The sequence below is a fragment of the Phascolarctos cinereus genome, unplaced genomic scaffold, assembly GCF_003287225.1.
Source record: "Phascolarctos cinereus isolate Bilbo 61053 unplaced genomic scaffold, phaCin_HiC Scaffold_4;HRSCAF=312, whole genome shotgun sequence".
Lineage (NCBI taxonomy): Eukaryota > Metazoa > Chordata > Mammalia > Diprotodontia > Phascolarctidae > Phascolarctos > Phascolarctos cinereus.
The window spans coordinates 342,859,726-343,003,904 of NW_027555847.1; the positions used below are offsets into that span (position 1 = coordinate 342,859,726).

The following is a 144,179-nucleotide window of genomic DNA, read 5'->3' on the forward strand; positions in this document are numbered from 1 at the left end:
AAGTGACGAACTCTGAGTGTAAATTGAAGTATAATTTTCTTGCTTTTTTTGCAGTATGGCTAATATGGAAATATATTTTACAAGATTTTACATGTATAATTGGTATCATATTGTTTACCTTCTCAGTGATGGTAGGGAGGAGTTTGGGAGGGAGGGAAAGAATCTGCAACTGAATTTAAAAAAAGAAAAGAAAGCAAATATAAACTACTTTTTTAGGAAATAAAAAGAATCATTACTATCAGGAAACAAACAAGCATTAAATAGTTTCCCACATGCAACCTCTCCCTCTCTATCTCTCTCTCCTCTTCAATTCTGAGTCCAACTTTTTCTCCCTCTTCAGTGCCTATCCAAAATGTATGTAACAATGTCCTCATTACACTTTATGGCCAACTCATTTGTATCTTACAGTCCAGATACCAGACATTCTTTACCTACTTAGTTTTTTCCTGTTTTTATTGTTGGGCCAATCCCTTTTCAATAATCATGAGTTTTCACAGGAAGACTCTTAGTAAGTGAAGAAGTATTTATTAAGAGCTTACTACATGCCAGGCACTGTGCTAAGTGCTGATGATACAAATATGGGTAATAGACATCCCCTGTCCTCCCAATCTAGTGGTTCTGTAAGTTTTCTGGGACCAATCAACACAATGTCAGCTATGGAAATGCACATATGGAGTATCTCACCATCTCTAAGGAATTGCTCTTCCATTTGAACCTTTTAAAAGACATCCTCCATGACAGTGGCAACCATTTTTGGCAACTATACATGTATTATATTTTGCTTTACATAAGTAATCAGAACCATTCAACAAAGAGATCATCAAACTCACATTTATCAAGAAGTTTTGCATGATCATTGAATAACACTGAGGACATATTGTTCAAGGACTAGTTTTACTGAAGAAATTTGCTTACTGAGTTGAATGCTTTCCTTTAATCAATAAATAAGAAACATATCCAGATTGTATATTTTCTGCCTCCTTTAGTTAATAGTGAGACTTTCACAATGTGGTCAAGCACAGTTAATTGTTCTCTCTCTCTCTTAAGAACACTCTCAATATTAATGTATTCTCATACAGATGAGAAAGTAGGGCATATAGGTCAATAATTATTAATTTGGGGTCTTTTGCATTTTGAGGTAGAAAAAAGACTTCTTCTTCTCTTCCTCCTCCTCCTTTTCTTCTCTTAAATCCAATTTCTCATTCTCTTCATCATTCTTGCACTCACATTTCCCCTTCCCCATCTCCTTTTCTCATCCCAGCATTCTTCCTTTTTTCTATTCTTAGTTGTTTCTCTTCTCTTCCATTTCCCTTTCCCTTTTTCTCTCACTATTCCTTCCTCCTTCACAGATTTCTTCTCCTTTTGCCCTAATTATGAACTCCTACATCCTTTCTTTTTTCCCCTCTCTTTTTCCTCTTTCATGTTCATTGTATTGCACTGTATGCAACCATATGCTGTACTACTATTTAATTCCCTCTTTCCCTTCCGATGTGCCACCAGTGTAGCTGAATTTTTAAATCAGGTTATGTGCTAAATACCTTTACCAAAGGCGGTGTTATGGAAGATGACCTCTGAAAGGCACAAATGAAAGATGGACTAATTATTGACAGTGAGTTTCTCCAAATTCTCCTATTTTATGTTGATATATTATTTGCATTAAACCATAGACGCCTGTTCAGTAAAATCTATGCAAAAAAAAAAAGAGTGGTTTAGTCATCTATTTTTTAAATGAGAAACATGTTACTTAGATGATGTATTACTGGGTAGGTTATTGATTAAATAAGTCTATCTGTAGGCATATTTTGAACAAATATTACAGAGGGGGCAATATAGTAGGCCCAGAACAAAGGAGAAGGGAAAAAATTAGTCTCGATTTCACTTGGGGAATTGTGAAATGCCCTTATTGAGCCTCAAAATTTTATTGAGGCTAAAGTTTACCCCTTAAATACCAATATTTTCTCTCTGATGAGGTATGACTATAAATCACACAATTATCTAAGAAATGAAGACTGTACCTACAAATTTACTGCCATCGAGTTCTTCTAAATGAGGAAACTCTTTTCTACCAATGTTGGCTAGCACCTTATTGGCAACTTATAGCTTTAGTGGGTTTCAATTATCATTTCCTTCAAGAATTAATTCATTTTTTTCAGGCTTGAGGAACAGCACAAGCAACAACTGGTCTCATGCACACGCTTTGGATATATTTTTCACCCAAGAAATTTCTAATTTCAACAACTGAGCCATTCTCTTGAATAACAACATTGATGGGAAAGTGAGCATACATAGACCTCATCTTGTAACAAAAACTCTGGGTAACACCTTTGAACATGTTTTGTACATGACTACAGATTGTGTGTATGATTGCAAGTTCTTTTCAATTTCCCCACCACTAGTCTACCCGGAACCTTCTTTTCTTCTTTCCAAGGAGACTGAACTCAACATTGATATGATTGAAATCCCAATGGAGGATTCCTCTAGGCCCCTTCCCAATAACTGCCTGACCTTTAAGAGAAGTGTCAATGTTTTCTAGGATGTTGACAGTCTGGTTGCTTAGAGTGGTCTTCATTCTGGTAGTGATGGGCCAAAGCTTCAGTTATATTTCAGTTATATTTAGTTATATTCTAGGAACAACCCTGGAGCTTGACACCTGACCTAGAGCCCTGAAAGGTTAAGTGATTTCCCCAGGGTCATGCCTGCCAATATGTGACAGAAGCAGGATTTTGATCAGTAACAACAGAAGGAGAGATGTTTGGCACAATTGTGTTCTAACATGTTATGATGAAATGTGTGTAACAAGTGATATAAATATGTTACAGTAAGTAAACATGATGGAAAAAGGAAGTAAGCTATTCATATAGGAAGAATGGAAGGCAACAAATGGTCAACTTGAAGGATATATTTATATCCTAACAAGGTAAAGGAAAAGAGGTAAGAACTATAGATTTTAGATATAATTCCTTTTAAAGACTTAGGGGAAGAAATAGATCAGAATTACAGATGAGAAAATGGTCTGTAAGATTTATGAACTGTGATAATGGAGTACACATGTATTTATGTGAAAACAAGGATCTTTCATTCTATTGAATTATCAAATTAAGGTCTCACAGAATCTAAATGTTGGTGTAACCCTGCCCCACATTCCTACTGAAAGAATGTTACATTGAATTGCCATACTCTAAAAACAGAGAATAGACTCTGCTGCAGAGTTTATCAGTTTGGTGATATCTCTTTGAACTTGACTGGAGATTTCAGTGAAGAACAGTCCAGGCGATTTTCCATCTTGGGCCATAGGGAAGGAAGAGCAGTAGGAAGGCTAGAGTGGTGAATCCATTCTAGATGCCTCCTTCTCCCTTGTTCCTTCCCTCCCAAACTTTGGTGAACTTATCTTGCAAGATGAACAATTCCAATTGTGAGACATCCCTAACATTGTTGAGTTGCAGCAGTGTTGAATGTTGAGATAATGCATACACAAAGTCCAGACACCTTTGCTTCCCCTGACTCCATTCCAGGTGATGAACTACTCCATTATTAACTTTCTACCCTCTGAAGACTGTCTCCTACCTTCTGGTAATGGTAGAAGAGATAAAATGAGGAGAAGCTGATTCTGCTTCTGGCTTCTTCCTATCCAAAGGAAATGATACCCACTTCCCCTCCTCTCCCATTGCTCACTGTCATTTAATTGCCATCATTTTGTTTCCTTTGATAAAAATGAAAATTTCACAGCCCCTGTTCTATGTGTGTGTGTGTGTGTGTGTGTGTGTGTGTGTGTGCATGCGCTCGCGAGGCACGCATGCTTTTAGTACTGGTGCTGGTAAAATTTGAGGAAAATGTTTTAACACTTCATAATAAATATTCTCTATTTCTGCCAAAATGTATGAAGCCACTCATAGTGATAGTGACAGTGACACTGATAGTGTAAAAAAAAAGAAAAGAAAAGAGAAAAGAATCTGAAAGAAAAAAAAGTAATTGAAGATTTTATTTTTTAAAACAAAAATAACTAGAGATTTAGAGGGAGATACAGATAAGCAGGACAACTTCAAAACTACCATGTTGAATAACATTTTTTTTAAAGAAAGCCATAAATGAGATTCATATACAATCTTCTTTTCTATAATTTGCATGTGAAAATGTTTATTTTAATTGGTATCATTGGTATTTGTCAAATATGGAATAATAAGACTTTTTTTTTCAAAAATAAAATAATGTTAAGTTCTTGAAGGCAGGAACTTTTATGCTATCCTTGGCACATGAATGCTTATTAAAAACTGATGAGAGGTAGTAAAGAGTCCTTGGGGACAAAGAGTTTAAGTGAATTGTCTTAAGCCTTATAGTCTGTTCATGTCAAAGACAGAACTTAAACCTCAAGTTTTTCTGGCTCTGATGGTAGATCTCTATTCATTATGCCACAGACAGAAGTTTTAATACAGCCATCCATTGCCTTATATTATTTACTATTAAATGTCTTGTTTTAAGTTAATTAAGTTAAACAAATTCACCAGGTCCTTCTATACCAGCGGTAAATAGAAATGGCACCTTATATTAAAAGGTTTCCAGTTTTACTCTTTTTTTCCAAGAATATATTTCTTGTATAAATCATTCCTTAACTTTACTATATTTCAGCTATAAATGAAGAAAATAAAATATTAGGGAAATATTTAGAATGAAAATAATGACTTTGAATTTGTTTGTTCCAAAGCCTCCACAAATCACTTGAATATTGATAAAGGAGTAATATGGGCTTGTCAAGGTTAAGCATACTTGAATTTTTTCAGTAATAGTTGAAAAACTGCTAAATATTTACAGACTTATGACTGAGTATTGTGCTTATTAAAATCAAAACCTATAATATAAAGTGCCTCATGGGGTGAAATTTGATAGTGCTTCCATGTTTTCAACATGTCTATTTTTTTTGTGTGCTCTTGGCACCTTGGTGTAATATGTACTAGAATTTGAAATTACAAAAACCATCAAAATCCCAGATGAAAATAGAGAAGGCTCTATTAAGGCCATGGATTATTTTAAAGACATAATGAAAATTTCATTTTATCTTTTAAATCTAATAGTGATGTCTATCTTGTCAAAATCTAACATTCTCTGTTTTCTCTGCCAATATATGTACTTAACATTTATTTTAATATTTTTTCTTAGTTATCACTGTCACTTTAAATCTTAGTGACCTGGGCTTTCCCTGAATAATTCATATTTCCTGTTGTTGTCTGGAATATGGAGAAACTAGAGCTGGGCAACAATACGTGTGGAAATAAAAGAAAAAGAAATGAACCACCTAGGGTCAGTGACCCAATCTTTTCTTTTTCATCTTTCACATTTTTACTCTCAAGTGCTTTGGATTTGTGAAAATGGCTAAAATGATTGGTGCAGGTAACCAAGGTTCATGGGAGGGGGTCATTTTTCATTTAGATCCACTGAGAAGTCAGGAATGACTCCCGCTGGGAATAGATAAGGCTCTAACTCATTCATGATATGTCTGAGTGGACTTGATTGGGAATCTATGCCCAGGCTTCCTGGAGCTCTACCACCCCGGCAGCACAACCAATCAAAATCAGTAAAAATTCTTAGAGAGGGAAGGAAAACATATAGCAATAAAAATAAAATGTAATCAGAGTCAATTGACCCTATCAACCCTCCTATATTATTTTTTTTTCCAAAATTTTCTCACCATCAGAATCTCATTGGTTTAAAGACTAATTTTTATTTCCAAGAGACATTACTAAAATTCTGTGTGGTAGAAAGATGTAATTCCTTACCTTCTCAAAAAAGCCAACGGGGCTCACTTTTGATTTGAGACATAGAGGAGATTACTTTGATCTATTTTGTTAGTAAAAATGAAAAAAATTTTCAATATAATAATCTTTTACATTGAAAGAAAACACACACACACACACACACACACACACAACCATAGAATAATGAACCAGAACCCAAAGATTAGGAAAACAGTAAAACAAAAAGATTATATCTAGACTCAAAAGAATAAAAAATACTGACAACCATATCTAAGTATTTTAAAAGTAATATGATTTAGAAATGTCCCTCTTCTACTCAAATAATCTTCTAGTGTTTCATTGGAGCCAAAAAAAAACACATTAGTATTACCAGTGAAATGCAGGCAAACAGTTGGAAAGTATTTAACCAACAGCCTACAAATGAGACTTGCAGATATCTGAGAATGAACCTCACCAAGTTTAGATTTGGCTTATTACTAGAAGGTCTATACTAGCTCATTTATTGTTATTTTTGTTTTCTTCCCCCCCAAAAAAAAACAAAACAACTCATGAATCTGTTTACTAAGATATGTATGTACTCTGATCTAGATTGTTAGAGAGACTCTCAAAACTAATGAAATCATAGATCTTTTGACACACTAGAAAAGAAATTTCCCTGATTTTAATATGTAGAAAATAAAGCATAGTATATAAGCCTAAACAAACATATTTATATTTTTGAGTCTATCAATGAATTTTGATTAGGTTTCTATATCCAAAGCTTCCATGCTTTTGCAATCCAATCTCTTTATAACATTTTAAAATCAATGCTCTGTCCCCATGACTCTACTAAAATTACTCTACCAAATGTCAATGATGACTTCCTAACCACCAAAACCAATTGTGTTTTTTCATTATCCTTGATATCTCTGCAGCTTTTGAGATTACTGACCACCCTTTCCTTTTTTATATTCTTTCCTTTCTTGATTTCCAAAAATCACACTTTTTATTTTATTCAACTTCTCTAGTTACTCCCATGTATTATATCTTTCTAATTCCTTAATGTTAGGTATTCTCCCAGATTCTCTCCTTAGCTGTCTTCTCTTTCTATATCCCCTTCATTGACCATTTCTTTCACTTTCAAAGATTCCAGTATCACTTCCATTTTGATGACACCCAGACCAGTCTCTCAAAGCCCGAAGTCTCTTATGAATCCCCAATATACACCTCCAATAGCCTAAAGATAGTTAATTGGTATGTCTCATGGACACCTCAAACTCAAAACATTCTATAAGGATATTATCTTTCCTAATAAAAGCATTATTCCTTCAATTTCATTATTTCTGTCAATTGCAAGGCAAGTCAAGAAACATTTATTAAGCTCTTTACCATTTGTCAGATATTGTGTTTGGTGCTGGGGATACAAATATGTGCAAAAAGAAAGATAGGCTCTTTTTTCAAGGAGTTTCCATCTAATGAGGAAGGCAATATAAAAAGGAGGTGGAAAACTTTAGTGTGGCAGGAAGCATGTTATTCAAATCCAGAAAGTTAGAAGCACAGGTAGGAGGAGAGTGTACTTTCTAGCTTTTCCATTTACCAGTCTCCCAAATTTGAAATATTCATGTTATTTTCAATATTTCCTAGACACTGCCTTACTTCTCATTACAAAGACCTATTAAAATGAACTGTCATTTTCATGATAGAAAATGCTATCCACATCTAGACAAGATCTTTGGAGTACAAATGAAGATCAAAGCATACTATTTTCTCTCTCTCTTTTTTTTTTTTATCATGTATTTTCCCTTTTGTTCTGATTCTTCTTTCAAAACATGACTAATGTGGAAATATGTTTAATATGATTATACATGTATAACCTATATCAGATTGCATGCTGTCTTGGGGAGGGGGGAGGTGAAGGAGGGTGAAAAAAAATAGGAACTCAAAATCTTGTAAAAGTGAATGTTGAAACTATCTTTGGATGTAATTGGAAAAAAAATAAAATACTATGAAGTGTGTGGGGGGCAAAGAACTGTCATCTTTACATTGCTAGGACATAGCCTGCTCAAAGGTTTGTTGGAATGAGCATTAACTATTGGGTGATAAAGCTTGAGTTCAAATCCAACTGCTGTTATTACTTGTATGATATTGGACAAGTCACTAAATTTGCTTAGACATAGGTTTCTTCAACTGTAAATGTTAATAAGTTCATATTTGACTAGGTAGTTTCTAAGGTCCATTCTAGATTTAAATCTATGCTTCATTATTAATAATACTATAATTTATCAACTGACATTTATATTTTAGCTATTTGGCATGGAGTGCATAATACCTCACTCTTCCTCCACTACAGCTTCAAGCATAGGTGGGCTATAACAAGGCATACTGGTTGTATTGAGGAGGAAGCTTTCTCTCTCTCTCTCTCTCTCTCTCTCTCTCTCTCTCTCTCTCTCTCTCTCTCTCTCTCTGTCTGTCTGTCTGTCTCAGAAAGACTCACTTGATTAAAAACAAGAAGAACCAAGATGGCAGAGTAGAGGTGGGAACTTACCTGACTCTCCCAACTTTCTCTTTCAAAAAACTTAAAAAATGATGCCTCAAATTGAATTTTAAAGCATCAGAGCCAACAAAAGGTAGGGATGAGACAAATTTCCAGTCCAAAATAACTTGAGGTCAGAAGAAAAGTTCTGTCATGCATGAATGAATGGCCTAGAGCTCAGAGCACACCCCAGCAACAACAGCAGCATGTCTTAGAGGTAACTTCGACAGTGACAGCAGTAGCTTCAGGAGCGCTGAGCCTGAAGATGGGAAAGAGGTATGAGATAGTTGGTGAGAAAGAGGTTATAGGGAATCATTTGCTGGGAGTAGAGGCCCTGGTCTCATATCCAGTGCAGGAAGGAGCATGAGTACTTGTGTAGGAAAACAGATGACATGGTCACAAATCCAGGTCCAAGAGGACCACTAACAATTGCAGTTACAGGGGAAGAAGATCCTTTACTGTGTAAAGACCACAGCATAGGCCAGGAAAGCATTGTCCACACATTTCCTTTAATGTGCTTAGAAGCATTGAAAACTAACAGATTCTAAAAACAGCAGCATAAAAACCTGAAGCTTGGTATAGTGTTCCCTATATCCTGGAAGCAGAGCCCAAATTTAGTATAAAGTTAAAAATCAAGAAATAGGCTGAAAAAAATGAGCAAACAAAAAGAAAAAAGAATCTCACCATAGAAAGTTACTATGATGATTGGGAAGGTCTAAACAGAAACTTACCAAAACACAACTAACTTAAAAGAGCTACAAACAAAGCCTCAAAGAAAAACGTAAATTAAACACAAGCCCACCAAAAATTTTCATAAGCATGCATGGAGTATAAATGTTGAATAAGACAGGTAGTGAAAAAACTGGGAAATGAAATGAGAGTCATGTAAAGAAATCATTAAAAAAAGAGTCAACAGCTTGATAAAGGAGACACAAAAATACTGAAGAAAATAACATCTTAAAAAACAGAATAAGCAAAGTGATAAAAGAGGCACAAAAATCCATCGAAAAGGAAAAAAATTGCTTAAAAAGCAGAATTGGCCAAATAGAAAAAAAATTTTACAAAAATTCACTGAAAAAAATAAGTCCTTAAAAAGTAAAATTGGCCAATGGAAAAGGAGGTACAAAAACTCACTGAAAAAAATGTAATTCAAATTGAGAAAGTAAAAGCTAATAACACCACAAAACAAGAAACAAAATTTTAAAAATGAAAAAGAAATAGAAGAAAATATGAAATATGTAATTTTAAAAAACTAACCTGAAAAATAGTTTGAAAAGAGATAATTTAAGAATCATTGGACTACCTGAAAATCACCAAAAAAAGTATAGATATCATGTTTCAAGAAATTGTCAAGGAAAATTGCCCTGAAATCCTAGATCTAGAGAATAAACTAGAAATTGAAAAAAACATATACACTGACCACCTCCTGAAAGAGATCCCAAAATGAAAACTCCCACTATTATAGACAAATTTAAGAGCTCACAGGTCAAGGAGAAAATATTTCAATCTACCACTAAGAAACATTTTAAATATCATGGAGGCACAGTAGGGATAACACAAGGCTTAGCATCTTCTACATTAAAGAATCAGAAGACTTGGAATATGATATTATGGAAGGCAAAGAAGCTAAGGTTGCAACCAAAATCATACACCTTTAAAATTTTAGGGTAATCTTCAGGGGAAAATGGATATTAAATGAAATAGAGGAATGTCAAGCATTCTTTTTTTTTTAATAGTCACTAACAGCAATTTAATTACACAAAAACTTAACTGGTAAAGAACTAGAATTTCTTATTAGAAACATACCCTGGCACTCCAAGTACCAAGTATTATTTAAAATTTATTTTGATTAATCAACAATCACTTCCATAAGCTTTTGATTTTTAAATTTTTCTCCACCTCCCTTCCCAAGATAGCACACAATCTGATACAGGCTATATATATACATTCCTATTAAACATATTTTTATATTAGTGATGTTGTGTGCAAGAATTGGAACCAATAGGAGGAACCACCAGAAAGAGGAAATAAAACATAACAGAAGAAAAAGAATAGTAAATAATATGTCAAGCATTCCTAATGAAAAAACCAGAGCTAAATAGAAAATTTAACTTTCAAATACAAGACTCAAGAGAAGCATAAAACGGTAAATGGGAGAGAGAAATCATAATGGATTCAGTTATGGGATGCGAAGATGTAACTTGTAACTCCTAAGAACTTTCTCATTATTAGAGCAGTTAGAAGGTGTTTACATAGAGAACATGGCTGTGCATTCAATATAGTGGGATGATTATTTAAAAAATAAAATTAAGGGATGAGAGAGAAATACATTAGAAGAAGGAGAAACGGAGAGATAGAATAGGGAAAATTATCTCAATAAAAATGGCATAAAAAGCTTTTACAATGCAGGAGAAGATGGGGAAAGTTGTGGGGAGTGTAAAGAGTGGATCTTACTTTCATTGGAATTCATTCAAAGAGCAAGTAAGACACACACTCAGTTGGGTATAGAAAACTATCTTACCCTACAGTGAAGTAGGAAGGGAGGCAATAAGGAAAGCACCCTCTCATAGAAGGAAGAGTGGATTTGGAGAGGCAGTAGTCAGAAGCAAAAACTATTAAGGAGGGAAAGGATGAAAAGAGAGAGGGAAAAGGATAGATGGGTAAAAAAGTAGCATTGAGGGAAATATACAGTAATCATACCTATGAATGTGAATAGAATGAATTCACCCATAAAACAGAAGCAGTTAGCTGAAAGGATCACATGGTTTAGATAAAAAGAGTGATATCATAAGCATTATGACATTAGGGGAGCATGGAATACTTTGTCTGTCATATCTATGGATAAGGGAAAATTATTTTAACCAAAGAAAAGACAGAGAACATTATGGGATGTAAAATGGATAATTTTAATTACATTAAATTAAAAAGGTTTTGCATAATCAAAACCAATGTAGACAAGATTAGAAGAAATGCAAAAACTGGGGAAATTGTTACACCAAGGTTTTTTTTTTTCCTGGTAAGCATCATTTCTCAAACATATAGAAAACTGGCTCAAATTTATAATAGCAAAATTTATTTCACAACTGATAAATGATCAGAGGCTATAAACAGACAGCTTTGGGGAAGAAGAAACCAAAGCAATTTATAGATATATGAGAAACTGGTGTAAATCACTATTGATTAAAGAAGTGCAAATCAAAACATCTCTGGGGCACCACTTCACAGCTATGAGATTGTCTAGTATCACTGAAAAGGAAAATGATAAATGTTGAAGGGATGTGAAAATTGGGATATTAACATACTGTTGGTGGAGTTGTGAATAGATCCAATTATTATGTAAAACAATTTGGAGCTATGTCCAAAGGGCTATCAAATTTTGCCTGCTATTTGACAGTGACAGAACTTCTAGGTTTGTAGTCCAAAGAGCTCAAAGATAAAGTAAAATACTTATAACACCTCTTTTTGTGCTCACAAAGAAGTGGAAATTGAGGGAATGCCTATCGAGTGGTAAATGGTTGGACAAGTTATAGTGTACAACAGCGAAGGGATATTGTTGTGCCATAAGAAACGATGAATGGGGAGGGGGAGGGGAGCCAAGATGGCAGAGTGAAAGCAGTGACTTGCTTGAGCTCTCCCTCAAACCCCTCCAAATACCTGTAAAAAATGTCTCTAAACAAATTCTAAAGCAACAGAACCCAAAAAGACAAAGCGAAGCAAATTTCCAGCCCAAGACAGCCTGGATGTTTAATCAGAAAAGTACATCATGCTGGGCAGGGAGCGAAATGCAGTTTGGCGTGGGCTTACAGGCTGCAGCAAACCTGGAACAGGCCTCAGAGGACTGAATTGCAGGCAGGTGTGGTTGTTTCCAGACTTCTCAACCTATGACCACCAAACACAACTTAGAAGGTGAGTGGAAAAAATCTGTTTCTCTGGTAAGAGAGGAGCTCAGGTCTCAGTCTCAGCTCTCAAGGGAGCACAGCACTGGTGTGGTGGCTGTATCCTGAGCTTCCAGACCATAGGCTGAGGGGGAATTGAGTGGCTGATCAGAGGGGGATTGCAGGGATCTCTTTGCCAGTGCTGAGGCAGGAATCTCTTACTTTGCCCAAGCTTAGATCTGGTTCACAGTTCTGGGTGATGGTCCTGGGCTAGGAGGAACACTGGCATGGTGGAGCTTATAGTGGCCTAGGAGAGGAAATTCTCCTCATAATTCCAAGACAAAAAAGACTGCCTGTGGTCACTCATAGACCAGAGCACAGGCCAGGAAAGGAGTAAACACCTCACACTTTATCATAACACCTTGGAAGCACCAAAAATTTACAGGTCCTTAGAAGTATCTCTGAAAACAGCTGTACAAACCCCCAAATCTTGAGACAGTACATTCTCCACATTGGAAACAGACTCTTAACTTACCAAACTTAAGTAATTGGCTGGGATCATGAGCAAACCTTGCAAAAAGAGTCAAACTATATTATCTTATTTTGGTAACAAAGAAGATCAAAACATACAACCAGAAAAGTCAAAGTCCTACTCAAAGTCAAAGCTCCTACATCCAAAGCCTCCAAAAAAATATGAATTAGTCCCAGGCATTGGAAGAGCTCAAAAGGGATTTTGAGAAGCAAGTAAGAGAAGTAGAGGAAAAACTAGGAAGAGAAATGAGAGTGATGCAAGAAAATCATGAAAAACAAGTCAACAGCTTGCTAAAGGAGACCCAAAAAATACTGAAGAAAATAACACCTTAAAAAACAGCCTAACCCAAATGACAAAAGAGGTCCAAAAAGCCAATGATGCGAAAAATGCCCTAAAAAGAAAAACTGGACAAATGGAAAAGGAAGTCCAAAAGCTAACTGAAGAAAATACTTCCTTAAAAATTAGAATAGAGCAATTGGAAGCTAATGACTTTATGAGAAATCAAGACATTGTAAAACAAATCCAAAAGAATGAAAAATTAGAAAACAATGTGAAATATTTCATTGGAAAAACAAGTGACCTGGAAAATACATCCAGGAGAGAGAATTTAAAAATTATTGAAATATCTGAAAGCCATGATCAAAAAAAGTGCCTAGACACCATCTTTCAAGAAATTATCAAGGAAAACTGCCCTGATATTTTAGAACCAGAGGGCAAAATAGAAATTGAAAGAATCCACTAATGTCCTCCTGAAAGAGATCCCCACAGGAAAACTCCTGGGAATATTGTGGCCAAATTCCAGAGTTCCCAGCTCAAGGAGAAAATGTTATGGGCAGCCAGAAAGAAATAATTCAAGTATTATGGAAACACAATCAGGATAACACAAGATTTAGCAGCTTCTACATTAAAGGGCATGGAATGTAATATTCCAGAGGGTAAAGGAGATAGGATTACAACCAAGAATCACCCACCAAGCAAACTGAGTATAATCCTTTAGAGGAAAAAATGGTCATTCAGTGAAATAGAGGACTTTCAAGCATTCTTGATGAAAAGACCAGAGCTGAATAGAAAATTTGACTTTCAAATACAAGACTCAAGTGGAACATGAAGAGGTAAACAGGAAAGAGAAATCATAAGAGACTTATTAAGGTTGAACTGTTTACATTCCTGCATGAAAAGATGATATTTGTAACTCATGAGACCTTTGTCAGTATTAAGGTAGTTGGAAAAAAAATTATATGTATGTACATAGATAGATACATAGATACATAGATAGATAGATAGATAGATAGATAGATAGATAGATAGATAGATAGATAGATAATAGATAGATAGATAGATAGATGCAGGGCACAGGGTGAGTTGAAGATGAAGGGGTCATATCTGGAGAATAAAATTAAGGGGTGAGAGAGGATTATACTGGAAAAGGAGAAAGGAAGAGGTAGAATGGGGTAAAATATCTCAGAAAAAAACAGAAAAGAAAAGGTCTTTCAGTGGAGGGAAATGGAGGAAGGTAAGAGGGAATGAGTGAATCTTATTCTCATAGGAATTGGCTTAAGGAGGGAATAACATACATACTCAATGGGGTATGGAAATCTGTCTTACCTTACAGGAAAATAGCAGGGGAACGGGACAAGAGAGCAAGGAGATGAAAGAGAGGAGGGCAGATTGGGAAAGGGGGTAATCAGAAGCAAATACTTCTGAGGAGGGGCAGGGTCAAAAGAAAGAATAGAATAAATGGGGAGGCAGGATAGAATTAAGGGAAATAGAGTTAGTATTTCACAACATGTCTACTATGGAAGTAACTGCACATGTATGACCTATATTGAGTTGCTTGCCTTTTCAATGAGAGTGGGTGGGGAGGGAGGAAGGGAGTAAATTTGGAACCCAAAGTTTTAAAAACACGTGTTTAAAAAAAAGTTTTCACATGCAACTGGGAAATAAGAAATACAGGAAATGGGGTACAGAAGTCAATCCTGCCCTACAGGAAAATAGAAGGGGAAGGGGATAAGAGAATGGGGGAGAGATAGAAAACAGGGGCAACTAGGGGAATGGGTGTTCAGAATGCATGCCATCTTGGGGTGGGGGACGGGCGAGATGGGGTGAAAATTTGGAACTCAAAATCTTGTGGAAGTAAATGCTGAAAACCAAAAAGAAAATCTATATTAAAAAAATTTAAAAAAGAGAAATGATGAACAGGATGTTTTCAGAAAAACCTGGAAAGATTAATGCAAAGTGCAGTGAGCAGAACCAGGAGAATATTGAGCATAGTAACAACAATGTTGTAATGATGATCAGCTCTGAATTACTTCACTTTTCTCAGTAATACAATGAACCAAGGCATTCTGAAGAACTCGTGATGGAGAATGCTATCTGTCTCCAGAGAAAGAACTGATAGAATCTAATTGCAGATTGAAGTATTATGTTTTTTTCATTTATTATTTTGCTTTTTTGTCTGTTTTTTAATAACATGATTAATATAGAAATATGTTTTACATTACTTAATATGTACTATATTATTAATATAATATGTATATAGTCATATATATATATATATGTGAGTGCATATATATATGTGTGTGTGTGTGTGTGTGTGTGTGTATAAATGAGGGGGGAAGGAAGGGAAAGTATTTGTAATTCAAAAAATTTTACATGTAATTGAGAAACATTTAACAAAATAAAAATATGTAGGGGTGAAAATGTGTATATCTCAGAAAAAGTAATTGGGTACTGATATTTACAAATTATAAAACATGAAACGCAAAGATTCATATTTCTTGTCAAAGGAGACAACTAGTCCCAGGAAATCCAATGCATTCTCCTTGCAGAAGTAAATGTATCTCATATTTTGGGGGTAACTATATTCTCATAGTATATAGGTGATTTCTGACTTTTTTTTTTGTTTATACCAAACTAAGCTTATCTCCTGATAGTCCATGTGTCAGGGGCAGCTCTAACGCCAGCACTCTCTTCTTTCAAGTTTGATGTTGGAGGGAAGAAATGATATATTCAAATACAAGTCATTGAACAGTTAAACAGTGGTTTACTTTGCCCTAACAAAGATATGCAATAAGGATACATTGACACTTAGTTTGGATATGACCCCTTTTCCAGTCTCCTTATGGAAACATGTCTGGTTATCAGGTCAGAATGTTGTGAAGAACATAGCAACTCATCGGGTCTTCAGGAGTAGACTAAATCTGAGAGGCCACAATTACTCAAGTGACAGAGACTTGGACTCTTTATGCCTTAGGTGAGGAGAAAGCTGAGTTGAAAACCTGGGGCCAATCAATTCCTGTTGACAGTTTTGTCTCCTTTGCATGAAAGACTGGGGAAGAAGGAGTACCCTGGAGGTGTAGTCTCCCCATTTTGTGCATTGGGCCAGTGGAGGAGGGAGTGGGCAGAGAACATAAGGTAAACTTGGAAATATCAGTCCTATCACATCATGGGTTAATATAACCAACAGCCCAAGATCCTCAGCAAAAAGACCATTTTTCATGGAAAAACTTTGGGATGTTGAACATTTGTTAACACTATCTGGTGACAGCATTTGTGAATTTATAGGTTGGTGACCTTAAAAAACCACTTAAAGATTTTAGTACTCCAAGAAAATTCTATTCATTTTTCTACTTTAAGGTTTCATCATTACTATTGTTTCACTAATTTTACGCATAACCTAAAGCTCTGTCTTGGACCATCTCCATCATTTTGCATTTTCCTAATGGTGAACTCATGGGCTCCTACATATTTAATGACTTTCTCCATTATGAATCATAGATCTATACATCTAGCTCTTGTCTCTTTCCTAAGCTTCAGTAATGCCTTTTCCAGTACTTATTGGATATTTCAAACTTCATGTCTAATATCTTCTTAAACTCAACACGTCTAAAAAAAATCTATTGATTAATCCTAAAAAAACAAACAAACAAACAAACATGTTTTTTCTGACCTCTCTTATTTCTACTGAGGTCATTACCATTTTTCTAGTCAACCAGGTTTGAAACCTTGGTATTATCTTTGACTCTTTACTCTCCCTCACCCCATATATAAAATCAATTATTAAATCCCATTGCTTGTACCTCTACAGTTACCTTCTATTCCCTTTTCTTTCCTCTCAGAACTACCACCCTTATTCAGGACCTCATCATTTCTGGCATAGATTATTGCAGATGTTAAAGTAATTGTCCTAAGATGAAAGTCTAAGTAACTCTCTAACTCATACACTCCAAAGGCTCGCTATTGTTTGTAAGGTAGAACATGAACTCAGTTTTACTTGTAAAGATCTTTGCAACTTGTCTCCAATGTCGCTTTCTAACATTGTTATACATAACTCAACTTAATTTACTCTATGTGTCAACCAGACTTATCTTCTAGCTAGTACTGCTTCTGCCAGACTCTATATTTTTGCAGTGGCTATTGCCTTGTGCCTAGAATACACTCCATCCTTACTTCTGCCTCCTAGAATCACTTACTTCTTTCACAACTTAATTCACACATCACCTACATGAAGTCTTTCCTGATCACCCCAGCTGTTAATGCTCTCCCCTCCAAAGCTACCTTGAAATAGTATCTGGAATGTGTTTAGAAGAGTATCTGGCACATCCTAGAGGTTTAATAAATGTTTATTTCATTACCTTTTTCTTCCTGACATTTTTTTGGTATATATTGTTTATTTACTTGTATGTGTATATATTACATCTATCCTTCAGTAGCATTTCAGCTCCTTGAGGGTAGGACTATTTTGATTTTGTTTCTGTATTACCAGCGCCTAGAATTGCCTGGCAAATCGTAGGAGGTCCACAAGTGCTTGCTTGCTTGATTGATCCAGCTCCCAGGGATAACAGCATCCAGCATCTGAATAGAGTATTATATCTAGGTTTATACATCTCAAGGAAAGAGAAGTTGCTGAGTGATGGTGGTTGAGAGCAAATCTGATATCAAAATGGTAAGATAGAATACTTATGTTAATATCTATTTTCACTTCAACATAATTCCAAATCACAATCCCCAAGTCCTACTCTGGCCTCCTCCAAGCAGCAGAGAGGGCAAAATTTAGACAGTTCCATACTCAGCTCTGGCTCTAGTTTGAAGCTGAGCACAAAACAGGTTTTCATTCACAACCTGTTCAGTTTAATAAATGCAAAAACTTTAAGACATCTGGTATCTTTCCTGCAAGCCACATATGCCAGTACAAGACAGGAAGGCAGCCAGATTCTGTTTCACTTTCCATGTCATGGATATAGGTCTCAAAATCTATATCCTAGTTTCTACCTTGTCTCTTACTTGAGATCAGTTACTCACCTCCATTTCTACAAACTTAATACTGGGACAAACTCTATTGGATTTTTCTACAGTAGGATAGCAATGCCTATCTATCCAAAGGTAAGTCCATGACAGGGATGAATGAACCTCTTTACTCTCCATGATCATTACCACTTCCTGAGTGTCAGAATTCTTTACCATGACTTCTCCTTTCAATCTTCTTTATTTTTGAATTCCTTGCTCATGTGTCATTACTCACACTTGAACACTGAATCAGAACATATGTGTCGCTGTTGACCACCATAAGCCTGCCACAATTTCATTATGAGTTTCTAAGGTCAAAAAAATTATGAAATTTTTAAAAATTCTATTTTAATATAACAAAGCATTATATAAACATATATGTGCATGTGTTTAAACATATATATGTGTATATATATATATATATATATACACATATATATATATATGGAGAAGAGAGAGAGAGATTCCTTTATTTTCTAAGCATTCAAACTATCACTGATTTATCTTGAGCAGGTTTAATTAGTTTTCTAGATATAAGTGATGCCATTTGCCCCAAGTTTATCTGATATTTTGCTTTCTTGGCTGGCAATTGTTAGTTACTAAAATGTTGAGTTCAGCACTTTTTGAGAGTGCCAAGAACCAATAAAAAAGTTGAAGCCCTGATGTCAAGCTCCTCAGACTTATTTAATCACCATGAGTGGAAAGGAAGACAGATTTTGATTAAGAATAGCTAGACCGATCAATAAAGTCCTTGAACTTGCATAAGTCACTACTGGCTACTCTTCAATAACAGTGATGGCCTGTGTCTAGAAAAAGCAAGTCTTTACACTCCTAAGGCAAACAAATGACCACACAAAAGCAGCTTCTATCTGTGTTGTCTGAGAGTGATACTAGAATCCCACAAATTGTGATGATAATATCCTTGTGGTTTCTGTCATGTTCTTGTTATTCAATTTTTTTCACTTTTTTTTCTTTGTGATTACCATACTTGCAAAATTCCATTCAATGTTCACATAAAAGAAGACACAGGGGTGTGAACAACTCAGCAGTGGTGAAGAATCACCATTGCCAGTGATCCCATTCTTCAAAGAGTAGTCAAAGGTTAAAGGGGGAAGGGATGGAGAGGGTCAAGGTGAAGGTGTATTACTAGAAAATCCCCAAAATCCATTGAATATTTGACTTAAACAAACAAGAAATTACTTTCATTGATTAAACGTAGATTGAATTAGGAGGAAAAAATGACAGGGGCCGGAAAGCTTATGTCCTAGAGCCATTGTTTAACTCAGCATGACAGATTCAGTCTGCTGAGCCCAAAGGAAGGCCAAAGGCAGGCACTCGTGGTCTCTACAAGGTGCTCGATCCTCATGAGAACAAAATCAAAAAGTTTCACTTGATCAGCTCACAGCCTGGAGCCACTGTACTCCCTCTGTCTTGTGTTAGCAGAACAATGCACGCAGCAGGCTTAGGGCTGCCCCGCATAATAATTATAGGTATCCCACAGGCAAAGCTGTTGTTGCTTTTAAGACTTGACAGAATGTGTCTTGTAGGCATGACCCAGCAGATGGGGGCCTTTTTTCCTTTCATCTTTTTCCCAAAAGCCACCTAGGAGAAACATATAAAGCATCTTGACAAGGGATATATTTTCTCCTATAGGGGTAGGTTGATTGCTATAAGCTGCTCTTCTTGTTCATTCAACCTAAAAATAATTGCAAGGACCATAGTGGAAAGTAGTCAAGTATAGCAACAGAGGCAGGGAGAGACCTTTCGCTCCATCCCGCTAATTTGTGTCACCTACTGCACTGCCTTATGTATTGATGGTGGGGGGAAAAAATGAAGCAGAAAATTAAGTCTGAAAGGAGTTTTTGTCCTGCTGTCACTCTGTACAACATTTAGTTCAGTTGACATGACACTGTGCCTTTTGTTACATAAAACTGTCACATTGTCCCCTTCTGGTTAGCTGCCGTTGCTGGCCAAATCAATAATGTCTGTCAAAACTGTCAAATAATGAAAAGATCCTATGATATGCTGGCTACAGTAGATGATATTTTTAACTATCATTAAAAATGCAACCAGACGGAACTGCCAAATATACGCTGCCGACGAAGACACTCTCTGCCTTGTAACTGAGATGACTGACTTGAAAATGATGTCTTCTGGTATGCATCCTGGATGTTTGTGGTTATTTCATATCTTATTTCTACTGCGCAATGGCATTGAACATATTTTTTAAAGGGGAAGCTATTTCCATATGGTTTCATTTTAGGGAATGAGGAATTAGAATGTGTAAGCTACCTGGTAATGTAATAATACCACCTTCTCATTTCTTTCTCAGAATTTGCCAATGGAACTAGATTAGTATACACATTTAACATGTTTTCACATTTTTGAAAATATAGGTTTGATTGCAAATTATGTATAACTGGAGATGAAACAGTGAGATGGGAGCCTAGTGTTTCCCCATTACCAATCTAGTACAAATTTTAATCAACCTGCAAACGTTTTATTTTACTTTTAACACTATTGAACTCTGATAAATGACTTTTTTTCTTTCTTTCTTTTTGAATCCTGATCCTCTTAACTCTTACTCCTTTCCTCCAGTTCCCAGAGGATACTCCCTGAGCTGCCAATACTCATTCTGTTGAAACTGTGGAGAATAGAATGCTTCATGGTAGAGATATTGAATATAGTTGTGTAAATATGTATGCGTATATATACATATATATATATACATACATATATTCAGTACTTAGTGCTCTCTTATCTTGAAAGAACTTGGTATAATTATTCACACATACATGCACATATATTACATATATGCTATCTCTCCCCCTCTCCCTCTAGTAGAATGTAAGTCCCTGAAGACAGGAAGTGTTTCATCTTTGCCTTTATATCCCCAGTGCCCAGTACAATGCCTCACATTTTTTTTTAATTTTATACTTAAGTCAATTAGTATATATAGTCAGCTCTGGTATATCTGGGGCACTGAGTGGTTAAGTGACTTGCCCATGGCCACTTAGCGATTAAATATGTCAGATAGGATTTGAACTCAGGATTTTCTGATTTCAAACATGGCTTTGTATCTATTGTGCCACTTAATAGCTTCCCTATTACATGCACATTTGGAGAAGTATTGTTGCATAATGGAAGAAGAGTTTTAGAAGTAACAATTTAGGTACAAGTTCTGCCTCTTGACACACACTAATTGCATGACCATGGGCAAATCATGTAACTTCACAGGCAGCTCTCAATGATTGTATTTTATACAGAGAAGTTGCCAAAATGCATTTGATTTCCACACCCAAGTTCCCATTCTCTGAAGTCACACGTCTGGCCCAGGTTCAAAGCATTGTTCTAAGTGTTAGAGTGAAACATGGTCTCTTTTCAAGAAGCTTACTTCCTACTTGGGGCATAAAATAGGTACATAACTAAATAAAATTTTAAAGGCAAAGGCCCTGCATAGGAGATGCCATTTGAGCTGTGCTTTGAAGACAGTTGACATCTCTAAGAGGCACCAAAAAGGAGTAAATTAATTAATTGTAGGCACTGGGTCGCTTGTGAGAAGGTATAGAGGAGGAAGATTAAATTGTATGGTTTATTAATATTAATAATAACACATTTATATAGCACTTAGGTGTTTGAAAATGCTTTCCTCACAATAGCCTCCTAAGGTAGCTAATGCTACTTTTTGTTATTCTCATCTCACTGATGGTTGAGGCAACTGGGTTTCAGAGAAGCTAAATGAAATGCTGCAGTTCACTAACACAGCTAGTAAGCAGACAAACTTTGTCAAGGTATCTGACTCATCTCATTACTCTTTTTAAAATGTTTTGATTTTTTTTATGATGCTGTGATTTCCTTTTTTAATTTCCCTCCTTGATAGCACCTCTTCATACGTAAATTTTAAAAAAATGCTGTTAAGCAAAACAAATGCACACATTGACCATGTCTGACAGAATATGCCTTGTTCCACACAAGATAAACTCACCTTTCTACTGAGAGGAAGACGTATGTTTCATTATTTTTATATCAATATCGGTCATTGACTTGATTCACGTTCTAATGTCAGTATTCTTTTTTTTATTATATGGGTCATTGTGTTTGTTCACTTGTTTTTCTCTGGATCAGGTCATATGATTCTTCAGCCAATCAGTCAGTCAATACACATTTATTAAGGATTTAGTAAGTGACAGTGTGTTAAGGACTAGAGATACAAAGAAAGGCAAAAAATGATTTCTCCCTTTAAGGACCTCACATTCTAATGGAGAAGTGTTATTATTGTTTTTTGATCTTTTCAATTGTGTCTCAGTCTTCATGACCCCAATTGGGAGTTTTCTTTGCAGAGATACTAGAATGATTTGTCATTTCCTTTTGCAGCTCATTTTACAGGTGAGGAAACTGAGGCAAACAGGGTTGTGACTTACACAGGGTCACACAACTATTAAATGCCTGAGGCCAGATTTGAAATCACAAAGATGAGTTTTCCTGACTTTAGGCTTGGCACTCTATGCACTGTACCATATAACTGCCCCTAGTGGAGGAAACAACATGCAAATAATTAGATGCGTACAAATATAAACAGAGTAGATGTAAGGTAACCTCAGAAAGGTATTCACTAATAGCTAGGGGAATCAAGCCAGGTCTTCTTCTGAATATGAGATTTGAGTTTAGTCTTAAAGAAAGCCAGAGAAATTAATAAGTAAAGGAAGAGCATTCTAGGGATGGGGAACTGTCAGTATAAAAGCACAGAGATGGAGGATGGAGTATCATGTCCAAGGAATAGCAAACAGGCCATGTATGTTGAGGTAAATGAAGTATAAGTAGATTGGAAAAATAGGAAGTAGACTGGTTGTTAAAAGCTTTAAATGCCAAGTTGAGGAATTTATATTTGATTCTAGAAGTAATAGGGAGCCACTGAAATTTATTGTGTAGGAAAAATAACACATATGTACAATTGGGGAAGATTACTTTGGGAGCTAAATGAAGGATGGTTGGAAATAAAAAATATCTATTAGGATACTCTAATCTAGTGCAGATGCAGATTGAAGGAAGCAGAATCAGGAGAGTAATATGCAAAATAAGTGGCAACTGAACTCAGATAAAATGCCATGACCAATCTTGCTTTCAGAGGACTTAGGAGGAAACACATTTTCCTCTCCTTGGGAGAAAGATGGGAGATAATAGCTGTAGAAGGTTGACTTCAGTGTTGTGATTGGTTTTGTTTACCAAATGTTGTTTTTTGTTACAAGGCAGAGTTCTGGTGTGGGGTGGGAGTTTCCATAGAAAGAATTGGCTATAGTATAAAAAGCTATAATAATAATGAACATTTAAAAAAATGACAAGACAACTATAAAAAGAAAATAGAACATATTCAAGAGACCAGCTGACTTAAAATACCATACTTTATTTTTCTTAAATAATCGGTTAAATTGAACTATTAAACTATTATATCTTGAAGGGAAAAATCGTGGAACCAATGAGTAATTAGCCTTTTTTCTCTCAGATTTCTAGTATTCTAACATACCCCCAAACCTCCCAGTTGTTTCTGAGCATTAAAATATTACTTGTATATAACAATATGAACTAATTTTTGCTTTGTTCAGTACAAATTTAGTCAGCAATAATTAATGGAACAGAATTTTAAAAATAGGTCATGTGTGAATTTAAGTAAAATCCTACTGTTACTTTAATGTAATATGGGGGCTTAATTATCATACAATTACATTGTTAATAGAGACATAAAATTAATCCAATAAAGTCTCAGCATGTTACCTTCTACCCCATCATTTATTTCAAAAATATTCATAATTTGTACAGTTGGTGTAGAAATTCTTCTATAACCTTATTATTCCTTAGTAAGACTTTTCTATCTATGTTATATTAAATATGTGTAACAATTCCAGCACTATCATTTTACATTTAAAATGCTGATGATATTATACTAATGCTTATACATGGATAAACAGATTAATTATGTATAGGCCGGTGGTCATTCCACATTGTATGTATGATTCGCCATCTTTCATCACTCCAGAATATCTGTTTAGCACTTCTGTCAAGACTAATTTGTTTTTGAGACCCTTCCGTTTGCCCTCCAGAAGTTGTATTTCTCTCATCCGCCTTCTATGTGTATCACTTCAGCTCATCATAGACTTAGAGACTGATGGGATCTTAGAGATTATTTAGTTCAAACCCTCATTTTACAAAGGATGGAACTAGAACCTAAAAAAGATTAACTGATTTATCCAAGGTCATAAAATCGGTAAATGGCAGAGACGGAGTGTGAACTCACATTGTCTGACTCCAAATCAAGGCAGCTTTGTATCATTCATCTACCAACTGAAGAAGACTGACAACTTTCTATGATCTTCATAGAAGCCTCCACATCCAATTCTACATTTTGGGACTTTTAAGTGCAACAACTGGCTGAGGAGAATGAAAGTCTGGGATTGGAATGTTTCCCATTTTCCTAAGGTTTGGCTAAGTGCAGAGAGAGCTGAGTAGGTGGTTGCCACTGATTCTAGGTGTTATGGGCCTGTTTGGACCCAGATGAATATTTACTTACTTATTTACATTATGTATTAGTTACCTAAAAGTTATAATTGAAGAAATAGAACAAGACCTAGCTTGTTTTAGGTGAGAGCACAATAAACAAAAAGCAGTGACAATTGCACTGTTTTATGGAATACAAGCCAATTCTAAATTGCCTGGTTGGTTAGGGCAATGATACTGGGCTGTTCTTCTTTGAATGATTCAAAATGGGAAATAAAGGACTTTGATCTTATTGGGGGGGTAGGAGAAAATTATTAACTTTCAATACACAAACATCCTAAGAAAGGGAGAATTTATTAATGTAGCTAAGGAGAAATGTTTATATAATATATGTATTTTTTGGTAAGCAATATAAGTACTGTTCCATGAAATAAATGAAATAGCACTTGCAGCTTCAAAATTATAAAAAACAAACCTATCCTTATATTAAAAAGAAGGCTCAGAACAACCACAATTCATGCATTGCAAAGTTAATTTTGGCAATCATAGTTTTATGGACCCTACAATAGTCCTGTTGCAAATTGTTTTTCTTGTTAGGCATACTTCATTCTGCATCAATTCATTCATATCTTCCTGAGTTTCTTTCAAGGCTTCATATCTGTCATTCCTTATGGCACACAAACATTTCATTATATTCATTGATCACAGCTTGTTTAGGCAAGTGCTGGGCCTGCATTCTATTTTTACCTCTTTGTTATAACAAAAAAATTCTGGTATGTGTATTTCTGTATGTTGGGAACTTTCCTTCTGTCTTTGAAATTCTGAAAGTAATAGTCATATATAGTCTTAGAGTCATAGCTGTGGTATTTCAGGGGTAAATAGAATGAAAAATTTAGGGAATGTCTTGATATAATTTTAAGTTGTTTTTCTAAATAGACGGATTAATTCACAGGTCCACCAACAGTGCTTTAGTCTATCTGTCTTTCCGCAACCCCTCCAATATTTACCATTTTGACCTTTTATCATGTTTATTTCCCAGTTGATGAATATGAGTTGAAACCTCAGAGTTGCTTTCATTTGGATTTCTTTTATTGTTAGTAATTTGGAAAATTCTTGCACACAGTTGTTGATAGCTTGCATTTCTAATTTTGAAAACTTCCTCTTTGTATATTTGACCATCTTTTATTTGTTGTCATAGATTTGTATCAAACTATTTTAATTCTTCAGCATCAAATCTTCATCAGAGGTTATATGCTGAAAAGGTGATTTCTCAAATAACTCTCTTCTCTTGCCTCATTTCTTTCATCCATACTTGGAAACCTTGTGGTAAATCTATTGTTTATTTTCTGGGTTTATATTTGCAATTGTTATGAAATTGGTTTCATCTGGAATTTTACCTTGAGATTCCTTTAACCCACAAAACATTTTCATTTTATTAGGCATTTCTTTTTGCCCATGTCTTTAGCATCTCTACCCAAGATGGCTGGTGAAAGCTTCCTTGTTACTGTTTCAATTACCCCATTAACAAGCATTTACTAAATGCCAGCTATGTGTCAGACACAGTGCTAAGTGTGGGAATACAAAAACCAAAGTGAAACAGGGCCTGCCTATCCAGAATTTACATTCTAGGGGAGAAAATGGCAAACACATCAATAAACAAAAATCGAGGTAGCTATGTGGCACAATGGATAGAGCACCGACCCTGGAATCGGGAGATCTGAGTTCAAATCCAGCCTCAGACACTTGACATTTGCTAGCTGTGTGACTGTAGGCAAGTCACTTAATTCTGATTGCTTCACAACATATATAAATAAAATAAACAAAAATCAAATGAAACTACTCTTAGCTCTGAAACTGCTTGAGTTTTGCTCTTCAGAGTAGGAAGACTGTAATGAGGCACACTGATAATAGCTTTTCTGTCCTATCCCATCCAAATCTGTTGGTCTGTGATACCAAATTAAAGATCATAAATTGGATGGTACAGCTAAAAGTGTTTTTTTTTTTGTATCCTGACTCCTGTCTTAATCCTATGTGGGGTAGCCCTCCAGAATAGCTACTCAAGGTTCATAGTACTCTGAGAATTTATGTTCACTCAAAACCATGACTCATGACCTCCCTTGGCCATATATACACACACACACATATATATATGTATGTATGCATGTATATGTATGTATGTATGTGTATGTATAAATATATGTGTGTATGTGTGTGTATGTGTGTATATGTATAATCCAATCAGCTAGAGAAAACAATTAAAAACAAAGGCATTTAATGAAATAGTATTTCCATAAAAAAGACGCAGTGAACTTTCTTCCTATAAATCTAGATATTATGCTCTTCAAATACATACACATATATATTTGAGGAAATCAAGCACACATAAGGATTATGTATGAGAAGCACACTCTCAGGGAAAACATGTAGCTAGAGCCATATACCCTAGGGAGCATGAAGGGAGAAGGAGTTCATACTTCCAAAGCTGCTGAAACAACATCTTCTGGGGGTTGAGTCTCATCTTGATATATGGTTATGGAATATCTTTAAGGTGAGTTGCTCTACTGGTTTCTTTATTCTTGTGGTGTTTTATTTGCTTGTACTCATTGGCCTTGTGATAATTGTTGGGCATGTAGTTTCAACTGGGCCTTGCCCACTAATGTAGTTGTGGTGGCTTCCAGGGGCAGGAATCTTGGGGGGAGGCATTGCTTTGCTGGTTTTCAGTGGTCTCAGGGTGGGTGATACCTGCTAGATGCATAGTCTCTGTCCTTTGATTCTAACTTCTAGGCCACCATTTTTTAAGCCATGCTACCTAGACTCTCATTGTTCTCATCTTCCTCATCCTAATCCAACTAAAATCTAGAACTCTTTCCCCAGTCTCTTATAGGCAAGTATTTGCTTTATCTTGCTTGGAACCAGGCCTCCATGTACCATCCTGGAAACTATTTCTTCTAAACTATGCTGTCTAATGTATGGCCATTATATATGTCTTCCCATTACCCTTTTCCAATCCCTTTTATAAGTAGTCTTCCTCATTATATGTAATTTCCTAGATGGCAGGGACTGTCTTACTTTCTTTGCTTTGTTTGTTGGTTTATTTGTTTTTTGTTTCCCCTCCCCCTAGCACTTAGCATCATACTTGGAACATAATAAGCAATTAACAAATACTCAAACAGTCTTCATTCAATCATTGAGTTCATCAATTCAGGCTTACCCATCTCATATCTCAGCTCCAATTAGTTAGCATGATGGCCAGAATCTCTTCTTGTTAAGGACAGTCTGAAAATTCTTGAGCTATTGTCACCAAAACCAGCTAACAAAATCCTTTTAAGGTTTCCCCAGTAAGATTGATCCCTCAATATCCTATGACTGTGTGCAGATTTTAGCCACTAAGTTTAAATATGACTTGACTTTTCCAAGATTCTCTCAGATTAAGTACGTGAATGAATGTGAACCAGAACAAAAGGGGGCAGAGTCACTGTTCTACACTCACCTATTTACATTTCTGTCTTGATTGTGCATATCTGTTAACAGAAAAGCCCTCTGCTTTAGTAATGCATTTTTGGCCAATGAACCCCTAGATTTCCCTACATTTATATCTCCTCTAACCCCCAGCACAATGCTGTGCTTAATAAGTATTTGCTAAGTGAATAAAATCCTTCCTCTTATACATGAGGAAAATAAGACCCAGGGAACACTGAACTTTTTTAAGGACACACAGCTAGATGATCAAAGAGCTGGCAACAGAAAGCAGAACTTGTGACTCATAGTACAGTGCTGAGAATTTGTGGGTGAGTGAAAAAGCGTTAACAAAACCTGCTATATTCTAGGCACTGTGCTAAGTGCTGGGTCTGAATATATAAATGAGGAAGCCCCTGTCCTCATGGAGCTTCTTATACCAGGAAACGAGGCATATGGAATCATGCAAGCAAATTCAGAGCTGGAAGAGACATCACAGTTGTCAAGTATAACTTCTTCATTTTGTAGATGAGGAAATTAATGCAAAGCTCTAGTAGTAAGCAGAGAAGGAAGTGTTACAGGACAGAGAGGTGATTTGATGCATAGATCTGTCAAATGATATACATTTTACAAGAAAACCAGCAGAATGATAGTATATCTATTTCATTACTGAGCCTGCAACAAGATGAAGATTGTGTGGCAAAGATACACTGAGTAGCAGGGTAGATGGGTGGAAATGGCTGGGGTGGAAAATTGGAGAGGATGGAAACTATGAGACAGTTGAATGACCCACTGATCAAAGCACTGGGCCTGGAATCAGGAAGAGCTTAATTCAAATTCTACCTCAGGCACTTACTAGCTGTGGAACCCTGGAAAAGTCACTTAACCCCTGTTAGCTTTAGTTTCTTCATCTGTAAAATGGGGATAATAATAGCACCTGCCTCCCAGGGTTGTTGTCAGGATCAAATGAAATAATAATTATTAAGTGCTTAGCACAGTGTCTACCACATACTAAGCACTGTATAGATGTTAGCTATTATCATTAGTACTATTAAATAAGGTCTGGCCTGGTAGGCTGTCACAAAGGCAATGAGCAACAGAACTAGAATTCCTACTCAGGTCTTCAGCTTCCAATTTCTGTACTCTTTCCACAACAACAAAATGCTTCTCTTTCCTCTAAATGTCCTCTGAAGTTCCAAACTGGCTATATTTCCTGAAGAATCTATTTGCTTTTAACTCATAATAACTAACTAATGATCTGAATGATATAGCAAAAGAGTATGCTAGACTATAGCCAGAAGGTTCAAATCCTGACTCCACTATGCACTACTGGGACCTTGGTCAAGTCACTTCACCTCTGAGCCTCAGTGTCCACATCTATAAAATCAGGGCATTGAGCTAGATATCTTTAAGGTCCTATCTAGCTCTAAAATCATAATTATGTAATCCCTAGAACTTAGTACTATTCTTAAATCCTACAGTGAGTCAGTGTTAGAGCAGGGGGAAAATGAGTTCTTCTCAAGTCCTCCTCGTGCACTAGACTACATAGCCTTTTTAAACTCCTTGTTTCTGCATTTTGTGATTCATTGAGGTCATCACTCACACTGAAGTTTTTCACCTTTGGACATTTTCTTACAGTCCATTGGGCTTGTTCACTCTTCACATCAGTGGAATGCATTCAAGTGAGTGGAGAGTATGAGATGGCTAAGTGAAAGATCTCTAACACCTGTGTGGTCACTGTTAATTATAGGGGACTGGGGGAGGGGTGACACATTCACAGCTTTGTAGCTTCCAAGAAGAAGGAGCTAACAAGGATAGGACAGCTTCCAGATTCTCAGCAGTACCCTGACCTTCCCTCTACCAATAAATGAATAAATCTGTTCAAAAGCAAATGACATGATCCTTAGAGAAAGGGACTCATTGGGGAAAATAGAGTAGAAAGCAATGAGCTATCATTTTGTTCTGCCAATGACTCTTTCCCTCCAAAGTCAGTGAAGGATTAGTAACAAATGATCTCTCTCTCTCACACACACACACACACACACACACACACACACACACGCACACACACACACACACACAAATTCGTGGTGGCTCATAAAATCTGTTTTTTGTAATCTTGTAAGTGGTGGTGATAATGTAGAGTACTCCCCAATAGTATGACATTCCTTAGATAAGTCAGTCACCTACAAGTTCTTTTACTTCTACTCCCTTACTTCTTTGGACTCTGGCTGTCGTCCCTCATGTCTAGAATACTCTCTGCCTGCTAACTTCCCTGGTCTCTTTCAAGTCTCAACTAAAATCCCATCTTCTATAGGAAGCCTTTCCCCACTAGTCTTAATTCTAGTGCCTTCCCTCTTTTAACTATTACCTATTTATCTTATATATAGTCTGTACATATGTGTTTGCTAGTTGTCGAGTACAGGGACTGTATTTTCTCTCTTTTTATATCCTTAGCACTTCATACAATTTTACTGAATACTTGGTTAGCTGATGAACCCATCACTGAAAAATTTTCAATTTTGACTTAGGTTATCCTATCTTATATGGTTTTTCTAATTATGGATTCCATGAATAAGATTGATTTTACCCCTTCAAACCACAAACATTACATAATACCCCCTACTTTCCTTGGAAAGGTGGGGGACTATAGTTATGGAATAGTGAATTCATTGTGAAGCATGGTTATGTATGTTCTGTTTTTGTTTAACTGGTTTTCTTTGTGGCAAGGGAAGACCCTGGCTGATGAGGGTGTATATGTATAAATGAATGTGATTTAAGAAGAAAAGGCAAGTATAAAACTTGTTTTTTAAGTGGTGGGGGAAGTTCCTTGTTTTATGAAAGACATCTACAAATACTGAATAACCTCAGAGATTTTTCAACTTGTTAAACATCTTTGAAAGCAATATCTTATATGCGCATATATGTATGTCTTTTTTGCATATGTATATGTGTATATGTACATGCATATATGTATGTATATATGTGTGTGTGTGTGTGTACGTATGTATATAAAATGTGTGTGTGTGTGTGTGTTTGTGTGATACCTGACCTGCATATTCCAGGCTACTTACAGTGGAAAAAAATTGGTAGATCCCATATATTCTTGTATATCTTCCTTTTTCATATACAATAAACACATTTTGGCACTAACACAATGGATGAGACTGTTCCACATCTCTCTGTTTCCTGCTAGTTACATATGTCCTGTATGGTATGGTTTTGTTTTTTTGTTTGTTTGTTTGTTTGTTTGATTGGGCAGTGGGGTTAAGTGACTTGCCCAGGGTCACACAGCTAGTAAGTGTTATGTGTCTGAGGTAGATTTGAACTCAGGTCCTTCTGAATTCAGGACCAGTGCTCTATCCACTGCACCACCTAGCTGCGCCTGTATGGTATGGTTTACCAGTAGATTGTCCCAACCCCAACCCCACCCCAAACCCCACCAATCCCTGATTTGGAGACCAAGATGTCTCAAGAAAAGTATTGAAAGTAGTATGGAATTTCTTGTGCTCGCATGTTAGTTTAACTCTCATGGTTTTTTCACAAACTTTCACCTGAAAAAAGATGCCAGTCTATTTTATTCCACTTCATTTGTTCCAAGTGGCTAGATTTTAGTATCTATATATTCCATTCCTGAGCTGTTTGTCAGATTCTCCAGTCAGCTGGGATCTAAGAGTCTTCCAAGATATTAGGAGACCCAGTAAAGCAAGCCTTTTCCCTTGGGCTGTAGCCTCCCAGCTGACACTACAGTTAATCAAGACTAAATAAATCAAGGACTGGAGAGAGACCTTTTGGAGGACTTTGGTAGTAACCTAAGAACTTGAGGCAGATAGGACCAGGAGGTTCACTGAGCTCCTGAGCAGAGAAAAAGTGGATGAGACTGGCAGCTGTCATGAACTCCTCCAGCCATGCTGAGACCAGTTAGAAGAGGTATTGTTAGCCTCTCATTAGAAAGGTTGATTTCCAGTAGTCTTTGAGTGCTTGATCCATGTTACGGAGTCCTACACATCTCTGAGACTTACCTGAGCTTGTTTTGAAGCAGACCTGGCATGGATAAATTAGGACAATTTATATATCTTGATTGTCTCATTTATTGCAGGAGTTCATTGGAGAAATTTCAGTGGAACTCTATCTTAGGTTGCCCTATGCGTTATAGAGACCCAATAGGGAAATTTCCTCCCCAAAGAGCTTTGTCTCTCCCCTGAGAACAAGAGGATAACTATCAGTAGCTCTCAAGTTCTGAACACCTGTTAAGAGAAACAGCATGCTAAGGATGCCATCTATACTAGACTTACCCTCTGTGGTGGTAAACTTGTCTATTTTTTCTCGCTCTCATTTTTCTTTTTGTTCTTAACAGCTATTTTATTTTTATTCTGTTATTTCTTAAGGTAACTCTTCAATGTAGACTGAAATTTCTTTACATTTAGTCTTTTAGAATTACGGCAATTAGAAAAAAATATTATGTAATGGCAAACCAAGTAATCAACTTCTCCAAATAATGTGGCTCAGCATAAATTTGGGTCCACCAGATTCATGTGTGTGTGTGTGTGTGTGTGTGTGTGTATACATATACATACACACACATATATGTATATGTATATATGTATATGTATATATGTATATGTACATATATACACATGCATGCATGTATATTTAAAACTACTTTAATAATTGAAGTTTTAAAGCATAAAAGATATAAAACACAAGTCCCCTTTTGTAGCTGAAAATTGAAGGAAGCCCCCCATGGACATTTCTAGCTCAGTAAAATTTTTCTTAAAATTTCTTAAAAGATTTCTTAAAATCTTCCCCTCCTCAGTCTAATTTACTTTTCAAAAAATAAATTTATTTGTATTTAACATTCTTCTCTTTTTATACTTGGAATTCCAAATTCTTTTCCTCCCCCACAATTCTTACTCACCCAGTAAGAAGGCAAGCAAAATAACATCAATGATACATGTGAAATCATAATTCCATATTAGCCAAATCACAAAAAGACAAAAAAGAGGGAAAATCATACTTCAATTTTTATTCAGGATTCACCTGTTCTCTTTCTGCAGGGAGATAGCATTTTTTCATCATGAGTCCTTTGGAATTGTCTTGAAACAGTGTATTGAACAGAGCAGCCAATTCTTTCTCAGTTGATCATCGTTACAACATTGCTGTTACTGTTTACAAGGATCTCCCAGTTCTCATTTCACTCTGCACTAATTCATATAGGTCTTGCCATGCTGTTGTTGTTGTTGTTGTTGTTGTTGTTGTTGTTGTTGTTGTTATTTCCTGAAACCACTTATCTTTGTCATTTCTTACAGGGCAGGAGTAACAGTACTCTCACAAATATAAGCCATAACTTTTTCTGCCATTCCCCAATTAATGGTCATCCCCTCAATTTCCAATTCTATGCCACCACAAAAAAGAGCTGCTGTAAATATTTTTGTACATTTAGGTCTCTTTCCTTTTTCTTTGATATCTTTGAGGTACAGACATCCTAGTTATATTGCTGGTTCTAAGGTTATGCACAGTTTTATAACCCTTTGGGCATAGTTCCAAATCATTTTCCAGAATTGTTGGACCAGTTCATAATTAAGACCAACAGTTTATCACTGTACCTATTTTCCCTATTCCCCTCCAGTATTTGTCATTTCTGATGGCCGTGAGGTATTAGCTTGGAGTTGTTTTAATTTGCTTTTCTCTAATTAATAGTGAGGACAGTTAGGTGGCACAGTGGATAGAGTGCCAGTTTGGGAGTCAGAAAGACTCATCTTCCTTAATTGAAATCTGGCCTTCCTTAACTGAAATACTTACTATAGGTGTGACACTGGGCAAATCACTTAACACTGTTAGTCTCAGTTTCCTCATCTGTAAAATGAGCTAGCAGAAAAAAAAAAGGCAAACCACTTCAATATCTTTGCCAACAAAAGCCCAAATGGGGTCATGAAGAGTTAGACATGACTGCACAGACCCAACAACAGCACCAGCAACAACACAATGGTGATTTTGGAGTATTTTTCCATGTGACTATAAACAACTTTGGTTTCTTCTTCTGAAAACTGCCTGTTATATCCTTTGACCATTTATCAACTGGGGAATAGTTCTTTTTTTTTTCATTTGACTCATTTTCCTTTAAGTTTGACAAATAAGGCCTTTATCAAGAAATCTTTCTGTTAATTTATTTTTAATGTTACTTCATTGTCTATGGCAGCTCTTTAGTAAAGTGTAGTTTCCCTCACTATGTTTTTAATTAGGTCTATTTTTGCTCTCATTTTGTCTGAGATCATGATTGCAACACCTGCATTTTTTACTTCAGTTAAAAAAAGAATAGATTCTGCTCCAGACCTTTATTTTAACACCATGTGTATCTTTCTATTTCTAATGTGTCATTTGTAATGAACATATCATTGTATTCTGGTTTCTAATTCATTCTCCTATCTGCTTACATTCTATGGGTGAGCTCATCCCATTCACATTTCACAGTTATGATCTCTAGCTGTGTTTTTCCCTCCATTCTATTTTCTTCCATTAATCCTCTTCTCTCTCTTTCTCCTATTCCTGCTCAAAAGTCTGTTTTACTTCCAACCACTACCTACTTTATTCTGACTTCATTTTTGTCTCTCCTCCTTGCCCCCACCATATCTCGTATCCCTCTCCCTCCTATTTCGTTATTGGGTAAGGGAGATTTTTATACCCAGGTGATTATGTGTGTGTTTATATATGCATATATATTTGCATATATATCAGGCAGGTGTTTAATATAGCTTCATTGACCTGAATTGAATTTAACTTTGTCAAATAAGATATATACGAAAAAGTTCAAAAAAGATTGTCAAATGATGCTGAGTCTCTAAAGGCACCAGTTAATAAATAACACTGTACCAATTACATAGTTACTCAGAGCTCACAAAACTGAATCAGTGAATTTCATAGTAATCTTAGAAACTTGTGTAATCTTTCATAGAAGAAAAATAATATGGCTAAAAAATACACATTGCATGTACAGACAATGAGTCCCCATAAATGTACATAGATCTATATCCATGGAAAGAGACACAGATATGGAGGCAGTCTGGTATCAAGAATAAAGAGCCATCCTTGGAGTTAAGAAGAATAGAGTTCTAATCATATCTGACTGTGTAATTCTGAGCAAAGTGCCTCATCTTTCCTTGCCCCAGTCAACTTCCTAAAACAATAAATCAAAGAACAATTGTAAATATATCTTGGTAAAGGGGACTTCCTTATTGGGAATTCCTGTGCCAATGAATTCACAGATTTGGACAAAATGTTTGTATATGCAGTAACCTTAAGGCTTCATGGCAACATGGCACATATGCAAATATAAAATTTTTGGTCTCAAAAGAACTAATAGATAATCTCCATTAGTCCTCTGAGGAGTACTGGAATGGCATGGCCATAAATTAGCCAGAATATAAGTATTTGGGGGTCATAATCTGTGTTAGTGTTGGGAATACCCACGTTGATAATATTAAGGATCTATCAAAACATTATTGCTTCAATTTTACTTCATGTGTTTTTTATGTGTTTTGGGAAAAATATCAATTACTTTGCTAGTATGATACATATTTGCTCATTATATAACCAACTTTTCATATTTATCAATTTTGTTACCCAACTATTCATCCAAAATCCAGTAAATATTTATTTTTTTTTATCCAATATCTGCAAAGCACTGTGCTAAGTGTTGGTGGAGTTAGAAAGATAAAAAAGCTATGATCTTTTCCCTCATGGTGTTTGAAATACATTAGGTAAGAGAAAATACATCAACAGAATAATGCTAATTCAAAATGAAATAAACAAACAGCTTCATAAAGACATGAAGTAGAGGACACTTTTAGGTAGGGAACCAGGTAAGACCTCATAGAAGAGGCAGCTTGGATCCAGGATGTGAAAGATAGGCAAGGGTCCTCTCTCTAGTGCTTAGCACTGATCCAGGAACATAGTAGGGGCTTAATGAATGCTTATTGACTGATGGATAAATCTTGTACTCATTTGTATTTACTCCTTTTATATTTATTATCTATATAGTTACATAGACACTACTTATCTCCTATACAAAGATAAATTCCATGGTAATAGAGAGTGTTTCATTCTTTTGATTTGTATCTTTCGGTTTATACTATGTGCCTGGGACATAGTAGGCATTGAACAAATGCTTGCTGATTGATTGATTAAGCAGGCAGTGAGGATAGAGGAGTACACTTTATATTTTCTATATAATTTTGGCATGACCAAAGGCATTAAAGCAGAAGAGCCAAAGGCATGTTTGGGAAAAGGCAAATCATTCAGATTGGCTTAATAATTGTGGAAATGAGAAATATCCTATAAAATAAAAGTATAGAGGGGAAATAGTGGCTGATATTGGATAGCATGATGGACCTGGGGTTAGAGAGAAGTTTAAATATTTCTTTGGATACTGTCTGCTTAAAATTATTTTTGCTTTCTAGACCTCCATTTTGTCGTCAATCAAAAGCTTGTATTTATATAGCACCTACTATGTGGCAGACACGTTATAAATAACATCTCCTTTGATCTTCACAGCAATGCTAAGAGACAGGTGTTATTGTTATCCCAATTTTACAGATGAAGAAACTAAGGCAAACAGGTTGTGCCCATGGTCATACAGCTAGTAAGATTCTGAGGCTGGATTTAATGCATAAATTAGCATTTAGGTCATGTTTTCAGGCTTGCAAAACACAATGATTTTTTTTATTTGGTCCTCACAATAACCTATGGGGGTAGGTGTTATTTTTATCTCTGTTTTACATACAAGGAAACTGAAGAAGAGATTACACAATTTGTCCAAGGGCACGCAGCTAATAAATGTCTTTTGTTTTCACTTGAATTCAGATCTTGACTTTAGGTTTAGTGCTCCATTCACTTTGTCACCTAGTGACCCAATATCTATACCTCAGACTTTTTTGTTTTTCTTTTGTTTTTAATATAAAGTGAGATAATATATGTAAAATGCTGAACATCAAAGTGGTATACAGATGTTGACTATTATTTTTAATGAGGTTATTTGACTGTAGGATCAGGTATACCTGATTTTAACAAGTCATTTGGCAGAAAGCCTCAGTCATTTTTGATCCTTCTTTTTGCCTTTGCCTAATGCATCTGAGAACTTCTTAATGACATGAGGATACTCAGTCCTTAACATCATTGCATTAGATATATTGTGAGCAAGATGGCAGCAGTTTATAAAGTTGAAGGTTATGATCAATTATTTCAAGGACGTAAAAAAAAAGCTCAGAAAAAAAATGGGGTGGTGGTGTTTGAATACACAAATGATTCCAGAGAAGAACATGGAATAAAATTGGAAGAGTAGTCAGGGTTAAACTTAGAAGGGTAGATAAGAGTAGAAGGAAAATAAAGTCTGTGTTTTGGGTAGCTTTACAGGCTGGTAGGGATTAGAAAAATAAAGTGGTGGGGAGATAATATCATGAAATGTGTCTAGAAGAGAAGGATGTGGGGAATAGGGAATGATGAGTAGCCAATATTTAGTTAATGAAGGATCTAATGTCCCTCAGCAGGTTCTGTTTCACAAGGAGATTTGTGAAATGGAATGTTGGCATAATGCTTATTAATGCAATCTCTTTTTATTCCAACTTTTAACTAAAATGCCAAACGGTTCAACATTGTGAAAAAATAAACATAAAAACATTATAAATACTGGTATAAACACAATGTCATCATAGCGAATGATGATGATGTTACTGTTATTTTTATTCATACATATATATATGCACAAATACCTTTATGTACATTTGATATCCATATTTCAGTTATATGTAAATATATAGTTTTGATCTCTTTTAAAAATTTCATTTTTTTCATAATATTCATTAATGATATGTCTGTAGTTCTTCTCTACATTCTCATGCCTTGTCTAGGATACCAGGACCATATTATTTCATAGGAGTTTTGTATGGTCCTTTCTATTATTTTCTGAATATTTTAAGATGCAAAATAGCTATTCGTCCTTTATTTTATTTTATTTTTATTATTTTTAGGTAATTGGGGTTAAGTGACTTGCCCAGGGTCACATAGCTAGTAAGTGTCAAGTGTTTGGTCTGAGGCCAGATTTGAAGTCAGGTCCTCCTGACTTCAGGACCAGTGCTCTATCCACTGCACTAGCTACCCCTTATTATTATTTTTTATGCTATTTGTTCTTTAAATAATTTATATAGTTCACTAGTATACTGATCTAAACAATGGCTCCCCTCCCCCTTTGGAGTTCTTTTTATACTTATTTGATTCTCCCCATTCCCCTGCCAGGATAGGACTATTTAGATCTTCTGTTTCCCAATTTAATGATCTGATAATTTTTGTTGTAAAAAATATCCATCTTTTTCATTTAAGATTTGTTTTATAGTATTTAGTACTTTCTCATAATTCTATTTCCCTTACACTCATTTTGAATTCTTCATTCTCTATGTCGGTAATTTGATTTTACTCTTTTATGAAAATATAATGATTTATCAATCCTATTAATTTAAAAATGTGTCTTTTCTCACTTCAGTACATTTCTGCTTTTAATTTTATCTCTTTTGATTTTTTAAATTTTCTACTTTGGTTTTGGTTATTATTTTGATTTTATTTTGTATAAAACACATTTTGCTGATCTTGTTTGTTTTTACATTGCATACATTGTCCCTCAAACAACTCTTTCTTCCCTTTACCAGAAAAGGACCCCATATGAACACAAATGTATAAAAATACACACATACATATGTGTACATATCTATATGTATGTATCTATTTTAAAGATGTCACGAAAAAGGAAAAGTCAGTAAAAACAATTAATGCAAAAAAATCTCATTTTATATGCAATGTGCCACATCCTTGGACCCCTACTTCTGCAATGGAGAGATAGAGGATGTTTTCTTTTATATTTTCTTTGGGAACAAGTTTATTGTTTATAATTTTGCAAGGGCCACTTTCAGTTATTGTGGCTGTTGTCCTTTCTACTTATGTTGTTATAGTCATTGTGTACAATGTTTTCCTGGCTCAACCTACTTAATTTTTCATCCATTCATGTAAGTCTTTCCATGCTTACTATACTTATCACGTTCATGTTCCTTGAAACACAGTTTGGTTAGGCACTCCCCAAGTGATGGTGTTCTACTTAATTTTCAATTCTTTGGTAACCCCCACACACATACACAATGCTTCTGTAAACATTTTGGTGTATGACTGGAAATGTAATCTCTGAGTCTAAGCTCATGAACATTTTGGTTCCTTTATTTGCATAATTACAAATTGATTTCCAAAATTATACTAATTCATAGCATCATGGGTGAAGCTGTGAATTAGTGCAATTATTGTAATCTTTTCCCATTCCCTTCTGCCAGATCTTTTTTTTTTGTCTTTGCCAATTTGGTGGTGGTAAAATGAAATCTTAAGATTGCTTGGTTTTCATGTCTCTTAATAGAGCATTTTTTCACATGGCTGTTTTTAATTTAACATTCATCTTGTTTATATCTTTTGACCACTTCCTATTTGGAGATATCAATTTTTATCTTATGTATTTCTAGAGAGTTTTTATATTTTATGGATCTCAAACCTATATCAGAGATATTTAATTTGATTTAATTGCCCTTCTTATCCTAGATATACTAATTCTGTTTGTGTATAAACTTTTCAACTTCAATTAATTAAAAAAATATGTTTTATCTTTCATTATTGACTCTATTCTATATTTGATAAAGAATTCACCCTTACCCTTAGCAATGAAATAGAAGCAATGTACTGTTACTTTTTAATTAATGGTGTCATCTTTAATATTCACATATACTAATGCTGAATTTATTGTGGAACTCAACATTTTTCATAATAATTTAAACTTAATTTTTGCAAATTTCTTTCTAGTTTTCCCAGTAGTTATCAAATAGAGATCTTTTCTAAGTAAATGATTTTTCCTAGTATTTCACCCAATGGGTTACAATGTAACAAGGAGATGATTCAATGAAAATGGAGTCCTGAGAGTATGTTAAATATGCTCTGCCTAGTATCTAGCTACAGAAAGGCTTGGTGAATCTGTTCCAGTACGCATATTATGAAAGAGTGCCCTTTTACTTCTTTGCTTTAGAACTTAAATAGGTATTCTCTTTCTCTTGCTGGCTTTACTGTATGGGAATGAGACGGATTTTAATTGGCTGCAGAGTGGGAACTAATTTTGAATACGAGGCACAAATTTTTTTTTTCCAGAGAACTATGCCTTAAATAAAATTTCTCCAGTGCTTTCTCACAAATGTGGAAAAGTCCAATATTTATCCCAGAAGAGGACTCCATTTCTCCAATACTTTCACTCACAAGTCACTATCAGTTATATTCTTCCTCCATAGTGTCACCTGTGATTGTTGTCTCATTGTTAATTGACCAGTTACTGAACTTTTCAGTATCATTTAACCAACAATTATGTCTTAATATCAATTAATTCATTTTTATTAATTAAATTTTGCAAAATAATATTTACTGAAATTATATAGCAATGACAGAAGAACAATCATATTAGTCTGAAATGAGTTAACACTGTGTCAACTACACAGCTGCTCATCCCCTGGGAGAGTGGAATTCTTACTTAAAGTAGTGTCTACAAAGTTTCCTCCCCTACCCAAGTCATGTTTCTATGTGATATAGGCAATGGTTGATGAGTTCCTCCTTTTATTATTATTTAAAGAGTCATGTACACAGGGCCAATTTTCTGCTGAGCTAGTTGCTCCCTGGGCTCAACTGTTGCAACTACGACATTTCTGCCACTGACTCCTATTGCTGGGGCTCTGGTGAATGTTCTGAACTTCCAAAATTCATCAGTCATAGTCTAATCTGTTCCACCTCTCAAGAAACACAACGGAGACAGAAGAAACAGCATTAACTTGTATTCAAAGCCACATGTTATCAGTCTGAGGTAGGAGTCACTTATCTAGAGCCTTCAAGTACTTTTTTCTTCTTTACTACATAGTCATTACAACAGAAAGAGAATGCTATTATTGACATGTGCCTTTTGTATGAACATTTAGTTATAGCTCAGAGGAGCTTCCTATCACCATTCAGTTGGCTGACAGGAAGTAGAGAATCATTGTACATGAACTGAGGGGATAGTGAGTGTCTCACCTACCACCATACATTATTGGAATCAGGCTCACCAAGTCTTAATATGAATTGACACCAGGCATAACATATTAAACATTCTCTAAGAACTGAGCTCTCATTAGCACCTATTATGGTCATATTCTTGCCCTTCTTCAAAACTTTACTGTTACCTGGGGTACATTTGAAATTATTGTTTATATTTATAATCTGAAAAAGTGCTCTAGAGTCCCAAGGATATAAAAAGACCATCCTTTATCAATACTTCGTTAAAGAGATACAAGAGTATCAAAACCATCAAGCGGACATAGATTTATGTAGTCCCACATGTACACACAAAAAAATTACAGTTGCCTCCAAATACAGTATTATGAAGTTCCAACAAGCAAAGAACACTTTAGGTGTTCTTTGCGTTTCTTGCTTTATAATGTTTAAAACCTAGAAGCTGTTTCCTCTTCATTTAAAGTCTTTTCATTGCTTTCCTTGACATTCTAGAGATTTTGTTCCTCCAAATGGTCTGTTACTATTTTGTCTAGTTCTACAAAATATGTTTTTGGTAGTTCAACTTTTATACTACAAACTCCATAAATTAACTTTTGTAGTATTCTCCTTTTTTTTTTTGTTTATATCAGCATAGCCCAGCCATAAAGACTGAATCCAGATGTTTAAATTCTTTATTCCATTAAGGAGAATTTTCTAATTTAATATATAGTTGTTGAAAGTACATTCTTAGATTGATCCCCAAATGTTTTACAAACCTTTAAGTTATATTAGTGGTCTCTTTCCTTTCTTTGACTGATTCCTGGATTTTGTTATTATTTTATATAATACTGAATTTGTGTGTTTGTGTGTGTGTGTGTGTGTGTGTGTGTGTGTGTGTGTAGTAAATCCTCTAGGATTTTCTAAGTAAATTATTATATCATCAAAATATGGGATTGTTTTGTCCCCACCTTGATTATCTTTATGCATTTAATTTCTTTCTCTTGTTTTATTCCTGTTACTAGCACCTCTAGAATTCTATCATGACAGCAGGGAAGAATGGCATCATTGCTTTACTCCTGCATTCAATTGGAAATTTACCATGGCTTATCCATTTTATATAATGCTTTCTATTAGAAAATAAATAAATATTTTTATTAAACATATTTAATATATTTTAAAAGTTCCCTCAGTGCCTCTACATTGCAAAATTTTAAAAATAAAAGCATTTTGACTTGCTAAAGGCTTTTTTTCTGCTGCATTTCACACAACTTTATATATACATATATTATATATATAATTACATATATATTTTAATATTAATAATTATGATAATTATTTTCCAATGTTGAACCATTTTGCATCCCCATTATGAGCATAACTTGACCCTAATTCAATTATATTTTGATAAATTATTATAGTATTTCTTGACAGAAATTTATTTTAAATGAATTGATATTCATTTATTTTGTTAAGTTATAACCAGGTGTGTGTGTGCTGAAATTGTATGAAATCAGATCATGAGAAATGATTGTTAAATTTTCAGTCTGAACATTTGTACCTCAAAAAGATCAGCTAATATGTCAAACTAGGGCCTGATTTATTGGTTTTCTAATTGTCTAGACTTAAGTAAGTAATAGAGAAAGTGTTAATATTGCAGTTTGGGTTGGGGGAGGGATATGCTTGTTAAATATTTACAGTTGGGGCAGCTAGGTGTCACAGTAGATAGAGCATCAGCCCTGGAGTTAGGAGGACCTGAGTTCAAATCTGGTTTCAGGCACTTTATAATTATTAGCTGTGTGACCCTAGGCAAGTCACTTAACCCCAATTGCCTTGGCAAAACAAACAAACAAAAACATAGTTATCAGTACACACTATCTATAATTCTTCTTTGATATCCTTCTATAGTTCTGGATTAGTATTACATTTGTCTCATGAAAAGACTTTGGTGGAATGCTTTATCTCTAAATTTTTACATGTAATTTTAAAAATCATTAACTCAGCATTTAAGTCTGTGCCTTTTAATTGTGCTCTGAGATGCATACTCTTTTTATTGCTACAGCTTATAAAAGCTGTTTACGTTTATGCCTATTCACACTTTCCAAAGTGATTTTCAATCCCTTATACATACTTTTCTTTTTTTGTTTGTTTGTTTGTAAAAGTGATAAGTACTATGTGGTATGGAGAAGTGTGTATATGTGTGCGTAAATACATACACGGGTTTTGGGGATGTATACGAATGTACATATGTGTTTGCATATGTGTGCGTGTATATTCTTTAGTTCATTCAGAAAGCACCACAAGTCTAGTTCCATATGCTGCAACAAGTTATTAATTGTTACATTGCCCCTTATGGTTTTTGCTTCATATTTTTCCATCCCTAAGAAAGAAATATTAAATTCTACTATGAACATTTTACTGCTCTATTTTTGTTTTCAATTCAGTAAATTTTTCCTTCATGGATTTACATGCTATGCCATTTGGAGTAAATAATTGTAATATTGATATTGCATCATTGTTTATAGTTTCCATAAGAAAAAACACAATTTTCATATATGCTCATATTACCAATTTTTATTTTTGCTTTTCTTGATTGCATGCATGAAACTCCTGCATTTTTGGAAACTTTTATTCCAGCCACTCATTTGTATTCTAGGTATGCCACTGTTTTATTACACAGTTCTTTTAAACAACAAATTGCATTTTCCCCCTTTATTCATCCTGCCATTTCTGGATTTTTATTGATTGCTTAGTCCATTCGCATTTAAAGTTTATGAGAATTACGTTTATATTCATTATGATCAGATGTATACAATAAAAGCCAAATGTTAGGGTAATATACAGGCGGAAAACAAAAGAGGCTCTCTCAATTAGTGGTGATAAATCAAAGGTGTTTCTTTCCCTGCTCTTATTTGACATAGTTATGCAAATGTTATCAATAGCACTAAGAGGAGAAAAAATTACAAATATAGATAGCCAAAGAGGCAAAGCTAGACCTGATTTTTTTATGTTTTACTTATAAAATACTAAAGAGTCATCATAGAAATACATTGAGGAAATAACTTCAGTAATATAGCAGGGTATAGAACGAAACCACTAAAATCAACTGCATGTAATATATCAATAACAAAATCCAAGAAGGAAAAAAAATATAGAAAAGGAAGTCTCATTCAAAATAACTACAAAATGCTTAAAATATCCGGGAGTAAATTTTAGAAGGCATGCTCAAAATCTATATCAATGCAATTACAAAAGTTTTCTTAAAGCAATAATGATTTAAATACTGAAACAATATTCAGTACTCATATGAGATTATCAAGCGAGAGAATGGAGAGATAAAAATAAAGAGGGAACATTTATGGGAACTGTCTAGCCAGCAGTTGACAATGAAAAACTGGTGTTCAGGAGAGATTAAGATTAGATATGTAGATTCACGAGTCATTTCTATAGACATGACAGTTTGAAGCCAGGGGAATTGATGAGATCACCAAAGAAGAGAACATAGAAAGAGATGAGAAGAAGGCTTAGAGGAGAACCATAGATGGCATTCATCTCGGGACAAAGAATATGAATGACATCCAGTCAATCTGTCAAAAAAAATATATTAAGTGCCTACTATGTTCCAGATAGTGTGCTAAGCATTGGAGATACAAAGGAAGGTAAGACAGTTCCTGCTCTCAAGGAGCTCACAATCTAATGGAGGAGACAACATGCAAGTAATTGTATACAATCGTGCTACATATATATGATAAATTTGACCTAATCAACTGAAGGGCTTTCAAATTACAGAGTGTTGGGTAAGGCTTCCTACTGAAAATGGAATTTTGATGGAACTTGAAAAAAGCCAGAGAAGCCAGGAGGTATAGATAAGGAACAAACACACTCCAGGCATGGTTGACAGCCAGAGACTTGACTTTGCTTTTGTTTATCTTTGTTCATGTGTTATCTAATTTGTTCTCAATATTCATATTTATTTATTCAAATTCTAACCATCCTGAAATGCCCAGTTCATGTATCACATCTTACATGAAGACTTTCCACATGGATCCAGTTCATAGTAATCCATCTCTTCCCTGAAGAGCAGCCTTGTGACATTTTGTGAAAAAGCATCATAATGTCATTTACCTTTTTTTGTCTTTTCTCCAGCTCTATAGTCTCTGAATGACAAGGTTCATGGATCGATTACACTTTTTTTTAAAATTCCTCATCCCAGCAAGTTAGCACAGTGTCTTTTATTTAAGAATTCTAAATCACTATTTGTTGTGTTAATCTGTGGTTTAATGATTTAATTCTAAAGTAGGAGGGCTTTTTTCTAGTATGAATTTTGGAGTTGCACCCTTAAATTTACATGAGCAGGAATAGCCTGAAAATCAATTTCAAAAATCAGTGCATTTAAGGCTTTCTCTTTTTTTCTCTCTTGTCTTTTTTTGTTTGTTAGTTTTCAGTTTTTAATATGACAAAGAATTAATACAGATTCTCTGGCCAACAAATCCATCAGCAGTTGTACAAGTAATAACCTTCAGAATTAGTCAAAATGGCTCTCAGAAGGTGACCAGGTGTGTATCTAATACTATATTGAGAGTATTTGTAACACAGGAGAACTAGCCAGAGCTTGTGATCTTGTGGTACAGCATTTTAGAATCCAGGGTCATTTCTATACCATGATGAGGTGCAGATTATAGATTTAGAACTGGAATTTGCCCAAGATACCAAAATCATTTAGTTTAACCCCCTATTATGTAAATGAAGAAATGAAGACTGAGATGAAATTACTTGTACAAGGTCATACAGATAAGTGACAGATGTGGAATTCAAATCTACATCTGATGACAATAAATCTATTGCTCATCCCCCTATACTACATTATTTTCAAGAAGAAATCTTCTAGGATGTTTGGTGGATGAGTTAGTAGACAATGTAGACAAGAATCCCAAAGGATAAGACTTCCTGGAGAGGTTTGTAACTTGTGAGGCCAAAAGGAATAACTACATCATCGACTTAATGATAGAATTCATTGTTTGTTCATTTTTACAGAGGTGAGCCTAAATGGAGTAGATATTTCAGAAATTTCATTTAGCTTCAAGCTAAAATAATTATGCTATAATTTTCTTATCCAAAGGGCTAAATAAATATTACTGTTTGAGTGAAAGGTGAAAGACTTCTGAGAGTGAAATGCCTTGAAACCAATTAAACCAATTAAAATAACTATTTAGCAAGTAATCTTGCCAGTGAAGTGATTGATCTAGATTTCATATCTCTCAAATTGGAAGTCAGAATGGAAGGAACATTAATATGATATGGTTTAGAGCTTAAATCTAAAGTTGGATAGAACATAGCATACAATCTGTCAGCCTGTCAGCTAAGAGACACATTATTTATCAGATTAATAAAAGTAAACCACGATGTTTAAAAGTTCTAAGTGTGAAGGAAAGGTCAGGTCATTGCAAATGTGTGTTTTCACTTCAATGACTATAAAGTAATCTCCATTAAAATTTGTAAATAAATTTTGTCTATGTTACCATGTTGACTTTTAAATGTGACAAAGAAAAAAAGTAGATAGATGGTTGAATCATGGCACAAATTCAAATTTATAGGCTGACTAAATTTCTGAATATGGTCTAAATATACAAATTCAATTTCAGTGTCTCAGGGGGCAGGTAGGTGGTGCAGTGGATAGAGCACTGGCCCTGGATTCAGGAGGACCTGAGTTCAAATCCAGCCTCAGACGCATAACACTTACTAGCTGTGTGACCCTGGGCAAGTCACTTAACCCCATTGCCTAACCAAAAAAACAAAACAAAACAATTTCAGTGTCTCACTGTGGAGATGACCATGACTTCTCAGAGGCTGTGTTAGCCAAGACCCTCCTCCGGTACGTTGGACCATCTTGTATACTTTTTTTAAAATACCCTTAAATATTCTGTCTCTGCATTTGATGACCAACCGAGCTAATTGTCATTTGGTATTTATGGTTGTCTGTTATTGGTATTTTTTGTTTGTTTTATTTTTTTTCAGTCTTGTTATTTTCCTCTTGATATTCCAGACTTCCCTACCATGCCCATAGAAACCTCCTCATACAGGAAGCTTACTCAAGCCCTAATAGTCAGCTCTACATCTCCAGAGAACTGATGAATCCTGAGGACAAATAGAAGTGCAATTTTCTCACTTTTTTGTGAAATGGCAAATATGGAAATGTTTCATGGTTTGACATGTAGAATTGATATCATATTATTTGCCTTCTCAGTGGTTGGAGAAGTGTGGGAGGGAGAAAATCTGGAACTCAAAATTTTAAAATACACACACACACACACATGCACACACACACAGAGATATATATGTTTAGCACTGATATTATTTCATTGTCCATGGTACCCTTTAATCAGATGGAGTTTCCTGATTATCTCTTTTAAGTAGGTCTAATTTTACCTTTGTTTTGTCTCAGATGTTTGCTAGACCTGCCCCCTCCCTTTTCTTTTTTCCTGCTTCAGGTGTAGCATATTAGATTCCACTCCAGCTCCTTATTTTTAACTCTGTGTTTTTCTGTTTCATATGTGTTGCTTGTAAATAACACTGTTGGATTCTGGTTTCAAATTCATTCTGCTATCCACTACTTATTTTCTGGGTGAGTTCATCCCATTCACATTCACAATTATGATTATGTATTTCCCTTCATCCTATTTTTTCTTTATCCATCTCTTTCTCTTTTTACCCTGTCCCTCCTCAAGTCTTCCTTCAACTTCTTTTGTTCTCTGGTTTTTATTTCCTGACATTTTTTCTTTTAAAAAGTGATCTTTTGGGGAAGGTAAGTGGTGCAGTGAATAGAGCTCTGGCTGTGTAGTCAGGAGGACCTGAGTTCAAATTAAGCCTCAGATACTTAACACTTAACCCTGATCGCCCTCCCCCCCAAAAAAAGTGATCTTTCCCTCTTTCTCTTTATTTTCTTCACTTTCTATTGTAACTTTTCAATTACTTTATCAATTATTTATTTATTTTCTTTTAGTTATTTATTTCCTCTTTCATCTCTGTGCTCCTCATGGAATTAAAGTTTCAAAGTACCTGTTTTTAGTTCTGTCTTCTAAACAATTTCTATTGCTTTGTCTTGTAAATCATGCCTTCCCCTTCCCCACCCGCCTTTTTGTTACTGTGTCTTGCTTTTACAACAACTCTTACAAGAGATAGAGAGAACAGATGTTTTGCCCCATGTTAGAACTCTTTCTCTGTTCTTCATTGTAAGGTCCAATTCTACCCTTTACCTTCCCCCCCAAAAAAACGTCTCTCCTATTTTCCAGGAAATCTCCTTACCACATCCATTTCCTCTTATACTTGTGGATTGTTTTTGTCCCTAGAAGCTCTGATCCTGCTAATACTTAAAAAAAGGAATCTATCCCGGAGGTACCACTTTCACAGAAGCAATTTTTTCTGAATACTTGATCCCTGAATGCTATACTTATAAGGTCTCCATCTGTCATTATAGAATAAATCTCGCTCCTCATGGCAGTCTTCTCAGTGGGATTTCCTTCCACCACTGAATCAAGTTTCCTCTTTCACCCTGTTTCATTCTTTCTATTTGCCCCCTCAGCCTTTCTTCTGTATAGTCTCTTCTTTCTGGCATAGTAAGAATTAGTTTCCCTTTTTTGCTTATCATTAACTTCATTAGGCTATATCACACATTCTCCTTCATTTTTCTACCATTTCTTTCTCCTTTTCTGCATCCTTTAAATGTTGCAATTTAGTGTCAACAACAACACCAAAAAAGACTGATTTACTTGAAGAGGAAAGAGCTTGTAAGATTTAGTGCAAGGTGTTTCAGAGCTTTTCCTTCCAAATAATTTCTCTTATGTAAATTCTTCTTTCCTCTTTATCTCCTTGTGTACTTTTAAAAATAAATGTCTTAATAAGTCCTTTTTTGTTATTACATTTTTGTCTCATAGATATGTTTCTTGCTCAAGTTCTGTCACACCATCAATAGTGCCTCTTTATGGACTAATTTATTGGCCACTTATACTTTTCTTGTTAGCTGTCTTTATTTACCTTTCTTGTCTGGGGTGTTTATATATCAAATCTACTAATATCTGGTTTGTTTTTTGGATGATTCAGATGTATTTCTTGTATAGAATGTTCATCTTTTGTCACCAATGATTAGGCTTCTGTGTTCATATTTTGACATTTGGCGTTGTATCTTGAGCTCTTTTCCTTTTCAGAATATATTCTTTTATTCTTTTCTCTGTTTTCTGGTAGGTGTAGAATTACCTGCAGTTATTGGAATTTCCTTTTCTTGATATTTTTCTAAGGTGCTATGAATTGGTGCAAACATTCTGGAAGGTGCTTTTGCATATGCTTTAAAAAGGTGACTAAAATGTCCATCTTTTGACCTGGAAATGCAACTTTGAAACTTAAGAAGATTAAAGAGAAAGAAAGTCAACACATACTCCCACATATTTTTTCTTGGTAATATCAGAGAATTGGAAAGAAAATAGGTAGGAGAACATCTAAATAGATTGTGGTCCATTAATGTAAAGGTTTACTTCACTGTAAGATATGATGATATTGAGAATCCAGAGAAACATGGGAAGATTATATGAACTGAAGCAAAATAAAAAGAATCATAAATGTAACATGCACAATGAATAAAAGAGCAAATAGTAATTATTAAAGAAGAAAAGTAAATAAAGTATTTATTATAATAACAATCAACTATCTTGTAAATGGGAAAGAGTTAATAAAATGTACTTCCTCTTTATTCCATATCTGGTGCACTATGAAAGCAGGGCATTGCATGTGTTCTGAATTGTTTGATATTTTGCAAAAAAAAAATTTTTTATGTCCATTATAATCTTTGTTACAAGGTAATATGAATGGCTCATCACTAAGTAGGTGAGAGAAAAGAAGTATAGATATATTTAGAAATAAATTTGATGAACGAATAAAAGGGAAATGTTTTTTAGATAAAGAAAATACAAAACTGATATTTGCTCTTTGTCTTGCAACAGCCTTTGTAGATTAGCGATGGAATCTATGCAGTGCTACAACTATATCTGACATGTTGCAAATTCAAAAAAAATACAAGATTAATTTAAAAAAGGAAAGTCCTTATATGCAATGAAAAGTAACCCCATGTGATATGTTTGAAAAAGAAATTGAAACTGAATAATGAGAAATGTAGACAAGATGGTGGAGTAAAAGCAGTGACTTGCTTAAGCTCTCCCCTAAACTCCTCCAAGTACCTGTTAAAAATGGCTCTAAACAAATTCTAGAGTAGCAGAACCCACAAAAAAGACAGAGTGAAACTAATTTCCAGCTGAAGACAACCTGGATAGATGATTGGAAAGGTCTGTTGTGCAGAGTTGAGAGAGGAGCGCAGTTCAGCATGGGCCAGGCAGGCAAAGATAAGGGTCCAGTAAACCTGGAGCAGGCTTCAAGGACTAAATCAAGGGGAGCTGTGGTGGTTTCCTGATTTCTCAACCCACAAATGCCAAAGACAACTTAAAAGATCAGTAGGAAAGGTCTGTAAGACCTTGGTGAGAGAGGAGCTCGGTCCAGCCCTAGTACTGGCAAAGCCCCAAGGTGGTGGCTACTTCCAGAATCTCTTGTCCCACAGACAGAAGCGGGATTGAGTGGATGATCAGAAAGGGATTTCAAGGATCTCTTTGCTCGTGCTAAGACATGATTCTCTTGCTTTGCCTGTGCTTGGATCTGAGTTGCAGTTCTGGGTGGTGATCCTAGGGCAAGGTGGAGGACTGGCATGGTGGAGTTTGTGGCATGTGGTGAAGATAGAATCCTCCTCACAATTCTAAGGCAGAAAAGAGTGCTTGTGGTCACTCACAGAGCAGAGCACAAGCCAGGAAAGGTCTAAACGCCTCACCTTTGATCATACCACCTTGGAAGAACTGATAAATTATAAGTCCTAGAAGCATCTCTGAAAATAGCTGCAAAAAACACCTAAAGCTTGGGACAGTACATTCTCTACAATAAAAGAAGACCCCTACTTTAAGAAAGAGTTTAACAGTCAAGTAATTAGCTGGGAACGTGAACAAACAGCACAAAAAAGTCAGAACATAGAATATTATTTTAGTGACAAATATCAAAATGTAAAACCAAAAGAAGATAGCAAAGTCAAATCTCCTATGTCCAAAGCCTCCAAGAAAAATATGAATTGGTCCCAGGCTATGGAAGAGCTCAAAAAGGATTTTGAGAAGCAAGTAAAAGAAGTAGAGGAAAAAATGGGAAGAGAAATGAGAGCAATGCAAGAAAATCATGAAAAACAAGTCAAGAGCTTGCTAAAGGAGTCTCAAAAAAATACTGAAGAGGGTGGTGGGTCCAAGATGGCACAGTAAAAGCAGTGACTTGCTTGAGCTCTCCCACAAACCCCTCCAAATACCTATAAAAAATGGCTCCAAACAAATTCTAAAGCTGCAGAACCCACAAAAAGACAGAGTGAAGCAAATTTCCATCCCAAGACAATCTGGATGGTTTATCAGAAAGGTATATCGTGCTGGGCATGAGAGGAGCACAGTTTGGTGTGGGTGCTCAGGCCGCAGCAAACCTGGAGCAGGCCTCAGAGGACTGAATCTCGGGCAGCTGTGGCAGTTTCCAGACTTCTCAACCCAAGAAGCACCAAAGACAACTTAGAAGGTCAGTGGGAAATGTGTGTTTCTGTGGAGCTGAGAGAGAAGTGAGGTAGTCTCAGCTCCATTCCCCCAGTACAGCCTGGGGAAGGAGCTGCCTCCTGAACTTCTGGCCCACAGACTGAGGGGGAATCCAGTGGTTTATCAGAGGTGGTTTGAAGGGATCTCTTTACCAATGGTGAGGCAGGAATTTCTTGCTTTTCCTATGCTGGGATCCGGGTCAGTTCTAGGCAGCAGTCCTGGGGCAAGGAGGAGCGCTGGTATGGTGGAGTTTATACTGGCTGTAGAGAGAAAACCCTCCTCACAGTTCTAGGACAGATAGGAGTGCTTGTGATCACTAATAAACAAGAGCATAGGCCAGGAAAGGAGTAAATACCTCACCCCTTATCATACCACCTTGGAAGAAATGAAAATTTACAGGTCCCTAGAAGTATCTGTGAAAACAGCTCTAAAACCCTCGAAGCTTAGGACAGCACATTTTCCACATTGGAAGCAGAATCTTACCTTAGCAAATAGTTTAAAACTCAAGTAATTGGCCAGGATCATGAGCAAGCAGAGCAAAAAGAGTCAGACTATATTATCTTACTTTGGTGACAAAGAAGAACAAAACATACAACCAGAAGAAGACAACAAAGTCAAAGCTCCTACATCCAAAGCCTCCAAGAAAAATATGAATCAGTCCCAGGCCTTGGAAGAGCTCAAAAGGGATTTTGAGAAGCAAGTAAGAGAAGTAGAGGAAAAACTGGGAAGAGAAATGAGAGTGATGCAAGAAAATCATGAAAAACAAGTTAACAGCTTCCTAAAGGAGACCCAAAAAAATACTGAATAACACCTTAAAAAATAGCCTAACCCAAATGGCAAAAGAGGTCCAAAAAGCCAATTAGGAGAAGAATGCCCTAAAAAGCCAAATTGACTGATTAGAAAAGGAAGTCCAAAAGCTTACTGAAGAAAATACTTCCTTAAAAAGTAGAATAGAGCAATTGGAAGATAGTGACTTTATGAGAAATCACGACACAGTAGAACAAATCCAAAAGAATGAAAAAATAGAAGACAATGTGAAATATCTCATTGGAACAACAACTGACCTGGAAAAATAGATCCAGGAGAGAGAATTTAAAAATTATTGAACTATCTGAAAGCCATGAGCAAAAAAAAAAGAGCCTAGATATCTTTTAAGAAATTAGCGGGGCAGCTAGGTGGTGCAGTGCCCTGAAGTCAGGAGGACCTAAGTTCAAATCTGACCTCAGACCAAACACTTCACACCTACTAGTTGTCCCTGGGCAAGTCACTTAACCCCAATTGCCTAAAAAAAAAAATTATCAAGGAAAACTGCCCTGATATTTTAGAACCAGAGGGCAAAATAGAAATTGAAAGAATCCACAAATCACTTCCAAAAAATATGCCCTAAGGAAAACTCCTAGGAATATTGTGGCCAAATTCCAGAGCTCCCAGGTCAAAGAGTAAACATTGCAAGCAGCCAGAAAGAAACAATTCAAATACTGTGGAAACACAATCAAGATAACACAAGATTTAGCAGTTTCTGCATTAAGGGAATGGAGGGCTTGGAACATAATATTCCAGAGGTCAAAGGAGATAGGATTGCAACCAAGAATCACCTATCCAGCAAAACTGAGTATAATCCTTCAGGGGGGAAAATAGATATTCAATGAAATAGAGGACTTTCAAACATTCTTGATGAAAAGACCAGAGCTGAATAGAAAATTTGACTTTCAAATACAACACTCAAGTGGAACATGAAGAGGTAAACAGGAAACAGAAATCATAAGAGACTTATTAAGGTTGAACTGCTTACTTTCCTGCATGGAAAGATGATATTTATAACTCATGAGACCTTTGTCAGCATTAGGGTAATTGGAGGGAAAAAATTATGTGTATGTATATTATAGATAGATAGATAGATAGATAGATAGATAGATAGATAGATAGATGGATGGATGGCACAGGGTGAGTTGAAGATGAAGAAGTCATATCTGAAGAATAAATTTAAAAAAAAAGAAAAGAAAAGGCTCTTACAGTGGAGGGGAAATCTTATTCTCATAGGATTTGGCTTAAGGAGGGAATAACATACACACTCACTTGGGCATGGAAATCTGTCTTACCCTTCAGGAAAATAGGGGGAGAAGGGGACAAGAGAGCAGGGGGATGATAGAGAGCAGGGCAGATTGGGAAAAGGAGGTAATCAGAAACAAATACTTCTGAGGAGGGACAGGGTCAAAAGAAAGAACAGAATAAATGGGGGGCAGGATAGGATTAAGGGAAATACAGTTAGTTTCTCACAACATGTCTACTATGGAAGTGTTTTGCATCACTGTACATGTATAACCTATATTGAGTTGCTTGCCTTTTCAATGAGGGTGGGTGGAGAGGGAGGAAGGGAGAAAATTTGGAACTCAAAGTTTTAAAAACACATATTTTAAAAAAATGTTTTCACATGAAACTATGAAATAAGAAATACAGGAAATGGGGTACAGAAGTCTATCCTGCCTTAGAGGAAAATAGAAGGGGAAGGGGATAAGAGAAGGATGAGAGAGATAGAAGAGAGGGCAGACTACGGAAAGGGGTATTCAGAATGCATGCTATCTTCAGATGGGGGGACGGGCGAGATGGGGTGAAAATTTGGAACTCAAAATCTTGTGGCAGTAATTGTTGAAATATAAAAATAAATGAATTCATATTTAAAAAATAAAATAAAGGAAACTATCTCAAAATAAAATACTGAAGAAAATAAAGTCTTAAAAAAATAGACTAATCCAAATGGCAAAAGAGGTCCAAAAATCCTATGAGGAGAAGAATGCCTTAAAATGTAGAATCGGCCAAATGGAAAAGGAAGTCCAAAAGCTCACTGAAGAAAATAATTCATTAGAAAATAGAATGCAGCAAATGGTAGCTAATGACTTTATAAGAAATCAAGAAAGTACAAAACAAAATCAAAAGAATGAAAAAAATATAGAAGACAATGTGAAATATTTCCTTGGAAAAAAACTGACCAGGAAAATAGATCTAGGAGGGATAATTTAAAAATTATTGGACTATCTGAAAGCCCTGATCAAAATAAGAGCCGAGACATCTTCTTTCAAGAAATTATAAAGGAAAACTGCATGATATTTTAGAACCAGACATTAAAATAGGAAAGAGATCCAAAAAAGAAAACTCCTAGGAATATTAGAGACAAATTCCAGAGTTCCCAGGTCAGGGAGAAAATATTGCAAGCAGCCAGAAAGAAATAATTTAAGTACTGTGGAAACACAGTCAGAATAACACAAGATTTAGTGGCTTCTACATTAAGGTACCAGAAGGCTTAGAATATGATATTCCAGAAGGCAAAAGATATACAATTATAACCAAGAATCACCTACCCAGAAAAACCCACTATAAACCTTGGGGAGGAAAATGGGTATTCAGTGAAATAGAGGACTTTCAAGCATTCTTAATGAAAAGACCAGGGCTGAATAGAAAATTTGACTTTTAAATACAAGACTCAAGAGAAGCATGAAAAGGTAAACAGGAAAAAGAAATCAAAAGGGCCTTATCAAAGTTGAACCTTTTTATATTCCTACATGGAAAGATGATATTTCTCAGTATTAGGGTAGTTGGAGGGAATATATATAGACAGAGGGCACAGGGTGAATTGAATATGTAGGGATGATATCTATAAATGAAAATTAAGGGGTGAGAGAGGATTGTATTGGGAAAAGAAGAAAGGGAAAGATAGAATAGGGTAAATTATCTCCCATAAAAGAGGGAAGAAAAGCCTTTTACCATGTTGGGGAAGAGGGTGGAGGTGAAAGGTAATGAATGAATCTTAACTCTCATCAGATTTGGCTTAAGGAGAGAATAACATACACACTCAATTGCGTATGGAAATCTATCTAGCCCTACAGGAAAATAAGGGGGAAGTGGAGAGGAAATGGGGAGAAGATAGAAGTGAGAGCAGATTGGAGGAGGGGCTAATAAGAAGCAGCACTTGAGGAGGGACAGAGTCAAAGGAGAGAACAGAAAAAAAAATGGGGGTTGGGATAGGATGAAGGGAAATATAGTTAGTTTTTCACAACATGACTATTATGGAAGTGTTTTGCATGACTACAAATGTATAACATATCAAGTTGCTTGCCTTCTCAATGAAGGTGGGTGGGCAGGGAGGAAGGGAGATAATTTGGAACCCAAAGTTTTAAAAACAGATGTTAAAAATTGTTTTCACATGCAACTGGGAAATAAGATATACTGGCAATGGGGTATAGAAGTCTATCCTGCCCTACAGGAAAATAGAAGGGAAAGGGGATCAGGTGGGGGGGTGGGGATGATAGAAGGGAGGGCAGATCAGGGGAAGGGATATTCAGAATGCATATCATCTTGCCTGGGGGAGGGCAGAGATGGGGAGAAAATTTAGAACTCAAAATCCTGTGGAAACTGAATAATGAGAAATGCATGGGATAAAAGAGAGAGGAATAAGTATTTATATGATGACTACTATGTCCCCGTGTATAGGGTATTGAGGTATATAGGGTGTTCAGGAAGCCTAATGTTTCTGGCTCAAGGGCTTGCTGAGCCTTTTGCAGGGCTGCTTATTCACCTTTGGTGTCTATCTGATTCACCCAGCTCTCACCTGTGACTCCAAGAAGCTTTAGTATTGGTACTGGTCCCATCCATGTAAAACAGACAGGCTAAACCAGGTTGAAGGTAATTAATTGTTGGGCCTCAAGCCCATTGTTACATGGAGGTAGGGGGAGTTTCCACCCCAAGCATGTGAAGATTTCTCTTGGTAGAATGATTTCCCCTGATAAGAATAATTTGTTCCAATGACTTACAGGCAATTTATAGGCAACTGAAATTGTCATAGAGCTTGGCCAAATATTGAAGATACCAAGGTCAGCCACTGCATCCCTGCCCATTGCCAGTTTATCCTGACTTTTGTCTTGCCACTGGACTTCCAATGATTCAAGAAGAGAGAGTGAAGCTGACAACTTCGTGCAACTCTTCTTCACTTAAATCCAGTTCACACGTAAGTTAAGATATCATCATTATGTCATTGGTCCTCTTCAAAAATGAAGGCAAAACAATAACTATAAGTCAGGCACTGTGCTAAGCACTTTAAAAACATTATCTCATTTAATCTTCAAAACAATCCTGCAAGGTTGGTGCTGTTATTATTCCTATTCTACAACTGAGGAAACTGAATGGAAGTTAAGTGTCTTGCCCAGGGTCACAGTACTAGTATTTGAGGTTAAACTAGGATCTTGTAGAGTACAATTCTAATACTTTATTTACCAACAGTTAGCTAGCTACTTCTATAAATTTTGCATGGATAAAGAAATGTTATCCAAAATTCAAGGTTCTCTATATAATTCCTTCTTAAGTTTGTCTTTTAATAATCGCTTTTCATATAACTGTGTACTTAGCTTCCTCCTACTGTTTTGTGTTAGGTATTTGTCATTTAAAGCATAAAGTACTCTAATTCTTCCTCCTACTTCCCCTGCAAAATGTCAAAAATGTACATAAGAATCCTAGCTGCCATAAATTGACATAAAAAACTACATATGATCTATTATCTATGTTCTATTTATTTTTTGAATATTTGCCAATTAGATTTTAATCTGGTTCAGAACACTAAGTAGTATTTCAGGCTGTAATGGCCCAGGGACCATGACACCTCTGATGTAGACATTGGGGTATAGGGATTGTGGCCTACATGGACTACTTGGAAGATAATAGAACTAGAGCTATGGCAGATCTTAGAGGCCTGTGACTAAACTCTCTTCATTTTGCTCATGAGAAAATTGAGAACCATGGAAGTTGAATCACATGTAGAATGATATCACAAGTGATAACCATCAGAGGTAGATTGGAACACAGGTTGTGGTTTGTTTTTCAGTCTCTAAGAGGACCATGACATCAGGAAGATGATGACATGACAATTGAATTTAATTTGAGTGAGGGAGTGTTGTGCAAAGTCACCAGCCTCACTTTCTCCTCCAGAATCTAATGTAAAAGCGTGAGAGGAGAGGAGAGGAGAGGAGAGGAGAGGAGAGGAGAGGAGAGGAGAGGAGAGGAGAGGAGAGGAGAGGAGAGGAGAGGAGAGGAGAGGAGAGGAGAGGAGAGGAGAAGCACATACATATATACAAATATACGTGTGTGTGTGTGTGTGTGTGTGTGTGTGTGTATTTTTCATATAGTTCCCTTGTCTTGCAATGACCTTACCATTCATCTCTCCCACCATCTAGTTTCCTCCCATCTCTGGCTCTTCCCTTCTACCAGGAAAGGAGGGGAGTTTTCCAGTGTCCCAGACTTCCTAGGACAGTAATCCCATGGAACTCTCTCCAAACAGCCCAACATTCACCTCACCTTAGCCTGCCTTCTCATGGACATCTCTTTCTTCTCCACCCCCTCCACCCCCATATCAAGCTACAAACTGTTGCCTAATGCTTTGTAAAGATTCCATCCAATCCCTGGAATGATTAGGCTAATTTAGCTGAATTCTTCTCAGAGATGGATAAACCCTAACCCTAACAAGCTCTTCCCATCCCAGAGATTCTGAACTTTTGCCTGGACATGTTCTCACCTTTTTCTTTGTGCCAGGCTGACTGTTCCCTTATTGTAATCTCCTGCAAATCATCCACTCCAATGTCCCACTCTAATTCTACCTACCTCTTCCACTGTGCTCTTTAGAATGCTTGTTCCATAGGTAACAAACTAGCCTTCATCTTAAACCTTTTACTTTCTCACACCTTCCACCTTTTTCCACTGTCTGAGACTTGGCTCTTTCCTGAAGACATAGCTTCTGTGGTTACCCTTTCTAACACTATCATTCACAACCCCCACCTCACTATCTTTTAAATCACTGGTCATGTTGGGAAAGCAAAAATATTTCTCATTCTCCATTGCCAATTCTAAGGTTGCCCTCTGCTATCATTGCTCCTCCCTTGGGAGAATTCATTTAATTTAAGTTTACTGCCCAATCAAGATTCTAGTCACTGACTTCCAAGATCCTTTTCTTTCCTCAATGAGTCTGGCACTTAGCCCAAAGTCTTCTCCTCCCCAACTCCTTTCTTCATAACAGAGAACTTTATCGCATATATTGATATTTCCTCAAAATTATCCTTACTCTCACATTTCCTCAATTTATTCATTTCCCATGAACTATTCTTCTAGTCTACCTCAGCTCCACACAGAAGGTAGATCATGGAAACTTTCCCACACCCTCCTGACATGCTTAAACTGTCTGAAGCTGGCACAAGGACAATGAGAATAACTATCCAGGGACTGCAGGGGCTTGGTATACATGGGCTTACTACAGCTATGTCCCCCATTTGTCCTCAGATCTTCTTCATCTATCTCCCATATTTTTCTCAAGCCTTTATTGCTATTTCCTAATCTTTCAAACCTATTACTCAGACTACCCAACTTTCCTTTATATTTCAACCATATCCCAGACTGCACATATTATTATTAAACCAATGTCTTACTAAAATCCTACTTTCAAAGAGCTCAAATCTCTCATTCTCCCAAAAGGAGATAGAAACCTGTACTGTCTATTCCTAATCCCAATATAGAAAGAAATTTGTAGGACAAATCCTAAAAAAAAACTCAATCAATCAATCAATGAAATGAATGAAATATTTTTAGTGATTACAAAAACTTTTAGGAAACATGTGATGGCTTATGTTCCTGTTGAAACACAAGAGTGGGGTTCTGGTTACTCCCAAATCCTGTTAACATATTACAAAAGGCATGACTGCCTAATTAACACAATTTTCCAAATCAAAAATCATTCTCAACCTCCTTTTTAGCCCTGCTTCTCTTCACCATTTAGAATCTGGAGAGAGTTAACACAATAATTTACAAATGAAGAGGCCTGTCTTTCTCTTGCACCCTTCACCAACATTACTTATAAAAAGCAGCTTTTACAATGTGAATATACATTTTATACAAATTACTGAAATCCTAAAGTGATTTCATTTAAGGCTATGATACAAAAGTCCTGATTATACTCTTACAAGACAAAACAACTCATTTTTTGCAAATTTAAACACATTGCCCTGATGTCAGATATATTGAAGGTATATGGGGTGGGGGAAAGGGCAAAAACAGTTCTCTAGATTTAATTTGAACAGAATCTACTAATTTTAGCTTTGGTATCTAATTAAATCTGAATTCATATAACTTTGGAGTAACAGACTCTAGAACCTTTCCCTCTTCAACCTTTTTATCTTCAGGCAGCTAGATCTAGATCTCTATGAGCATAAGGCTGCTGCTAGAGCTTCATCCAAAGAAAATAAACTTAGTATTTTTATTGAGAAAGATCTCTTCTCTGATTCTACCGCCCAAACTAAATCCTGGGAGAGTCTCAACTAAATCCTTGGAGAGTCTCACCCTGCTTTTTCAGTTCCCTTACTTAACAAGCTAATCTTAGAAAACCTCACACAAACAAAACAGAGCCTTAGTGACCCAGAAAGTGAAAACTTGAGAAAGGCAATGACAGACAAGAACATACAGCATACTCTCATAATGGCCTTAGTTCAAATATCAAGCCCTGTTAAATAGAACTCTCAAAAGCTCTCTTTGGCAGAACATTACATCTGCTGGAAGTCTAGGGCCCTTTAACCAGAATTCTCCGGAAAGAGACTTTGGACCACGCTAACTCGACAAGACTGAAATGGTACAGGCCCCTATCCCACAGTGTAGCCAAACCTCCCAGGCAGCCTTTCAAAAATATTTGCAGGCAGTAACAATATGTCTCCATATCTTTGCTGAGGAGACCACCTCTTACCATTGAAAGCAAAAATTTAGGAGGGCTATAGTTCAAACAGTTAAGACATGCAGACACATATATACTCACCCAGAAATGATTGAAGGTTAGAATCATAAGTTTTAGGTTAAGGAGAGTCAGAATCTCAACTTGGAGTTCCTCAGGAAAGGGCCTCTCTCTAGGTGAAGAAATCTCACCCTGAGTGTTGTGTTCCAAGGAGGGCTATTTCCTGGGTGACCCTAAACCAGACCAGTCTCTTTTCCACTTAAGTTCCTTCATAGTCACCATAGCTGTGATGTTTTGAAAAAGTTTCAAGAGACATAATTTCTAGGAAATGTAATTATTTTATGAATAAGGCTAACAGGTTATTAAAAAAAGGATAGTCCCTTGGTAGTCTTAGACCAAAGACAATCACAGCAGCCAATTTACAGTGTATATACATATATATACATATATACATATATATACACACACACATATAAATATACACATACATACACACACATATATACATATATATGTACGCATATGTGTGTGTATATATATATACACGTGTATTTATATGTGTCTACATATATATGTGTGTGTATGTGTATGTGTGTGTGTGTATATATATGTGTATATATACATATATATATATATATATATATATATATATGCCGTTCGTGAGTGGTCCAGCAAATAGCAATCAAATCTAATTGGTTAACATGATTAGAGGTGTGCTACATTAAAAGGAAGGCCTGAGTAACTCCTGGATGGGAAAGTTATCTCTATACCAACCTATCCATAGCTTTAGGCTATCAAGTCAAAGAATTCATACCGCACCCAAGTCTGAGCAGAACACAATAACTTCTACCAGGGTGGGGCCTTGAACCAGGATAGAGGAGAGTTAATGCAATCAAATTATCAGCAATGTCCTTCTGAAGAAAAAGACTGAACTTTTAAAGGACTTTAAAAAAGGAGAGTTCTCAATCCTCCCCCAAAAAATTAGTGGTTATTAATAATCATTTCTCACATCACTATCCATCCTGGTTATATACGCTAATGATGCATTTCTGCCAAGGTTCAGTTCTGGGCCCCTTCTCTTCTCATATGCTATTTTATCTGCTGGTTTTATCTTCTCTAATGGATTCAGATATTATCTCTATGCAGACAATTATTTTTTGTTGTTGTTGTTCATGTAAGGGAAATTTACTTTTGCATTTCTGAAAAAAAAAAATCAATAAAAAAAACAGTATCTTGCTATGGGTCACAGTCAAGCATTTAACCAAAACAATAAGGAAAAAAATCATGACTTGAAGGACATTTAAAAGTTAATTAAAAAATAAAAAAAACCCATTAGCATTAATGAAATATTACCTGAAGACACACAAACAGTTTTGCCTCTTCTATGCATGGTAAGATAATCTGAGCTTATCAATTAGGTGAAAGAACTAATCAATTTGCACCATAGAATTTTGACATTTATAAGTGAAATGTAAGTGTGAGAAAATAGTTTATGAAACTGAAAACAAGACTTTAAATGAACTAATGTAGTTTAACACAAGACTTTGTGCAGTACTAATGACTAACTTCAGGAAGAGTTGCTTATGAAAAATATATCACATTCAGACAGTACCAAAAACCACAGAAATAAATATGAAAGAAGATCTAAGACTCTTGGAAAAGAAAAAGAAAAAGAAAATCCTTCTAGAAGAGCTCTCAAAATTAACATGTGAAGGGGAACCAACTTTGTGGCAACATATAATAGACAAAGTACATTCTGGATGTACGTGGCCATCTTTATATGCTCAGATGTCTTTAAGTTCCAAGGGATTCTGAGTCTTGTACCTTCTTCCTTGAAGCTGGGCATCAACTGGAACTCTATTTCCCTAAGTGATACTGCTAATAATGGGCATAAATATAGATCTAACATATATACAGATCTAACTCCTCTTTTAATCTCCATATTCTTATCTACAACTGCCTATTGGACACCTCAAACTGGACTAAACTTTTTTTTTTCTTCTAAGCCCTCCTTTCTACTTTCTAATTACTGTTGAGGGTACCACCATCCTCCCAATCACCCAGGCTTGCAACCTGGCTGTAATCCTTGGTTCCTAATTATCTCTCATCTCTCACATCCAACCTTTTGAGAAGTCCTATTGATTTTATATTTACGTATAAACAATAGTAATAAAGTTCTTCATATCATGACCTCCTCCTGTCATTTCAGTATTCTTATAGCTTACTCTACTCCTATAGGCATTTTCACTGGCTGTCTTTCATGTCTGAGATGCTCTCCCTTTTTATCTCTGCTCACTGAATTCCCTGACTTTCTTCAAGTCTCAGCTAAAATGCCACTTTCTACAAGAAACATTGTTCAATAAGATTAAAAGTTAATTCCTTTCTTCTGTTAACTATTTCCAATTCATTCTGAATACTTTTCTTCTATATAATTGTTTACATGTTATCTATCCCATGAGAATATGAGCTCTTTAATAGCAGAAACTGTCTTTGGCTTTTCTTTAGATCCCCTGATCTTCACACATTGCTTAGCTTCTAGAAGACTATTAATATGTAGATTTATCTATCTATCTATCTATCTATCTATCTATCTCTATCTATCTATCTATCTACAAGATAGATATATATTTATATCTATCTATAAGATATTATATATATATAGTATATCTATATAACATCTATATCTATATACAATACATATATTTCTCAGAAATGGTATTTATTTCAAGGATGTTTGAAAATTTTGACAAACATAATTAAGTGGAAACATTGTCCTTGAATTTTAAGGTTAAGTGCAGTAGTAATATGGCTAATAGAGTCAATTGTTTAATATCTCATTGCTTGATGTTTAAGCCTATTCTTTCATTACCTTTCTTTTGTTGAATTATTTTCTTGTGAACCCCATATTTCTTAATCTAATACAACATTCTGGGTTTTTTTTCTTAACAATTTACACTAATCTAGAAGTAGGAGGTCTGTCTTAAATCCTTAAATATCAGAACAGATCAAATTCAAATCAGTGTATGTGCATTCAAGATGCCTAAAAGGCCTGAAGTTTGATCCTAGACATCTATGTCCCAAGGATCACAAAGAATTTATGGCAAAAAATAACCAGTACTATTCAGGAAGGACTGTGAACATCATGGACTTCTAATAATTTGGCACTGTAAAGCAGGGTGAGAAAGTGATTGACAGAGAGCTCTCATATGCCAAGAGATTTAACAAATTTTATTTTTCAACCCTAACTTCAAATGAACTTACCTATAAAGCCCAGGAGTTTGATTCTAATGATAAAGATTATACAATGTTGATTCAGTCCGTTTGTACCACTGCATTTGGGAAACTGAAGGTTTTTCCCCCCTCTCAAGAACACACGTGAGTATTTCTGCACACCATTACATCCTAGTAGCACAAAAAAAGTACATGCTTATTTTAGTGCATTTCTTATAATTAAGAATTTTCTAGATATTCAATTTTCATTGATAATATTATTAGTAAGAATATAAATTTATCCATTTTATATCATAATTTAATGTCTGTGATCTTATAATCATTATTATAAGAGTATTTTTTTTCAATTTCTTTATGCTTTTTGATATGGGCGTAAAGCAATCTACATCTTGTAATCCTTAAGCAGAAAAATCACCTTTAAAAGAACATGGAACATACTTGGATGATTTCTTAAATATCAGTATCTTTCATGCTCAAATTATGCATAGAGCTTTATTAGTAACAGGTACATTTATTTTTAAAGCACGTGAATTTGAACATCAAAGGATAGAATGCTGGCAGGCTGAATTCTCTGCAATACTAATGTGTACCATGCAGATAAAGAGGGGAGAAATCATACCATAAATTCTCCCATTTATAAATAGAAAGTTAAGTAATTAAGTAATGACTTACAGAATAGTGTACTTGTATTCTGGAAATGTCTCAGAAAAAGCCTTTGACAGGTCTGTAGTAAGGTATATGAACTATATTGCCACTGAGAAATATTTAGAATGTCTCAGATACTAGAAATGACACAGTCTTTGTGTGTGGTATGTCTTCAGCACAATTTAGACCACCATTTGTCCTCAAGTAGGCCTATTTAAAGTATAATTGACTGCCCTAGCAATTATTGTGAATAGCAGCTGTCTGCTGGTGAAAAAGGCATATATATAATGAGGGAGAAAGGATCAAATACAAGCAATAGAAAAGAAAAGCATAAAGAAAATATCTATATGAGGTATTTTAGTCCAGATTTTATTTTTGAAAGGAACAAGGCCTATTAGCCATTTCCAATTAGGGACTATCAAAAAAAAAATGAATGAAGGTACTCATCTATTTATGAAAAGCAGCTGGGTCTCCCTAAAATATAAAACTAGCAAAAGTTTATTTGTTCTAAAATTGTTCCAGCTTACAGCACTTCATTTATTTTCATTAGCTATGTTAGGTTTTGTGAAAACCTTTGTTGTATCATGTACCTTCTGCATCGTACAAAAACACCTTGCTTTGTTTTTCTCCTAAATAGCTACATAATTAGATGGATTATTTCATGTGTCTGTGCGTGTGTTTGCTGAAGAGAACAAGCCAGATAAATTAGCACTTAGCAGAACTCACAATAGCACATAATATGCCCTTGTGTTTCATATAAAGCTTTATTTGTCATTCACGGCTGGTTGGCAAAACTGACTTTGCTTTTGAAAATGACAGGTGGTACTCTGGTGTGCTCTGTATGGGAAAAAAAGAAAGGAAGGAAAGAAAGAAAGAAAGAAAGAAAGAAAGAAAGAAAGAAAGAAAGAAAGAAAGAAAGAAAGAAAGAAAGAAAGAAAGAAAGAAAGAAAGAAAGAAAGAAAGAAAGAAAGAAAGAAAGAAAGAAAAAGAAAGGAAGGAAGGAAGGAAGGAAGGAAGGAAGGAAGGAAGGAAGGAAGGAAGGAAGGAAGGAAGGAAGGAAGGAAGGAAGGAAAGAAAAAGAAAGAAAGAAACAGCCTTCACCAAGACAGTTTCTGTCTATAGCTCCCATGATTTAGTATTCAGTCTTGGTCTTAGGTTTCTTCTAAAGTTTTGTTTCATTTGCATCTCAGAGGTCTGGCATCACCAAGTCCCTTTAATCTCTAAGATTTTATACTGCAAGTTATATGCAGGCTACTAAGACCTTCCTTTTTCCTGGAGGCCTGATTATAAGACAGGTGAAGTTCAGTATATTTCAATAACCTCAACATTCCATGTCAGGAATCAATAGCCCTCCTCCTTTCTTTAGGGGTTATTAAATTGCAGCTGTAACATTAGCCTTCTTTATCTAATTGATTGTCTTTTCACAGGGCTAAGAAAATCAATAGCAGTCAATGGGACTGCCCTGTTTTTACCTAATAGATGTTTTCTCCTAATTGGCTACCCGGGTGGCTTCACCGAGCTCAGTATGTTTTCAGGAATCCCCAGTATGTTGCAACCCTTGTAAACTATTTTACCCCATGCAACAGTTATTGATTTTATAATGAAATCTAGAAAAATCAATAGCAATCACGAATATAGATCAGGATTCCTAGGTACGTTAAGGCAAAGGGCAAACTCACTTTGCTATCACTTCAAACTGTGAGTCAATTAAACATGTCCTTAAAGTATTACATTTGCAAAAGACTTTGACCGATGTCATGGGACCTTCTTCAAAATGAAAGGACAAAAAGAACCTAATTTAACAGAAAATAAAAAGGGTGGGGGTGGCAGATGGAGGTGGAGGAAACTTTTTTTTGGTACTTTGTATGTGATTATTCTCTATTGCTCTTTGCGAAAGAGACACATCTGATGAGGGAGTAGGGACTGTATAGCTTTCACAAATCTAGTAATCAAAATTAACAATCTTTCAACATTTTCAGCCTCAGTTCAAAAGTGGTTTATGTTCATTTAAATATGCCTCTTCTCCCAGAATGAATAAGAAAACTTACAATTTTGTAGGAAAAACGATTTATTTGTTCAGTGTGCCACATTCTTTACTTCCAAATGAGACAGGAATCATCATGGCACCCATGGGAAGCAAATCATGTACATCTTTTACTTGTTCTCCTGTTACTCAGACTGCTCTGCTAATTCCATTTCTAAACATAACTGGATGCTCTGCTTGGTGTCTATCACCAGCACTGATTTGCATTTACCACAGATCATTCTCAAGAAGTCCATGGAGCAGCAGCCATCAGTCTGTGAGGTTTCAAGGAAACCAGATTCTCCACTGAAACATATCATCCTCTTGCTTTGTCTGTTACAGAAGAAAAGTAGGAAAGAAAATGCGCCTAAAGGTTGTGACTTTTCTCATTTTTTCACCTCTTCCTTTGCCCCAACATTTATCCCATCTTAATTTTACAAATGAGATAGTACTTGTAAAAAGTGCTTAGCACAGTGCAGGTACAAAGTTGGTACATAATAAATGATTATTTCCTTCTTTTCCCCTAAGAGATAAGAGAAACCCCAGAATGGAAAGGGGGAAGGTAGTTGGAATAACTAAAATAATTAGTTGTTTTGTTTTATTTTAATGGTTGTTTTTACAGGAAGAGAGGGTAGAAGAGTAGGAAAAGCCCACTGGTTAAGAATAAGGAATTCTGGGTTGTCCTTCCAGCTGAGTCATAAATTAGTGGTGGGACCTTGGGCAAGGCACATTTCTGCTCTGATTTTGTTTCTTCATTCATAAACTGAGGCAGTTGGACTAGTTGATCTCCAAGTTCTTTTCTAGCTCCAGGAAAATAGTTGTCATCCTTTGTTCTTTATTCATAGGAATTACTCTTGTATCCTATTTAGTAAGGATTGTAACTTTGGATATTGTTATCCAGGTATGCCCCAATTTCTCACTTGCCCCTTACCCTGAATGATCTTTGTTTCTTAAAATATCAGAATCCATAATCCATAATACAGTAATATGGCATGAATTAAAGTGAAACCATTCCCTCAGTAACAGATTTTCGCCACTCTCTCATCTCCCTCAATATGACACCAGTGTAGACATTGTCATTTCTTAACCCAGAATCACAAACTACAAACCACTTTCCTAGCACTTTCCAGATTAGCATGCACCTAGCCTAGTCTTTATCATCCTTCATCAAAATGATATCTGGAAAAAAAAAGAGTCATGCCATTTAGTATGCACAGCCATGATGAGTGTGACAGTTTCATTGGTAGTGACAATCACCCCCATGTCTCTAGAGTTACATTTGGCCCTTCTGGGAATAACATGAACAACTTATGGAGTCTGTGGATTTGATTTCAGTGGTCCCCCACTCCCCATATTTGCCACTAATGTTAGGCAAGATAAATTAATTATAAATCAAACATCATTTCCCTATGACTATTACTGACTGGTACTTGTAGGTACTAATCTTAGGGGAAAAGTAAGAATTCAGTATTTAACATTTTTTTTTCTGTACTGCTAAATAATAATAATAAAATGAGAACAAAGATAAGAGGAATACCAGAAGCATCAGTATGTGATTTCATTGGTATAGGGAAGTCCCAGTGAGGAAATCACTCTCTACCAAAGTATAACATACCTACTCTGCAAGTTACAATCTTAGTGGTAGACATGTCAACACATCCATGTTATTAACAACATTTATTGAGCACTATATGCATATCACTGCTGGATGTTAAACACATACAACCAAAATATGTAAAAATAAAAACAAGGAATTCAACTCCTAAGGAGCTTTCTAAAGTAATTGTAGTTAACTGGAACCAGAAGAGGTAATATGGCTCTGGTTCTCTCCTATTCAACAGAAGTTCATTTCTCTTTGCATTGGTGATATAGATAGAGTCATAAATGTATATAAAAAATCAAGTCCACCTTACATATCCATGATAATTTATAGATTATTAGAGTTGGAACAATTCTGAGATCATCTAATCCAATCTCCTCATTTTTGTACAAAGAAACTGAGATCACCTAGTCCAGCCCCTACCTTCTGTAGGAATGCCACCTATCACCTGCTAAACAGATATCAGTATGTGTGCCACTGGGTAATTAATTCCTTTGCCATGACAAATGGAGAAACAAAAATAGATAGATAAGTAGAAGGTAGATAGATAGAAAAATAAAGAAGGAAATGGAAAAAAGAAAGATAAAAATAAAAAAGAAGAAGGAAGGAAGGAGGGAGAGAAGGAGGAATGAACGGAGGAAAAAAGAAAAAAAATCATCATAACCCTGAATCCTCAGCAATCTGTTCTTGCTTTTATAGTAATAATAGAAAAAAGAATGCTAAAGATCACTCCAATACTCAAAGTATTCCAGGGCCAAGAGGAACGCTAACACTAGCTGCAAGGGAACAAGTAAAGACTTCCTGGGTAAAGACCAGAGCACAGACTAGGAAAGTTAGTGACCACACATCTCCCAGATTACATCACAGTGGAAGCATTGAAAACTTGCAGACCCTCAGAACTAGCTCTGAAAACAGCAACATGAAAAAGCATGAAGCTTGTAATAGTGTCTCTCTACCACAAAGTGATCACAGCTGAACTTTAATATAAAGTTCAAAGTCAAGAAATAGGCTGAACAAATGAGTAAACAATAAGAATAAAAGAACTTGACCATAAAAAGCTACTACAGGGGCAGGAAAGACTAAGACATAAACTCAGAAGAAGACAACAATGTGAAAATAGATACAAGAAAATCTTCAAAGAAAAATGTAAATTGAACACAAGTTCAACAAAATTTCCTGCAGGAGTTAAAGGGAGAGATTAGTGGTAGAGTAAAAATTGGGGAAAGAAATGAGAGTAATAAAATAAAATCATGAAAATAGAACAACTTAATAAAAGAGAAAAAAAGTGCTGAACAAAATAACACCTTAAAAAACAGAATTGGCCTAATGGTAAAAGAGACACAAAAAAATCACTGAAGAAAAGAGATCTTTAAAAAGTAGAAGTGGGAAAACAGAAGCTAATAACACCATAAGACATCAAATAACAACAAGACAAAGCAAAAAAAATAGTAATAATTGAAAACACAGAGGAAATGTGAAATATTTCATTGGAAAAACAACTGACCAGGAAAATAAATCAAGGCGATATAATTTAAGAGTTGTTGAATTACCTAAAAGCCATGATTAAAAAACGGGGGGCTAGACATGATATTTCAAGAAATTATCAAGGAAAACTGCTTAGATCCAAGGAGTAAAAGAGAATTAAAAAGAATCCACTAATCACCTCCTGAAAAAGATCCCAAAATGAAAACTCCCAGGAATATTATAGCCAAATTCCAAACCTTCCAAATCAAAGAGAAAATACTGCAAGCAGCCAGGAGGAAAAAAAATCAAATATCATGGAGCTCCAGGCGTAATCACATAAGATATGGAAGCTTCCATGTTAAAGGAATGGAGGGCTTGGAATATGGTATTTCTGAAGGCAAAAGAGATAGTATTACAACCAAGAATCATGTACCTGGCAAAACTAAGCATAATCCTTCAGGGAAAAAGTAGACATTTAATGAAATAAAAGAATTTCAAGCATTCCTGATGAAAAGACCAGAACTGAATGGAAGATTTAACATTGAAACATGAGACTCTAAAGAAGCATTAAAATGTAAACAATAAAGAGTAATATTAAAGGACTTAATAAAGTTAAACTGTTTACATTCGTGTATGGAAAGATGATACATGTAACTCCTAATAACTTTATCATTATAAAGGCAGTTGGAAGGATTCTGCATAGGCAGACGGTATGTTTGTGTGTTGATTATTTTTTGATGGATATAACAAAAAAAAATGGAGTGGAAAAGAGGGCTGCATTGGGAAAATGGGAAGGACAGAGGTAGAAAGGGGAAACATTCCTCAGATAAAAGATATGACTGAACCAGGATCCAAGATGTTGTCTTAATTGGGATGAGACACTATGCAAGATATTATGAAAGTGGAAATGATAAAATTTTATTAAAAACTGGATGTGGGATGAGTGAAAGAGAAAAACCAAGGATACCACAGAGGTTGTAAACCTGGGTGATGGGGAGAACAGGGAAGTCTGGAAGAGAGGAAGAACTGGAGGAAATTTTGAGGAATTTTGAGTTCTATTTTTCACATATTGAGTTTAGAATACTCATAGGCAATACAATTTGAGATGTCTAATATTCATGATTGTGATGAGAGACTTGGGAGATAGATTTATGAATATTGTCATCTTCATACAGATGACAATAAACCCATGTGAGCTAATGAGATCACAAATGAGGTAGTATAGATGGAAAAGAGAAGAAGACTCTTGGCTATTCTAGAGCCTTGGGAGATATCTATGGTTAGTGAACATGAGATGAATATATAATAATGTTGAGGGTAAGGTGTTGGAGAAGACAAGAGGGGAATGGATCAAGAGCTCATGTGAAGAGGTTGGCCTTGACGAGAAGATGGACTACTTTATTGAAGACAGGAGGAAAGAAGATGTCTGAGTGATAAGAGTTGAAAAGAGAAGGGAAAGTTTTCCATAAATAACTTCAATTATTTTTTGAACAAGTATTTATACACTGAGGCCTTCATTTGAGACAGTGTTTGGTGAGGTTGAAATAGGAAGCTTGGTAAGAGATAAGAAGTTTCGGAAGAGCTGTGGTGGAAAGTGAGGTAATGAATTGATTGGAGAGTAGTAACGATTGCTTTTTTTTTTTTTGCTGTAATAGCCCAGTTTCTATTGGACCCAATCAGCATGTCTTTTTTTTGAGCTCTTCCAGCTCAGTTCTATATGACATGAACGGGAGGGAAGAAAGTAGATGGTGGGAGTAATTTAGTTTGGGGATATGGCAAGGTATGCTCAGCAACAGGAGAAGTGTATAAAGGGTCCCAGAGTAGAGGGTAGTGTGGAGTTGTATTAATTTAGCAAAGTATGAGATACGGAAGGGAAAAGAGTATAGTAATAAGTGCATGCTTGTGATGGTTTAAGAATTGAAAGGTTCAGGGAATGGATATCACTGTGACAATGAAGAATAATTGTGGGTCACAAGTCATAAGGGAATATGGAATTATAAAAGATCAACTTCAGATAACGGAATTCTGGAATTTGTGAACAGAGAAGTTGAACATGTGGGTGATGGGAAGATAAAGGGTATGACCATCTGTATGCATAGCTGAAGTGGATTAAAGGAGGTCATAAAAATTGAGTAGATTGAAGAACTGGAAAATTAGAGCATTTAAAAGACCACTGACATATATGTTGAAATCCCTGGAAATAAAAGCAAGAGTTGAGCTACAGGGAAAATCTATATGTCACACAATGATCTCCTTCAGGAAAAAAGGGGGAAAAAAGGTAAATGTCCTGAAGATAGGACATAATGGACAAAAGGATCTAGATTGGATGATAAAGTTAGATTGTCTAAATCTTAAAGAAAAGAAGTTTCTGAGTGATGGCAAAATAGAAAGAGGAAAAGTCTGGAAATAGCAATGGGGAACAAAGAGTATTTCAACTTATCATGGCCATTAAATTTGGTATATGAAAGAAAGTATAAACATTACTAGACAGAAGGATGATCAGGACAGCAGTATCATTAGAAGTAAGGCAGATCTCAGTGAGTATAATATAGAAGGAATAAAGAAAAAAGAGTTTTTAGATGAAAATAAGTTTTAAAACTGTGGAGAAAACATTATATAGGGCACAATGGAAGAGGTATGTCTATCTGGAATGGGCCATTGGTGAGGAAGGGATGGTGGAACTGGATGAAAGAAAGCTAGTGGACATTTGCCGATGTGCTTTATATGTTGGCAGCCAGTAGTTCATAATCACTGGGATGGGGAGAATAAAGAGAATGGAAGTAGGATGAACAGTGAGGAATGAATTCAAACAGAGTATCAGAGGCATCTGTGGGGGGATTCATGTGATTAGACTATTACAAAATCCACTCTTCAAACTAATGGTAAGTGATAATGTGTCCTGGGAGGCCTGACTCACAATGAGCAATAAATAGCAGAAGAAGCTATGGAAACCTGTTCAGAAGCTCAGGACTGTATTTGGTGAATTCATGGTGTCAAACCTGAGATGGTTCATAAGGTCTTGCTTTTGAGGTGAACTGCCTGGGAATTCATTGGCAACTTGCACTCTGTGTTGGATTTATCCCACTGCAATAGTGAACATCTTTGAGAAGTGTACATCTCTTTGTATTATGCCTACCATAATATTAATAAACAGTGAGTCATCAACTAGGGTTATTTCTGTTATTATAGGTTTCAGAGTATAGCACTTAGGTGTCCTCATAGGGTGCATCCATCATGGTCTTCCTTACTTGTGCCCCTCCTTTCAATAAAGTGATGGAGTACAAAATCTTACAGACCATTAGGTCTACTTCAGCTGAGGAGGAACTTTCAAAGTACACAAACATCAGTTTAAGAAACCCTGATTTAAAAACAAGGAACAAAACAAAAAAAAAAGAAAAAAGAAAAAATTCATATGTGGAAAGATCTACACAAAAGGAGTAGCAAGCTTGGAGGGTGGGTGGGGGGATTTATGGCTACAGACGAAGAGGAGGGAAGTGGGGAAGAGCAAAGAGAATCTCAATGTTTCTTTCTACAATCTGATTAATCCAATATACCCATTCTTGTCTCTGCATGCCTCTCTCTTCCATTGCTCATAATGGTTTCACTTAATCTCTGCTCTCTCTTTACTTTGATACTAACAAAATGCCCTTAGCCTTATGATCTCATCTTCTCTCATCCCTAACTGCCAAATGACTGAGGTTGTCAACTCTTTTCCCCACCCTCAGTCAAGGAATCAACACATCAATCCCTGTAGCTTGCAAAAAGATTATAAAAGGAATTTTCAATGTATTTTATGTATGGATTGAAGATACCTGTAAAAGAGTCTGTAGGGCACCATTTTGTCCTACCAACTCAACAGCTTTTTGAGAGACAGAATAGTGAGTAAAATTTATTTCAAGAAAACTTGGAAAGATATTGTATTAATCAAAGTCACCCTTGAGAATTTTAGACTAAAATTTTAAAATGGAAGGAAGCTAGCAAACAAGAAAAAATACAAAAGGCTTACAAAATTAATTTTTCCATCAAGGACAAAGGAATCACCACATTTGGACCCTAGTATCACAGTCACATGTGTTTATAGAAGAGATAGAAATGGCAATAAAGTGATCAAAGAGAAGAAAAGCAACGAGAATGGTACAATGAAGAGATACATAAGGTAAGTGTCAACTCTGAAGACGCTGAGGAACCAATATACATGAAAGAAAGACATTATAGTCATGGAAGAAATCTCAGATCTTTTTAGCTATGCAAAATGATGACCAAGAAAAATCAATAACTGGTAAATGATGCCCCTACTCTTCTATCTATCCATCTTTTTGAGACTCATCTACACGTGGATCTATTGTTTTGTTAATAGAGAATAAACAGACTTTCACAAATAATTTTCAGAAATGGCCCATATCTTGACCATTTTACATTTAGTTGAAGGATGTAGTGAATGAAACATATCATTATGCTTGTTGTTTATTAATAAGGGCTACAGATAACATAGGACATTTAACTCTAAATGTGAAGTCTTAATCCAATAGGTAATGAGTTGAAAAATGACACGACCATACAAAAACAACAACAACAACAAAGTTTGAGCTTAATGTAAAGACAACCCACACTTTCTCCTTCAAGAGACTAATAAAGATATCAACATCACTTCGAATAAAAATAAGATGACCTATCATTTCATGGCATATTCAGTCACCTTGCCCTACAATATTCATAATGAGAGTAAGCAAAAAGAAAAGAACACATTTTGTAGATAATTATAGCTTATGTTTTATTATCTTTTAGTACAATGGATAGCTTCCTAGATGGAGATGGAAGACCCATGCTTGAATCCCATATCTACTAGTTATTATTTCCATGGCCTTGGGATAGTCATTTAATCTTCTTTGGCCTCAGTTCAATTATATCTAAAATGAGTGATTGGGGCTATGTAGCCCCTCTTTAGTCAGTTTTAGGCCTAAGGGTATGGTTCTATTATTAGATGACTAGCCATCATTTCTTGGACATTTATTATGACATGGAACTAACTACTTAATGAAGCAGTCCAATTTAGTTTTGAATATCTCATTTTGAGGAAAAAAAATAGCTCAAATTTACTCCTCTCTAATATTCACCATTGGTCCTCATTCTATTCACTTTATTTATGAGAAGATTCCTCTTTATAGGTCTAATTCCTCCTTCTCAGTAAAGACAACCCTTCTGACCTCTGAAGACAGCTATCACGACATCATCTAAGTTTTCCCTGCTCTACCCACAGTACATTTTCACATTTCTCTTGGGTTGGTATAAGCAAACAAACAATCTCTACTCAATGACTAGGTATAAATCTGTATTTATTTTACTTTGCCTCAGTCATTTGGAAATACACATCAACTTATTGAATGTGAAATCCATATGCATATAAAATATTTAACAATTACGTCTACTGAGTACAAGTTTTTCATTTAACAAATCAAAAAAAAAAAGAAAATGTCTTTTCTTTTGATCGCTGCAGCAAAGCAAAACTTAGGCTGATTTTAAGTGGCATTTTGAAGGCATACACTGATGCCACCTTTGAGCGGTTCTTCAGCATCATTAATTTATTTAGCAAGACATTTACTGAACATCTGACTATAAGCATAATACCCTGTTAGGTACTTGGAAGAATATGAAGACAATTTCTGACATCAGGAGCTTATAATATGGTAAGGGGGATCACACATTTGCCCAGAGAATAAATTTCTTCGATCTTTATTGACCAACTCCTCAAAATTTATTTAGACCTCAGAACATGAGATACTTTTATTATGGAGAAAAGTAAGAAATATAGTTGACAGAAATAATTCATTCAGCACTTTGAAGTTTCTGAACTTTGCCTTCATTATCTCATTTGATCCTCACAACAATGGTGTGAGATAAGCACTCCAAGAAATATCATTCCCTTTTTATTGATAAGGAAATTGAGGTTCAGAGTCCAATAACTTGACAATGTCACATGGCTAGAACATGGCAGAAGTGGAATTCAAACCCTGGACTCTCTCTTCTCACTTCATTTCCCACCCTTTCCATTCTAATAGACACTACCTTACAGAAAAAATGAAGGGAATGGAAATGAGGGGGGAGAATTTTGTCTAGTAAGAGCCCCTTTCTTGGAACTGGAACTGGGAATGTAGTATGATGTTTCCAGTAAATTTAGCAAACTGTTTATCTTCCTTTTTAATTTCTCTTCCCCTCTCTGGACCATTCAAAATATATACAAATTTCCCTGAAATATTGATAGTATTTAATTTTCAAATTTGAAACAAATGTTCTGGAATTTATAAAAGCAAATTGATTTTTGATTTGAAATACGTTATTTAATTTATTTAAGTGATTAAAAAAAATGTGTCATCAATAATGAAATGATGTTATGAATCAGAAGCAGAAATAACAATAGATTCCTCATTGCCTTAGACCAGTGGTTCTTACCTGAGGTGCACAGGGAATCTGTGCATGTGTGTTTATGTGTATATACATATGTTATACACACATATGTGTGTCCTATGTTGTTCAATCGTTTCAGTTGTATCTAACTCTTCATGACCTCATTTGGGATTTTCTTGGCAAAGAAATTGGAGTGGTTAGCTCATTTTACAGAATAAGGAGCTGAGGTAAACAATGTTAAGCAATGTGCCCAGGGTCGTACAAATAGTGAGTGACTGAGGCCAGATTTGAATTCAGTCTTCCAGAATCCAGGCCTGTTGCTTATGTACTGCACCACTTAGTTGCCTGTGTATACATACATATATTCACACGTTTATGTATGTATGTGTATATAGTTGTACATATATACATATATGAATATGTTTCAATACAATTGGTTTTCATTGTAACCTTATATACTTTATAAAAGTGAAAGTAGAATTTTTAAGAATAAAATGGAACAGGATTTCTATCTGTGATCTATGTCACAAAGCTGAATAATTTATAAATGGAATCAACATCATGAGAGTTAGTAGCTACATCTTTGCCTACTTAGTTCAGACTGACTCTAGTTTGTCTCGGATTACTGAACATCCTGTCGGCAATAGCACAGTGTCTCTTTAGTTGAAAACTAAATACAGTTCTTTCTTTGACAACATGATAAGCTGTAATTAGAATAGCCTGGACTTCACCTGAAAATTAGAATATCTTTATGAAGTTATCAGTACTGAATTGGGTGTTCATAATTTTCAAATCATTCATGTGCTTTCAAATTTCAAAAAAGGAATTAGAGATCATCTGCATAGCTAGACTACTAAAGGGCACATTTGGCAATGCCCCTGGCCTCTTTTATAGCTTGTATGCTCAAATCATGGGAAATATTCTCTTCAAATACATTTATTTGTTATCTGCTTATGTCGCAATGGAAACAAGATTTTGATAGAAATTAATAGCTCTCTAAGGAAACCAGCTGTGACAAAGACACTCCTTGACATCATGTTGATGCTGTGTAAGGGATGAAAATTGGATGAATGCCTTCCAGAAATCTTGACATTGAGAAATTTAATATGGTAATAGGAGATTTAAAAAGAAAACATAGCTCCTCTGTTGAAGAATCTGATTTATTTGAAACATTTTCATCTACACAAGAGGAATTCTGATATATCCTTCCAATTGATCTTAAGGGTAAAAGAAGGAATTTTCCTCAAAGAAGAAAGTCAGAATTTCTCTTTGAAAGTACAAGAACTTTCACAGGGATGGGGAAAATGAGTGTCTTTCCAAAAAGTAAAGAGAAAGAGTTCGAAGGTAAGTGTTAATATTGAGCTGCCTGAAGAACAGCAGGCAATAAACTGACTCACATTTGCAGAATCCATGTATGTTGCAGGATAATAAACGTTAGAGAGAGTTGTCACTACACAAAGACCGAAAAAGAGTTTAGAGTACAGATAAGAAAGACTGAGAAAGAAAGCAGTACCACTGGAAATATATTCTCAACAGTTCTCACATTTCTTGTAGAAAATTAACCATAGGCTATTCGGACCAACACTACGCTCGTCTAATGATGGGAATCTGGCCAACCTTGCTGAAAGCACAGAAAATGTGTGTTTTCAGAGCTAATTCGTCACTGAGTGAAGTTTACCTCTTATAGCATCTCACCTCTACAATGTATGATTTCCACAGAACCTCAGAATTTAAAAGTTGAAATGTATCTCAAAGACCTAGTTCAATCTATACAAAAAAAATAATTCTCAATATAACATATTTGACACGTTGTTGTCCACTCTTTGCTGGAAGATCTCTACAGATAAAGAACCTATCATCTCTTAAGGGCATCCATTCTATTAATTAGTTTTTTTTTAACCCCCCCCCAAAATCAAGCCAAAACTTGTTAATTTGCAACTTGAAACCATTGTTCCAAGTTTATATGACTTCCTTTAAGTGTAATTTTTTAATCATGGAATATAACAGCAGGTTGAAGAAACTGGGTCTTTTAAACATGGAGAAGTGAGGACTTAGAGCAAGGATGGGTCTTCAAAGACATGATAGTAGTCTTTTAAGAATTGTTACAAGAGGGGGGTGGCAGAGCCAAGATGGTGGAGTAAAAGCAGTGACTTTCTTGAGCTCTCCCCCAAACCCAAACCCCTCCAAATACCTTAAAAAATTCCCTGTAAACAAATTCTAGAGCAGCAGAGCCCACAAACAGACAGAGTGAAACAAATTTCCAGCCCAAGATAACATAGGTGGTTGATTGGAAAGATTTATTGTGTCAGGCTAGGAGAGGAGCACAGTTCAGCATGGGTGCACAGGGAAAGATCAAGTCTCAGCAAACTTGGAGCAGGCCTCGGAGGATTGAATCACAGGCAGCTGTGGCAGTTTCCAGACTTCTCAAACCACAAAAGACAAAGACAACTTAGAAGGTCAGTAGGAAAAGACTGTGACTAAGTAAGAGAGAAGTTTGGTCCCAGCCGTGGGGTGGTGGCTGCTTCCAGAACTCAGCCCACAGAGCGAGGGGTAATATAGTGGCTGATTAGAGGGAACCCTGCTGAGGCAGGGTTCTCTTGCTTTGCCTGTGATTGGATGTGGGTCACAGTTCTGGGTAGCAGTCCTGGGGCAAGGAGGGGCACGAGCGTGGTGGAGCTTGCAGTGGTGGTGAAGAAGAAACCCTCTTCACAGTTCCAGGACAGAAAGGAGTGCTTGTGGTCACTCATAGACCACAGTCCAGGTCAGGAAAGGAGTAAACACCTCACCTTTGATTATACCACCTTGGAAAAACTGAAAATTTACAGGTCCCTAGAAGTATTTCCAAAAACATATGCACAAAACCCCTGAAGCTTGGGACAGTACATTCTCCACACTGGAAGCAGACCCCTACCTTAACAAAGCATTTATAACTCAAGCAATTGGCTGAGATCACGAGCAAGCAGGGCAAAAAGAATCAGACGATAGAATTGTACTTTGGTGAAAAAGAAGATCAAAACATACAACCAGAAGATGACAACAAAGTCAAAATTGCTATATCCAAAGCCTCCAAGATAAATATGAATTGGTCCCAGACCATGGAAGAACTCAAAAAGGATTTTGAGAAGCAAGTAAGAGAAGTAGAGGAAAAACTGAGTATGATGCAAGAAAATCATGAAAAACAAGTCAACAGCTTGCTAAAGGAGACCCCAAAAAATACTGAAGATAATAACGCCTTAAAGATAGCCTAACCCAAATGTCAGAAGAGGTCCAAAAAGCCAATGTGGAGAAGAATGCCTTAAAAAGCAGAATCGGCCAAATGGAAAAGAAGTCCAAAAGCTCACTGAAGAAAATACTTCCTTAAAAATTAGAATGGAGCAAATGGAAGCTAATGACTTTATGAGAATTCAAGACATTGTAAAACAAAGCCAAAAGAATGAAAAAAATAGAACACAGTGTGAAATATCTCCTTGGAAAAACAACTGACCTGGAAAATAGATCTAGGAGAGATAATTTAAAAATCATTAGACTACCTGAAAGCCATGATCAAAAAAAGAGCCTAGACATCATTTCTCAAAAAAATTTTCAAGGAAAACTGCCCTGTTATTCTAGAATCAGAGGGCAAAATAAAAATTGAAAGAATCCACCAATCACCTCCTGAAAGAGATTCCCAAAGGAAAACTCCTAGAAATATTAGAGACAAATTCCAGAGTTCCCATGTCAAAGAGAAAATATTGCAAGCAGCCAGAAAGTAACAATTCAAGTGTTGTGGAAACACAATCAGGATGACACAAGATTTAGCAGCTTCTACCTAAAGGACCAGATGGCTTGGAATATAATATTCTGGGGGTCAAAGGAGATACGGTTACAACCAAGAATCAACCACCCAGCAAAACTGAGTATAAACCTTCAGGGGAAAAAAATGGACATTCAATGAAACAGCAGACTTTCAAGCATCCTTGATGAAAAGACCAGAGCTGAATAAAAAATTTGACTTTCAAATACAAGACTCAAGAGAACCATGAAGAGGTAAACAGTAAAGAGAAATCATAAGGGACCTATTACAGTTGAACTGTTTACATTCCTGCATGGAAAGATGATATTTGTAACTCATGAGACCTTTGTTAGTATTAGAGTAGTTGAAGGGAAAAATTATATGTAGATAGATAGATAGATAGATAGAGGGCACAGGAGAGTTGAAGATGAAGAGGTGATATCTAAAAAATAAAATTAAAGGATAAGACAGGATTATACTGGGAGAAGGAAAAAAGGAGAGGTAGAATTGGATAAATTATCTCACATAAAACAGACAAGAGAAGGCTTTTACAGTGGGGATGAAGTGGGGGAAGGTGAGTGAATCTTATTCTCATTGGATTTGGCTTAAGGAGGGAATAACATGCACATTCATTTGGTTATGGAAATCTATCTTACCCTACAGGAAAATGGTGGAAAAGGAAATAAGAAAGCAGGTGAGTGATAGAGGGGAGGACAGATTGGTAGAGGGGGTAATCAGAAGCAAACACTTTTAAGGAGGGACAGGGTCAAAAGAGAGAGTAGGATAAATGGGAGGGTGGGATAGGATAAAGGGAAATATAGGGGTTTTTTTCCACAACATGACTATTATGGAAGGATTTTGCATGACTATACATGTATGACCTGTATCAAGTTGCTTGCCTACTCAATGAGGGTGGGTGGGGAGGAAGGAAGGGAGAGAATTTGAAACCCCAAGTTTTAAAAACAAAAGTTAAAAATTGTTTTCTCATGCAACTGGAAAATGAGATATACAGGCAATGGAGTATAGAAATGTATCCTGCCCTACAGGAAATAGAAGAGGAAGGAGCTAAGGAAAAGAGTGGGTGGAGATAGAAGGGAGGGCAGATTAGGGGAAGGGGGTATTCAGAATGCATGCCATCTTGGGATGGGGTAGAGACGAGATGGAGAGAAAATTTGAAACTCAAAATCTTGTGGAAGTGAATGTTGCTAACTAAAAATAAATAAATTAATAAGAACTGTTGTAAGAAAGAGGGGTCACACTTGCTCCTCTTGGCCCTAGCAGACAAGCCTAAGTATAATTGGAAGAAGTTGCAGAAAAAATATACTTAGCTTCATGTAAAGAGGGAAGGGAATAAGCATTGATTAAGCATTAATATGTGACAGGCACATTGTGTCAGTAAGTACTGTGTCAAGTGCTGGGGATATTAAAAAATAGAAAAGAAAAGAAAAGAAAAATACAGTCCCTGGCTTCAAGAACCTTGCATTCTAATAAGGGAAAGCAGCATAGAAAAAGGAACTAAAAAGCAAGGGTGGAAGGTACATTTGTGGGGAGGGTCATGTGGGGGACATGGTTTTGAAGTCTAGAGGAAGTCTCTAACAGTGGCAGGAGATGAATGTAGGCTGGCCACCCTCAGACTTTCCATAAAATAGAGGCTCCAGGAGGAACTCGCCAATAGAAGAAAGAAAGGGGTCCCTGCAGAGGGATATTCCATCGTGAGTAGCTTGTAGAGATGGTAGATTGTTCCAGGAAGAGGAGGTCCCCAACAATGAAGGAAATCCCAGGATAAGACAGCAGTAGAGGCATATGGTTTTAAAGGCCAAAAGCAGCTAAGTGGTTCAGTGGATAGAGTTGGGCCTGGAATTGGGAAAATCTGAATTCAAATCAAGCCTCTGACACTTATTAGCTATTTGACTTAGGACAAGTCACCCAACCTCTATTTGCCTGTTTCCTCAGCTGTGAAATTGAAATAATAATTATATGTAGCATCCAAGGTTGTTGTGAGGATCAAATGAGATAATGTTTGTAAAGTACTTGACATGTTACCTGTAACATAGTAGGCACCATATAAATGGTAGTGGTGATGATGATGATGGTGATGAAGGTGATGATGATGATACAAAGAAGTCAGGGACAGGGTTGAGAGATAGATATAAGAGAAACAACTAAAGTTGTACAGAATAGGAACAATTAACTGGAAACTAAATGCTTATTTTGTGCTAGGCACTACAGTACTTCAGGAATGGACTACCTCATGAGGGAGAGTAAAATAGATGAGGATCTTTTGAACAGTTGGACTAGATAGCCTCACTAGCTCTTTCTAAATGTGAGGATCTGTAATTCTGGTAGATAGATAGGCTAGATGTACAATGATAGTAATTGGAACTGTATTTCATTTGTACAGGAAACTTTTAATACCAGTGAATTTTAGTTGAATACCACTGAAGTTTAGTTTAATATGACTGAAATTTAGTTTTAAAAAGCTGCCTAGAGCATTGTGAATTTAAGTGACTTTGTCAGGGTCACACAACTAAATAACACACAGCTAGTATATATCAAAGTCTCCAACTGAACCCAGATATTCCTGGTTTTGAATCTATTTCTCTATCTACTATGCAAATATCCAACACTGATTGTGTGTGTGTGTGTGTGTGTGTGTGTGTGTGTGTGTGTAGTGCTCACTTTTCAAGAATTAATGTTTTAAATCTTCCTTGGCTAATGGGATCTACTTCAGAACTGGGTTCAGTTACTCTATTCTGTTCTTGTATATAAATGGAAAAAGAAGCAGTTGGTATGTCACTACATGATAGCCTACAAACACTAAATTATGAACATAATTAAACAGAATATTTGAAAAAATAATTTTGGAAAACTAAGGTGTCTTGGGATTCAAGGGCATAGGGGAGGTCATTATTGAAATTATTGATCATAAGACTAAGTAAGGAAATGAAGCCGGGAAGCTATGGTTAGAGAATTTCCTCTGGGAACATTCATCTGCTGAAAAGTGGGAATGTAGGAGGCATATGGTGACTTATCCGTGATTGGATTAGCAGTACAAGCACTGTACAACTTCCATTTGTTGATCAGAGCTGTTCCAGGCCAAGACTACTGGAGCCCTAGCCGTAGCCCCTTCCAAACTGCCACTGTGAAAACATTCTTTCAGTACATCAAGGCAGACATGAAGTTCAACAGCATAGGACCTCTTAAAACTAGCAAATTTGGTGGGGGAAAAGGACCCCAAGGAAAAGCTGACCCAGCAAGTAACCAAGCAGTCCCACCAGAGAGAGACCAATGAGCCAGGCTGCAGCAGAAGCAGCCCAAGGTCCCAGGAGCCCATGTCCCAGGGTGCTATTCAGAACCCGGTAAAGAAGAAATTACAAGCAAAAGTAACCATCAGTGGGAGCACTGAATCTTCTGAAGGAAATGTGGTAGCTGAGGCTAAAGAGAAGGGGTGCACCAATCAGTCTGTAACTAGAGTTTATTTTATTTACGCATTCACTGGACCATCCAGGGAAACGATCAGAGGAATGACAATATCACAGGCTCTTAGTTAGAACTCAGCCAAGATCCAGTGTCTGTTTCCATTATGAAGTTCTATACATTCAACAAGAATTGAGAAAAATTGAAGTTGGGGGTGAACACCATTGCCAAATACCTGGACAACATCCGTATTCACCCATAAGAGGAGAAATATAAGAAAATCAAATGGCAGAACAAAGTGTTTCAGGAACCGACCAACTTCCTAGAAGGGGCTAATGCATTTTTTGAGGCCATCGGGTTTGAGAATATGACTCTAGCTATTCCAGAAGAAGACACATCAGAAGAATTTTATGTGCTGAATGAGGATGCAATAGCCAAGGTGGAGAAGCTGGAACAGCAACAAGGTAAACCTGTAGAGCTACCCATGCTGTCTCAGCTGGCCTGGCAGCCATGAGTTTTCAAACTCTCTCCTGCCCAGTTCAACTTAGCTGGATACTTCTTCAACCTTTGCAGCAGAGGAGCTCAAACAGGAGAAGAAACTAAGAATGGACACCATGGAGGGGCTGTGTGAATTTCAAACCAAAGCCATAAGGGAGAAAGAGCAACAGAGGAAAATATGCAAATAAACCTATACCCTCTTACTGGTCCACTTTCCAGAAAGGCATGTCCTCCAGGATGCCTTCTATACTTGGGAGAGGCTGTTTGCACTCTACAGCTTTGTGAAAGAGGCACTGCAGAGTGGCTGGCTGCCTTTTGAACTTCCTCCCACAGGTGAGCATAAATTGTTGGATGAAAATTCATTTTTCGACTAATGTGGACCAGTGTCATGGCAGAAATCAAGGCATCAACAGCTGAGCAGTTCCCAGGAACTCTGAAATATAAGCTTTTTGCTAGTGTTAAAAACCTTGCATGAAATAAAACCAAGATTGGCCTCAGCTCCACAGGTTATGTCTCATGCTACTCCTCTCCCGTACTTCTTCTCCTTATGCCTCTATCTCCCAGATTCCAAGTGGAAACTGTTTGATTGTCATGGACATTCCCCTGAGAAGCAAGGTGCAATGTGGATGGAATAGCTTCAGAATGAGGAGAATTGTCCTCTACACATAGGCAGATTAGGATGCATGGCAGCCATTTCCTTACACCCTGACACATTGGTTTGGGGACTAGGGACATAAGAACTTCCCCTGAGCCCAAAGAACATGGCTGGAGGTTCCTCACCTATCTTGGGGAAAAAAACCTGAAGTTTTGTATACATGATGTCAAAACTTGCTTTAAGAAGCTACTACTGTGCAATTTATTTAATATAAGGTACAGTTAGAGTAGAAGGATGCTGGTCACTGGAGGAGCCAGTCTAGGGAATTAGGGAAGGACTTCCTTGGCTTATGGGATCTACTTCAGAACTAGGTTCAGTTACTCTATTCTGTTCTTGTATATAAATGGAAAAAGAAGCAGTTGGTATGTCACTACATGATAGCCTACAAACACTAAATTATGAACATAATTAAACAGAATATTTGAAAAAATAATTTTGGAAAACTAAGGTGTCTTGGGATTCAAGGGCATAGGGGAGGTCATTATTGAAATTATTGATCATAAGACTAAGTAAGGAAATGAAGCCGGGAAGCTATGGTTAGAGAGATCAAATCTCACATCACACTAAGCAGAAAAGTATTGACATTGTGCTGGCTCTCTGTGTGATATTTTCTATTCCTTTGCCCGCTCCTAGTAGAGACTATGATGAGCTAAAGTGGAGATGGCAATTCCTCCATGAAGCCTCCCTGATCTACCCTTCATCTTTTTTTTTTCTTTTTCTTTTTCTTTTTTTTTTTTTGATGAGGTGATCGGGGTTAAGTGACTTGCCCAAGGTCACTCAGCTAGTAAGTGTTAAGTGTTTGAGGCTGAATTTGAACTCAGGTCCTCCTGACTCCAAGGGCAGAGCTCTATCCACTGCACCACCTAGCTGCCCCAGCTACCCTTCATCTTAACAGTTATCCATATTCAATCTTTCTCAAATTACCTGGAACTATCAATCTGTGTAATTTGTGTGCAGAAGCTCCTTGAAGGTAAAGTCTGTTTTATTTTTTATCAGTGTATGTGCAGCCTAACACAGTTCTTTCATGTAGTTTGACAAGTATTTGTCCAATTGAATTCTTATTGAACAGTTCCAGTGTCTTGTATTTTTCATGTTAAAATCTTTTCTGCAGATGATAAGGTCTGCTGCCTTTGAAAACATTTTTTCAACTCATCTACTAGGCACAGTATTGTAATGTTGAAATACTCATATATTCACTTTATTCTTGTAAATTAACAAATAACCCATGCTAGACAACCCACTATTCTGATTAATATTATTTGCAGAAAATGCCAACCATTTTCAACAAAGGGTTTGTGGCTTTTTTTTAAATTTCCATCTTAATAGTATTTTTCCCCAATTACATTTTAGCATAATTTTTTACAAGATTTTGATTTCCAATTTTTTTTTCCCTCACTCCTTTCCCTCATCCCTTCCTAAAATGGTAGGCAACTTGATATAGGGTATGCATGTGCTTACATGTAAAACATATTTCCGTATTAGTCAAAGTTTTGAAAGAAGAAACAGATCAAAAGGGGGGGAAACATGAAAAAGAATAAAGTGAAAAAAAAATGCATCCATCTGCATTCAGAGTCCTTCAGTTCTTTATCTGGATGTAGATAGTATTTTCCTTCCATGAGTCCTTTGTACTTGTCTTTTATCATTGTGTTGCTAAGAGCAGAGTCATTCGTAGTTGATCATCATACAGTGTTGCTGATGTTTTCCTGGTTCAGCTCGCTTCACTTTGCATTAGTTCATACAAGTCTTTCCAGGTTTTTCTGAAATCTGCTTTTTCATCATTTCTTACTGCACAATAGTATCCCATTGCATTCATATACCCCAGCTTATTTGGCCATTCTCCAATTGATAGGCATCCCCTTCATTTCCAGTTCTTTGCCACTACAAAAAAAAAGCTATTTTTCTTTTCTTTTTTTTTTTTTTTTACACATAGGTCACTCTCCCTTTTCTTTGATCTCTTTGGGGTACAGAACTAGGAGTGGTATTGCTTGGTCAAAGTTTTGTAGCTCTCTGGGTGTAGTTCCGAATCCGGAGTGATTAGACTAGTTCACAAGTCTACCAACAATGCATTTGTGTCCTAATTTTTCCATGTCCTTGATAGCATTTGCCATTTTACTTTCCATTGTGTTAGCCAATTTGACAGGTGTGAGGTAGAATCTCAGAGTTGTTTTAACTTGCATTTCTCTAATCAATATTGATTTAGAATATTTTTAAGTGACTGATAGATTTGATTTCTTCTTCCGAAAACAGCCTATTTGAATCCTTTGATCATTTATCAACTGGGGAATTGTTCTTATTTTTATAAATTTAGTTCAGTTCACTATATATTTGAGAAAGGAAGTCATAATAAGAGTAACTTGCTCTAATTTTCCCCAGTTTCTTAATTTCCTTATAATTGTGATCGCCTTAGTTTTGTTTGCTCAAAAGTTTTCAAATTTAGTGTGATTGGAATTATATAGTTTATTTCCAGTGATCCTCTTTACCTTGTTTGATTATATTTTTCCTTTCTATAGATATAACAGGTAGATTTTTCAATAATTCCTAAATTTACTTATTGATATCACCCTTTATGTATAAATCATCTACCCATTTTGCCTTTATCTTGGAATACAGTATAAGATGTTGATCTATGCCTAATTTCTATCAAACTGTTTTCTAATTTTCCCAGAAATTGTTGCCAAATACTGAGTTCTTACTCCCAAAGCTTGGATCTTTGAGTTTATAAAATATCAGATTACTATGGTCATTTACTACAGTGTATTATGTACATAGTTTATTCCACTGATCTATCGATCTATTTCTTAGCCAGTACCAGGTTGTTGGGATGATTACCACTTTGTAATAGAGTTTGAAATCTAATACTTCTGGACCACCTTCCTTCACTTTTTTTCCATTAATTCTTTTGATATTCTTTCAGAGAAATTCTGTTATTTTTTTTTCTAACTCTATAAAATAAGTTTTTGTTAGTTTGATTAGTATGATACAAAATAAGTAAATTAACTCAGGAGGGAATGTCATTCTTTATTATATTGGCTCAGCCTACCCATGAGAAATTACTATTTTTCAATTGTTTAGATTGTCATTGTTGTTCTAAGGGCTAGTTCTAGGGGTCTGGAAGTTTTTGGTGCTTTCATGGTAGTTTGATCTGGATAATGGTGTGGTCATTGCTCTCTTGGTCTATACTGTGATCCTTACCCAACAAGAGCCCCTGATCCTTTGGAACTGAAAATGATACCTGTACTTGGGGTCCTTGATTCCTTAGACCCAAAAGCAATACTGGTCCTCAAGAGATCCCCCTCCCTCTTCACTGAAAGTTCTCCTCTCTGCCCTTGAATTATGACCAATTAGTGGGTATACGCAAGGGGTTTTCCAAACAATGTCTGTAATCTCCTTCTGTTCACTTGCCAGGTCCATTTACTAACGCTGGCTTGAAAGCTTCTAAATTTGCTGCTGCTTCTATCAGTACCACCTAGTCCCACCACTGACGTTTCATGCACATGAGCTCCAAGCCAGCCTCCACCCCATGTCACAGAACTCTTTTTCCTACCCTCTAAGTTGTCTCAGCCTGGAAGAATGTCGCACTCTGACCTTCTATTGGCTCTGCCACTCCAGAATTAGATTTGAGGCATTATTTTCAAGTTATTTGGAGAGTAATATTCAGAAAACTTGGGTACGTGCTTCCTCTACTCCATCATCTTAACTCCACCCCTGGGTGTCAATTCCATATATTTAAATAGTGGTCTTGTGTTACATTGCACAGTTGTGACCACAAAGATTATGATCGTTGAGATATTTACCATTATTACAAAAAAAAAAACCTCTTGGATTTACATGTAGGGAAGATGAAACTAAAATTCCTTTAGCAAACTTAACCACCATAAAGTAAGGTAAAGATGTTTTTAATAAATAGAATAAAACCATAATTACACCTGTCTGTGGAAAAGCAATAGTGAAAGATACAATCCTATTGCCCACTCAACCTTTATTTAGACTTTTCAAAATATTTATTTTTGTAGCAACCATGCATCTATTTAGACCTTCCAATATAAAGTCATACCTTTCTCATACATATCAAATTAGATAGGAAGCTTTGAGGAAAATAAGCTTCAAAAAGCTAGAAGAATGTCTGTTGTTGAGCTAATAATGGAGTCATCAACATTTATGCAAAGATTTTAACATAGTAGCATAAGTGAGAACACAGGAATTATTCAAGAATAGATGCTCTTAAAACAAACACACACATACATATACACAACCTAGTCATTTTTTTCCCCTGGTCTTGTGAGAATGTTTATCTTAGTGAAAATGAAAAGGTACAGGCCTCTAATATTAATAACAATAGCATTTACTCTGTTCCAGGCACTACTGTGTTAGGTACTTTAGTCTCAGGCTGTGTTTGAATTCATGTCTTCCTGACTCTGGGACCTTTGCTCTATCCAATGTACCACCTAGGAGCTCCTAAATTGCAATTAATGTTTTGATGTATAGTAAACTATTTGGCAACCTAAAGGGAGAATGCATGCTTCCTTTACTTATTAAGAATGCATACTTCCTTCACTTATTAAACATACTACTATGCCTGAGATGACTACTTATTCATTGGATATTCAAATGTGATTTTCTTAAAATTTTTAGCACTGAAATTATTTGTAACAGCAAAAAGGCAATTCAATAAAAACTTAAGTAACTACTCTGTGTAAGTTCCTTAATTATGTATAGGAGATGCAAAGAAGTAAAAGAACAAAGATTTGGACCTCAAGGGATATATAATTTAACAAGGGATATAAGCTATGCATTTGTAAATATGATCCAAATTAGAATTGTTACAAGTTCAAAAGAGAAAACCAACAAGTTCTTGTGGAGATCTGAGGAGAGACCTGTTTCATTTGGGGAAACTAGGGAATACTTTGTGAAGGATGTGGCCACCTCAATTGGGCTTTGAAGCAAAGGAAAGATTTCAATAGCCAAAAAAAGGGATGTGTAAAGCATGTCCAAGAGTAAGAAAGACTTCAGTTCAGATTCTAAGATACTTACTAGCTGTGTGACCCCAGGCAAGTTACTTAACCTCTGTTTGACTGAGTAAGATGGGTGTAATTACAGCACCTTTTTATCAGGGTTGTTGTGAGGATCAAATGAGATAATATTTATAAAACATTTAACACAGTACCGGGCACATAGTAAGTGCAATACTGTCTAAATGGTAGTTATCATTATGTAATAACAGTAATGGGTAGTCAGTGAGTTAGCAGTGATATCAATGAGTTACATTCAGTAGAGCTGACTTGGGCAAGACCTAAATTCAAATTCTTCCTCAAATACATGCTGTAAAATCCTGGGAAAGTCGCATAAACTCTATGTCTGTTTCCTCATCTAACACACATAATTGTACCCCATGACCACTAATATCTACCTGCTACCTTTCTAACATGATTCTTATCAAATTTTCTTGAAATATAGTGTGTGTTTGGTTCACTAGTGTGAAACAGGATTGGAAAGGTAGATAGAGCTAGGATGTGGAGGTCTTTGAATATCACATAGGGAGTTTATAATTTGGGAAGAGAAGATTCAAAGCTGAAAGGGATCTTAGAAATTATCTAATCCTAGCTGATTTTACATATGAGGAAATTGAGGCCCAGAGAGCTTCAATCATTCACCCATGGTCACACAAGTCATAAGAATGTCAAAAAAAAAGTAATGATGGTGATGATGAGGAGGAGGAGGATTATAACAATGGCCTCTATTTTAGGCATAAGTGTGCCAGATAAATTGTCTAGCTTAGAGAAAGATGTTCAAACTATCATAATCCCTCTCCCGAGAGCTTTTAAATCAGAGATTTGCTGGAGTCAAATGTACCAGGTCTGGAGAGCCAGCCTGTTACATTTTCAGCATGAGCATCTGAATCTTGAAAATCAGCAAAAACTACAAGTTAGGGCTTGATTTATTGTTTTGATCATTATCTATAATTAAGAAGGTGACAGAGAAAATGGTAATAATTAAACATCAAAGTGTGCTGTCCATACTTTTCTCTTCCTACTCCTGAGAAAGCCAGTCATTAAACATTTTCCAGCACACCACCTGTTTGAGGAATCTTGAACACGAAAAAGCTCATAATACGCTAAAATACAGTTTGGGTTTACTATCCCAAAATTATAGTCAGTACTCAGTTTCTTCCTGGATCACTCTCCTCATGGATTGAAAAGGGGTTCTTCCCTGCCATCAGTATCAGTAACATTGTCTTCCTTTCTGAATGGAGAAGGGTAGGGGCAGAACACCATCACTTCTGAAGATGAGTAAAGAGGAACCTGCTCTTAGTTCAGTAATTCAATCACTTCAGATGATGGGGGGGGATGATCTAAATAAGACAAGAGGAATTCTTTGTTTAAAATTTAGTTTCTACTCAATCCATAGTTTCCACTCAAAATCCATTTCCTTGAGAAATACTTTTTTTTTGTTCTCTACCTATTTATTACCTGAATTACTAAGTGGACATCTAGAAAGGGTTTTTAGACTAGAGCAAAATGATTTCTTAATATTTCTGTTAGTTTAAAAGGAGGTTTTTAATATTTTCACAAGTTGCAGAGCTGATATTCAAAGCAAATTTCTTTGATTACACATCTCACATACCAGTCATGACATGACTGTTTCCTCATTTTTACTGTTAGTAGCAGGGTTACCAAACAGGAGACTCAGTTGATAATCTCATTTTCTTTAAAAAATATTCTAACCAAATATAGAATCAAACAATGACTCAGAGCTATATAGGATAGAGATACCTCAGCCTTTTTGTAAGTGTTGTGACCAGTCCTGCTATTTTTTTTCTGACAAAATTGCTAATTATGTTTGTACTCCTGACATTAAGTTCTGCCTAACTTGTCTGAAAACTTTGATCAGAGTGCATTTTACCTCTTTCCAACCTTCCATGACCTGATTACTGTCACTGTTATTGTCACTATCCAGTTATATCTATCCACCAAGTTCCGTACTTGGGATAAATGAAAGCTTATTGCTTGTCTGTGAACTTCTTGATAGCATGGACTAGGTTTTGATTACTTTTTTCTTCTCACAGAATTTAGCACAATGCTTTGCACGTAATAGACACATCATAAATGTGTGTTGAAGGAATGAATTGCCTGCCCTGAATAAGACATATTTTGCATTGTGCTTTTATTCTATAGGGATAAGTAAACAGAAAGAAAACTGAATATTCTGTTTATATTCTTTCCTTCTGTATCTGAGACCCTTTTAGTTTTTTTCTGTATCTGAGACATTTTTTAACATGTAAATGTCCTGTTTCAAAGGTCTTTTATATAAAGGCTAGAGTTATTGTTACTGTTGCTTTAAGAGTCAAATGCATTTTTGGAAGTGAGGGTTGACAGTTGTTGAGAAAACTGAGAAGAGAAAGTGGTGATGATTTGAGAGAAATCTGAAAGAGATGGAAAATGTATGAGGAAAATTATTTCATGGGAGAACTGTCTTTATTATTTTATGAAGAACCATTATAAAGAGGTTATCATGAATAAATCTGAAGAAAGACTACTTAAAGTAATGGATTGAGTAAAGATGAAGAGATTGTTTTCTTGTCATGGTAGGAGAGAGACTGGGGAAGACCGACACAAATGATGGAGAGGCCTTCTTCTGTCTTTTGGGTTTTTTTTTTTTTTTTGGTGAGGCAATTGGGGTTAAGTGACTTGCCCAGGGTCACTCAGCTATTGAGTGTTATGTGTCTGAGGCCTCATTTGAACTCAGGTCCTCTTGACTTCAGGGCCAGTGCTCTATCCACTGCACCACCTAGCTGCCCCAAGAGGCTTTCTTTCTTGATAAAACTATTCTAAATCCCGAATTATGAAGAGTTCTTGGGAAGAACATTTACATCATGTCTTGAGTGAATTGAATGTTGGAACTGTGTTTTCAGGAGGAAGGAGAAATAGTCTATATTTATAGCAGTAGTTAGAGATGACTACGCCTGTGATCCTTCTCACAGTTCTAATATTGTAAATAATTATTTTACCTGTGTTATTACTGAGTTCATTGTTAATAAATTGTATGACCAGTGACTTTATTATTGAGTTACTTGAGGGAGATGAGTGTTTTTGATACAGAGACAGATATGAGCATCTACTTATGGTGAAAGAAATTTCTCCAGTTTATTAAGTAATGTCAAATAATACTAAATAATATTGTGTAGTCTCTGTGATAATTGATTACTTAATGAAAAATGTTGCATTTTTACTAATGATGAAATATCCAACAAATAACCCCCAAATTACATTCAAACTAGGGATTATGAAATTAAATGTAGGATTGAGTGAAGTAGCAGCATGAGACTGAGAGACTCCAAACCCTATAAATTCCTCCTTCATATCCAAATAATTTTTCCTACGCTTAGTTTCAAGTAATAAAAATTGGCAACTTGATTGTTACCTTGTTTCTGCTCACGTGTATCCACTCAGTCCTGTTCCACAAAATATGAAAAAAAGTCTTGTCATGAAGGTTCCACTTTTCAAATGTATTTAAACATCAAAAGTAACAGAAGAATTTAGTACAATATTGGAGAAAGAACACTGAATCCAGAATTAGACAACCAAAGTTTAAGTGTCAGCTTTGTAAAATACTAAGTTTTTCATCTTGAGCAAGTCACTTAAAAATTTCTGGGCCTCATTTTGATCATCCTTATATCTTATCTTAAAACTGGCCCCATACTGGTCAATCAGTTACTGTTTTCTTGGTCCTTTGATTGAATACAGACAATTGAGGAATGAGTGGGACACCTCTTTTTCTGATTTCAGGAAATCGTAGCTGTTAACTCTCCCCCTCTCATTTTTTCTCTTTTCCTCTCTCCCAGTCTTTCCTTCAATTAGAAACCAAATTACCTAATCTTATATGTTTATGTTCCATTGACTGTTTTCTTTTAACTTACAAAAATCTGTTTCCCCTTGTATCCAGGTTCCAGTGCTAAACTGAATAGGCCTGGTCCCCATTTGTTATGCAATTGGCATATATTGCTAAATAAACTGATATGCTTGGGAGCTTGAAAAAAATATGGGATTTATACCTTTCTAATTTATGTCAAGGTATCATCATCCTCCTAATGACTTAGGTTTGCAGCTATTTTCAACTCTTCATTCTGCCCCGCTACTCATATTATAATCAGATAGGAGACTTTTGAATCCTATCTCCATAATATCTTTCAAACGCATCCTCTCCTCTCCTATCATATGGCCACTAATTTAGTTTAGTCTGTCAGTATTATATATCTATATTATATATGTATATTATATAATATATATCCTTAATTCCTTAATAATACATATATATATAATATATAGTATAATATAATATAATATAATATAATATAATATAATATAATATAATATAATATAATATAAATAATTAATATAATATATATATATAATATAATATAATATAATATGATATGATATAATATGATATGATATAATATAATATAATATAATATAATATAATATAATATAATATAATATAATATAATATAATATAATATAATATAATATAATATAATATAATATAATATAATATAATATAATATAATATAATATAATATAATATAATATAATATAATATAATACTATCCTGACTTGGGTCTTCTGCAATCCATTCTCCATATACCTGACAAAGTGATTCCTAAAAGCACAATTTTGGCTATTTCACTCCCCTACTCGTGAAACTCAAGAGGTTCCTTCCTTCTTTCTATTCTTTCCATTGTTTCTTTCCTTTCATCTCTCCCTCTCTCCCTTTTTCTTTTCTTTTTTTCTTTACTTCCTATTTTCCTTTCTTTTCTTTTCATTATTTTCTTTCTTTCTCTCTCCTTTTCTTTCTATTTCTCTTCCTACCTTCCTACCTTCCTCCCTCCCTCCCTCCCTCCCTCCCTCCCTCCCTTCCTTCCTCCCTCCCTTCCTTCCTTCCTCCCTCCCTCCCTCCCTCCCTCCCTTCCTTCCTCCCTCCCTTTCTTCCTTCCTTCCTTCCTTCCTTCTTTCCTTCCTTCCTTCCTTCCTTCCTTCCTTCCTTCCTTCCTTCCTTCCTTCCTTCCTTCCTTCCTTTTTTTCTCTTTTTCTTTGTCTCCCTGTCTTTCCCAGGCAGGAAATACATTAGACACTCATAGCCTGATCCCGTAGCTGATTGATGTAAAAGTTTTGACCTGCTCCATTTCTGACCTGGACCAGTTTTCCTGTCCTTAGACAGCCTTCTGAACTCCACACTCAGGGGTTCACAATGTTCATTTCAGATTTAGTGCAGACATTTGATAGGTTTTAGCGCTACTGCAGCTCAGAACCCCTGAGTTCAAGTTATTCTCCAGATTCATCTTCCCCCAAGAGCAGGGATTACAGGTATGTATCTCATGCCTAGCTTCTTCATTGCTTCTTGCATAAGATATAAACACCTGTTTAAAATTTAGTGTTTTCACCATCTGGCTCCAGCCTAACTTTCTAGGCTTATTTTAATCATTGCCCTTTATGTAATCTTTTCTGATTGCTATTTCTAATATGCAGCATTCCATTTCCCATCACTGTGTCTTTGCACAGATTGTCCCCCCATGTCTGGGACTCATTCTCTCCTTATCTCTGCTGTTTAGCATACCTAAGTTTTTTCAAAGCTCAACTCAATTGCTATCTTCTCATGGGGCCATTCTTTAACTGCTAATGTCTTCCTCTCCTTCAAATTTACTTTCTATACGTTTTATATTTAATTATATGTGTATGTGTTGTTTCCTCTGGTAAGTACCTTGAGGACATGGACTGTCATGGTTTTTGTCTTTGCATTCTCAGCACCCAGCACATTGCCTGGCACACAGTATGTTGTTAAAAAAATCTTGTTAATTTATTGAGGGAGTTGAACTAGATGGCCTCGCAAGTGTTTTCTAGCTCTAAATCTGTAATCCTATCACTATATTTAGCCTAAGGTACATTCTCTTCACTACGTACTTGCTTGAGTAATAGGACTAGCATATTAAATTACAGCATACCCTCTGTGACAAGAAGCCTTCATACCAACCTGAAACTTGCTCAAATCTGTTTATTCGTGTGGCTTTTACAAATAAAATCACCTTTTATACAGTGAACACTGTTTAAAGCAGCTCTAACTCCAGCACTCTCTTAGTTCAAGTTCCATCATGGGAAGAAATAAGGAACTCAAGTCATTGAAGTTAACAAAAGAAGGTTTACTTTGCTCTGACACAAAAAGTATATGCAACACATTTTTTGAACTAGGTCCCTATTATCTACATAGAAACAGGTGTTTATTCATTAGGTCAAGATGTGGTAAGGACATCGTGTAGGACATGGTGTCTCACATAGTCTTCAGAAATTCACCAACCTCCAAGGGACATAAACACCAGTGGCTTGACTTTTTCTGCCCTTAGATAACCTAGAAGCTGCAACAGTGAAGCCAGGGCAATCATTTCCCTGAGTGTAGCTTTCTCTCAATTCTGGGGAAACTCTCTGTAAAGAAGAGGGAAGGAGGAATAATCTGTGCCTCACTCATGTTGGGAATGAGATGAAAAAATGGTGGATAATTAGTCCTATCTTAACATAGTTTGGGGATAGGGAACATAACCCCCAGCCAGTTTCCTTCTCCAAATTAAATGTATGTATATGTGTGTGTGTGTGTGTGTGTGTGTGTGTGTGTGTGTTTATATGTGTGTGTGTATAAATTTTCCTAGCTAGCTATGGTTCCAGGTGAATTTCCAATATCATTGCTTCCCATGGATTTCCTACCTCTGCTATCAACTAGAATCCCTATGGAGTAGGAGTAGGAAGGTCCATGGATTTTCCTTCTTTTTTCCCCTTGTTTTCTCCTTAATCTCAGCAATCAAATATTCTAAAGAAAAGAGGAAGAGGGTTTATTATAAAACTGCTGATGAAGCAAATAATGAAGAGGGGAAAATAATAAATATGAAAGTAATGGTGGTTAAAGTTTAAATATAATTGCATCTCATCACGGGAATAAAATTAGCAGCTATCCAGTCAGCCCATTCTTAACGTAGAACTCTGTGGACAGTTGGTGAACAGTAATTATATGCCCTTCACTTGGAAATCTGTGAGGGAAAATCTACTATCTCCTGAGGCAGTCTATTCTACTTTTTGATAGCTCTAATTGTTCAGAATTTTTGTTTTGTTTTGTTTTTCTCTAATCCATAGCTTCCTTGGACCTGAGTTATCAGTCAGAAACTTCCATCTGTTATTCCTAGATCTGACATTCCTAGAGCAAGCCAAATATATCTAGTTCCTCTTTTACTTGTCTGTCCTTCAAAGAACAACCATATTCCTTTCTAAATCTTCACTTTAGGCTAACTATTCCCATTTTTTAAAATGATCTTCATTTAAATGACCTTAAGATCCTTTACTATCTTAATCAACTTCTTATAGGTGCCATCTTGTTTGAGTAACGTTTCTTTCCTCTTTCTTGCCTAATTTCCTAATGTCCTTTCCTTCTAGATCCACAGTCCCTACACCTCTCTAGCCATTGCTCCAGGTTTCAGGGTTTAGTAACTACATTACCTCTAATCTGGAGCCTTTGAGAATAGGTCTCTACTTCCTCCCTCCTTCCTCTTCATCCTTTCGTGTGTGTGTGTGTGTGTGTGTGTGTGTGTGTGTGTGTGTGTGTGTATGTGTCTGTCTGTCTGTCTGTCTGTCTGTCTCGAATGACTCATTTCCCTTATGCAGGGCCGAAGAACTATTTTGATTTAAAAACAAACTGAATTGACTAGTTCCTTAACTTTACTCACCAAATTGTGTAGTTGCTTTTGTTAGCCTATAGCCAAAGACACCTAAAGAAAAAGACCAGAATACAAAATAATGTGGTTATTGTCTTGTTGAATCACTATTCTAATGTTGATTATATATTTCAGGAAAATCCCAGGGCCTAGGAGTACCTTAGTTGCATTCGAGACGCAGCAACAGATGCCTCAAGAGCATCTACTCATTGCTATGTTCCAGGGAACAAGGTCAATTGTAGCAAAGCAGTATGTTGCCTGTATGGCTGCCAAGTTTTAATTGAAATGTTGTGATAAATTTCACTGCCAGGTCAGATGTTATTTTCTGGTTAAGGAGGGGTCAAGCTGGTCTCTTAAAGAACCACTCTTGATTTTTATAGTGTCCAATGATTTGTTCCTGGAAGTTGATTTACCACAGATATGACCTCCTTACTCTTAGTTGACCTCTGCCAAAATTGTCAAGACTCTAGTTCACCAATGGTCATTGGTAGAAAAAAAGTATTTTATTAAACTGGGCTTTTCATTTTATTAGTGTGAAAATAGGCCTTACCAAATCAATAAGACAGGAAGCATTCACTTTATTGCTTTAGACTAGAGACTTAAAGGTCACTTTATACAAACAGAGCTAGGAACATAATGAAAACAGCAGTAAATACTTGAAAACTCAGCATAAATAACTTCAGTGACCTAACAGATGAAACACTGCACCTCTGAATGACCACTGACACAATACATGATACCTAAAGTGAATTTATAAATTATTGGCATATTTCAATTGCAACACTTTCTGAAGAAAGTATTTATTATTGGCATATTTCAATTGCAACACTTTCTGAAGAAAGTATTTTAAATCAGGGGCTTTAGTTAGATAAGCGTGGAATTTAATTTTTTGGATCACATGGCATTGGTGGAAAAAATAACTAGCCCTCTATTCTTTGTGAAGATTTGTAGAATAGTACAACTGTGTTTGGAAAGGATTCAGACTCTCATTCAGGGATGTCAACACGCTTTATTCACATTGTTATCTAATGACTTGCAAAGCTTACTTGAGATCAAGAAAAAGAAGGAAGTGAGGACCAGTAGCATCTTCACCATTTTACTAATGAGTAAATTGAAGAATTTCAAGGCATAGTAACTACATGAAAGAAGAGAAATCTTAAAAAATTAAACCAAAGTTAATTATTTTTCTAATTTGTACTTGACCTGATGAATATACAATCATAGAAAATAAAGCACATGTACAACATATATTAATACTCTAATGGCTGACATCTTTGCCACAAAATTCTATTAAATTTTTAATACATAATTTAATGGAGAAAATACTCAAATTTGAATTCAACAAAAATAAATATTACCTTTCCACCATATACATACAGCACATTATGCTATTCATTAGCAGACATATAGTTTTAGTAAGACTCTTCTTTACAAAGCCATATGAAGTACACACTGATTATTATTACTCAAAGGGACCTATGATGTCATAAATGTAGCTATTTTCTTCAAGATGCAGATTGCAACCAATCCATGTCTGCTGTATCCTACAGCCTTTCAAATATCAGAGGCCTTCCTTATTTTCTTTGAATATTGCAGAATAATAGTGAAGCACATTGACTGTCCATTGGTTATCCCTCAGATGACCCAAACCAACTTTTTTACGATAAATTTCTTTGATAACATACTTTATTCTTGTTTTTTATAATTTGTTATTTGTTATATCCTATAGTCTGTTCCCGGTACATCATTTCATTGCTTGTTTTTGGGAAACTCATTTTTAAATGTTTCAGACACTAGAGAAGTCCAAGACTCATAATGATACAATTTGAGTAGAATATTGGTAATGGAAGATATTGTCTTATCCAAAGCATGTATCACAAAACATTAGGAGTCTTATCACATGATACAAATTGTTATGGCTGGCTATGCTTGTAAGTGTGTGTGTGTGTGTGTGTGTGTGTGTGTGTGTGTGTGTGTATGATAAGAGGGCAATTCTGTGAATTTCCTAGATAATTATATATTACTATTTATTGTCATATTCTTATTATAATAGTAACCATAAATTGATTTTTAATCTTAATATATTCTGCCCCGTTCTCATTAGTAATCAAAACTCGAAAGTGTATCACTCCACCACTTTGATTAAGGATATAGAAAGAAATTTGTACCTGAAAATCCTAACAATTCAATTTATACATAATTTGGATAAGCCAGAAAAAAACTGTGGCTACAGATATGTTGAAATATTCTCAACAATACATGACAAATGTAAGCAAATCGATTTCTGTAATTATCATTTTAATAAAGATTATAAATTTGCTGATTATATATAACTCCTCTTCAAACAAACTAAATTCTCACCAAATTGTTCTACTTTTCCTCCAACTCAACATTTCAAATCCTGCTTCATTGGCTTTGCATAGGCTGTCCCTCATGTCTAAAGTGTACTGCCACCACTTAGATTCTCTTGCACTTTCAAGCCTCAACTCATTTTATCTCTTATGGGAAACTTATTTATATGTTGTATTTCCCTTCCCCCCAAGAGAATGTAAGTTCCTTGAGGACAAGATATGTTTTTCATCCCCTTCATCCCCAAGATCCTAGTATAATGCATTGCACATGGCAGGTTCTTAGCAAATTCTTGTTGGATTGAATGGATTCCACCTTCTCCCACCTTTAAGATATTTACCATAATAATCATCTTCATATGGAAATATTGTGTCTCAGATGTCATGTCAACAGGTACTTATTGATTGCCTGTTGTGTTCCTAATTGCTGAAGATACAAAAAAATGAAAAAGAAAGATACAGTCTCCATTTTCAAGGAACTTATAGTCTAAGGGTAGGAGACAAGATGCAAACAAGTATGTAAAACAAGATCTATACTGGATACACTGAAGATGCTCAACAAAGAGAAGACACTAGCATTGAGAAGTATCAAGAAAGGCGTCTTACAGAAGATACGATTTTTAGCTGAGACCTGAAAAAAATCAGAAGATCCACAAAGAAGGTATAAGAAAGGTGATAACCCCAAACATGGGGAACAAGAAGTGAAAATACCAGGAGCAAGGAAATGGAGTTTCTCTTTTTTCAGGGAACAGCAAGGAGGACAAGGGCTAGGTTATAAAGAATTGTGTAAGCCAACAAGCGGACTTTTATTTGATCTTGGAGGTAATAAAGAAAACTTGTAGTTAATTGAATAGAGGGGTGTTCCCAAATTGGTGCTTTGGGAAGATCAGAGTGAATGGAGGATGGATCTGAGTGGGGAGACAACACAGAAAGATCAATCAGCAGTCTATTGCAATAGAGAAAGAATGAAGCAATGAAGGCCTATATTTGGGTGCTGGTAGTGTCGGAGGAGAGAAGGAAGTTCATCTGAGAGATGTTACAAATGTAGGATGTCCTTCATTACAGTTTTATCCAATGCTATACTCAAGGATACACATTCCATAGTTGTTGGTCTTCCTAAAGCTACTTTTATCCTTCTCTTTCCCACTGCCTTTTGTACTGGTTCAATTCCCCAGGTCACACATCTCCTAAGACTGTGTTGAATGCCAACATGTGGTACTACATCCATGGAGAGAGACAGTGTGGTTGACTATATTCTTTTATGCTCCTTTATGGTGGCAGTAAGTATGATTCTTGCTTTTTCAACCTCTTCTTTGGTCATATTAACATTTTAATTATTGGAGAGAAAAGGTGATATCTCTCTTCCTTATTTCTGAATTGCTCATGACATGATAAGTTGGGGAAGATGACAGTTAGGGAAGGGACCTTTTCAGGCTTCTATCAAGAATATGGCCAATCAACTTAAAGTTTTGTAGATTATTCACATCTTTCTTTTCCTTGTTGGTGGGTAAAAGTGAATCTCCCAAATGAGAGGCTTTAACTTTGTGGCTGTACCATACCCTTAAACTGCTATCATTAACACAATGCCTGCCCACAGAGAATATAGACAGTGTACTCTATTCATATTCCCAGCACTTATCTCAGTACTTAGAACATAAGTAAGCATTTAGTAAATGTTTTACTACTCCCATCTATTATATGACCACAGAATCAGCTGATTCAGTATGTGTGTTTTAATACTCTTACAAGTATGTTTTGCCTCAGAAATCTAGGATCTGACAAAGTATCTTTTATGAAACCCCCATCAAATTTCTCAAAGCCACTAAATCAATCTTTTTGACATCATGTTTCCTATCCTAGAGAAGTAGCTGTGCTGTGGCTTTTTCTTTACCAACATTTTGGGTCTTCCCTCCTTTTCTTCATCCTCACCAGTAACATGGTGCTTTGGAAACATTGCTGGATTTAGAGATGTAGGACCTTAGTTTGAATCTTGCCTCTGCCACTTACTCTTTCTATGTCCTTAGCAAGTCACTTAACTTTCTGGGTCCTCAGTTTCTTCATCTGTAAAATTAAGGAGGTTACCTAGATGAGCTGGAAAGTTTATCCTCACTCTTATTGTATAATTCTTTGATCTAATATTATCTGCCTATGTTGATCTTTGGAGATTTTCAAACATATAGCAGTGAATTTAGGGAAAACAAAATTGTTCAAAGTGAAGAAATCAGCAGATTTAACATTTTCTCTAGTAGAAGACTTGGCCTCATCTGCTAGAATTGAAATTATCACTGCAAGTGATTTTAAAATATATAATTTCATATTAGTTTCTCTTGTGGCAAAATATGCAGTGGTTTTATAAGCATAAATATGACCTTAGATGGTCACTAGAATGAACCATTCTCATAAATGAAGATTTAAATACAAAAACAGAAAACTGGAGGGGAGGGGAGTCACTTTACAAGATTTTTTTTCTTTTATAAGAAACTTTGTCATAAGATTGCTTTAAGTGCTGAGCTTTCCTTTTGCATTTAAAAGATTGTTTGATTAACACAACTTTGTTAGGAACTGTTCAATTCATCACAAACATACACAAATAATCCTGGTCTTTGGGCTCAAGAGACCTGTCAAAACACCTTCTTAGATGTAAACTGGTTAGGGCCTTTCTCCACACACAACCCCCCCCCCCCATTCCACGATATGTGTCTTCAGATGGGCAATGTGGTATAGCAGAGAGACTCCTGGACTAGGTGTCAGGAAAACTGGCACTTGTTAACTTTGTAAGCCAGGGTGACTCTGAGTTTCAGCTTTTCTATCTGGAAAAAATGAAGATATTAAAATTTACGCAATCTATAGCAGGGTACTGATGTAAGGAGCATCTGTAAATGGTAAAATTATATTCCAATGTAAGTTATTATTTTCATCGATTATAAACTTGACATGGAGAAGGGTCAAAAGGTCACTTAGTGGTGAGAGGTCAAACAAAGATCAATGAATCCCTGCAACAAAATCATTGCAGTTGCATATTACCTTTCCCACTCCTTTCTCATATCCCCAAATGCCCTATCTGACAAAAAGAAAATGTGTAAAAGCAAGTTATGAAGGATCTTAATCTAACCTCACTTTAACCATCCTTAGCTTCTAGAGATCCATTCCACTCCATAAGTGGGATTTGGAAAATGAACCTAAGCTATCTTTAAACTTTTTGAGTAGGAATTTCCAATGTAAATCCAAATGGTTAAGTCAGATTTTCCAGGTAAAAATATGGCTACTTTATGTTTTTGGCACAAGAGCTATGATCCTATATATCAGTAATCGAAATTTTCTAGTTTTCTTTGCTTTTCTTCTCTCTCTCTCTCTTTTTTTTTTTTTTGCTTCTTCTCTCATCTCAGAACTTCACTTTATGCCTGTGACTTTATGACCCTGGAAGATTACTCCAGCCCTATGACCTCTTCCTCTAAATGACTCCTCCTAGAACTTCATTATGAGCAAACTGCTGAGGCCAGAAAGCTGGGCTCTCTCCTTCATTCCTCTTTGGGTTTCATTCCTAACGCTCTGGACTTCTTTCTCCACGATGTCATCGCACCAATGCGACCTCTCCTGCCCGTCTTTCGATTTCTTTTTTGGAGTTGTCTTCCCCCATTATAATATATGTTCCTTGAAGGCATAACTGTCTTTCTCTTTGCTTGTATTTATAATTTATATTCCCAGACTTAGCACAGTGCCTGAACTTTTAATAAATACTCTTTGACTTGGCATTCTTCACAATCACCTGAAGGGGGAAAATAATTGAGATTCGATGATCTTTTGTAATCTAGTGGATCAGCTTAACAAATTATTAAAAAATACTTTGGGGGAAAGCTGTTGGTGTTTCCAAAAACTATGAATCCAGTTTAGTGTGATTTTTTTTTCATTTATGATTACATTTAAAAAGTTTGACTTCAAACAAGAGGCAATTTGGCTGTTTTGAAAAACTCTCTGTTACAGTTAGAAATGATCACACATGCACCCAATCTAAAACATTTCACAGGGGACCTCCTAAAAAACAAACAAAACAAAACAGAACAAAATAAAAAAAACTTTGAATCTTTCAAAGCTCTTGAATAGCTCCAATGTCAGGAGAAGGGAATCCTATAGAAGATAACAGTGTAGCATCATATCCCTACCACAATAAAAACAAACAAAAATATTCATGTTCAAAATGTTTCCCTGTCAAAACTCTAACATCTTTATGCAGCTAAAATGTATTCCATTATATTTGTTTATGAATTATTAAGTTAGAGATGAATGCTTCTGACCTTTTGTATTTCTTATATTTCCAACTCAACTGACTTCATATAAGTTATTATTTGACTTATGCATTCATGAAGCCCTACTTAAAAATATAATAAAACTGTTTTCCCCTCTTTTTTCGTATCTAATGTTGAGCAGATGTCACCTGTTTATGACAGGCAGGTTGTTTGTTGTTATCGGGGTATAATACAGGCTCTTGCACATATAAACACAGCTCTTCAGAGTATAATTACTTCAGCTCTCTATGGAGGCTGATCATCTCACAGTACAATGCTAATCAAAGTAAGACCAACTGTCCTTTGCAGCATCAGCTGCTCCACAGAGTTGGGTGTTTCAACACTGAAACCAAGTCCTTTTTTCCTTGTTTACTAGGTAATTAACAGTAATGATGCCTTGCTGTCTGGCTTTGTTTCAGAAGTAAGGTTCCTTTCTTTTAGATTTGGGTGGACTCAGTAGGCTTTGAGACTCAAGCTTGGTGGCCTGAATGTCATATGCACCAGCAGGCAATTCTGTGCTTAATTACCTCCCCTTTTTGTCCTTTACATTGGGCAATAAACATAAAGTCTAGAGGCAATTTGTGGGGAAAAAGAAGAGAAAAGGGGACAAGAGGGAAAAATCCCTTCTCTAAGAAATACAACCATTGAATAAACTAACTTAAAAAATGTTTTGACCTTGGGTTCTTAAACATGATTGTAATTTCCCATCTCATAAGGGGGGAAAAGCATTTTAGAGAAAGTTATTCAAATAAAACCTAACCATACAGATAGGCAGTCTGTTTATGAAATATGAGGGAATTCAATTACCCATGAATGGATGAATGGATTTTTTTTCTCTCTTTGTCTGTTGATCATTGTTGCTGTGGATTTCTTAAACAAAAAACATTAAAATAAACAGAAATATCTTCAATGAACTGTGAGCCCACAGTTAAGTGGGATGTCTACATGAGTGTGTCTCTCCAGGCTGTATTTAGTACAGGTACTTTTTTTAAATGGTTCTTTATTGAATTTTTAACAGTGTAACACAAAAAGAAGAAATTACCACATAATAAAAAGCAAAGACAGAATATATAAAGGATATGGCAACATAGCTATTATTTTTTCCAGGAGGCATGCATACTAATTTCATTAGATGTAAATAAGATTTGAAAGAACTTTGGATGTAAAATTGGTTGTTAGGAGTTGCTTTTAAAATAGCATCCTGACCATATATATTTGTTTTCACATTATAGGCATTGGTAATTAAGAGACATGACATTAGTTTATTGATTTAAATGGAATTTACATAACAAAGGAAAGCTGCTATAAAGTACTTCTTAATAATTTGGTAGATTTTATGACAAGGTTTTTACATAATTGTTAATCTCCTTAAATATAGGAGATATTTTACTAAATCTAGGTTAGCCACTCCTTTGAATCAACACTTAGAGTAAAATTTTTCCTTTCTCTTTTTAATGTGGTAATTACAAATTTGGCAATGAATTTGGGGTTCTGTTCTCTTTTTTATTTCATAAGGAAGAAATATTTGAATAAAATTTCAGTCTTGCATGCCAACATGCAAAAACATATTAGTAAAAAGCACCAGATGTAAAGCCATTTTGTTATACATACAATCAGCAAGTACTTATTTAGCAATTAGTATGTGCCAAGTAGTGTGCTAGGTGCTGGGGACACAAAAACAAAAATGAAATATTATTTGCCCTACAGGAGCTTACATTCAGTTGAAATAAACAGCAAACACACATAAACACATGTAAAAATAGAAGCGTAATAACAGACCATAAGTGAAAGGGAAGGATGAAGAAGCAAATTAAAGAATCTTTCATTGCTTCATTAAATAGGGAAGGAAATTTTCAATGGGGCATTAAAAAACTTATTAGAGATATGTGAGTATAGATCAAGAGAATAGACTACTGATAGATGAATGTTTGTAGGGATCATATGAAGTAGAAACATGGCAAAATAATTTCAGTCCTCAAGCCATTCACTTTCTAAGACAATCTCACTGAAGTTTCTCTCTCTCTCTCTCTCTCTCTCTCTCTCTCTCTCTCTCTCTCTCTGTCTCTGTCTCTGTCTCTCTCTCTCTTTCTGTCTCTCTGTCTGTCTGTCTGTCTCTCTCTCTCTCTCTCTCTCTCTCTATATATATATATATATATATATATGTATATATATATATATATATGTATCCATATGATTCTTTCAATTTTTCACATCATTTGACATATATAAACATAACCTAAATGGAAGCTTTCATATGCCAGAGGAGTTTAAGAGGCTTGGATAATTTATATAAACACATGGAATGTATGTCTCCCCTCCAAAAAAAACTCATCTGATTTTGTTGGTGTTGCTCACTATCAATGTGCAAAAAACCTCAATGCATTATTGGGGTTGACAGTCAATAGATTTGACTTGGAGAAGCAACTGACCAATCCAAGTAAAAGCAGAATATTTTTCATAAATATTCTTCATCTCTGAAATTGATCCCAGTTTAAAGGTAAGGAACTTAAGATAACATATATTAGTAAGGAGTGTTAAGGAGTTTGATTTTCCTTCATCATGTCTTGGCTTTGCCCTGTTCCCCACCCTGAGTCTTTTCACTGTAAAGGGAACTTAGTGGTACTCAATTTCTTTTTGTTTTCTACAACTGAAAAATGAGATATTTGAAATTAATCAAATAAAAACCAGTGGGGTCACTCAGATGTGAGAATTTCATAGCTGTTATCTGAGTTGTCTTGTTTGTATAAATATCTGCCAGTAGGTTTTTATAATAATGACTGACATTACTATAGGTTTTAAAGTCTGCAAATCATCTTATATACATAAGCCTCACATATGTGGAAGATATTCTTACACTACTTTTATTTATGAAGAAACTAAGTATCTGAGAAGTTTATTTACCTCTGATCATTCAAGTAGCAAGTCTCAGACAGGATTTGAAGCCACATCTATCTGACAAGTCCAACATTATACAATATATCTATTACAATACCTCTTATTGTACCTCTTGTCATAGGGCTAGTGAAGTAAGGAAGGAACATGTTTAACTGATTCCTCATCCCCCAAATAAATTTACTAGCTATTTCACTTCTATGCAGACATAATTCAAATCAACAGACCATTAACCACAACCAAGTTCTAGGCACCACACTAGGTGCTAAAACAATGTGCCACAGAATCCTGAGGTGGGAGAAATTAATAGGATGAATAGCCACGGTGTTACCAAGAAGAAATATTTTGGGGAAAAAAAAAACCTTATACAGACATGTGCTAACTTGTTTTCTAAGGCCCCCCAAATCAGATAATACCAATCATCTAACAAAAAATTAGCAGCACAGCCCCTGAAACATAATTGGTGCAATTTTTCCACTTGATCCCTAGCTGTGTACCCTCTCTGGTTCCAGGAAGGGGGGAGAGGCAGCCCTTTCTCTCCTTTTCTCATCCTATCCTGCTGCATTAGGTTAGAGGAAGAAATCAGAAAGAGAAATTCTTTATACACAGAGTAAATACAGCTTCCCCTCCCAGAAAATTACACAACAGGATTGTAGCTTGTAAGGTAAAGTTGGTCTAGGAGAACTGTCATAGATATAACACTGGAGTGGCTGTATTTGCTGTTGCTGTAACATTCAGTATTATGGTCCTATTTAGTAATTTGGGGCCAATGAACTACATTGTATGCACTTCTGTGTATATATACATGTATGCATACACATATACATTGATGTCATACACATCAATGTTGGTATTCCTTGTCTATGAGTACAAAAAGCAGGCTAAGGGAGTTAATTTGACTTTTAGGCCATGTTTACACAACATTGAAATATCTCGGGAATTCAATGACCTAAGGAAAGAAATCAGTCAAACCAAATATTTAGTTTCAGGTCAACCAAACAAATGTCTTTGGCATTTCCATTTTCAACCAACTCATCCCCATATGTCATGGGGATATGGATGGACTTAGAGATGACTTATTTTGGAAATGTGCAGAAGCAGTCATGCTATTTCAGGCATTTGAAACAAAGGTATTAACTAAAAAGACATAAAAATGTTTCATAAAATGTTTTATATAAATATAAAAATATGTATTTTATGAAATAAAATATCAAGATGTTTTATTGAGGAATAACTGTGGAGGAATAACCAAGTATACTTTGTTGGTTATAGACTTGAGCATGCTAGTATTATGAACACAAGAATGTCTCTGTGTGAGTAACTTTCCAGAACAGTTAAAAATTGCCTAACTCGATGGAGACAATGGGTGAGTTTCTGACAACTGGCAAACATTCAGCCAAAGAGAATTTGCCCATTGGTTTCTCCTTGGCATTTCAATATCAAATTGCTTTCACATTTCCCTCACAAATCACTGAAGAGAAAGGAAGTAATAATAATGATGATGATCCATTTTGAACATCTTATTATTTTCTCTTTATTCATTTGGGAGAGACAGTGAAGCCTCAGCCCATCCTGTAAATATTTATTTTAGCAAAAGGAAATGAAATATATTTTCCCTCAGACTCTCTGAATTGATATATTGAAATAGCAGGGAAAGAGGGGAAAAAAAAGAAGCCCATAATGCTTCATTAGTTAATTGTGCAGAGTACAGCTCTTTAGGAGTAAACAAGTGAAGGACATTTGCTGAATGGCCCATGCCCATCATGCATATTACGGCCTAATGATGCTCGTAATGGTAGGAGGCTCCTGGAGAGTCATCTGTCAAATTAGCACGTTGAATTATTTATTGCCTCAGAGTAAAATCGTTGAAAGGTAGCAGCTGAGACATGAATTTAAAAAATCTAAAATTCTGCAAAAAGACAGGATAACTTGTACAATCTCTTTGAGTGTGCATTTATTTTTATGTATGCTAAGACTTGAATTTAGGAACACTGTAGTCCCTATTGTGTTAATAATGCTGGGTTAGTAGTTTTCTACTTTTGAAGCTAAAATATGTAGTCTGTCTGAGGGTGCAGTTCCATTAGATACAACGTAATAATACTTAGCTCAGTACTTCCTCATTATGTTTAGCACTTCATAATTCATTCCTTCACCATCATCATCATCATCATCTTCATCATCAATTATAGTCATTTCATCATGAATGTAAATGGTAGCACAAAATACATTATACTAAGATCTCTGTAGCCTTAGAAAATGCAAAGATATAATATCTGGCCTCTAACAGTTTAAGTTTAAAATACTGAGACAACTGGTATCCATTAGACTGTGAGCTCCTTGAGGGCAGAAACCATATTTTTTGCCTTTTTTGTATTCCCAGGATGTAGTACAGTGTCTGACATTTGGTAGCTATTAAATAAACGCTTAGTAACAGATTTTAAATATGCAATAAATTTACATGATTATTATTTTTTTTATTTCATTTGTCCTGGCTTAGAAGTGCTTCTATTTAATGACTAAAATAAAATAAAACAAAATCAGATCCATTAGACTTAAGTTAAACAATTAAAGTATTATTGTCAATATGTTTGTTATCAAAACAAAACCCTATTCCTTATTTTCTGAAACTAAAAGCTGTGCTACAGTAGAAAGAACATTAGTTTAGAGCAAGAAGACCTAGGTTTGAGTGACAGTAGGAACACTAAGTAGGAGTGTGATTTTGGGTAGGCCACAAGTAACCTTTCTGAGTTTCAGTTGCTCTGTCTTTAAATAAGGACAGTAATACTTGCATTTATTTCACCGAGTTATTGTGAGGATCAAATGAGATAATCTACCATTTAGGGGAAACTTGGAAATAATACATCACTAACTATTATTATAATTATTACAATGTCAAATTGTTTTGTTTTTCTACAAGTAACAATAAAAATAAGATTTAAAAAAAATAAGAATTAGGGTTTTTTTTGTTTTGTTTTGTTTTTTACTAATAACATTTGGTGTCCCTTATTTCTGGCATGTTAAAAATTTCTATTTATTGGTATATTTACTCCTTTACCGTAAAATTTTATCACCAGGTAAGTATGAAAAAAACCATTTTTACTGATTACCCAAGTGATCTTGAACATTCATAGATACTTAGGCAATGACTAAATAATTCATATTTATACTTTGAATTGTTTAGTCCAAAACAGTCACACAAGTGATTAGTTTTAATGTTTTTGATGAAAGAGCTTGTGTACCGGGAAGAAGGTCTGATAGTTATCCAGTAGCCCTGTGAACCTTCCACCTTTCCCTCTGGAAGACAGGAAGAATGGGGGGAAATAATTGAGCAAAGAGTACATTTAATTCAATAGTTATGACATACTTAAGATGATAACAGCTTAACAAAGGAAATATGCATATTTTCAGGCATTCCTTAACAGTACTGGTGAGATGGTGCAAGTCGTCTTGGCAATTTGAGTAAAAGCTTCAAGAAAATAAATTATCTTAAATAATCTATGAGTTGGAAGAGCTCCTGGCTCTAAGGTGTTCAATTGCGAGTCAATGACAAAGAGAATCTGCAAAACTATGACATGAGTCTGTGACCCATTTCAAGACATCTTTGACAACTCTCTTATATAAGAAAATGAAAATAGATAAAGAAACTCCATATTGATAAAGCTTGTTTTTCCTTATTCCTAGAGGGAATGGAAATAAATTGAATTTGAAAACAATTATTTCATTTGTTATTTGATCATATTATTTGTCTTTAAATATAACTTCAATATAGTTTGTTTATGTTTGCCTCAGAACTTCTTTCTCCACATTTACCTCCTCATTTCTGAACAGTAACGTAAGTTGAGAGTTGCATGGAACACGAAGAGGTTAAGTGACTTGTCCAAGGCCACACAGCCAGTATGTGTGAGAGTTGCTGGTTAGCTCAGTGGAGAGATAAAATCCTAGATATGGAGTCATGAAGTACATATTGTGTTTCATATTCTTACTAGCTTTGTGATTCTGGGCAAAATCTCTTAGCCTCAATTTTTTCATGTGTAAAATGGGAGAGTTACAATTGATTGTCTCTAAGGAGCATTCCAGCTCAAAATCTGTGCTCCTATGAACCCAGGTCTTCCTAACATAAAAGGCAGACCTTGCCTTTAACATATTTCATTTCCTCTCAACTACATTAAAGAGAGTTAAGTGAGTAAAATTTATCAATGTTTGTGGCTGAAAAGAGAACTGTTTGAGATACGATTTCTTTTATTCTGTATCTACACATTAATGAAAGAAATTGCTCAATTCAATGATAAAAAAGTCAAATTTGTAAAATATTGCTATTTAGGAAAACAAATGGCTGCTTGACTATTTTCTTTTTACTTTCTAACTGGAAGAGTTGACATTATGTACACAATCTCAATTTTCTTTCTAGCTCTACATTCTCTTTCTCCTATGTTCTCTTAGTTCTGCTATTCAATTAATTTCTTGCATCTTTCCACATTTTTGTTAGTTTTTAGTCAATCATAATGGTTTTAGTTTCATCTCACCTTCTCTCTTCCATTCTCTTAAATGTAGATCTCTCTGTCATTAATATACTTTTTCTGACCTTTTCCTCATTTAATATTGGTTGCTACACTACTTTCCTTCTTTTGCCTTTTATTTTCACCTTAACTACTCTTAGCCTGAGCTCCATCCTTCATTGGCTCACCTACTTCTTATGCCTCTTCACATTAAAGATTTTTCTTTTGTTATTTGCTTCTACTAGTCATGCAGCATTAGGAGAGCAAGACCAGAAACATTTACCTTTAGCACTGGAAAATGTGCTATCTCTTACTTCTGATTAACCTTTCTATATTAAAGAAAGCAAAGCACTGAAATTTCCATACTCAAAACATGAGACCAGGGCAGCTGCATAAGGGGGGAAATCATTCAAGTTTTGTGCCATTGTACGAAGCGATTATCAATTGGTTTGCTGTTAAGATGAATAAATTAAAAAGCCATCATTACTATACTTCTGCCACACACCTGTGTTATAGGAAAGAAAACTGAATCTGAAGGTAGTAGAGGTCTTGTCCAGGAGACTATGTCCAGCACTCATGAAAGGTTTTCTGAAACTAAAAGAGCACGCACCAATTACAAAGACAAAATGATAGTCTGCCATTTGTTTCCATTGCAGCAGGATAATATTATACACATAACAAATTGAAACTCATAAAACAGTATTTCCAATCTAGTTACTGACTTGACAGGCAAAAACAGCCATGGGAATAGAGAAAAGCTTTAGGTGGGTAGGGGAGGAATTCACTCTTAGCTCAACACACTGGCTGATGGTAGAATTGATATTACTTGTTCCTGTGAAAAGCAATACATAGTGCTCTTTAAACACATACCTAATTTCAATGTAAAAAAAATATATTTCCTATAAACTGAGAAGTCACCTTTGTGGGTGACCCAAGTTCTTCAGGAACTAGTACTAGTAATCCAGTAGGTGGCAGTCTTCCCCTAGAATCAGTTTGACACTAGGGTTGAGGACCCAGTTCAGGGTTGGGGCATATAGCTTACTTTAATTTACAAGAATCTTTATAACTTTCAGAAATGATATAATTTTTCGTTAAATTTTTAATAGATTTTAAAAAACATTGTAAGTTAAATTTTAATGTTTCTCACTTAAATGAAGATTCAGTTGAATTGGGAAACCTCATGCCCTTCATAATAATAATTTGGTTCATTTATATTCTTGATATTTTCATGGTCCACATTTCAGCCATCGTAATTCATGTATGAGATCTATATCATTATTATTGTTGTTGTTGTTGTTGTTTTAAATCTGAGGTGCTAATTAAGCGTTATGTGGTGGAAAGGGTTTGGTAGACTTTGGTTTCATGGACAGAATCTGCTACTTACTAATATGATTTATTTACCCATTCTGGAACTTAGTTTTCTTAAATATGAAATAATGAAGATTGACCTCTACATTCATTACTTGATCTGAATCTTAAGGAACTTTTTGAGGGGGGTGATATCTAAAGCAAAGCAGAACAAAACAGAGCAAGAACAAACAAAAACCTCTATGTTTTAGGGAAACTCTCCTCTCTTGGAGCAAGCTGCTTCTGCTCTAGACACACCTCTTTCAACCTGCCCTTTTTTGAAAACTCGTGGGGGGATAATTCATGCTGGAAAATATTGAATGAATGGAAAAACAACATTACTATTGCACACTGATAATTTGAACAGTTTTGATGGTCTACTTCCAACCTTCAATTAATCTATCCAATGGACTATTATCCTTATGAAACCTTGTTTAAAATGAGAAAAACTGCTTTTGAACAGCCAATTTAGAAATGGATTATATGAGATAAGACAAGAGGAATACCAGTTATCTAGCCTACAAAGAAGGATGAGCTGAAGACAACCATTTTCAGTGGGTAGAATGGAATGCTATATTGGCAGAGAGATTATTTTATTTTCTTTTGTAAAACTTACAGATATGTTTTTGATGTGAATTTTAAGTTCAATTTTACTTAAAATCAGTGAGAGGATACTAATTAGAGATCTTTATTCTTTGGACTTTTTGATGCTTACTCTATGGTTTTGTTTTATATCCTAACATATATAATAGGACCTGGGAATTTCCCAAATGGGCACCAAGGAGTCATCCCAAGTTTCAGGTCCTCTGTGGTATATAATACTCATTCATAATTGAGCAAGACTTTGGAACAAAAGTCCCATCAATATGTCTATTTTCATATGACCAGAATGCATTAATTCCAATAAAAAGACTGTAATCAAGAAATGAGAAAATATGTATGGATTATTATCCATAGAGGGGAGGGAACACACAAAAAAACAAACACATATGCACACATAGAACATATGCATCCAGGCATAATATGTGAAGGGGCAAATATATTCAGCATACGTGGCCAAGACACACATACATTGCCAAATCAACTTTCCATTTTGACGTCCTTCGGTGATGCCATTGCTCTGTCTCTGATGGTCATCATGCCTTCTCTGTACCCTAGGCTATCTTTTGACATGGTACGTATGTTCTCTACTACCTCATTTCTGTGTCACATTATGTCTATACTCTCCATTGGTCATTGTTGCTGAGCTCTTCCCTGTTACCATCTCATCATTTTCACATATTCAGCTCTTCAGGGTCATCTGTTTTTCTCTGCTACCATCTGCTAGGGTGAAGTATTTAGAAAGCCTTTTTCTATGAAGGGAGAGCTAAAGTTCTCTAATGCAGAAAGGAAGAATATTAGCTATTACACTAAACTAGCCAGCCAGCAAAAGCCTCCAGGCCAATATTTTTTTTTTTTAACATTCCTCTGCTCCTGTTGGAGTACCTAACATCAGGCAACCATTTAATTTGAGATTTTAAAAAATGTCTTCAATGTTCCATAAGATCACTGATTGTCAATATGAATACATGAAAAACATTTAAGGGACTCTGATATGGCTAAGGTGATGAAATGTCCTTTGAGTCTGATAATGCTTACATGATTGCAATGTAAATGCACCATATGTGAATGTTTATAAAAAATATACCAATATTTGGTTTTTAGGGCAAGAACCAAATGGCTAGGTGAAAGAAACAGAGTTATGCTTTCAACTTTGTCTATGTCCCTGCCTTTATTATGCAAACCTGGCAACAATGAAATTGGAGATTAGTTAGCATTATATCTAATACTTAAGTGTTGGTCTCTTTGCTTAGACTATAGGACATACATCTCCAGAGTGGAATCAACTTTTAGACAAGGCTATTTGGTCGCAGTAAAACTTAAGGGAGTCTGGGTGCAATCCAAATGCAGTGGAATCTGTGTTATCTCATCACAAAGCAGTGGACTCAAAGTTAGAAGACCTAGGTTTGAGCCATGCTCTTGTGCTGTTGTTAAATCATTTCAGGCACACTCGACTCTTCATGACCCTATTTGGGTTTTCTTGCCAAAGATGCTGGAGTGTTTTGCCATTTCTTTCTCCAGCTCATTTGACAGGTGAGGAAACTGGGAAAAACAGGGTTAAGTGACTTGCCCAGGGTCACACAGCTAGTAGATGTCTGAGGCTATGTTTGAATTCATGAAGATGAATCTTCTTGACTCCAGATCCAGCACTCTATCCACTGAGCCATCTGACTGCCCATTCCACCTTCTGATATTTATTAACTGTGTGATTCCAGTGGAGTTATTAAGCTCTCTGGGCCTCTGATTCCTACCTGTAAGAGAAGGATAATGATGCTTAAAATATCTTCATCCAGGTTATCAGAAGAAAATACCTTATAAACCATAAAGTGCTATATAAATGTGAACAATAACCATGATACAAAAGTATAGTATTAGAAATACTAAAATATGAAATTATCTAATTCATCTCAGCTTGCTTCTTTTAGGAAAAAAGAGTAATGCAATATATTCATTCAAATTACAGACAGCAGAAGAGTATCTTTGTACCTTTCTTCTCCTAATGCCTTCCTGCAATATTCCTGATGCCAAAGAATTATCTTGTCATCTCCTATATACCAAATCATTGTGAGCAATGTTTATAGTGGGGAAAAAAATGGTTTTGAATTTAGGACACTTAGCAATTTGTTATTTGAGCTTGTATTTGTCACTTAATTTCTTTGTGCCTTGGTTTCCCTATCTCTATAGTAAAGGGACTAGAAAACACTCAGGGTCCTAACATTCTATTGTTCTACAAAACCTGTCTTCAGGTGGCTGCTAGAAGAATATAACATTTGCTCACTGAATATCTAGAGTATGTAAATGGGAGGTATTACAGAGTCAGGAGCATATGAAAAGCTGTTTACCCACAGACACCTTGTCAACATCTCCCCAAAACTGCCTTTGATCAGGCCCCAGTGAGAAAGTATGCTTTGGGAGTTATATTTAGGAATGATGCTATTTGTGTAGTCTGAAAGAATAATTGAATTTACCAACATAGGACCTCAGCATATAGAATGAATATTCTCCACTCACTACTAAAAGCTAGCTTTCTCCTTATATTGATGGGATAAGCTGTCTCGTTTTCTAAAACATTTTGGAGATCTGTCTAGGTAATCTTAGTGATTATCTGTTGGAAGGATGCTGCAGTGATGGAATATTTCCTGCCTAATTACTTTTTATAGCTTTGTGATGGTATACACATTATGAAAAGATGTATTTCCATATAGAAAATTATATTATCTTATTTTTAATTGTATTTTATTTTGTGATTTAAAAATATTTAAAGGCAAAGAGTCAAGACCATTTAACAAATCAGATAATAAAATGAAGGAATTAAAAGGAAGAGGTCCTTAGTTAGGGATTTCAGTAGAGAAATTCTGGTATCAGGCCAACCAAAGGAGAAAACAACATTTATGATTTGATCATATTCATAGGTAAATAGTATAATGAGATATGTAATATCTTTTCTCTGAGTATGGACCAAAAAAGATCAGAGCAGGAGCCATAAAAAAAAAGGTCTTGTTGAAATCCCAAAGATGTTATTATGTAAAGGAAAGCAAACATTAAAATAGTGAAGAGGGCAGAGGAAAAGAATTTTTTAAGCTCCCACTATGTACCAAACATTGTGCAAAGCACTATACAAATATTATCCAATTTTTGAAGCTTCTCATTGTGTAAAGCACTATACAAATATTATCCAATTTTTGAAGCTTCTAACAGCTAAGTAATAGCAATAATTTATTTGTAAATTGGAGTTTCAATTTATTTAAACCATTTCTCTAACCAGAGTATTATGTTGTATAGAAGAGGTAGAAAAAAGTTAAAAAAAAAAAGGTATCACATGCATATACATATACACATACATATGCATATATATAATATATATCTAATAAGTAAGTAGAATATAAAATATTATATTTGTCATCATATAAATGATGTTAATATATCTACTGAATATAATGACCAAAAAGTCTTAGTGTAGTTTTGAGGTATTAAAGACAGAAAGACAAACAGACAGACAGATAGATAGATAGATAGATAGATAGATAGATAGATAGATATAAATAAAGACATTTTAGTGTAGTTTTGATGTATTAAAGCTTAAATATATATAAATTAATGTAAAAATAATATATAATAAATATAATATATTAGTGTGTAATATATAATAAAATATAATACATGTAAAGCATTTTATATATATATATATATATATATTGATCTTTAACACCTCAAAACTACACTAAATACATAAACAAATGCAATGTGAATAGATGCTCTGGATTAACAGGTAGAGGGTTCATCTCCTATCAGTAGAATGGAAGACTTTTTTTTTTGTGAAAAGAAACGGAAGGTGTATTTGTTGATTTTATTGCAGCTGACCGTGAAAAGAAAGACAATTGAAGAGAAAATCATATTTGGTAAGTAAACAGAATTTTCTTTGAGGATATTATTTTGATTTCTGGACCATAGCTGAAAATATAATAATAGCAAATTCCTGAACAGGGACAAAGTACATCTAACAAGAGCTAGTAAGAAAAGGTATCACCACTTGGACAGAAAGAATAAACAGATGAGGAGTTTGGGAGACAGATCACAAACCTGGCACAGATACACAAGATAATAATGATGTGGGGCTTCACTTAATCTAGACATCTGCTGAGTTCTGTGTCTGACAAAAACAGAGCAAACAATAATTTCTTGACTTTCCTTTATGTTAATTTCTTCCTTTAAATAACACTGATGAGGGAATTATATTTTGGATTGTACTCATTAATAAAGAAGAATGATGTGGACAACATAACCATGGTATTGGCACTTGATACTGGCCTCGGCCAGAAGCAAGGTGACCCACTACATGTAAATTGGACTTGTTGGTCAGCAAGAGTCCCCAAGGATCCTGCCAAGTAAGTGAAACACAAGTAGACAGTGGTGGAACAAATACAGGACAAAGCAGACGCTGGAGAGACCATGCCCACCTGTGGGAATGTATGGGAAAGTGGTGTCAGTGGGAAAGGAGAGGGGGATGAAACTTTTCCCCAGGACCAGGTGAATCAGGTTGAAACTCTTTCCCTTTATCCAAATGGGGTCAGATCCTGTCTAAACAAAGAATGGGGATGATGAACCTTAGGGGGAAGTAAACACTCCTTCATAGTGATAAAGAAAAGCTTGACATAGAATAACATGGATCCTAGACTTTGAGAGAGCAGAAGATACAAAATATTCAAAGGAAGGATCCTCTAGACAAATATTTCCCCCAAAGAGAAGGGGTAGAATGCTTTCCTCAGTGAGTTTATAAAGAAAAAGAGAAGAACAGTTTTAGTGAGGAAGACAGGATATGCTTGTCTGAAGAACTTGACATCAATACAAAAGGAACTCACCAATCAACTTATACTTTAAAAGGACATAAACAAAAGATTGAAATAAGGAAGGGCACGTAACAGAAGATCAGCACAAAAACATAAAGGAGTTTCTAAGATGAGGATCAGGATTGCCAAGAATTAGAAAAAGATGAGCATTGTAAGAAAAGCCAAAAGAAAACAAAAAGGCACTGGATTTTCTTTTATTTTCCTTTTTTTTCACTTGTTCTTTAAAAATCTGAATTGAGGCTCATATAAAGGATATGGCCTACCACAGAATGTGTGGAATAAAGATAACAGCTGAAAAACTGAATTATTAAATTTTTATTTTGAATCATGTTTTCTCTAAAGGAGAATGATCTTTGGACTGGAAAAGACAGAATAAAACTGGCTAATAGGGAGTAGATACCTGGAATAAATAGGGAACTAGAAAAAGGCCCTAAGTTTTATTGTATGAATTCATGTCACTGAGCCAGATACTTTATTGGTTATTGAAAGAACTGGGAGATGTGAGGGCAGAGTGACTGTCAGTGACCTTTGAAAGATTGGGAAGAAAGGAAAACTTTTAGATTAGAGAAGGGCAGATGTCCCAACTTTAAAAAAAAAATAAAGAAGCTAATGGAAACTGCAAACTTTAGACCAGTGAGCTCAACTTCAATTACTGGTAAAATTCTTGATGATATTAAATCAATAACCAGTGAACTAAAAATGATTACTTGATAGTACATAGCAACCAATAGTTTCCTCAAGAATAAATCTTGTGAAATTAACTTTATTTCCTGAGATGTGGTTACTAGCTATATCTGTAGATATAATTTGCCTATGTTTCATTAAGGAACTTATCAGTTTCTCATTCAATTCTGGCAAGATATTGGCTGTATGGTAGTACAATTAGCAGAATTTTGAACTCGTTCAATGACCAGGCCCAAAGAATAATCATTAGGAGTTATATGACAACTTGGAAAAAAGCTTCCAGTGTCATTCTCCAGGGATGTATTTGTTCTTGTACTAATTTTTTTTTTTATCAATGGGATCCTTTAAATAAATTTTTTAAAAAAGCATCACTCAGATATAAGCAAGGCCATTTATACATATGTAAGAATCCCTGCCCCAGCATACTGACTTAGAAAACCACATATTATCATTATCTATGTTCTATTGTATTTTTACTTGATTAAAAAAAATATTTTCTAATTACATTTCTATCCAGTTTGGGCTACATTGGGTAGTGTATTTTGTACCTTTGGTAGAATGGGTATCAGATTTTCCTTTGGAGTCAGGAAGACCTGGGTTCAGTTCTTGACTCTGATACTATCTATATGATCATGGACAAGTTACATCACTTTATGGTGCCCTACACAACTCTTTAATGCTTCAAATCATAGATAGGTGGTTAATATGTATAAGAATAAGGATTTTATACACCGGGAGTTTCCCACACCAATGAAATTGTAGATCACTCCCTTCTCCCCTCCTCCCATAAAAATTAGTGACTTAGGGGCATAGATGGTTTCCTTAGACTTTGGCAATCCTGATAGGAAGAAAAACTGACAAGCTATATGACAGAATTCTGAAAGATTTAAAAAATTAGTTTGAATATGATAAGATAAAATGTAATAAGGATTATAATTTAGAAAGAAAACACATTTTTCTTTCTTTACTCTTTAAACACTTAAAGCAGGCTGTATTTGCTCTGGATCTTGTCTATGTTTCTGCCTACTACCTATCTCTCTTCTCTTTTCCAGAACTTTCATGCCCCCTAGTAGTACTTTAATTCCTTTTCCTTATTAAGCCAAGGCCTAGCTGGTCAATTCCAATTGGATCTCCTGGCCTATGATATCAGAGATGGAAATGCAATAAGATACTTTCGAGTGAGAACTGATGCTCTCACTATGAAAGCTAGGTCCCTCATTTGCCTTGGGTGGGTGGTTGCAGTCTGACCTGATATAAAGGAAGGTGAGCTCAGACATTACACATATTAACCAAGAGAAATTATGAGAGATGTGAATTAAATGGTTCAAGTTCATGGGTAACTTTTCCAAGAGCCATCCCAATTCTTCCTTTCTTTCTTTAGCTGTGTCCTCAAGATTGTGACTCTTGAGGTGTAATAAGTCAATAAACATTTATTAAGTACTTTCTATCTTCTGGGCACTTTGCTAAGCACTGGGAGTACAAAAATAACAGCCCTGCTTTAAAGAAACATCCCTATCCCTAAAAGATAGCCCCTGCCCTCAGAGCTTAAAAAGATGATAAAGGAGACAAATACGTACCACAAAACCTATATACAGTAAAAATAAAATCAAAACAAGAGAGGGAAGGCCCAGTTACTTTGCCCTGAAAACAAAAATCCTTCCTCTTCTAGATACTGAGATTTAAATGCATCCTTTGCCTGAATACCTGATTTTTTTTTATTTGTTTGTTTTTGTGCTTGCCCTTGTTCCCCAATTGTCCAGCACCTTGGTGTTTTCTGGATTTCTGTTTTGTTAGTTAAAAAAGCTGAAATATAGGTCTATTTGCTTTACAAACTACTGGTATGTATGACTCTGGTGAAAACCTTCTTAATATGAAAACTGAGTATGTCATTACAAACTAGAACAGAAAGAAATGTTATTTCTTGTATTTTGACTTTAAAAAATTAACTTCATAAGTACAAAATGGGATGGGCATAGTTAAATATATTTTGACTTTAAAAAATTAACTTCATAAGTAAAAAATGGGATAGGCATGGTTAAATAGCACTTATCTGGAACAAAAGCCCAAAGACATGAATATAGATTAATATATGTCAATAGTGTGATGACAGACAAAAATTTTAGACTTTCTTGTAAGGCACAGTGTCTGAAATTAGGAATGTGACCACCTCACAATTCCTTGCTCAAGTCATTATACACTTGGCAATCAGTCATGGACGCTGTCTTTTAGGAAGCACATTGATAACCTGGAAGGAATTCAAAGCAAGGCAATCAAATAGTGAAAATCCTTGAGTTCATGCTAGTTAATGAACTTGCAGGAACTTGGCATTTTTAGGCTGAGAAAGAGAAGCTATGGAAGTGAGGATGTATTTCAAAAGTCATCATCAAAAATGAAAACACACACACATACAAATCTTACCCCAGAGGACAGAAATAGGATCAATGGAGAGATGAAATAAAGAGAAAAAAAAATTGGTTTGATAAAATATCAAATGTCCTAACAATTATTGCTATCCAAACATAGAAAGAGACAGAAGACCTCACTGGAGCACCTCAAACAAAGGCTAGAGGAATATTTATTCAGCAGGTGTGGGGGAGGAGAGGGGATTCCCATTCTAGTACAAAATTAGATAATTTATTTCCCTTTTAACTCCCAAGATCCTGCAATTCTCTCACTCAAAATAAGATCCTCTTCCTTTATACCATGGTGCTTCTTTAATACAAAACAAACCAATAAAATAAAATGAAAATGTCTATGACCTTATAGAAAGGCTCCATCATCTGATCTTTGGAGACACATATCTCCAAAATCTGTTTCTTCACTGAATATTCCTTACTCCCAAAGAAACATGAGACCCTCTCCTCTGACAAAGGCAATCTCTCCCCTCTCCCTGTTTTTTTACCTTGTCATCTGACATCTTCTCCAGGACTTTGCTTAATTATTACTTAGCCTTCTATCTTTTGATTCTTCATTATCTCCATTTTTCCTACTCTCTTCCTGTAAATGTGATCAGCTTAAAGCAAAACATATTTCCCTTCTCTGACTTTGCTTTTCTCCTCAAAGCATTAATCTCTTTCATTTCATTCCCTGCAAAGTTTTTAGAGTAGTCATTATCGATTTTATTTCTCGCTCTGTTAGGACTGACTCACTCCTCTGCCCATTAAGCATGTTAATAATTGTGCCCCCAAGTCATCTCCCATTCCACAAGTGTAAGCATCCTCCAAGACATTGCCTTCAACACTCTTCTCCGTGCTGTCTACACATGTTCCTTTGTCAGTCCCATCTACTCTTACAGCTTATACTAACATCTCCATAGGGACAGGGAGAGGAATAGAGACTGCACCTGTGATATCTTTGGTATAAAGAACAACTTTCTGATAATAAAACTCCTTTTGCCAATGCAGATCAGCACCATCTCTGAAGTTTAGTCAAAATGAGTTACCTAGGGATATTGAGGGATTAAGCAAATTTACCCATGGACAGATAACTGTTATGCTTTGAAGGAAGTACCTGAATACAGGTCTTCCTGGCTGTCTTTCCATCCATTGTACCACACTGCCTCTGAAGATCCCATGTGAGTGGATAATACATATATTTGTCTAGATTCAGCTTCTTCCTTGAGCTCCAAATACACATTTTTCCCTTGCCTGAGATATATGTTCACCTGTGCCCCTATCAAAACTTATACAAGTTTAACATGTTCAGAATGAAACTCATCATCTTTTTCTAAAATTTACTCTTCCCTTTTTTTTTCTTCTTCCTCTTTACTAATAATACTACTATTGATTTAGGTTTAAATATCAGTGCTGTCTTTGCCTATTCATTTTCTTATATTCTCCATAACCTAATCAGTTGCCTGATTATTGGTATTATTACTGACTCCATACTATCTCTCACATTTTTCCTCTTTAATTCCAGGACCATCACCCTAGTTTGAACTTTCATTCTGTCTCACTGAGATTATTCAATAGGCCTCCTAACTGGTCTTCCTATTTCAAACCCTGTCCATTCTTTACATCTACCTGATCTGGTATATTTTATATAGTATTATTAAAGTATCTTTCTCACATACTGTCTTTTTTTTTTTTTACCATTCTCCTCAAAAAATGTCAATGACTCTTCATTGCCTACAAATTAAAGTCAAACTCCTTATGCTAACTTCCCAGACATGCCACAATTTGGTTCCAAACTACCTTTTCATACTCCTGTCTTTACCCAAGCTCCTGGAAATCAGTGACTGTTTTGACCTTCCTTTGTAATCTAATTGCTTAGCACAGTGCCTGTGTGTAACAGGTACTTAATAAATGCTTGTTTCATTTGACTTGCTATTGAGTTACTTTCATATCTTATGTTCCAGCTAAACTAGACCAATTCTTGGAAATTAAACCAAGCTACCCTTTTCCATAACTAGACTAGACCTTACATTGTGAGTCTTCAGTGATTAAACAGGCAGTACTCTGGAATCCTTTACCTTCCTTATCTTTGTCTATTGCCAACCTAATACTTAGTTCTGGTTTACTGCTATTATCCTACTTCTCTGTTTCTGAACTGGATTAGTGAATATTGGTGAAGAAAGTCATAAACTCCCCACTATAAAATCATCCTGAAACTATACTCTCAGAGCTCCTTGGTGATCCACCATTCTGTCTCTTTTGACTCCTTTCCTCTTTCCCCACATTGTTTCAGGTCCTATTTTTTCCCAAAGTTAATTGCTCTCATATGACTGATAGTTCCCATTCTACCCCATTACTCCAGCAGTAATTTCTTCTCTCCTGTACTTTTAGTCTCTCACTCTCCACTGGTTTCTTCCCATCTCCAAATAGATATGCTCAGGCCTTCCAGTAAGTCCTTCTGCTTAATCAGTTATATTTTCATCTCCCTTCTTGACCCTTTTACCTCAATCGGCTGTCATCCCATCTTTCTCTTCCTTACTGTCAATCTCAAAAAACTGTTATTCCCTATGCATACTCTTCCTCACTACCCACTCTTTCCTTAACCTCTTGCCATCTGGCTTCTGTCCCTAACACTGGAAAAACTGGTCTCTTAAATGTCATCAAAAATGGCCTACTAATTGATGACTCCAATTGCCTTTTCTCAGTTCTCACCCTCCTTGAATCCTCTTCAGCATTTGACACTGTTATTGATTCATTTCTTCTGGATATTCTCTCCTCTCAGCATACTATACTTTCCTGACTCTTCTTTCTCTGTATTTACCTTGTCTCCATCTCTGTTGCATTATATTCATGTTCTACAAGTTTCTGTCCTCTGTGCTCTCCTATCCATTTTCTATATTCTTCCCCTTAAGAGTTTAATAAATTTGTACATTTTCAACAGTAGCCTCTATATAAGTGATTCCCAAATCAGGTTTCTAGCCCTGATCTCTCACCCTATGCCTTGAATGTCTTTCTTGTCCAGCCACCTCCATGCATTAAAATTCCAACTATCCTTTAAATCCCAATCAAGAGTTCATCTCCTCTAAAACTTTCTCCTTATTCTACCAATTAGGGAATTATATTTTTTTCTCCTTTGGTATGATACTCTCTTATTTCTTTCATAACCATGTTATTTTATATTATAAAAAGCTGTTTGTGTATATCATTATTCCTACTAGATGCCAAATTTCAGTAGGGCAAAGTTTATCTAGTTTTACATTACCCATTAACCAATACTCTGCACATACTGGTTATTAATAAAACATCCATTGAACAGATGACAAGCTAATGGCTATAGTTAAAGATAGAAGCAATGAGTTACTGAACAATAGTGGTAGGTAACATTGAGAATGGAAAGAATAAAGCAAGTTTCAGAGATGATGTGGAGGTCAAACTAATGGCAAATGATGAACTTCCATAGATCACAAAGGTTCAAGGCAGAGGATAACTTTTAGGAATTACATCTTTATGAATTTTAGGAACACGAGCCACAAGGATGATGTCAAATGACCAGCTGAAAAGTCCCTTAAAGGTAGGAAGGAAGAAAAATTCAGGCAAAGTATGTAAGCAGAGTTACTTGTTGATGATGATGATGATAAGTGATACTTATATAACACTTTTAATTAATCTTCACAAGCATTTATTAAGTACCTACTATATGCAAGACATTAAACTAGGCATTGAGAATGTAGATACATCAGATACATCATGCCTTACTGAGTTCTTTGTGTAAAGTGTTTAATTTATTCTCAAAACAAACTATATGAGGCAGTTAGATGGCTTAGTGGGTAGAGAGTCAGGAGTCAGGAAAACCTGAGTTCAAATTTGGCCTCAGATACTTACTAGTTAGGTGACCCTAGGCAAGTCACTTAACCTCGGTTTGCCATAAGCCACTGGAGAAAGAAAAGGCAAATCACTCTAGTATATTTGCCAAGAAAACCCCATGGCCAATATTGGCATGCTATTATCCACAGGGTCATGAAGAATTGGACATAACTGCACAACAATAAGTATGATTATTCCTGTTTTACAAGTAAGGAAACTGAGGCTTAGAGAGGATAAATAACTATCAGTGGCAAGATTTGAATCTAGGTCTCTCCTGGTACCAATTCCAAGATTCTTTCCACTGTAACTCAGGCTGCTGGTTTAAAAAGAGAAAAAGAATTAGACACAGGGGAATAGAAAAATATGGGAGAATAAAAAGCAACATGGCATCTGCGGCCATAGGCCTTCCATTTTTGAGATTTTACCAAGTGAATATAGGTTTTTTTTGATATAATGTAACCTTTTATCAGGAAAAAAATACTTCTGGGAAAAGCTACTAAATTTAACTTCGAGCCTAATTCTTTAGCTCCCATTGAAGGCTGCCAGATTGGTTCCTTATTAGAGTACATTTCTACAAAGAGATAAACATTTTAAAAAATAAGCATGAATGGGATCCAGGGTAAAATGCATCCATTTGTACAAGGAAAATAGCTTTTACTGAAGAAAATGGCAGAAATTTATCATATAAGGCAAAATGTGTTTTTAGAAGAATTTCTCTAAGACCAAAGTATAGAATGCTTACCTTAGAATGTCAGATTTTTGCCATTCTAAATCTTCCATTGGAAAAAAAAATAGTTTTCTAATTCCTTCCAAAATGTCAGCAATTAGCTATTTCCTATTCATAGAGGAACAGTCAAAACTGGCTAACAGCTCTAGAAATCACAGCATTGTTTCTAAATGTGATTCATAAATAATTACGTACAACTGATACTGGTCTCTGTAGTGTTTTTGATTTAGCTTATTCAAATTGTTTTAGTGTATAACTCAAAATAACTAAGGGCAGGTTGCATCAGTATAAAATGCATAAATTCTGTCCTCCTTGAAACCTGCTCTCATTTCAAGGCTAACAGTTTTCTACCGGCCCAAGTTAAACTCAATTGAACATACCATGACATAGAGCTAATAAAAGGGCATCTGCCGCTGGGGAGCAAATACCAAAATCAACAATGTGCATAGTGAACAAGGTTTATATTGTGACAGCTCATGTCTTCTTGTACAGAACAATGGAATGAACACTCCCTTATGGCCTATACTAAGCGCTAGACATGTGGCCTTAGAGAAAGAAATCACTTCTCATTGCACCTTTTCCCAATGGTCCTTTGTTAGTTCACAGCAAGGGTTTGACTTTATGCCCTGATCTCTCTTTAAAAGGAAGTCCGGCTCAATTCAATTTGCCTCTCTCTGCCTTTTAGTAATGAAACAACATGCATTTGAGCGAGCCCCATGATAATGCAGAGCAGATGGGCAGAGTTCTGTCTAATTAGATTCTGGGCGGCTTGTTTGCAGTAGTAAATGTGTGTACATTTGCTGATTTCACACTTATTTCAGTGACAACAGCTTAGTCAAAGACTAGGGAAGAAAGTGGCTTTCTTTCTAATAAATATAGGTGGATATCCTTGGCAAAGAGCTACTTAATATAAATCAATAATTTTAATTGAATTACTGTTTACTATCACCCATTTCATGAATCAATTATCTGCTCTTTGACCTCAAAATACAGGGAAGAGTTCTTAGAGAGGATGTAGTGCACGGCCTTTGAATTTTACAGATGAAGCAAATAAGACTGGGAAAAGTTAAGAAATTTACCCAAGTTCTCACAGAGAATAAGTGTAAATATTTCTATTTGCTAATGATGTAGTAGAAAAAGTGCTGATTTTGAAGTCAAAATGTTAGTTTCAATTTATTTGCTATCTTACTTGAGTAAGTTACTTGATGTGTTAAGGCCTCATTTTCTTTGGCAGTATAATAAAAAGCTTCTATTAGATCAGAGGTTAGAAATAATTTTTTTGTCTCATAAACCCCTTTGGCAGTCTGGTGAACCCTATGGACCCCGTTTCAGGATAATGTTCCTAAATGAATGCAATAAAATACATCAGATTACAAAAGAGATGATGATACTGAAATAAAGAATATTTTTCCCCCATTCAAGCTTGCTGAATTAATGAAATCTATGCACACACCTCTTGTTGGTCCACAGGCCTCTGGTTACAAAACACTAGACTAAATGAGATCAGAAGTTCCCTCTAAATCTTCAATCCTGTGAAACCCAGTCTTCTACCTCAAAATTCTTTCTACCATGCCGGACTACGAGATGTTATAGATTGCTTCTGATGTGTTACTAAAACATTCAACCAATTATCAAGCATTTGTTTACTGAAGTGCCTAGTATATGCTAGAAAACTGCTAGGAGCTGGGGACAGATAGACATGAATGAAATGATCCACTTGGACAATGATCTTACATGCCTTAGGGGAAACATTTGTATATGGAAACATTAACAAAATAAGTATATAAAAATAAAAAAGAAACAAACATAATGTAAAGGAGGAGGAGTTACTTGCACTTTGGATACTGGGAAAAGCCTCAGATAAAAGTTGCCATTTGAACTGAGATTTAAAGGAATATAGGGGTTCTAAGAGGCAGAGGATAGGAAGGAATTCATTCCATCCACAGAGGACAGTCTGTGCGAAGGCTTGGAGATGGCAGATGGAATGCCATGTCCGCAGTATCTGTAAAATTAAGTCCTATTATTTAGGTTGTATGTTCCTGGACTTCAAAAATATTATTTGGGGAAATAAGTAAATTATATTATTATCTTCATTGCATATGTATGTGTGTGTGTGTGTTCATTATAGTTAGTTCAGGAATATTTTCATAGTTTACCTAATAATTAGAAGAATTTAGAATCAAAAAGGATTCGACTCCATCTGCTTGAAATGAAGTACAGAAAGCTTAAGGGATATGCCCATCCAACTAGCCAATGAAAGAATAGGAAATAGAATCCAGTTCTCACTCCCAGACAGTCATTCTTTACATCACAGCAAAAGCCTTTATATGTACTTTTCTCCTATTCCTATAAAACCTCCTGAATCATCCCTAAACATAAATGTTTTTGTTTTTTCCTAAAGTCATTGGCTCTACCTTGAATGCCCAAGCACCCCACTCTTCACAGATGTCTAACGAGCTGTCAAGGTATATGTAAATTCAACTTTTCTTTTTTATAATCAGTCTGGCAGGAAATAATCTCTGTCTTCTAATTGTCTGTACCATTTTTGCTGTGACTCATTATACTCTTATCTCCTTCTAAACCACAATATAATATAAGCATCCATTATCATGTCTTACCTAGTCTATTGCATTCTAAGTCCCATATGGATGGGGATTGTGTCTTTGCCTTTCATGCATATTGTTTACCAGCCAATCTAATAAACTCATCAGTCTATAAATTTATTCTGCCCTCCTTTTTGTTCTTAAACTTTGTTTGCTAGGAATGGGAAACAGAAAGGAGAAGCTTCTTCCATGGCATCTCTCCCCTCATTGGGCCTGTTGAAATACTTGTCTTTATTCAATAGCAATCCAAGTGTTATTTCTTACAAAAAAAAAAACTATCTCCCCAATAGCAAGTGAATTCTTCTTATTTGACTCCTTATAGCATATTTTATAAGTCTTTTTTCAGGCTACTAAAGTTTTTTTTTTTTTGGAGGCAGCCAAGTGGTTCAGTGGATAGAGCATTGGGCCTGTAGTGAGGAAGACCTGAATTCAAATCCAGCTTCAGACATTTACTAGCTCTACTAGCAAGTTACTGAAACTATGTTTGCCTTAATCCACTGGTGAAGGAAATGTCAAACCACTGCAGTATCATTTATCAAGAAAACCCCATAGATGGCATTGTTGTGCTATGGTCCATGGGGTTGGGAGAAGTCAAACATGACTCAAAGAATGAAAAACAATAAGGTCTATTTTCATGGTAGTGGTTTGTACACCTATTCTTTCAGCTAAGAGGCTATAAATCCTTTGAAGGTTTGGATTGAATTTTTGCAGCTCCTATACTTTTCACAAGTAGCTAGCTGCTTAACAAATGTTTGGTGAAAGAATGATAGCCTTCTCTCCCCTGGAGTTTTGATGGCAGTGGCAACAGGTATGAAAAACTGACTCACTTCACTTTAAATTAAAGTGGTAGTTCAATATCTGACTTCATCCCCCCTGTCAACTTTTATAGATGCCTTCTTACTTTATATCACAATGCTTTCCCTTCATTCCCACTCCCCAAACAATGGCCCTTCCTTTGTAACAAAAAAAAAAACCAATTAAATAAGACATCTATAAATTGGGCGCTTCTGACAAGGTTTGTAGTATTCCACACCCATAGTTCCCAACCTGTTAATCAAAGGTTAATTTCCTCATCTATAGGGACATGATCAGGGCCACTCATATTACAGTCTTCAGATTTGAATAACTGACTTGGAATCAGTTTAGCATTGTTCTTCTTCTTCTAACTGGATAGTACTGTAGTAATGAAAAACAGGGCATCTTTATTTGCTCTAGCCTTGGGGTCAATTATCAATTTATCATCATGTCCTGCAGGTTTGAAATAAAATACTCTGGGCAGTGTAGCCATTGTACAAAATTGACATTAAGTAGATTCTGTGAGTATGGACTTAATAAAAAATACAGGGAAAGCTGCTTCTAAAAGGCTTTTTCAACTGTAAATTCTATTAGGTAGCTTTTAATACAGGAGAGTAGGAGACTAAAAAGCTAAACTGGAGAATTTTTTTTCACTATGTTTTCTATTGCCATACATGAGCATACAAAGGAGAAATCTTATATGGTAATGCTCTTTTTTTTTAAGGAGTTTATTAATTCTTTGAAAAAACTTTTTTGTGTATATGTAATTATTACATACATGTATGCATTCATATGGGACATCTAGGTGGCACAGTGAATAGAAGGTTGGGCCTATAATCTTTTTGCTGATTTCAAGTATGGATTCACACATGTAATAGCTGTGTGACCCTGGGAAGGCTGTTTAACTCTGTTTGCCTCAATTTCCTTATACGTAAAATGAACTGGAGAAGGAAATGGCAAGCCACTCCAGTATCTTTGCCAAGACAACCCCAAATGGGGTCATGAAGAGTCAGATACAACTGAAAAATGACTGAACTGAATGTACTCATATATGGAGATAGTGTACATATCCAGAGATAGTTAGATAATTTTAAATACTTTCCATGTAGTAAATACTGTTCTAACTCGAGGGATATAAATAAAAGGCAAACAAGATAGTGCCTTTTCTCAAGAAGCTTACATTGCAATGGTGTATGACAACATATGAAAGCATGTTGGAAAGGAGAATTTGCCATGTGTGGCTATGGCAAGGAGATGACAGAAAGTGGCAACAGTGAAGAGGCCTACTTCTCAGCAAAGTAAAATGAAAACTTAATTCTCAAAGCCTTGAGGTAAATATACACATTCCTATGTATATATTTTGTCTGGAACTGTGCTTGTACAGAGTTCCTGGCAGGGTAACCTAGTGAAGATTGTGTGCTCTTCTGTGACTTAAGTCTTAGAAAGCTTTGTGAACCACTAAGAGACAAACAAGACTTGTCTTAGGTAACAACTAGAATATGTCAGAAGATGGATGGGATGTAAAAAAGAAAGAAAGAAAGAAGAAAAGAAAGAAAGAAAGAAAGAAAGAAAAAGAAAGAGAGAGAGAGAGAGAGAGAGAAAGAAAGAGAGAGAGAAGAGAGAGAGAGAGAGAGAAGAGAAGAAAGAAAGAAAGAAAGAAAGAAAGAAAGAAAGAAAGAAGAAAAGAAAGAAAGAAAAGAAAGAAAGAAAGGAAGGAAGGAAGGAAGAAAGAAAGAAAGAAAGAAAGAGAGAAAGAAAGAAAGAAAGAGAGGAAGAAAGAAAGAAAGAGAGAGAGAAAGAAAGAAAGAAAGAAAGAGAGAGAGAGAGAAAGAAAGAAAGAAAGAAAGAGAGAGAGAGAGAAAGAAAGAAAGAAAGAGAGAAAGAAAGAAAGAAAGAAAGAAAGAAAGAAGAAAGAAAGAAAGAAAGAAAGAAAGAAAGAAAGAAACAAGAAAACAAAGAAACAAAGAAAGAAAGAAAGGAAGGAAGGAAGAAAGAGAGAGAGAAAGAAAAAGAAAGAGATAAATAAGTAGATAGAAAGATAGACAGAAATACAATATCATCTATATATTCAAATAATCATAGGAAAAGTGTTTTTGTCATGTGGTTTATGTGTTTGCATCCCCAGTGCCAATCAGTGCCTTTCAAGGTGCTTTATAAATACCGATTGATTGATTTTAATTTTGTATCTATTTGAATTTAATGTCCTAATTGTGAATAGCAAAATAAGCTAAGCTAAAATAATTAAAATATATCCTTAACAGAGGGATATCTAATTAGATCTGAGAATCAGCAAAGTCTTTTCATCTTCCAATCCCAGCAATAGACAAGAATTAGGTTTGATGATGGAGAATCCAGGATGCCTGATAAGGTTCGTCTGTCTCCATCAATTCTTTTCAATGCCTGGTAGTCAAATAGATTGCATCTAGCTATCAGAAACAGACTTCTGTAGTTAGGTGAATTTGCATTGAAATGAGAAACAAGGGAAGGAGAATTTATAGCAATTATGTTGTACCCTGAGTTTGAGAACTTTACCAAAATATGTTCTGGAAATATTAAAGTTAATGGATTTGTTAAAGTCTCATTTTTTATGTACTTCTTTATATATTTTCCTTTAACAACAATGTAAGTTCCTCCAGGATAAAGGCCAGTTCCTTATACTTTCATTTCTCCCAAAGCCTTTGATTATCACTATTAGGTCCTTTATATCTTGAAAATAGCAAGCCTGTTTATTATCCTCTATAATAAATATGAAATAATTTCACATTATTAAAAAACAAAATTCTAAAATTTTAGTGGATTTGAGAGGTTCATGCTTCAGGTAGCTGTTAAACCAAGTGACTACTAAAATAACTTTCAACTCTGAGAATTATGATTCCTTATTAGTACCCTCTGTACATTAAATTATTAACTCTTGCTCTGAATGACAATAGAGTTAATTTATCTTCCCTAAGACCCCTATTAGAGCTGTATTTTCTATGGAAGATTCATGAGCAGATTTCTCTGTGGAAAATTTATTAGAGGACATCAACAAGAATTACACAGAATGAGAAGGCATGAATGGGTTGAAATCTGTATCCTGGAGTGACTACCTTCATCAGAGACCACAAAAAATATTAAAGCCTCATCACATCACCAGAATATCTTTAAGACTTCGTACAGATTTGGGCCCTAAGTCATCAGAACATTTCATTTTATCTATACTCTATAGTGATCTGGCCAAATTGTGCTAACAGTCCAAGTTAAAAAATGGGCCTCCATTCAAGGCATCCTCTGATTCCTCATTATGGTGTAGAGGTTACCCCAAATTCTAGAAATCACATAAGTGGGGGATGAGCAAAGATGGAAACTAAGTTCTGAGATTTTCATTACTAGAAGGTGGTTAACTGGATGGTGAATTTTCTCTGATCAGAGCAATGTAAGAGAAAGACAGAAGACAATAAAGGAAAGTACAGAAGGTTCGTGAAGTGAAAACTGAAAACAGGTAGAATCATGTGGCACATTCAATTGCATTCAATTCAACAAGCATTTATTAAACATGTACCTCACACTATGGTAGGTACAGGGATAGGAAGACAAAAGTAAAACATTCCCTGTAGTCACAGAGCTTTACTGAAAGAAGAAAAAAGAGTGTAGGCACACAGAGAAATCAATACAAAAGATAGGTAAAATAAATCTGGAACTTTTTTTTTTTTGGTAGAGAGAGGAGAGAGGACAATACTAATGACAAGGAGAATCAAGAAAGGCTTCTTGTAAGAGGTATCACTTCAGGCTTCATTTAGTTTTTAAGAGGCTTCATACCATAATTTCAACTATATCCAAAGCAATATAGCCAAAGCCATCGTTGGTGAGTACAACCTGTTGGAAGGTAGAGTTGAGGCAGAGTCTAGGTAGCCTGAGGTTCCAGGGTGCCTAGTGGATGCAGCTCCTGGGGTAAATAAATCAGATTATGTACATAAAGCCACCTCCCCTATACACTCAAGAATTTTATTTAGCAAAAGTAAGAAAAGAAATACTAAAGACAGACTTTAGCAAGAGAAAAAGTTTTTTAAAAGCAGTCCATGAGCGATCTTAGTCTTGTCTTATCTTGATGGCAAAGGTGTAATACTCTATCCATGACACATTGTTCTTCCTAAAAGTTGGTTTAAGAGTCTTCTCAAAGGTCCTGATAGCTGTTTGAAATAGTATACACACAGAGTGTGTATACTTGTCTTATGCTGGGGTGTCATGGTGCAGTGAGAAGATCTCTGGCTCTGGGCAAATCATTAGACCTTCCAAGATCTCAGTTTCCCCATACGTAAAATGAAGTGTTTAGATGAAATGGCCATTGAAAGCTCTTCCAGCTCTAGATCTATTTCCTATAGGGATTGCGTGTGTGTGTATGAGTGTGTGTGTACAAATCCCCTCCTGTCCATCACCACCATCACCACCACTACACTTAGCTCCTTTAAGGCATGCTTCAATGCAAGATTGACTGGAATCAGTTATCCTGATATCTTTAGAATTACCTCTTCCATTCTGGGTTATGTTTGTCCTCACCACTAAGGCTTAGATCATGTTGATCATGATCACAGGACTACAATGAGAAGAAGAAATAAAATAAGTAATGGGGGAGAAAAATTAGGCTATTATTGATGACAATTAGTAAAGTATTTGGATTATAATTTAGAAATATTTAAAAGGACGAATAAAATTTATACACATATGCATGCATATATGTATATATATTTATATATGTATATATACACTAATAGTATTTATATATCTCTCTATGTGTATATACAAACATGTAAATATATGCACATGGATATATACATATATATGTATCTATGTATGCACATACATATATGTGTCTATATACACAGGTACACACATATATATGCTATTAGTATGTCTATGCATATATACATATCTCTGTGTGTACACGTGTGTGTGTGTTTGTGTGTGTGTGTGTGTATACTATTTCAAACAGCTATCAGGACCTTTGAGAAGACTCTTGAATCAACATAGGAAGAACAATATGTCATGGATAGAGTTCTACACCTTTGCCATCAGGAAGACCTAGATTTGAATCCTACTTCAGAAACTTCCTCTCTATGTAACTCTGTGAAAGTCACTTCACAGCACTGATCCTCAGTTTCTTCATCCATAACATGGGAGTAATCAATAGCACTTAATTCAGAAGGTTGCTCTGAAGATGGAATAAGATTATTTTTATAGAACATTTTGTAGACCTTAAAGTGCCCTATCAGTGTCAGGTAACTAGATGGTACAGTGGATAGAATGCTGGGCCAGGAGTCAGGAAAACCTGAATTCAAATCAGGTTTCACATATTAGCTGTGTGCCCCTGGTCAAGTCACTCAACCGTATTTACCTCAGTTTTCTCATCTATGAAATGAGCTGGAGAAGGAAAAGACAAACCACGCCAGTATCTTTGCCAAGAAAACCCCAAATGGGATCAGTAAGGGTTTGACGTGACTGAAAAATGACCAAACAAAAACAACAACAACAGTATAATTATTCCAGAAAGATAGGAATCTTTCCTATTTCAAGAGGACCTTAGAGAAAAGGATTTCATAAATTTTCTTACTTATTGTCATAGTTAACGGACTTTATTTTAAAGATGCACATATTACATTTAGTCTAGAAACATAAAAAACATAGAAAAGAAGATACTGTTAAGATATTTCAGTGCATGTGAAAAATATACTTAATACCATGCCTCCCCACTGATATTGAGAACATTCAATACATTTCAATCTTAATAATTTTTAGACATTTTTTGAAAATGTTTCTCTGATAAATGAGACTATTGAAAATCTATTGGTATTAGAGTGAAAATGTTTGTTATTACCAAGGAAATAAAAAGCAATAATAACAAACAAAACAATATCTATTCTGAGTGAACTACACTAGGGAACAGCTACATTGCAATGAATATATTAAGCCTTTCATGGACAATTATTTATTTTCCTTGAATTGTCATCCAGGTAATTGCCACACTTCCTCACTTCAGTTTTGGCAGTAGGTGCCTAGACAATAATTGGCTTTAGTTGCTTTCCATTTCTTTCTAATGTTCTTTCTCACTTTTAAATCCTAGAGTTGTGTCTTTTCTACTTTAAAAAAATAATCTTTACAAACTCATCTTGTTCTTGAAGAATTAGTAACTTTCCTAGCAAGAAATAACATTCTAATAAGAAGTGTAGGTTTCCCTGTAACATCTTCCAAACTAAGTCCAAATTGTAGGTCAACTCAACCAAGGCTCTAAGTGAATATCAGTCTTTTCATTATGGAAAATCTATCAACAGGTTGTGTGGACAAGAGAAGTATTCCAAACAGCCTCCTTTGCTGAGGCCTCACACAGAGTGACATGCCCGAAATGCTGCCTGTGTAATTGATGAATGTTCTTCAGGCTGGGCTTGGGTACTGCTCAGTACAGTTCTCTAAATGGTGATAAATAACCACCTTTGTGTGAAATGGGTGAGGTGGGAGGGCCACCCTTTGACAAGTCAGAAAATGAAATGATTACTATTGGATTCTATTGACTTGCCTGGTGAGAGCAGTTGTGCTCCCTCCTAGAGGTTAATTGGACTTGAACTCAAGAAATTAAGAGGTCAGTTGGGGTCACAGTGACAGCAGGCCTACTTTTAACTCACTGCTAATAACATTTGGCAGAAGGATGCATCAGTACATTTAAGTCTGAATATGGTTCAATTTCTTTAAGACTAATGGTTTCTTAGAACCATTAAACAATTGTAACTTTACAGCAGGTGAAGGACTTTGTTTTTATTTCTCACCAGGTATTGTTATTTAAAACTACTCAGTGACAAAGCAAAAAATATAAGGATTTATTCATATCCTAAAGATTTTCCTGAAAGGTTACTGTTCTCTTACTAGAATCTTTCTCCTCAGAGAACGGCCCTTGGCTAGAATTGGAATCCCATAACAATTAAATTACAGAGTAGTTAGGAGTTAAAAGAGATGCTCTGATGGCTTCAAAGGGCTGTTCCAGCAGACATTCTGGTCTTGGGCTTTACTGGACATATGTGCATATAGCCCAAAAGAGATTAATTTTTTATAACCAAGTTATTGTATAAGCATCTAACTGATCTTCCTAATTCCAGTCTATTTTTTATCCAAACCGTCCTTCACACTGCTATACAAATAATATTCCTAATGTACTACTCTAATAGGATTCCTCCTTATCTCTACTATGTGCAAGCCTTTAACAGCTCCTTACTACTTACAATATAATATATACCATATAATATCTCACAATTGAAATGTAAATTAAGATCCTGGCATTCAAGGCTCAAATAACCTACTCATTCAGCTTTGTCTTATATGACTCCCTTTCATGCAGTTTACTTCCAAGGAAAGATAGACTACTTTGCCCTTTGTTTCATTCTTCCCTCTCTCATCTCTGTGCCTTTGCTTATGTTGCCCTCCATGCCTGGAGTGGGTACCTCCTTAGCTACCACAGCCATGACTTCCAACTATTTATCACTTTTAAAGTTGTTCCCATCCTTGGATGGAATTTGAAATCAGTTAGAATCTCCTCCATGAAATATCTCTGTTAGAACTTCTCTCCTACCCTCCACTTCTACCTCACAAGTGAAGTATTGCTCCCACTTCAAATTTTTCATGACCCTTTATACTTCAATTTCCTTGTCCCTTTTATCAATCTTATCATAGTAATTTGTGTCCATGACTCTCTCCTCTGCCCCATTAATTTGTAAGCTCCAGAAGACTAAGGTCTACTTGTATTTTATACATATGTGTGTGTGTGTGTGTGTGGTGTGTGTGTGTGTATTATCCACGTAATATAAAATACCTAGGTGCTTGTTATTTGTCCTCCATTTCTGAAGAGGACCAATAACACCATGGGATGATGTCTTGATTCATGCGTGAATTGGATTTAAGTGAGGCAGAGTAGCACAAAATCGTCAGCCTTGCTCTCTCTTTCAGAGTCATAGAAGTCCAGTGGTTAAAAAAAAAAAAAAAGGAAAGATGACTACTAATGCCCTGGGTTTGCAGTGGATGACCTTGGTGTCTTTGATGTCTGACCAAGTTCTAAGTATCCTCATCAGCTGCTTTCATGACCATTGGAACAAATTGTTCTCATCTACCATTTCTGCCAGGGGAAGTCTTCACATTCTTGGGCTTGGCATCCCCCTACCTCACTGATAGATTTTGAGGCCTATCGGTTACCCTCAACCTGATTTAGCCTATCTGCCAAGACAGTTTTACTGGGGTGTGGCTGATGCGAATGCTAAAGCTTCTTGGAGCCACAGGTGAGAGTTGAGTGAAAGGTGAACACCAAAGTTGGATGAACAGCCCTGATAAAGACTTAGCAACTGCTCATGCCAGAGATGCTAATCTTCCTGAATACCCATACACTAGGTGCTTAATAAATATTTGTAAAATAAGTTGAATTTCACTTGCTGATCACACCAGTGAATTTTCATCCATCTCACATAAAAACATATGCCTATTGCCATGGTAATCTAAGAGAAGAATTATATTGTGATTTCATTCTGAGACATTTTCTTACAGATCCTAAAGCTTACTTTGAGCTCATTTTCTCTACTTTGGTTCTGTTATATTTCCAAATAGAAATTAGAAATATAACAGCAAATATTAGTTATAGATGTCATCTGTTTTGGTAAGTGCTGAAATTTTTTTGCTATTATGGTTTAGATTCTAGACCTTTCAATTACTTTATCAGATAGATAGTTGTATCAGTACCCTTGAGCAGTAAATGACCAACAACTACTACTACTACTCTTTTATTCTTCCTTTGATCCTTATTAAATAATCTGCCATTGAATAGTGTATATGCCTCGACTATGTTGTTCTTTGAAAGACAGTTAGTTTCTTGCCCAGAAAATCCACTACCCTCCTCTTAAAGATGATACTCAACTCTGTTTTTAAGCTTTAATTTACAACTATCCTTTAACATTGGGATAAGTGTCGCATCTCTGACCCTCTACCTCATAGAACTGTTTTTTTTTCTCCGCTGAAGACTTGATTCTATTTCCTTTAAAAAGTACTTTATTTCCCTTAACAACGCAGAGTATAGAGTGGTTCCATGTATCAATATAGCTATATACAGAATAGACACAAAATGAGTTTGGGGGGAAAGCCAGGACTTTACAATCCTGGTCTTCTTGAATGGTGCCTGTTACCATATTTAGATTTTGAGATACTGCTTATATAGCTGAGACTTACAGGGACTTTAAAAGGTTGTTGTGAAGAAATCATGTTATAAAACATAAAGCTTGTATCTTATCATCATCATTATCGTCACTGTTATCTCTTATTTTAATTCAGAAAAAATATTTTGAGCACATACTATGTGAAAAGGACTGGTTTATGTGCTTCAGATACAAACAGTCCCTGTTCTTAACAAATTTATAGGGAAGATGTGACACATACACAATAAATATGATACAAGATTGAATGTGATTTTAAAAAGAAGAAGAAATAGATGTAAAGTGCTATAAGAAAGGATTGTTTCAGGGAGCTGGAAGGGCTTTTCTATTAGAAAGACAGGTGTCAGATACAATGTGTAGTTATAGGGTAGTGTACAAGATTAGGCAATTCAGGTGATATAACAGTTCAATCCCATGCTGCCTGCTAATTATAGATTGAAATTACTTATTGTTTTCATACAGTCTTATTTTAAAAGAGAAATATATAATATGCAATATATGCCACCTGAAAATACAGAATAAATATCCATTAATATTTCAATGGTCTAAAAGTTTAGGAAGAAAAGTTCTGCAATTAAATTACAGTCTGGCCCATGAAATTAGATTATATTAAAAATGTACAAATCCTGGAAGGTTTCTGCTTTTGGAAGTTTGAAACTACTTTTCAGTGGTTTATGGCAAATAAAATTTGCAACCATGTATTTATCAATTACTCTCACCTTCATTTTAATACTACGTTAAAGGAAATTTTATCCTTATGTTTCCAAAGAGTTTATACTTAAATAATCAAAACATTGGTGAGTAAGAGCTACTTCCAGGAGGGTATTTTTTTAAACTTTTTTTTTTCATTTTAAATAACTCTTTAGAGTCTTTCTGCTTCAGAAGGAAAGTTGAGTTTTGCCAAAAGTCAAACACATTCAAACTCTGCTTTCCCCCATCTTATTCCGTATGCATCTCACAGAAGGCGTGTTTGGTCATATGAGATGGATACAACAACAATAGTTCCCTTCTTCAGTTATCTTGTTTATTATTTTTTCAGGGGTGAGGGAAGAAGAGGAGTTATACAACTGATTAGCCAAGTTTCATTCCTACATTAGAAAGAATTGAGAGTTTGAGATCTATTTGGGATGAAAACCTGATTGAGATTCTGAAAGAAAAGTATCAGCTCATAGCTCAAGTTAAATATAAGTCCAGGGCTGCTCATGTCCAAATATTCAGTTATCAGCAGACTTATCACCTAGAAGAATTTCAAGGTAAGCTGCTTCTTTGTGAACTACACTTTCCCTATTATATTCCAATGTCCTATTAAAAACACATTAACACTTCCTTTCCTATAATTCCTGAGTAAAGATGAGGCAGAAGGCTACTATTCTGAAGTTTCTCACCCACCTCTAACTTAATATCTCCCATGCATTGGAACTCACAAACATATGAACTGGTACTAGTCATCAAAGCTAAATGATTGTGTAAGAGAAGAACTAGTAGTTGCAGTTGTCCTCCAGATTAACATTTATATGAAAAGAGCTGCTTCCCAGTAGGTGAATGGTCGAAGGATTTGAACAGGCAGCTTTCAAGAGAAAAAATCAAAATTATATAAAATTCTTCACGTCAATCATAATTGAAAAAAACATATGTAAAACAACTCTGAAGTTGTATATTCCATCTATCAAATAAGCAAAAATAACCATAAATGACAATTCCTAGAGGGGCTGGAGGAAGACAAACATAGCAGACATGTAGGACAGTTTTGAAAGTTACACATTGAATTTATAATATATTTTAGAAGAAAATTAGACTACAAATAATATAAATTTATGGTTTCAAGCACAATCTTTTTTTAAAATTATGGTTCCATTATATATGTGGAAATGTGCCTTTTCTAATGCACAAAAGAGAACCAAAGGATGGCCTTAGAAAGAATCATAGATAAGTAGGAAAGATTTGAAAGTTATGTACTGAAAGTATTATACATCTGAATTGAAAAGCAAATTATACATAAAAGAGATTCAAAGTCTAATGTGAATCATTTTCCCTTCTACTGTGTATATTTAAGGTGTTTGTTAAATTCAGAATGAGTTAAAAATATATATAATTTAAAATATAAATTCCTGATTTTTTTCCACGAGTCAAGCTCAGTGGCCTATAATTTTCAGAATTCTTCCCCTTTCCTTAATTTATGTTTCATTTTATAAGTAAGTAAATATATAAATGAATAGGTGAATGAATATGTAAATAAGCAAAAAGGACTTTTCAGTACTCTCATTATACTCAAACTGTTAGCATTTTTGTCAAGGATGAACACCCTATCCTTATGGATACTCTCTTTTGCATTGTTTTCTTTGACACTATTGCCTCCTGAATATTCTCCCACCTGTCTGATCATTCTTTCTTAATAACCTTTACTGGATCATCAACTCTCTCTTGCCTCTAAGTGCAAGTATTCCCCAAAGCTGCCTCCTAAGTTCTCTTTTCTCTTGATACTTAGTGGTTCCATCTGCTCTCAAGAGTTCAAATGTCATCTGTATGCATATGGTTCCAAAGTCTAGGTATGCAGCTCTACTGTATTTCCTGAATTACTGTTCCCATTTCCAACTGTCTGTTTAACATCTCCACCTGGATGCCCCTTTGGCATCTTAAATTCAGCTTATCCAAAACGGAATTCCTCATTTTCTCTCCTAAACCCATACTTCCTCTAAACAGTCTATTTCTGTGCAAGACTCCACAGTCTCTCAAGATACCTAGCTTTAGGAACTTCCACTTCCAAAAGCCAAGATGGCAGTGTGAAAAGTTAGTCACTCTCACTCTCCCTTGGCAACCTCTGAAAACCCAGAAAATATGACCCTAGGGAAAAAAAATCCTGGAACAGCTGAACTAGAAGAAAGACAGAGAGCAGCAGTGAAGCAGCCCAGCAAACGGTACCCTGCAGCATTCATCTGAAAAGAGCTGAAGAAAGCAACCTAAAGACCTAGCCATGCTGATTCCAAACCAACACCAGGTAAGCTCTCAGAACCTCCAACTATCAACCAGGAACAGATTTTGAAGCCCAGGTGCTAGAGCAGGCAAACACCAACACCTGGACCTCTGAGTGCCTCACTGAGGGCAGGGGGAACCAGTGAAAACCAGCTCAGAAAACCACCAGGTGCCTCAGCATTCTACCTCAAAGGAATCTCCCAGTGCATTAGCAGAAACAAGGGAGACAACACTGCAGGGGGCCCCAGGCAGATAAACACCCTGCAGCACCCATCTAAAAGGAGCTGAAGAAAGCTAAAGGAAAGGAAAAGCAGGCAACCTAGAATTGCCTGAAAGTTCCAGCCTTGCTGATTCCTGCCCAACGAAAGGTAAGCTGCCAAGACCCTACAGCCTCCAATTGCCAACATAAGAGGCCCCAGCACAAAGCCAGTGACCAAGACCTAGGCTCCCAACACAAGAAGCTTGGGTCAGTACCCTCTGTTCCCCAGCAGGAGAGCTCAATCTCTTTAAAGGCCAGGGAATAAAGAAACACCATGAGTAAAAAGAAACGTACCATAGATTCATATTATGAGAAGAGTGAAGATCAAGACAGAAATTCTGAAGAGGACAACATTGTCAACAAACCCACATCTGCAACAACAAAAGGGAATATGAACTGGTCTGAAGCCCAAAAAGCCTTCTTAGAAGAGCTCAAGAAGGATTTTAATAGTCAAATGAGAGAGGTAGAAGAGTCCTTCAAAAATACAATTGGCCAATTGGAAAAAAAATACACTGAAGAAAACAAGTCCCTAAAAAACCAATTGGCCAATTGAAGAAGGAAGGACAAAAACTAACAGAAGAGTAACTGAAGAAACAAGTCCCTAAAAACACAATTGGCCAGTTGAAGAAGGAAGTACAAAAACTAACAGAAGAAAACAATCTGTTAAAAACTAGAATTGGACAAATGGAAACTAATGTCTCTATGAGAGAGCAAGAATCAGTCAAACAGAAACAAAAAAATGAAAAAATAGATGAAAATGTAAAATACCTCATCAGTAAAACAACCTGGAAAATCGACTCAGGAGAGACAATTTAAAAATTATTGGACTACCTGAAAATCATGATGAAAAAAAGAGCCTGGACAGTATCTTTCAGGAAATCATAAAGGAAAACTGCCCGAAGTCCTAGAACCAGAAGGGAAAATAACCATAGAAAGAATCCATCGCTCACCACCTGAAAGAGATCCCAAATTGACAATGCCAAGGAATATAATAGCAAAATTCCAAAATTACCAGATGAAAGAGAAGGTGCTGCAAGCAGCCAGAAAGAAACAATTTAAATATCATGGAACCACAGTCAGGATTACACAGGACCTTGCAGCTTCTACATTAAAAGACGCAGGGCATGGAACATGATATTCCATAAGGCAAAGGAGCTTGGAATGCAGCCAAGGATCAATTACCCAGCAAAAATGAGCATCATTTTTCAAGGGAGGAGGTGGATATTCAAATAGGAGACTTCCAAACTTTCCTGATAAAAAGACCAGAGCTCAACAAAAAATTTGATCTTCAAGTACAGGACTCAAGAAGGACTTAAAAAGGTAAATGGGACAGAAGGATACAATATGTTGTTAATAAGGGGGGGGCTGTTTAAACCCCTACAAGGGAATATGAGACTTGCAACCCTTGAGAACTGTATTGTTATTACACCTTGTTAAAGGAGTATACATAAAGAGGGTGGATATTAGTTGACTTTGATGTAATGATAAAAAAAAATCTAATCAAGTGGGTTAAATGGATCCAAATAAGTGGATCAATCTGATCTTAGAAAATGTACTGAGAAAGGAGGAGGCAGACAAGGGTAAATTACATTACAGGAAAAGACACAAAATCCTATTACAGCAGAGGGAAAGAAGGGGAGGGGGCATTGTTTGAACCTTACTCTCATCAGATTTGGCTCAAGAAGGGCATAATATAATCAGTTAGGTATAGAAATCTAACTTGCCCTATAGGCAGTAGGAGGGAAAAAGGGAAAGAAAAGGGAGGGGGAAAGAAGGGAAGGAAGAAGCAGTAAGACTAAAGGGGAAGAAAAGGGAAAGGGATAATAAAAGGGGGAAGGGACTGAAGGAGGCGGTGGTCAAAAGCAAAACACTAGTGAAGGGGAAAGGAAAAAGGAGAAAGAAAAGCATAAGGGGGAAAAATGGAGAAAAAGACACAGATAGTAATCATAACTGTGAATGTGAATGGGATGAACTCTCCCATAAAACGGAAATGGATTGCAGAATGGATTAAAAACCATAATCCTACAATATGTTGTTTACAGGAAACACATTTGAAAAAGAGTGACACATACAGGGTAAAGGTAAAAGGCTGGAGCAGAATATATTATGCTCAGCTGAAGTAAAAAAAGCAGGGGTAGCAATCCTGATCTCAGACAAAGCAAAAGCAAAAATTGATCTAATCAAAAGAGATAAGGAAGGAAACTACATCCTGCTAAAAGGCACCATAGACAATGAAGTAATATCATTACTAAACATATATGCACCAAATGGTATAGCATCCAAATTCTTAGGAGAAGTTCAGGGAGTTACAGGAAGAAATAGACAGCAAAACTATACTAGTGGGGGACCTGAACCTCCCCTCTCACTAGATAAGTCTAATCACAAAATAAACAAGAAGTTAAGGAGGTGAATAGAACATTAGAAAAGTTAGGTATGATAGACCTCTGGAGAAAACTGAATGGGGATAGAAAGGAATATACTTTTTTCTCAGCAGTACATGGCACATACACAAAAATTGACCATGTACTAGGGCATAAAAACCTCACAATCCAATGCAGAAAGGCAGAAATATTAAATGCATCCTTTTCAGATCATGATGCAATAAAAATTATATGTAATAAAGGGCCATGGAAAGATAGACTAAAAAATAATTGGAAACTAAATAATCTAATCCTAAAAAATGATTGGGTCAAACAACAAATCATAGAAACAATCAATAATTTCATTCAAGAGAATGACAATAATGAGACAACATACCAAAACCTATGGGATGCAGCAAAGCAGTTCTTAGGGGAAGTTTTATATCTCTAAATGCTTACATAAATAAAATAGAAAAAGAGAGATTAATTGGGCATACAACTAAAAAAACTAGAAAAAGAACAAATTAAAAATCCTCAACTAAACACCAAATTAGAAATATTGAAAACCAAAGGAAAAATTAATAAAATTGAAATTAAGAAAACTATTGAACTAATAAATAAAACTAAGAGCTGGTTTTATGAAAAAAACAATAAAATAGATAAGCCTTTGGTTAA

At 35.6% G+C, this 144,179-nt stretch overlaps 1 pseudogene; it reads left to right on the forward strand.

Annotated features, from left to right (window-relative positions):
• The first annotated feature begins 8,416 nt into the window (after nt 1-8,416).
• LOC110216169 (UBX domain-containing protein 6 pseudogene) lies at nt 8,417-83,899 on the forward strand (annotated as a pseudogene).
• Nucleotides 83,900-144,179: the final 60,280 nt, after the last annotated feature.